The sequence below is a fragment of the Salvia splendens genome, chromosome 1, assembly GCF_004379255.2.
Source record: "Salvia splendens isolate huo1 chromosome 1, SspV2, whole genome shotgun sequence".
NCBI classification, from domain to species: Eukaryota; Viridiplantae; Streptophyta; class Magnoliopsida; order Lamiales; family Lamiaceae; genus Salvia; species Salvia splendens.
The window spans coordinates 31,614,515-31,747,132 of NC_056032.1; the positions used below are offsets into that span (position 1 = coordinate 31,614,515).

Sequence of the window (132,618 nt, forward strand, 5' to 3'; positions counted from 1 at the left end):
GAATAAGATTGCAACTGTCTATTTTATACTAGGCGTCATATACTATCTAGAGACACAAAACGTTTTTGGGTTGATTAATTAAACTAGACAGAAATAAATAAATAAAACAGAAAGCCGGTCATTGAAGCCATGCATCAAAGGATTCACTCAAGACATGAACCATGGATAAATTGGGTCCCCAAGAAGAGGGCAAAGCCATGCTAAAGAGTTAAGTTGCAGTTGAAGCAGGATTCAAATAGTAATCATCCTATCAGAGGATGACATCCAAACTCTCTACAAAGAGCATTGTCTTCGTCTTCGAAAAAGCATTGCATGAGTACCTTGCACGCTTCAATCGGAGTTCGGTGGAGAGAGTTATGCCTGTTTTACAAAAGTTGCGTATTGAAGCGTTCAATGGGGCGACAGAGCCTCTAAGCGGGCCGGGTGGCCTCCAAATTACCTTACCCGAGATGGGTCAACTAACTAATGTCTTAATATTCAAAAGAACTTCGCGTGAGTACCTCGCAGACTCAACTTTTTTAAACACAAATATACCCGCAACTGTACGGGGCTACTGTAGCAAATAGCAAGCAAGAGTATTGTATCCATAAAGACAAAATGTGTAAACCTAAGTATCACAAACCAATCTCAACTACTATCTAGACGAATCAAAAGGGTTTGGATTTCTAATTCTACTAAAAGTAAAAGCATAAACAATAATTAAAACAACTATAAGTAAACAAGAGCAACTTAAAACAAATAAGAACAGATACACGATGAAAACCAAGAATTGGAGAATTAGAATCCTACGGGGTCGATAACAACTATCCTATGTTCGATCAATGTTCAAACTATGCCAACAAAGGGTCTCAAGAGTTACTAAGCTATCACATATGTAAACCCATATCTTCTCCCGAAGAATACAATTTGTAGATTGCTACTTAGAACCGATGTCTCCCTCCTAGAACTAAGGCAACAACTCCTAAATCTCACAAGATAATTGGCTCCATTCAAAGGCTCAAATCTCTTGATTATATTAGCAAAGAGGTCAAATTCTCATCTTTCAAATTAAACTACTCATCTCCCGATTATTTTATTAGAATCCACATGCATTTATAAGGTGATTAGTAAAATAAATGTATAAGCACAAGAGAAATTGAAATAAATAGATAAACGAAATCAATTAAACATAAGAATCATTGTATCTCCCCTGTAGAACTTTACGGAAGATTTAGCCACACATGTTCATCACAAAAGTTGAATAACAAAAGGATGAAACATCATAAAAACTAAACTAGGTGTTTGGGGAATCTTGATGGGAACCTCCGTCTTCAAACCTTTGAATGAATTGGGGAAGTTCAATCTTGAATCATTATTCTCAAAGTTGTTTTTCTCTTTCTTGAGTTGTGGGAATGGTGAATGATGAATGATGATGGGAAAATCGTCCAATAAGTTATATATTTCATTCCCTAAGTTTCCAAACATGAATAGGCATCATAAAAATCCTCATTTTCCACTTTACAGAGTGGGTCGCTCGGTGCTGGAGGCGATGCCCGAGTGGGCCGCTCCAACTCTCTAGATGGGGACCGCTTTTTGCTCTTCTCGAGCGGGCCGCTCGAGGTAGGGTGGTTGAGTGGAGCGGCCCTCTCCAAGTCTCTGTCATGGGGCTGCTTCGGCACCTTCCGGAGTGGGCCGCTTGGCTTCTGTTCCTCAGCTAAGGGGCCCGCTCGAGGCACCTGTCTCCGGCTCTATTTCATGCTTAACACAAATTTTCACCTATTTCTTACCATTTACTTAACAAACTCTTCATATAACCTATTGATGTAAAATTAACACAAATAAGGACTTCAGATTACTAAACTCGACAATAAAAAAATTCATTGCTCAGAAATAAAAAAATAACGAGTTTATCACTCGCACACCTCAATCGGAGTCTGGTGAAGAGAGTTATGACCGTTCTACTAAAGTCACGCATTGAAGCATCCATGGCCGGATCTAACATACCCAAAATGTAACTTTTCCCTTCCTTTATCTTACATCTATAAATAGGCATGTTAGGGTTGTACTCCCTCCGTCCCACTTAAGAAGACACATTTTCCTTTTATAGTTTGTCCCAACTAAGATGACACATTTCTTTTTTTGGAAACTTTCTCTCTTCAATTAATACACCCAATCATTTTTTTCCACCCCTATTAAAATATTCATCTTTCTTTCTCTCTATTTTAATACTTCCACCCACCTTTTCTCTCTTCAATTAAATACATTAACCAAATACTCCTAAAATCCCGTGCTGGCTAAGGAATGTGTCATCTTAGCCGGGACAGAGGGAATATTAATTAGAGTTGTGTGAATAGAAAAAAACTCATTGACAGTATTCCTCCTCATATTGAGTTCTTTGTCAGCAGATACATATATATGTCGGCCTAAAGCGCGTACTTCTGTTTTTTTCTTCTTTAGCAGCATAAGGTTCTCTCCTACTAATGAATCATAAGTACCTATCTATATGATAATGATATGTTTTTTTAGATAAGATTAACGACGGGATCTATTATCGCTTTTTTCATGTCCGGATGTTTGGAATTATATAGCTTTGGCTACGGTTGCTTTGTGGTTTACCCACTTGACAGAAATATGCCACTATTGTGATGTAGCGGAGCTTATGTAGGTGGTTGTTTAAACGAAAGTATATAAGGTTGTCATAAACTTTTTTATAGAGGTCACTGGCTTTCAAGAGGTCATTTATTCAACGCTTAGTTCTTATGCTTCTTTCAACTTTTTGTTGGGTTGAAACCCCTATCTTTTATGTTATTGTCGCTTATAAAAACTAAGTCTTGGGTTAATTGTGTATTGGAAAGATTTATATCATTTGGTGTTGGTATCAGATTCAAGTTTTTATTTTTGTAATTATTGTAACTTATCATTTCTTTTGTTATGTTTGCTTTTTAGCTATGTTCCTTTTGATTCTTACACAACCTTTTAAAAACTCATACATAATACTCCCTTCGTCCCATAGTAGATGTCACACTAGAGAAATGGCACGAGATTTTAGGAGATGTTATTTTGTGTGTTAAGTGGTGAGAGAAAATATAATTTTATAATTGATGTGAGAGAGAACATTTTCTAAAAGAAGAAATGTGACATCTTTTGTGCGACAAACTAAAAAGGAAAGTGTTTCATCTATTATGAGACGTAGGGAGTACTCTCTTTGTCCCAAGGAAGATGACCCCTTCCTTAGGCGGCACGCGATTTTATGCAGTTTTATTTTGTGTGTTGAGTGGAGAGAATAAAGTAATAGAGGGAGAATAAAATATAAATAAATTTAGTAATATATTATATTGGGTGAAACAAATCTCAAAGAAAAGTGAGTCATTTTCGGTAGAACAGAAGGGAGGGAGTATAAAAGATTGGACACTGAATTGTGTTATGGTTGGATGATTTACTCTTGATTATTACACAACCTTTTAAAAACTCATATTCTATTCTAACTATACATGAAAGATATATTATAATTCTAGGAAGTATTAATGTAACGCCCCACTTTTCGAACCCTAATTTTGGAACCGTAAGACGTTGCATTTATTGCTTTGATTGTCACGAATTAAATGATGAATTGTTATGTGATTGATTCGATGACCTAATTTTGATTTGACCTAGTCAATTTCGTTGATTTTATGGCGTTGCTTAAATTAATTGATGTGGAATGAAATATATTGCGGTGAATTATATTTTTAAGGGGAGTGAGATTTAAGATAGAATCATAAATAATTACCTTGTCCTTTTATTGTGGAAATATTGGTCACTACCAAATTATTGGAGAGAAATTCTATTTCTTGGATTTAATTATTTATTTTGGGATAATTATCCAAATTAAATCCTAAAGCCTAATTACCTTACTTCCTTCTTGATAAAAATCGGCTCCTATTATTTTCTTAGGGGGATTCGAAATCTCCTAATTTGTAGGAGAGGGAAATTATTCATTATTTATTTTGATCTCTTAATTATTTCTTTCCATGTTTTAATTGGAATGTCCTAGCAAATCTTTCCCTACTCTATTTTATTAAAGATTTGGAAATTTTTCCTTGTGGAAAGAATATTTCACACGCCTACTATCATATTATTTGGGAGGATTTTTATTAATTTTCCTGCTCCGTATTATTTTATTCTGCTCCGTGAAAACACCAAATTTAAATCAAAGGCTAATTAAATAGCCATGATTTTCGAAATATCCTCCTTATTTCTCCATCAATTACACGCCAATTACCTCCATCAAATCTCCCCAAATCTCTCACATCTTTATTGTGATTATTCTCCAATTATTCTCTAATTAATTGGGAGATATTCTATTCTCTAAACTCTATAAATAAAAGACTCCTAAACCCTACCTCAAATCACACGCCTCCCACCTCAATCACACGCCCCCTCCCTCTTCTCCACTCTCCCACACTTGTTCTTCTACTCTACTCAAGATCCTTTCGAATTTTCCAAGAGATTGTTGAAGAAGCAAGGTTTTTATTCGTTCCTACCGTTTGTTTCGTCCAAGAGAGGTAAAAATCAGACCCTATTCTTCTTTCCTCCCCATCTAAACATTCTTTGACTCCCTCATGCATGTAGAGAGTGTAGGGATTTCAAATCTAAGGGATTCAATCGGTGGGAATTTGTGTGTGTATGTTTGATTGCGCTTTGAATGAATTTGTTTGATGAATTAATAAATCTATGGTGAATGATGTATGATGTTATGAGAGCATGAGTATAAGGACCCTTTTGAGCATGTTTGTGTGTTAAACCCATGAAAAGGTTGATTTTGAATAAATAGGGATAAACCCTAATTCGAATTTTTAAAGGCATGAAAAGCTGTAAGTTCGGACAGTATGTGCCGATATGCATTTTACAGACCAAATGAACTCCGATTTGATCGATTCTTTTTCCTGAGTAAATTTGTTGATGTCTTCTATGTTGTGTGTGAATTTCAACTCATTTGGATAAAAGATGGATTTGTGGTGAATTTTTGAAGTTGACTGTGTAATTCTGCCAGAAAAAGTTTTTTTGTCGACCAGTAGGTTACGTTTTCTATTTGACCAACCAAAAAGGGGTATTTTGACATGAAATTTAAACTGGAAGTTATTTGATGAGTCTACTGTATTTTGGTAAAGATTTAGCCCCAACGAAAGTCGGGTAAATTTGTAATGATTTTTACAAAATAGTTGCGCAGTGCTGCCAGATTTCTACCTTTACAAAAACAACTATATTATTATGTTATAAATGACATACATGAATTATATATGTGATGGAGTGATGTGATATGCAAAGAGGTATGCTATGAGGTGAATTCCATATGTTGATGGGTAAAATGGAAAGTTAGGGACATGCATAAATTTTAAGTCGATGGTTGTGACTGATAAGATATATATATTATCTAAAGGTAATAACTCGTGCGCGAAGCGTGATAACAAAGGGAAAGCAGTAGTCGAAATCTAAACGGTCGAGGTGGGCTTCTTTTCTACCCTACATTTTTGTGGGTTTTCTTTTACTAAAATCTTTTACGTATGACTGTGGAGCTATAAGGGTGGTTTAAAGCGATTATCATGCCGTGATTTGTTTTAACGTGTCTATCTGATGTGGTTGTTGCCACTGTTATATAAATCGAATTCGGGTCCTCGTAGGGCCGCAAACCCTACTTGGATTAGTGTACACCTATGGTAGACTGTGTGCTAGCGTACGAGCTGGCCGGTCTAGTGACCTGGTTTGCGGCCGCATTCTTTGTCATGTATTGGCAGATATGGTTGATGACGATGGGGAAAAATGACTGCGCAGTCGCTATTTTGAACACTGGAAAATATTTTGGTGCCTCGGGCCTTTATAAAGCTCAAACCCCGATGGTTACCTACGTATGGCATGATAATATGTACTCTTATTTAAAATGTTTTCGGCATGAGCCACTGAGTATTTTCAAAAGTACTCAGTCCTGCATATGTTTTCTCTATGTGCAGGTTGAGCAGCGACGAGCGGTTGGTGGTGTTGAGCAGGAAATAATAATAAACTATGGTCGTTTTGAAACTCCGAGTGTCGTCGTGTCTTCACACATGACGTCACTCTTCTCTTGGATGCTTCCGCTGTGATGTTTTCTTTACATATACTTTTTATTTAAATTTAAAAACTGTTTCATTTGGGATATTTGCAAACTCGTTACTTATTTTGAATAAATGCTAAACCCTTAGTCATTTACTTGTTGAACATAAATACTTTTGGTTGTTTTATTTATTAAACTTAAATTATTGGTCAAACTCTTGTTGAAAACCCTAGTCTTCTATGCCTGTCCATTAAGCCCCTTTAAGTCGCGATCGCCCGCTTTTATTAACCCTAGGGCGGTCGTGACAGTTTGGTATCAGAGCCTCAGTTCTTTCCGCTCTGGACCCAAGAGTCTTTTTGAGTCAAAATCTGTGCATGTGTAATTTGGCTAAATGATAAACATCGGAAGCTCAAACACCACAACTCGTCCCTGCCCAACCAGGAGGAATGAGGTAAAAAGTATGTTGATGGAATTTTGATATGAACTGTGAAATGTTGGGAATATCGATGGGAATATTACTCTTGCATGAATGAAAGTACTTCTATGGGGATTTGAGATTATATATCATGTTGAAAATTTTGATTGGAATATGGGTTGATGAATTGATATGATGTGAAATTGATATTTGCGCTTATGCCGAGATGACAAATGTTGTTATGAAAATAAACTTGTATATGTTACTCGAATTTGCGTTAAACCTATGAGTTGGATGAAATTTTATGATGATGCTTATGCGATTACATTGTGAAACAATATCTATGATGGTGAACTTGAGCATGCTACTATACCTAGTTATAAATTGGTGCAATGAATGCAAAACTTTGCGATAATAATGAACGTAGAGATGTGAAATGCTTAGTGCAAGGCAAGTATCCTATGGGGAAGTCGGCATGCTACGACTCGACGAAACGTGAAAACACACGAACCAATAACCTTGGAATATTCAAAACTTTGACATGATGCTACCTACATACCTAAATCTTTTGCTATACATAGCCATCTTCATAGGCATCATGTTCTCAGCATCTCTTTTTTAAACTTAAACCCCATTGCTTCCTTCTATCGTTGGACTGATGCTGAGTTTTCTTTGTTGCCCCTTTAGATGGTCCATCAGTATTATGCCCCGATGCTAAATCGTTACTCCAGCAATAGGGACCACCCAGTTGAGCGCTACCAAGACTACGAGTGGGATGGGAAGCTTTTCCTTATGTCCTATGTCACCGGATTTTATGATAAGTGGTTGAACGCCTATGCGTATGGGGGAGCCACCCATCACGAGGGGATCCAAAAGCTCATCCACACTTTACCACCGCCTTGGGACGAGTGGACCGCTCAGGCATCTCGGTTTTTCATATAGTATAGCCCGCCTGACTACACCGCGCGGGGTGATTTGGTTGGCCTTATAGAGGTGCTACTTCCGGCTATGACAGCTCCCTTTTGACGGACCGCCACGTGCTTCATCTCCACATATCTATCCGCCTATTCAAGCCCGCATGCAAAGGAATCGCTGCGACAGGGAGCCACATGTATCCCGTGTTCTTAAGAGAATGAGACTCGGGATGCGCGTTTCAGCCCCTCTAAGAATCGACAGAGAGGTTAATGGGATGCCCGGGATAGTACCTCCACCCGTAGGTGTCGAGGAAGAAAGTGAGGAAGAGGATCCCGAGGAGGAGGAGGACCCAAATAGAGAGAGCGTTGGAGAGACCGGGGCGAAGGAGGATAAGGATGGAAAAGATTAAACATAATAATTCTGGAATATTTTATTTCGATTTCCCACGTTTTTGATACTTTACCTTTTTGCTTGACTCTAGTTTTTCTCTTTCCACGTTGTTTTACCCTTTTGTTTTCGTGATGCTGGAACTAAGACCTCTTGGAGGCAACGTTTGATAATTCTATGGAAATTTTTGTCTTTTGCTATTCTATTGTGCAATAACTCGATACCATTTCTTATTGTTCAAATTGTGCGATTACCTTTTGCTATACTACATTGTAATCGTCCTTTTCCTAATTGCACAATTATTTGTGACATACTATCTTTGCTACTCGATGGTACAATTGTTTCTTGTCATAATTTGAAACCAACCTAACCATCTCATTATACAACTGTCTTTTATTGTCCTATTGCACAATCATATCCTACTATCGTTGTCTTTTACTATTCTATTGAAAGCCTATGATTGCCACTCTATTGTACAAATTGTCTCATATCCTTTACTATCTTGTTGAGCAATCACTCATTTGCTACCTCGCGACGCAATTGCCTCTTGCTACACCATTCGGTGATTGCTCTCTTGCTATCATTTTATGCAGTTATATTCGATACAGTGTCTTGCAAAAGCTCCTTATTATTCTATGATGCAATTTCCCTTTGATTTCCACCTTTCAACTATACCACACAACTGTTCTTGGGATTTCGAATAAATACAATAATAATTCTTGTGATAAATCAGAATGCCGCCAAGACGTAACATAAGACGTGAGAACCCCGAACCTACCCCTCAGGCGATGGAGGAGAGTGTGACGCAACCCATCCCTCCACCACCACCTTCTCCACCTCCGGTTGACCGTGAGATCGTGAAGTTGTTCTTAGGTCAGAAACCTCCCGTCTTTGATGGAATGGGAGAGTCGGCCAAGGCCGAATCATGGATACGCTCATTCGAGCGCATTTTCGTAATCTTGGGGTGCAATGACAAAGAACGGTTGAGTTGTGTGACCTACCAACTAACCGAGTCTGCTGACTTCTGGTGGGACACACGGATAAAGACAATGCCCCGAGAGCAAGTAACGGAGATGACATGGGAAGGTTTCAAGGCCGAGATGTATAATAAGTATGTGCCCAAGAGCTATCGGAAAGCACAGGCGGCAGAATTCTACAATTTGACCCAAGGACACATGACTGTGACAGAGTACGACCGTGCACTCAACAACATGACCCGGTACGCACCTGAACAAGTTGATACCGACGAGAAGCTGGCCGAGAAGTTCCGTGAGGGACTACGGCCAGAGATAAGGATGTCGTTGGCTAGTCGTGGGAGACTTCCCTATGTGGAAGCACTGACCCTTGCGCTAGACATTGAGGCAGCTATGCCCAATGAGAAAGCGAAGGAAAACACTACTTTGGCACTACCTCCACCACACCACTCCTGAGAGAAGCGCAAGTGGGAGGGAAACAGAATCCCATATGACAACAAGAGGTATCAGCAGACCCAGAACCAACTGCAATACGGGGGAGGGCAAAACTCATCTAACCAGAGAGGCGACTTACGACCCAAGCCACCCCAATGCAACGTGTGCTCCAAGTACCACTTTGGAGAGTGTAGAATCCAGAGCACCCCTAAGTGCTTTAACTGTGAAGGAAACGGTCACTTCTCTAGAGAATGTCCGAGTAAGAGGGTAACAATGGAGTCGAGGCAGAACACTCAAGGACCCCGCATGCAGCCAAGAGCACCACAAACAGAGTCAAGGGGAAATCGCGATCAACCTCCGCGACAGCAACAACCCTACCGCCCAAGACTTCCTCCTCGGGCTAGAGCATATGCCTTGAGTCGGAAACAACCCAAGATCGAACAAGGGAACCAGGAGAACGGAAACCTGGCAGGTATGGGTAAAATCCTCGACACTTCTATCATTGTGTTGTTTGATACGGGCGCATCGCATTCCTTCATATCTGATTTATGTGTGGATACTTTGAGCTTGCCTGTTAACAAATCTGAACATAAGATGATAGTGTCTTCACCAGTGGGTGGGACAATAGAAATCTCACGAACATGCCCGAACGTAGAAATTATGATGGGAAGCCTTAAGATAGTCGCTCATGATCTGCAAGTTATGGCGATTGGGGACTTTGACGTAATTTTAGGTATGGATTGGTTGACCTCGAATTTTGCGACGATTCGTTGTAAGGAGAGACAGATATCTCTACAAGCCCCGGGCAAGGAACCCACCTTATGCTATGGAATCTCGATGAACCGGCGAACCTCTGTCATTTCCGCACTCCAAGCTAGTACGATGATGAGGAAAGGACGTTCTGCTTATCTTGTCTATCTACAAGGAGAGAAGAAAGGAGAAAGGAAAATGGAAGACGTAGCCGTCGTACGGGAATTTCTGGACGTTTTTCCCGAAGCCTTGCCTGGACCACCGCCAGATCGATAATTGGAGTTCACCATCGATCTAGCACCAGGGTCGGCATCTGTGTCTAAGGCACCATACAGAATGGCGCCTAAGGAGCTAGAAGAACTCAAGATACAGCTCCAAGAGCTTATGGACCTGGGTTTTATTAGACCCAGTATTTCACCATGGGGCGCGCCTGTGCTTTTTGTAAAGAAGAAGGACGGATCAATGAGAATGTGTATCGATTATCGGGAGCTGAACAAGATGACTCTCAAGAACAAATATCCACTGCCAAGGATAGATGACCTATTCGATCAACTTCGAGGAGCCGGTGTATTCTCGAAGATGGACTTAAGGTCCGGATATCATCAGTTGAGAGTCCGACGAGAAGATGTACCAAAGATGGCCTTTCGAACGAGATATGGTCACTATGAATTTGTCGTAATGCCGTTCGGTTTGACGAATGCACCTGCGGTATTCATGGACTTGATGAACCGAGTGTTTCATCCCTACTTGGATAAGTTTGTCTTGGTGTTCATTGATGACGTGCTAGTTTACTCGAAGAATGAGAAGGAGCACGAGGAACATCTGCGAATCACCTTGGAGACCTTGAGGAGCCAGAAGTTGTACGCCAAATTCAGCAAGTGTGAGTTTTGGCTTAAGGAAGTAAATTTCCTTGGTCACATCGTGTCGAAAGAAGGAATTCGAGTAGATCCCGCTAAGGTTGAGGCGGTGCAACAGTGGAAAGCACCTTCAACACCAAACGAGATTCGGAGTTTCCTAGGTTTGGCGGGGTACTACCGAAGGTTTATAGAAGGGTTCTCCAAGATAGCGAGGCCCATGACACAACAACTCAAGAAGGGAGTGAAAGTCAATTGGACTCCCGAGTGCAAGGCTAGTTTTCAACTCTTGAAGGAAAAGCTAACTAGTGCACCGATCTTAGCTGTGCCAGAACCTGGAGTGAACTACGTGGTATACACGGACGCTTCGAATGTGGGACTTGGATGTGTGTTGATGCAAAACAACAAGGTGATTGCTTACGCATCCCGACAATTGAGACCGCACGAGTTGAACTATCCAACCCCCGATTTTGAGTTAGCAGCAGTGGTACACGCCTTAAAGATTTGGAGATATCATCTCTACGGAGTTCGATGTGAGATCTTTACGGACCACAAAAGCCTGAAATATTTCTTCGAGCAAAAGGATTTAAACATGCGACAACGAAGGTGGCTCGAATTGGTGAAGGACTACGATTGTGGCATCAACTACCACCCTGGCAAGGCAAATGTAGTGGCAGATGCCTTGAGCCGGAAGAGTCATTCCCAATTGGCCACCTTGCTCACTAAAGAAGAAAGCCTGGTCCGCGAGTTTAGTAAGATGCGTTTGGAAGTGGTGAGAGCACCAGAAACAGTGGAAGCGCAAATCGCCACTTTAGTTGTTGAACCTGACCTAAGGTCGAGAAGTATAGAAGCACAACGAAAGGATGCGAAATTTGAGGAAATTCGAGTCGAAGTAAGAACTGGCGAATCGGGGGATTTTCACGAGGAATCCGACAACGCCCTTACCTTCAAATGGAGACTTTGCGTACCAAGTGACGAAGAACTCAAAAATGAAGTGATGAGTGAAGCACATGAGACTCCTTACACCGCCCACCCAGGAAGTACGAAGATGTATCAAGACTTCAAGAAGTCCTTCTGGAGGAATGGTATGAAGAGGGATATAGCGGCATTTGTGGAGCGCTGCTTAGCCTGCCAACAGGTGAAGGCTCTACATCAACGACCTTACGGGAAGTTGCAACCACTAGAAATCCCCGAGTGGAAATGGGAGCACATTGCCATAGACTTTGTGACAGCCTTGCCAAAGACGCAAAGAGGGAATACTGCCATATGGGTAGTTATAGACCGACTCACCAAGAGTGCACACTTCATACCGATACCCATAACATATGGATCAAACAAGCTAGCTCAAGTGTATATAAAGGAAATAGTGCGACTGCATGGAGTCCCCGTGACGATCACGTCTGACCGTGACCCGAAATTCACATCGAGATTCTGGATCAGCCTACAACGTGAGCTAGGCACTCGACTGAACTTCAGCACCGCTTTTCACCCGCAGACGGTCGGGCAATCCAAAAGAACGATCCAAACCCTCAAGGATATGTTAAGAGCCGTGGTGTTGGACCGAGGAGGGAGTTGGGAGTCCGCACTCCCATTGATCAATTCGCCTACAACAACAGTTTCCAGGCAACGATAAACATGGCTCCGTACGAAGCCTTGTACGTGAGAAAGTGTAGATCCCCGCTCTACTGGGATGAAGTTGGTGAGAGAAGGGTACTCGGGCCCGACGCAGTCGAAAAAATGGTTAGAATCGTTCAACAAATTCGTGCGAGGATAAAAGAAGCTCAAGACAGACAAAAGTCATACGCGGATGTACGACGAACCGACATACAATTTCAAGCTGGCGACAAGGTTTTTCTCAATGTATCCCCGTCGAAAGGGATAACGCGTTTTGGTGTCAAGGGAAAGTTGAAACCGCGATTTATTAGACCTTATGAAATCCTCGAAGGAGTGGGTCCTGTTGCTTACCGTTTGGCGCTACCCCCGAGCCTTGGGAACGTGCACAACGTCTTTCATGTGTCGCAGTTGCGGAAATACGTGTTTGACCCAAAGCACGTGATTCACTACCAAGAAGTCGCGTTGAACCCAGACTTGAAGTACGAGGAGAGACCCCAAACGATTCTAGACTGAAGGGTCGAGAACGTGAGGAATAGACCAGTTGCGTACGTGAAAGTGCAGTGGAGAAACCACGGGCACGAAGAAGCCACGTGGGAGCTTGAGGACAAGATGATGGATCTATACCCAGAACTCTTCTCATGAGAGTACCAAATTTCGGGACGAAATTTCTTTTAAGAGTGGTAGGATGTAACGCCCCACTTTTCGAACCCTAATTTTGGAACCCTAAGACGTTGCATTTATTGCTTTGATTGTCACGAATTAAATGATGAATTGTTATGTGATTGATTCGAGGACCTAATTTTGATTTGACCTGGTCAATTTCGTTGATTTTATGGCGTGGCTTAAATTAATTGATGTGGAATGAAATATATTGTGGTGAATTATATTTTTAAGGGGAGTGAGATTTAAGATAGAATCATAAATAATTACCTTGTCCTTTTATTGTGGAAATATTGGCCACTACCAAATTATTGGAGAGAAATTCTATTTCTTGGATTTAATTATTTGTTTTGGGATAATTATCCAAATTAAATCCTAAAGCCTAATTACCTTACTTCCTTCTTGATAAAAATCGGCCCGTATTATTTTCTTAGGGGGATTCGAAATCTCCTAATTTGTAGGAGAAGGAAATTATTCATTATTTATTTTGATCCCTTAATTATTTCTTTCCATGTTTTAATTGGAATGTCCTAGCAAATCTTTCCATACTCTATTTTATTAAAGATTTGGAAATTTTTCCTTGTGGGAAGAATATTTCACACGCCTACTATCATATTATTTGGGAGGATTTTTATTAATTTTCCTGCTCCGTATTATTTTATTCTGCTCCGTGAAAACACCAAATTTAAATCAAAGGCTAATTAAATAGCCATGATTTTCGAAATATCCTCCTTATTTCTCCATCAATTACACGCCAATTACCTCCATCAAATCTCCCCAAATCTCTCACATCTTTATTGTGATTATTCTCCAATTATTCTCTAATTAATTGGGAGATATTCTATTCTCTAAACTCTATAAATAAAAGACTCCTAAACCCTACCTCAAATCACACGCCCCCTCCCTCTTCTCCACTCTCCCACACTTGTTCTTCTACTCTACTCAAGATCCTTTCGAATTTTCCAAGAGATTGTTGAAGAAGCAAGGTTTTTATTCGTTCCTACCGTTTGTTTCGTCCAAGAGAGGTAAAAATCAGACCCTATTCTTCTTTCCTCCCCATCTAAACATTCTTTGACTCCCTCATGCCTGTAAAGAGTGTAGGGATTTCAAATCTAAGGGATTCAATCGGTGGGAATTTGTGTGTGTATGTTTGATTGCGCTTTGAATGAATTTGTTTGATGAATTAATAAATCTATGGTAAATGATGTATGATGTTATGAGAGCATGAGTATAAGGACCCTTTTGAGCATGTTTGTGTGTTAGACCCATGAAAAGGTTGATTTTGAATAAATAGGGATAAACCCTAATTCGAATTTTTAAAGGCATGAAAAGCTGTAAGTTCGGACAGTATGTTCCGACATACATTTTACCGACCAAATGAACTCCGATTTGATCGATTCTTTTTCCTGAGTAAATTTCTTGATGTCTTCTATGTTGTGTGTGAATTTCAACTCATTTGGATAAAATATGGAACTTTGGTGAATTTTTGAAGTTGACTGCGCAATTCTGCCAGAAAAAGTTTTTTTGTCGACCAGTAGGTTACGTTTTCTATTTGACCGACCAAAAACGATTATTTTGACATGAAATTTAAACTGGAAGTTATTTGATGATTCTACTGTATTGTGGTAAAGTTTTAGCCCCAACGGAAGTCGGGTGAAGTTTTAATGATTTTTACAAAATAGTTGCGCAGTGCTGCCAGATTTCTACCTTTACAAAAATAACTATATTATTATGTTATAAATGACATACATGAATTATATATGTGATGGAGTGATGTGATATGCAAAGAGGTATGCTATGAGGTGAATTTCATATGTTGATGGGGAAAAAGGAAGGTTAGGGACATGCATAAATTTTAAGTCGATGGTTGTGACTGATAAGATATATATATTATCTAAAGGTAATAACTCGTGCGCGAAGCGTGATAACAAAGGGAAAGCAGTAGTCGAAATCTAAACGGTCGAGGTGGGCTTCTTTTCTACCCTACATTTTTGTGGGTTTTCTTTTACTAAAATCTTTTACGTATGACTGTGGAGCTATAAGGGTGGTTTAAAGCGATTATCATGCCGTGATTTGTTTTAACGTGCCTATCTGATGTGGCTGTTGCCACTATTATATAAATCGAATTCGGGTCCTCGTAGGGCCGCAAACCCTACTTGGATTAGTGTACACCTATGGTAGACTGTGTGCTAGCGTACGGGCTGATCGGTCTAGTGACCTGGTTTGCGGCCGCATTCCTTGTCATGTATTGGCATATATGGCTGATGACGATGGGGAAAAATGACTGCGCAGTCGCTATTTTGAACAATGGAAAATATTTTGGTGCCTCGGGCCTTTATAAAGCTCAAACCCCGATAGTTACCTACGTATGGCATGATAATATGTACTCTTATTTAAAATGTTTTCGGCATGAGCCACTGAGTATTTTCAAAAGTACTCAGCCCTGCATATGTTTTCTCTATGTGCAGGTTGAGCAGCGACGAGCGGTTGGTGGTGTTGAGCAGGAATTAATAATAAACTATGGTCATTTTGAAACTCCGAGTGTCGTCGTGTCTTCACACATGACGTCACTCTTCTCTTGGATGCTTCCGCTGTGATGTTTTCTTTACATATACTTTTTATTTAAATTCAAAAACTGTTTCATTTGGTATATTTGCAAACTCGTTACTTATTTTGAATAATTGCTAAACCCTTAGTCATTTACTTGTTGAACATAAATACTTTTGGTTGTTTTATTTATTAAACTTAAATTCTTGGTCAAACTCTTGTTGAAAACCCTAGTCTTCTATGCCTTTCCATTAAGCCCCTTTAAGTCGCGATAGCCCGCTTTTATTAACCCTAGGGGCGGTCGTGACAATTAACCCTTCTTTGATTGTTATCTTAATTCTTGTCTTTGATTAAAATTTTTATGTAATAGTTTGAGGTGTTTAGTGTGAAAGTTGATGTAATTTGAGTTTTGAGAGTGCTGTTGTTATATAGAGGGATGTGCTACTATTGAAATCTGATGATTTTGAGCTTACTTATCTAAACTTTTAACCCACCTTCACCTAAAGTTTCACTACAACCAAAATGCGAAATGACATTTTGATTTGAGCACTAATTTTATTAATTGCATATTTTCGGATTTCTCCTTTTTTTTTGTTCTGTCCTTGTCTTTTCCTATTTTTAATTTATGTTTAATTTATCTTAATTCATTGCTCTTCAAAATTAACTTAGTTTAGGATTTCTATTCCAAATTCACACGGTGTGTTTCGTGTGGCGCCGTGTATTTCTGCAAATGTAGTACCTTTTGTACTATTTTGTAGGAATATAAGTTGAAGTTAAAAAGTTAGAACATAATACTCCCTCCGTCGGCCATTAGGAGTCTCATTTCTTGGCAGCATGATAGACCCTTGAGAATCTATCGTTGAAATAAGAGAGCACACGAAAGTTATTTGCAAACGGAAAAAGGATAAACCCTAGTTGAGGTTCTAGGGTGCGTTTTCACGCCAAGAAGAATGAGAATAAATTTATGTTTATTTCTCAATGAATAAAAATACGATAGAATTCTATTATATAGAATCCTAAACCCTAACACATACTTGTTAATCAAGAAAGATAATTAAAATAAAAGATTACAAAAGATATGGAAAATAACTAAAAATAACTAACTAAAATAAAAGATACTCTTTATCAAATAAACTCATGAAAGATATATTGGAGATGATCTTCGGCGATATTTGCTAAATCGAAGACTCTATCACGACACGAGTTTTAAGAAATGTTAAAAAAAGTGGTTGGAAAAAAGTTAATGGAATGAAGGTCTCAATTGTATATATTAGTTTTAAATGAAATGTGAGTTAAATGAGTTAGTGGAATGTGGGACCCTATTACCATTTATGGTAAAAGTGAACCGGGACTCTTATTTACAGACGGACTAAAATGACAAAATAAGACTCCTATTCGCGGACGGACGGAATACTTGGAAAATATTCCTACGCAAGCACCGCCAGTAAAGTAAAAAAAAGTACTATTACCTGTAAACTAACATGTATCACGTTTATTCTTTACCTAAAAATCTTCCTGAAGTTCCAAATAACTTCAAAGTGACTTCATTCTTTGAGAATAAATTGAATAAAATATCTCCCTTTATCGGCATATGATAATTTTATATATAATCAAGTTTATTTCTATAATAAATATTATTAAAATAATTAATTTAGAAGTGAACACCAACACGACAAAACAGGACACTAAATATCTTTGAATAAATACATGGATGCAAAATCTTTTTTAGTTACGTGTATTAAACACCTTTTACTAGTAGTAATTGAGGTAATCCAAAATGTTACTACAATAGAAACCCCAAAAATAAGGGAAGGGATATCTAAAGTGGGACAACTTTGAAGAACGTTGGCTTATATATAAGTTACTAGGGGGAGACCATAAGCTGTCAAACTATATAACAATAGGTGTTTGCTCTGTTTCATTGGCCATTATCTGTTGCAGTCCAGAAATAATGTCAGGATGCATTCATACCATCACTAACTTCAGTTAAGAATCACCTTTCACCTCTTATATATTCTTTATTCTTATATTTATGTTTTTGTGTTGATAATTTTAATACACATAATTGAAAGTTACTAATTATTAGTACTATAAATTAATACTATTATTTCAACGTGACCCTATGTATATATATGTGTTGATGAGCTAGCAAATTTGGGTTTCATGCAGTAAAGAGTGTTATGATTTTATGGCCGAAGTTTCCAGATGCTTTGGTGCATCGTATATTTTTTGTGATGCAAGCCTACTTAACAAATGGATGGAGGCTAAGCTTCACTCATGCTGGTGCAATCATGAATTTTTGGGAGGGAATGAGCCTCATTTTGCCAATATTTCTCCAATTCATGGCTGATACATTTCTCGGAAATCTGGTTGTGGCTTCGGTTTCTACTTTATTCTCTTTCACGGTGAGTTTGCGTTCATCATTAATCATGTCTACCGTATGCATTTGCATCAGGGATCCTTCGATTTCCATTATTATTTGTGATTAAAAGTCATGATTGATTTTGCTCTTGTTCAGTTGCATTTTTTCGCAAAAGCTTTGCTCATGACAATATATTTTGGACTGTCTTCATAATGTTAAGATTAGATTGTATCTCATAATTAACCATCTTTCACCTTCGCTACTACAACTAATTTAATCCTAGACATATCATATTATGGCTTATTCCATATTGTACCTCATTATTATCTTGATTACCGAATAAAACGCCACATACAGATACCATTTCCTTTTCAGTTAATATTATAATACATGCAATCCGGTCCGACCAAGCCTAGGGGCGGGCTAAATCCGACCCAGACCGTACAACCAAAAAATAATTCCAAAATTTGTAATAAAGCTAAGTTGCTCCCTAATATCATTGAACTTTCAAAAAGTTGGGTGTTTTCCACAAATTGTCAACTTAACAAATAATATAACGAACTTACCAGAGTTTTTTATTTCCCACCGGCAAAAAAATTCCGACAATTAATATTATGATATAGATTTTTTTTCATAATTTCTCGACAACAACTTCGAGAGCTTCAAGTTTTTCAATCTTTGAGGATAGTTTTTCTTGAAGCACACCATCCAAAAATGTTCTTCATTAATATAGTCGGAATTTTTTAGCTAGTGAGAAATAACAAACTAGGGTAAAGTTCGTGATAATATTTGTCAAGTTGAAAGTTCGTGAGAAAAACCCAACTTTTTAAAAGTTTCATAATATAAGGAGCCAATAACCCCTATAAATATCATGGAGAGGATTGTGAATTTGAGTAAAACAATACTCTATTTGTATCATAAAAATAACACATCTTGAAATGGCACGAGTTTCAGTAGTTTAAACTTTTTCTTATTTAGAATTAGTTTAATTTTTATGGAACGTAAACGGAATCCTAGTCATTACGACAGCAGGTTCCTAAATCCCGAAAATTTTATTTACAACTTATGTCATTACGTCATTGCAGGGAATCGGAATGGTTGCTCTCTCGGTGCCTAGAATCCTGGACAATCACGGGGGGAGGTGCCCAAGTTTGGAGGCGGAGTCGTGCGTGAACCATACACAAGTAGCTCTCTTCTTCACGGGAATGGTGCTAATCGCTATTGGAAGAGCCGGCATTAGTTTCTCCTTAGATGCCTTACACGACGAACAGAATGCAGATTCTAATTGCTGCAAGACATGCTTTACGACATGCTTGAACTGTGCGGTCCGGACTGATAAGTATTGCATACACTTAGTTGGATCGCTTCTCATCTTTATATGTATCAGAAAATGGAAACTTCTGTTTGGGATCCCAGCAGTTTACAGTGCCTATATGGGCATTTCGTTTCTTTGTGGAACTTGTTGCTATATACGTTCTAAACCCAAGGGAAGTCCGATAGCCACAGCTTGTAGAGTTATATATGCAGCCGCTACTTCCAACAATAAATCTCAGCAAAGGCCCGACGGTCGCAAGCCTTCCTTTGCAATTGGTCGTTTTCCAAGGTAATCATTGGTTACATTTTTTTACTATTTTACGCGACTGTTCAGTTTGTTACACAAAATATATAGTCTTGGAATTATTTTAGTTGAATTAATTATCATATGATTACACAAGTCGAAACAGTGTGTTTTTTATTGTTTGTGCGAGTGTTTCAGGTGTTTGAATCGGGTTTTGGCGACAGAAGGCGAAAGTGCTGATAATGTGAGGAGGTTTGAGCAACAGAGAGTCGAAACAGCAGGATTCATTGTCCGAATGGTTCCTATATCGATGACATTCCTGGTGTGTGGGATGGTATCATCGATTGGAAACACGTACTTTGTGGAGCAAGCCAACCACATGAACCGTAAGGTGGGGAGTTGGAACGTTCCGCTCCTAGCCCTGCAACTGCCTGTGATATTTTTCAAGTTTTTCCACGACATGTGGCTCTCCTTGTTTTTCAAATGCAGTAAAAATAAGCTTTCCTTTGCGATTACTGGGATCGCATCAGCCATGTTTTACTCGGTCGTATGCTGCATAACTGCTGCAGGTAGTAGTAGAACAAAAAAAATAAATTTAATGTTAATTTTAGCTCATCTAACTAATTTTTTTGTTGGCAAAAGGAATGGAGATGAAGAGGCTGAAGGTGATCAGAAAGTATGGTCTGTTGGACAAGCCAGATGATGAAGTGATACCGATGCATGCAGCGTGGCTGCTGTTGCAGTTCTTCCTCCTCGCAGGGCTGGATTCGTTTCTTCGAACAAGCATCCTTGAATTTTACAAAGGTTGTGCTCCCGAACACTTGCAAATAAGACTACGCGATGAAAATGGAAATGACGGGAGGGCTTTGGGGAGGTACTTAGATGTTGCGGTTGATTTTGTGAGCGGGCTGGGATTCTTGTGGAGTGTGCTTTCAGTTTATATCGTCGGAAAATTAAGTAATTGGTTTAAGTATACATTGAACCGGAGTCGCCTGGACCGGTACTATTGGTTGTTGGCGGGTTTGAGTGCTGTGAATCTGCTTGTGTTCACTGTGGTTGCTTCGGTGTACAAGCGTAAGGAGAATACTAATAGAAATAGAGGATAGATTACTAATGTTAAAATGTGATGGATTCGATTCTTTATTTCTTCCCAGTCTTGTATTAATCAGTTGAACCTATGATTGATGAGTTTGTCATAACAATAATTTGGATTGCTAAAATTCCAGTACTTTTTATGTTTTTTTGCTTCATTTATATTTTCTGATACTTTTGTGCTTTAGTTTGTATTTTTGTGCTTCAATATACATTTGACAAAAACTTTGAAGGTGCGCACATTATTAGATAACATAGATATACTCTCTATACACTAGCTTTTAACTACACATATTATATCATATACTGTTACTGCACCTCGAAATAAATGTCATATAAAAACTCATTTCATGGCACTTCTATTTGTGACAATTTTAAAATGCAAACAATCCTTAACAAATAAAAGGAAATTAGAAACGTACACACACCGCATTTCACACGCACACGCACAACCCTCCGCCGACGTCATATCGCCTCCGGTGACCGGTGTCTTCCACCGAACAACGTGGAAGCCCTTCTTTCTCTCCTATTTTTCAACACCTCTATCCCCCTCCATACCCACACATACATTCATCTGCAACTGCTATCCGGCCGATTCTGCCGCCACCGTCGCTGGACTCCGGCATCTCTTGGATAGTCTTGTCTATCCTCTATGTAATTAACCTTCCATACCTCTTATTCATCCAATTTCCGATTCAAATTGAATTTAGGGTTTGTGTTCAATTTCTCCCCCAATTTGAATTTAAGTAAAATTAGTTGGAAATCCCACATGTGTTCCTTGATTTTATGAGTGAAGCAACAGTTGTGAAGAAATGTTTGTGTTTGTGCAGTCGTGCTTTAAAAGTTCTTGGTGCTACTGCTTTTTGATTTTTTCAAATTTGGAGTTGTTTCTCACCGTTACTGTGGAATCATGTATGTGTTTGGAGCAGCAGCAAATGAGTGAGCAACGTAAGCCGCGACCTCCTCAGGCGTCGCCGTCGTCTTGATCGGCGGGTGAAGGTCTCCATTAAAATGGCCATTTTTTGCATCAATGATTCTCTAATCTTCCAATTCTTTTTGATATTCCTCCTCATCATCAAGTAAATCATCCTCTTCAAGTTCTTCCGCCGACATAGAGTGGTCGGAGACGCTCGAAATCGTCTCGTCGGCGAACTCCGAAATCAGTCATTTTAAGTTTCTGTCCGTCGGAATCCTTTTTTCGGTCGTCTTCTTCCTTCGTTTTCCGGCGGTTTCAGCCGCCGATCGTCGTGTCTAGGTTTGTAGTCGAGTCGTTTGAGTCTGCAGGTTCGTCTCTGTGTGGTTCTTCCGTTTTTTGGCGAGTTTGGGTGGTCGTCGGCAGCTTCTGCCCGCCGGAAGCTATGGCAGACCGACCACCTCGTGAGGGTCTGAAGGGTGAAGATGATGCAGATATGGAGATGTGAGAGGAGGTTCCGAAGTTAGATGAAGATTCCAGCGATCTTCCGTCAGCTCCCCCGGCGCAGGGAGATGAGGGGCTGGACTCAAAAGAGAAACCCGTAACTTTTGACGACGGAAGGATTCACTCGCTGTCACCGCCGGCAACACAGGTTCAGGCAGCAGACTCAACTCCACGACGATCCGCTAGGATTGCACAAAGGGTGGCGGCGTATGAGGCTAACACGTCCTCTAATTAAATTCGGTCTAGGTTGGAAATCTAGACTTCCAGCCGATTTCGAGCATCTCCGACCACTCTATGTCGGCGGAAGAACTTGAAGAGGATGATTTACTTGATGATGAGGAGGAATATCAAAAAGAATTGGAAGATCAGAGAATCATTGATGCAAAGAATGACCATTTTAATGGAGACCACCCGCCGATCAAGACGACGGTGACGCCTGAGGAGGTCGCGGCGTACGTTGCTCACTCATTTGCTGCTGCAACCATGTCTCTTGACAGGCTAGTTGGTCAGGGGAAGGGTCAGATTCACGAGAAACTAGGAATGGGAGGTGGTGCATCATTCATTGATGGAGGATGCAGCGCCGTTTCTGAGGTGGTTGAACAGCCTCCTATCGAAAATTGTAGACCCGGCGTGATCTCCATGCATGCCTCCATGCCTCTTTGCATGGGAATGGACAAGAATTAAATGCAAAGGCTGCACATCCTTTGAGAAGGCGGCTGTCAGATGTGCATGATGGAGAGTGCGACGCAAATCTCGACCTCGTCGAGACTCGATCCCTGGTGGAGCAGAACACCATCTTGGATCATCAAAACGGGCCTCAGCTTTTGGGCTCCGTCTCACATTCGTCGGGCCAGGTTAGTTCGCCTTCTGGGCTTCCCTTAAATCATTAATTTTCGGCCCATACCCACAATACCCCTCAGCCCAATCCCCTTCCTTTTTACTTCCACCTCTCCAAATCTCCCAGCAGCCCAACCTTCCACATCCTCCAGCAGCCCATTCCCTCACCATCTCCAGCCCAATCTGATATCCACCCATCCCAAAAAATGCAGCAACACTCCACTTTCTTATCACCTAAAAACCCAGCCATCTGTAACGTAAATCCAGCCTCTGCCCCAAAAAACAAAAATTCTAAACCAAGCCAAGGAACAAAAAATCAGCCTGCTTTGATTATGGATGGAAGAGAGCTCGCGGCTTCCCTCTTTGCCTAGAGTTCCCAGCCTCAAACACGACCTTGCAAGATACCAAATGCCCCACCGGATACCGCCAGCCTGCAACCTTCCCAATTTGCCCAGAAAACTAAAATGCAACGCCATTTCACACCTGTTTTCGATGATGAAAATTTGTTGGAGTTTCCCCCTCTTGAACACACCGGCCTTATTCACACGGGGATCACCGGAGGCAACACGATGCAAAGTAGTTCAGCGGCTACCCGTGCAAGTTGATAGAGCCACAATCACTAGATCTCGTGTTTCATTTGCTCGCATTTGTGTCGAGGTCGATTTGTCACGTCCCATTCTTGAATGCTAAGCATATTTTCATTCAATTGTCTGATATGCGTGATTATGTTAAGTTGCTTAATGGTCCTAATAATTCACCTATCTGGTATGTCGAGCACCATCCGATGCGTGTGTTTAAATGGACTCCAGATTTTGATCCTTTCATTGAAATCCTCATTGTTGCTATTTGGTGTAACATACTTGCGTTGCATGTGCACTTATTTGAAGAGTCGTCTCTAATTGCTATTGGTGAGATGCTCGGTAAACCCGTGCAAGTTGATAGAGCCACAATCACTAGATCTCGTGTTTCATTTGCTCGCATTTGTGTCGAGGTCGATTTGTCACGTCCCATTCTTAAGGAGATAGATGTCAACATTGCGGGGAAACATGTGACTTTGAAGGTGAAGTGGGACAAGATCCCCTTATATTGCTCCGAATGTAAACACATAGGTCATTCGACGACGACTTGCTACGCAACTGGGAGGCGGTCTATGCTCCCAAGAGGGACCACTCCCAAGGGCCGACCCCACAGAACCGGCCTCCTCCCAAGAGAGAGGTAGATTCTCATCCGGCTGGCCCTAGTAGACAGCCCCAGGTCCCAAGGAAGCAGCCTTTCGCTAGGCAGCCTACAGAGAGGCCACCCCCCGTGGTTGGACAGCCACTGAGTCAGGAGAGGCGCAACCAGGGCTTGGTGATCAGAGAGCCGACCCCTGGCCCCATCTTACACCCTGGGTCTTCTTCATCAGCCGCAGAGAGTTCACAGGCTGCAAGGGACGATGGCTTCGTCGTGCCTAAGAGGAAAAAGAACACTAAGAGCGCAGCAAGGCGAAGGAGCGAGAGAGGCGCCTAGAGAAAAGACATGGGAAAGCCACCTCAGCGAGGACAGTGTCAGAGGGAGAGGGACAGCATGGAATGGAAGCAGATGAGTCCTCGACAGGGATTGAGCGGGGATCTAGATCCAGTTCGCCTTCTATTACACGCGGCTTCGGTTATGGCCCTCTAGCGATGGTTTTGCATGGCGACAACATGTTCGGGGCCTTGGAGGACTTTCCCTCGGATGAGGATGAGGTGGATAGTGATGCCCACCAGGAGGCTATGGTTGTGGATGCACCGATTAGGAGGATTCGATTCACAGAGCCAGTGTTGCAGTACATTGGATACACTTCCCCTCCCGCAGAGGGTACATCGAAGAAGGCGAGGCTTACGGCCTCGGGAGACTGCTGAGCCTCTCATGTCTTCCCACTTCATGATCTGGAATGCCCAGGGGATAGCCAACGCTACTACCCAAGGCACTTTCAAAAATATGGTAGATATGTACAGTGTCTTGTTTGCCGCGGTGCTTGAGCCACAGACAGATCCCCAGCCTTCTTTCTTTAGTAGGCGGATTGGGTTGCAGTTTAGGTGTTCGAACATAAACGGCAAGATTTTGATCCTCTCTCATAGGGACTGGCAGGTAGAGGTCATTGACGACTCTGAGCAGGTCCTTCACGTCCGAGTTACTGCTGCGACTTTCCCTTTCTCAATCTATCTCTCCGTAGTGTACGCTAAGTGCTCGAGGGAGGGGAGATACGATCTGTGGAATAAGCTTAGGGACATCTCTCTAGCTACTGACAGGGCACCCTGGCTTGTTGGAGGTGACTTCAACATCTTCTTGCTTGAGGAGGAGAGACGGGGTAGCGTCACAGATAGGCACGGAGAGATGATGGACTTTGCCGACGCCATAGCAGACTGCCAGCTCCTTGACCCAGGTTTTGATGGCCCACCGTTCACCTGGACGAGGAGTGGGCTCTGGGAGAGATTGGATAGAGTTCTACATGGGGAGCACTGGACGACCGCCTTTACGGCTACTAGGGTGACTCATTTGCCTAGGATCTCTTCAGATCATGCCCCTTTGCTTGTGCGGTGTCAACTCACTACTCAGATTCCGAGGCCTTCGTTTAGGTTTCAGAACATGTGGGTTCGGCATCACACTTTCAGGGATGAGATTGCCAGAGTGTGGACGGCGGAGACTGGCTTCTTCGGCATGCTTAATCTTCAGTACAAACTCAGCAGAGTTAAGGGTTTTTTCAAGGAATGGAACAGGGAGGTCTTTGGGAACATCTTTGACAAGCTGAGGGAGGCAGAGGAGGCAGTTGCTGCTGTGCAGGTGGCTTACGACGGGGACCCGACAGGAGCCCACATGAGTGAGCTTAGCCGATGCACCGCTCGCTATGTACTCCGCACGAGGATGGAGGAGGATTTCTGGAAGCAGAAGGCTGCCATTCGGTGGGCGGCAGAAGGCGAAAGGAATTCCAAATTCTTCCACGGGTGGGTGCGACAGAAGCGGGTAAAGTCCCGGATTCACGCCATTCAGGAAAGAGGACATACTCTCACATCAGAGGAGGACATCCGACAGTCGGCGGTTGGCTTCTTCCAGCAGCTGCTCACGACAGATGTTGAGCACTTAGAGCAGCCGAACCTTGATCTCTTGTGCAGTCTCCCAGAGTCTGTGGACCGCGAGGGCCTCTGTGCAGTCCCCGGCTCAGATGAGGTGAGAGCGGCAGTCTTTGGCATCAGTGGAGACGGCGCCTCGGGTCCGGATGGTTTCTCGTCCCTGTTTTTCCAGCAGTGCTGGGACATTGTTGGAGCAGAGGTGGTGGCAGCAGTTGAGGACTTATTCCTAGGAGTCCTTATGCCCCGCAGCTTCACAGCCACGACCACCATACTCTTGCCGAAGAAGGCAAGCCCGATGACCTAGGTGGAGTACAGGCCGATTAGCCTTTGCAATGTGACCAACAAGATCATCACCAAGATCTTGACATCGCGTTTGGCTCCACTGCTACCTCTGGTACTGGCGCCGAACCAGAGTGGTTTTGTCAAGGGTCGATTGCTTAGTGATAATGTGCTCCTGGCCCAGGAATTGATTCACGACATCAGCAGGTCGCTCATTCAGAAGGCAAACTCGCCTAATCTGGCCCTCAAGCTAGATATGGCAAAGGCCTATGATCGAGTGCAGTGGCATTTTCTCCTCGTGGTGCTTGAGAGGATGGGATTCCCGCCGGGGTGGGTGAGTATGGTCAGCCGATGCATCTCTTCTTGTTGGTTTTATGTGCGTGTGAACAGAGCTACGGCAGGTTTCTTCCATTCCACGAGGGGACTTCGCCAGGGAGATCCGTTATCACCCTCGTTGTTCGTGCTGGCAGCGGACTACCTTTCGAGGAGCTTGGACAGGCTCGTGGACACACATCCTGACATGGCATATAGATGTGCTAGGCGCGCCCCGGTCATATCCCATCTGTCTTATGCCGATGACATTGTCATTTTCATCAGGGTGCACAGACAGTCCATGGAGAGGCTGGTCCAGAGTCTGGAGCACTATTCCGCCGTCTCGGGTCAGATGGTGAATAAGGGAAAGAGTCACTTCTATCTCTTTGAGAAGTTTGACTCTTGGGCGACAGGGGTGGCACGGATGAGTGGTTTCCACCAGGGATTTCTCCCCTTTACCTACCTTGGAGTGCCTATCTATAAGTGGGGCTGAAAGCCGAGTACCTGTTAGATATCCGACAGAAGATGGTGGACCGGATTCACAGCTGGTCGCATAGACATCTTTCTCTTGGAGGTCGCCTTGCTCTGATCAAGAGCACCCTTGTCACTATCCCTCTTCACATCTTCCAGGTCCTGAAGCCGTATGAGTATTGGATGAAGGATTTGGAGCAGATTTTGGTTAGGTTTTTTTGGGGCACGGTTGGGGAGCAGAGGAAGATTCATTGGGTTAGCTGGAAGAAGAAGATTTGCTTGCCGTTGGATGAGGAAGGCCTCGGCATCTGTCATTTTCATGAGCTCGTCAAAGCTTTCAGCATCAAGCTCTGGTGGAGATTTCTCGCACAAGATTATTTATGGGCGCAAATACTGTTTCCATGTTGGTCGTGCTTTGATTTCTCGTTACTCTCTGCATGATAGTTCTATTTGGCGTCGCCTTACTCGTATTAGGGGTGAGGTGCATGGTTTCATTAGATGGTCCCCAGGCGAAGGGCGGATTAGTTTCTGGGATGACGTGTGGGTCGGGGATCGCCCCCTTAGGATCTATTGTCCACCCGGGATTGACCTTCCTGCCGCTGAGGTTTCTAGGTTCTGGCATGATCATACTTGGCATTTTGAAAAATTGCATGATTATTTGGCTTTGTATGGTGTGCCTTTGTATGTGTTGGATCTTATCAGGGCTGTTCCGATTGATGTGGGCAAGCGGGATGTGATGCGATGGAGCCTCACTGGCGATGGCGAGTTCTCGACGGCCTCAGCTTGGGAGCTCATCCGGACACGGTCCCCTAGACATTTCAGACTTCGCATGGTATGGAATGCTGGGCTGACCCCGACTATCTCCGTCTTCATCTGGCGCCTCCTCCTCCAGAGGGTCCCTGTTGAGTGTTATGTTCAGACCCGTGGTATCTCTCTTGCTTCCAAGTGTCTGTGTTGTGTCTCTTCTTTTTCAGTCGAGTCTTTTCAGCATTTGTTTGTGTCGAGTCCTCAGGCGAGATCGGTTTGGGATTTCTTCGATGGCTGGTTCCTTACATTAGTACACACATTCACACGTGCACTGATATTGCACATAGATTAGGTTTTTGGTGGAGGTCCTCTCACAGGGCCACTGCCTTGCACATCAGCTTCATTATTCCTTGTTTAGTATACTGGTTTATTTGGACGGAGAGGAATAGCTGCAAGCATAGCGGCATTTCTTTTCGTTCTTCCCATGTTATTTGACAGGTTATTCGGCATCTGCGGATCTTGGTGGCGGCGGGTGTGCTCCTACCCCCTCATTGGCGCGGTTGCACTCTAGCTGTTGACTTCATGCCTTCGGTTCCTCCTCGCCGGCGAGTTCTGAGGCCCTTGAGTGTGCTTTGGCATCCACCCGACGATCCTTGGGTGAAGTTGAACACCGATGGGGCCTTTATCACCTCGACGGGACAAGCTAGCCGTGGGAGTGGCTCGTGGTTCAGACGGTTCTCTCTTGGTGGCCTTTTGCACGCCCCCCGTAGCTGCGTCGGCCTTTGAGGCGGAGCTTTTAGCTCTTCTTCACGGGTTGACAATGGCTATGGAGTTCTCATCGCAGGTTTGGGTCGAGATGGATGCAGCAGCAGTGGTCGCGGTGCTCACTTCAGGACGCGGGGGAGCAGCGGATGTGAGACATCACATGGCTCGCATTCGCACTTTGCTCTCACAGTTGCAGGTTAGGTTCTCTCACATCTTTAGAGAGGGCAACCGACCAGCCGATTTTCTGGCAGGTAGGGGGTACAGACCCCTGCCATCACTTTCTATGATGCGGATTCAGTGCCTCGGTATTTGAAGTCGCTTGTGAGGATGGACCAGTTGGGCTATCCGAACTTTATATTCAGATATCGAGATGGATGAGTACTACACTTGGCTCGTGGTTTTGATTTATGGTTTTTATTTTTCCTTTGGAGTTGGCCAATCCTTGGTCATCATCCTTGTATTTATTTACTTATTATGTTAGTTTTCTCGTTAGTTAGATGGTTAGTACCCGGGCTGTGGGGATACCATTGTAGCTTTGTTAGCTCTTGTGTTTTGTATCTCCTGTGCGGACCGAGTCACTTTTAGACTTGGTTGATGTATGTTTCTTTCGTGATTTTTGATATAGACAGGTTGGGGGTCTGCCTTAACCCCCCACCGTGATGGTGTTTGAGGAAAAAAAAAGTAGGTTGTATTTTCTTTGTTTTCGTTTGCAGGATATGAAACACATGAGAGCATGCTATGATGGATTACTTTCTGCTGCAGCAAATAATGCTTATGGTACTAAATTTTCTTATGTTGTTTGCTAGCTAATTCACATTCTCTTTTGGGATCGGAAAAGCTGGATTTTTTTATAGGTAGTGGTTTATCGTACTCTGGATTATCTTGCTTGGTAGTTTTTCATGTTTTGGTTTTGAATTCTTAAAGCTATATTTTTATATGTTTGCTTGCTAGTTAATTCACATTTTTTTAAACACGCATGGATGCATTTAGAGGTAGAAGTGAACTGATTGAACTGATACAACCATATGAACATATGATGGAATCTTTTGGACATGACCGAACAGGTCAACTACACAACTCAAAAGTCGGCAAGATAAATGTATGCCCAATTATCATAGATAACTCACGAATACATTAACGTATTTCCTTGTGCACCATTGACTTGCAAATGTCTCTATTGGGTGGATTTTGCCTGCACCTTGATGGGTGACAGGTTTATAATGCAATAACTGCACATAACTTAAGTACATATTAGTAAATACATTCTTTATTTCCTTCTTACAAAACTATCCATTCAGTTTCATTTTAACTAAACTTATTATGTATGCATAGAAATTAAACTATTTGCTGTTAGATTTCATAATGTAAAATGATTAAAAGTTCAAAGAACAAGAATTAAGGGTCCAATTGAAGATTGCAGATTTGCAGCAATGATGAAAGATTTATCGTACTCTGAATTATCTTGCTTGGTAATTTTCATATTTTGGTTTTGAGTACTTATGTTTGTTTGCTAGTTAGTTAACATTTTCTTAAACACGTATGGATGCATTTGGAACTTCTCTTTGGTGATTATCTTAATAGATTCTTCATGCCGCCAATATATTCGCTGCAGGAAACAACTACTAAAAGATTGTACTAGACCTTTTCTAATTTGTTTAGTGCAAAATACGCAGGCAGCCACCCTTCCCATATAATGTTGGCTCAAAAATTCCAATTAATGCTCATGTTTGTTCTTCTTTTAAATATGCAGAAGCTCCTAGATGAAATAATGGAGCATACACACAAAGTTGTGGGCAAAGTCATGAAAAATTGAGGTAGTACAATTGCATTATTCTTGTTTTAACTTGGTGATAAAATGGTTACATATTTTCAACTTCGCCGAGTGATAATCTGCCACTGTCATGATTCCTGCCAAAATTGAGGTAGTATAATTGCATTATTCTTGGAATTGTTGGGTACACACTATTTAGATCTACAGAATCTGCAAATTAGTGTTCGTGAGCAGATTTAGTTGAAGGATCAATCAAAAAGGAGATGGCAGGCTGTTAGGATCAAAATCCATTTGAGGAAGAAGAAGTTAATCCATTTGCTGTAAGTGTTTCCTCTTCATCTGGTATCAATCGTTCAATGTTTGGTGGAATTAGAGTTTTTTTTGCTTTTAATTGTTTGGGGTTTTAGTTCTGTGTACTCTTGAAATGAAGAATTTGAATTTGAATTTGAATTTAAAGATGGAGGTTTTTGAGGATGATCTGACTTAGGATGACTATGTTGCCTAACTAGTAATTTGTTTCAAACTAGTTACACTACGTGCGGTATTATTTTTTAGTATTGAATTTGTTATGCATTGCACATACTAAATCTGATATTATTTCAAAATTATCTTTTTCTTCCCTTTGCCTTCCTCCACTTTATTTCTTTTTTTTTTCTTCGTTAGTTTGAATTTATGATTTTAATGTTGCTTCTTTCTTTACAAAAATAATCCAAAATGTTCAATATTGTGCTAGATTAATTATCAATTCGACAATTCCTGATGAACAATACTGATAATTAACATTAAAATCATAAATTCAATATTGATTAAAAAATAATCCAAAATGTTTTGAGCTAGATTAATTATCAAAGCCAACAATTCCTGATAATTAACATTAAAATTTAAAAAAAAACATTAAAATCATAAAGTCAATATTGGTTACAAAAATATACTCCTCCGCCTCAAGAAGCAGCGCTCCTCCACGTTGTCGTCGTCTTCCTCTTCATCATCGTCGAACGAGGAGGAGAGGAAGAAAGGAGGTAATAATAAGTGAAGAGGACGAGATCGGTGAATATAAGGATTAGGCCGATGATCAACGTCCCAATCTGCACCGCGGCGAGGACAGGAGGGAAGTTATTGATTACTCCTACATTACATTACATGAGAGTTTTTTTTTTCTTTTTGTATTTTTTCATGTATTGATTTTTTATTTTACAGTTCTATTTAGATTATTGTTAAATTAATCTGGTGAACAGTTGATGTAGAGTGGTGCTTTGATGTTTAGTAATTCTGTAACATTGTTAATTAATTACTTAATTAGATGAGGTTATTATCTTTTTTATATGGGAAACATGATCCACTTATTGTGGAACTCTACTCTTAATTTTTTTTGAGATATTGATTATTTTTTGCTGCCACCATGTTTACAATTCTAGTTATTATTATCCTATGTTTCAAATAGTAGTAAACAAAATTTAAAAATCTCGATGCTATGTTCGGACTTCCGATCAAAATGACATACATTTAATGCGGTGTACTAATTAGGCCTCATTTACAAAAGGACCTTAGTTCAGGGACTATGGGTGATATTTTTTAAATTCACGTACTACTGGTAAAATAAACCCTTAGTTCAGGAACTGTGTTTGTAGTTAACTCTTTCTTTAATAATTCAATAGGCACAAAATTCAGTATTATTTGCAATTTATTGTTTTTATAATCATGTAAAGCACCTTCCGAGCATCCCTCTTCTTTGGGATGGGTTTCTCCGGGGCAGCCCCCAGAGAGATGGATGCCGGGGAAATTCGACATTGCCGGCCACAGCCACCAGCTCTTCCACGTTATCGCGCAGGACTTGTGTATCTCAGGTGGAGAGACCTGACGAAATTAAGCTCCAATTGTTAGACTAAGTTTAGGTGGTAAATATGTCAATTAGTAATTTTAGGTGGTAAATACTGCACGTTAGTATTAATATATTCACTTCGTGAACTAGTACTACTAACTTATTTTACTTCGAAATTGATGTAATCTTCTTGTTTTCACCGGAATCGTTTTATTTTAAGGCCAAACTCATATAGTTAAATTTTTTTTACCTTTGAGAAAAAGATGGAACTAATAATCGGCTTTTATGTTCAAGAAAATATAATACATGCTAAATTTATTCTAAAAGGAAAAAAAATTGTAATGGCTTGGGTCAATTTCAAGTATTTAAGTATTTTTTCACTTTCCTGCTATCATAAATTCATAATGTTATTTATAAGCATATAGTAAATCACAAATATAAAATAGTTGGTAGATAGAGGCGTGTGTGTTAGTAGCACCAAACAATAATTATATATTCATATGATTCGTCGAAAACAAAATCATGAATATAATAAATTCAGAAAAAAACAATATTATGCCTTTGTTCTCGTTGAGAGTTGAACTCAAGACCTCCCGCTTACTAAACGGGTGCTCTAACCAACTGAGCTACGAGAGCTTCCTATCATGTTTGCTTCGAGTTTCACAATTCATCTCTTCTACAATACGTACAAAAAATTATTTCTTCCATATTTGCATAATGCATAGTACGATTACTATTATTTTACTAGCACGCAGATCACATTAAAAAGAGATAAATTGACGAAAAAAATTCTGAATTTTATTTCAAATCTGATTTATTTTGCAACTCTACTGCCGAAGAAACTTCTATACGTACGTCGTTTTGACGTAAGAGCATGTGCATCGGTGCTCTTGCGGTCGGCAAGAGCATTGTCGTGCCGAAGAGAAAGCCTACGTGGCGCCTCCTAATTGGCTCGTTTTTATTCGGTTATTTTTTTAAAAAAATTCATTAAAAATAAAAAATAATCCGGAAAAAAGAAAAAAAAATATTTTCGGATTCCCAAAAATATAGCCATTTTTTACTATTTTTTCAAATTATTTTATTTTATTTTAAATTTTTTAATCCCAAAATCATCTATAAATACCCACATTCATCATCCATTCTTTACATCAAATTATCTCTCATTTATACTTCAATTTTTTATTATGAATTTAATTATATAATTTTTAATTTTTAGGATTTTAATTATATAATTTTTGATTTTTTAGTAATTTGTAATAGTATTTCTGGTATTTTTAACGCATTTTAATATTGTGGAAATGTTTTTAGTAATTGAAGTATTTAAATTGAATAATAGAATGATGACACCATTGAGCATGCTCTTGCGGAAGAGCATAGATGTGGATGTTGTGTTCTTGCAGAAGAGCAGAGAGTAAAAAATGAATAAATATGGGTCCGGGCCCACATTCATGCTCTTGTGGATGAGCATGAATGTGAATGCTCTAAGTAGAGTCATATCCGATCAATAACAATTATAAGTAATTAAACTCTGAGCTGTTTTGGGTTGAATTTATCTTTGGCTATTCTTTTTTCTCTTTAGTTATTACTATTGGCGGTTACTCCCTCGTCCTTGAAAGTTTGTCTCATTTTTCTATTTCCGTTCGTCCCACAAAATTTGTCATTTCACTTTTTTACCATTTTTAGTAGTAGACCACATATTCCACTAACTCATTCCTACTCACATTTTATTATAAAACTAATATATAAAAGTATAACTCATATTCCATTAACCTTTTCAACTCATTTTCATTAAATTTCTTAGAACTTGTGCCGGGTCAAAATGAGACAATATTTGGGGGACGGAGGAAGTATACGCTAACAAGATTGTGTTAGTCAACTATATTAGTTGTATCAAGTAGTCCGCCCTTTAAGTCGGACTAATGGTTCGATAGTTGTATCAAGTAGTCCGCCCTTTAAGTCGGACTAATGGTTCGACCAACGTGGATGCTCTTATATATAGTATATTTTTTTAGCAAAAGAATGTATATGCTTATATAGTTGAAAGAGAAAAAGCATTTCTTATTCTTCTCATAATTTTATGCTTTATGTTATGTGAGTTAATTTAAAAGATACTCCTGACATTCGCCATTAAGAGTCCCATTTATGGGTGACACGAGTTTTAATAAATGTTAAGAAAAGTGGGTGAAAAAAAGTTAGTGGAATAAGGGTCCCACTTGTATATATTAGTTTTAAATGAAATGTGAGTGAAATGAGTTAGTGGAAGGTGAGTCCCTAATACTATTTATGGTAAAAGTGAACCGAGACTCTTATTCGCGGACGGACTAAAATAGAAAAATGAGACTTCTATTCGCGGATAGAGGGAGTAATAAAATAGGATAGAGAATTTTAAAAAAAGTGATGCTTTGACTTTACGAAATACAATATCATTTTAAGTGAGATATTTCAAATAGAAAATGAGTTACTTTAATTTGAATGTAGGGAATATATAATAAATATGTACTCATTTGACTAATACTATAATTTCACCTTCCATGCGAATAATGGTTTAATATTACATTTATAAAATTCATTGTTATCAACCATACATAATAATGAGCTCATTTCATCATTATAATTATTTAATATAATATATTGGTGTATTCCCTATAATTAGTGCTTCATTTTTTTCTGAAAGTATATTTTTTTTCTTTTTTGTCTATTTCCTAAAAGTAGAAACTCTCTATTTTAGAAAATGAATCTCACAATTCACTAACACTAATAACACTATTTTTTCTCCTCTTCAATCCATTTTTTCTATTCATCTCTCTTACTTTACGATTTTGCATTAAAACTTATGTCGTCTCCAAAGTTTTTATTTTTTGAAATGAAGAAAGTATATCATACAATTTTGAAAACAAAATTTTTTTGCTCTATTCTTTCAATGTAATTTATTCAATTTAACACAATAGTATTTGCTTTATTTGTATTTACGGTAAAAATATTGCTATACATATAATTCGTTCATCCACAACTAGTAACAATTAAAATAAACAAACTATGATTTGGACCATTGGAAAATGACAATAGATGATAAAATAACATCAACAAAAAATATATCACAATGTCAACGGTGAATACTATATTGACATTGTGTTATATCAAAATCCTGAAATTTTACACTGTGTTAACATAAAGTTGAAGTGTTTAAAATTTATAAAATATATAGAGTTTGCGGTACTAAGCACAGCGATAGCACACTCTGTAATGTCGTGGTAGCTTCAGTGTGAACGACCGTATGCATATAAAGAGTGAGTTAAATGCTGCCTCCATTATTAGAAATCAAAAAAGAGAAGAGCATACTAACATTTGTTCCTCTCTCTACCCCTTCTGTAAAGAGAGAGAAAGAGACGAAGAAGCATCGACTTAGAAAGGGTTCGATTACTCTTTTCTTTTCTTTTCTTTCATTATATTGTTCAGTTCTGAATTTGATTTATGATTATAACACTCTTCTTGATTTGGCTTTGTAGAATACTGGGATTTCACACAGAGTGGCTGTATCATAAATATTATAGAGTCTTGAGTGAGAATTTCTGGTAAACAACTCAACTTTTTCGAGACTTGTTTGTTGTGCATTATTTGTGGTACAAAAAATGTTCAACCTTATCTTTTTAGTCACATTTTGCATACTGATATTTCATTGAAATAAAGCAACTTGGGTCTTTCTTTAATGCAAATAAATTAATATATAATCCAATAATGTTTTGGTATTAAATAAGAATAATTATACATTCACATTGGATCTACTCAGAATTGTATTTGGAGTGAATCAAATATGGAATTTGTGTTTCTCGATTGCTAATCCTAATCAGTAATCATTCCTTTAGAAGTGAAGAGGGCATTTATAGAAAGGGTTGAACTTAAGAAGGCTTTTGTTCTTTTTTTTCACCTCATATTATTATTTGGTAGTTAAATGTGAACAAGTAGTATTAGTCAACTATATTAGTTGTAATTGAACAACAAAACAATAAAAAACCAGGAATCTTCGGGTTAGGTGCTATTAGCAGTATTTAAGAAAAAGATCTCAAAGCTCAGATTTATTTGTCAACAATGGCGGATGAGAAGAAGAGCTTTGTGAGAATTAGTGGTAAGTCCCATTTGAATTTGATCTCTTGTATATATTTTTAGATACTAACAAATAGGCTTTGGATTTTGCGTGTAGCTCTGCTATGGGCAGACGTGCTGGTGGCTTACGCCCTCTTCGTCATGCAAAACTATCTCACCGATGTTTGGGGACTCAGCTTGATCCACGCCGCTCTCATCTTGAACATTTGGAACGGAGTTTATCGGATATTACCACTCTTCTTCCTCTACTTGGTCGACAAATACCTCGGCTATTTGAATCTTCTTGTCTTCACTAGCTTAGCCTATGCTGCAGTAAGTCACTTTGTATTATGTTTGGTTCATAACATAATTATAATCTCACAACTTAATTCTAGATTATGTCTTCCCACTATTTTATCTAAGAAACCGAACATTTGCAGGGGATCACCATGGTGGCTGTGTCAACTCCTCCCCTCGCAAACGCATCTGGCACGTGCAAACGATACGAGCCAGAATGTGTGGGCCGCACTCAGAAGGGCATCCTCATCGCAGGCTTGGCCTTGATAGCTGTTGGAGTGGCCGGTAATCTCGTCTCGCTATTACCTTACCTTAACCTGAAGAAGAGCTCTGGCCAAGGTGTTAACATATATCAGATAATTGGCCTATTTGGGGTTGTGGTTGTGTCTATAGCCGGAGCCATTGCTCTTCCATACATCAGACCACCAACTCTCAAGTTTGGGATCCCAGCCATCTGCACTGTCGTCGGCACCTTCCTTTTCCTCACCGGTTTCTCCAAATACACCAATGATCCTCCCTCACACGACAGCCCTCTCTTCAATGTATTCAGAGTGTTCGTCGCAGCCTCACTCAAGATCTTCCGTTCCTACCCAGTCAGCAACAAGGATTATCACGGCCACGTAATAGGGAAGACGGAATTCACAACCACAAGGTGCCTCGGAGGGCTGCATAAGGCCGCCATAATATTGCCCGGTGAAGATCCCCCCACTGGGAAGAGCTGGACGCTCTGCACCGTGGAGCAAGTGGAAGAGGCCAAGATTGCAGTGCGAATGGTCCCAATGTGGATGACTTTCATAGTTTGTGGCGTTGTGGCCGCCATTGGAGACACTTACTTTGTCGAACAAGCAAGCAAGCTCAACCGCAACATAGGGAGATTAAAGCTGCCTATTCAAGTACTTCTCCTAGCAAGAAGGTCAACAAAGGATTGGCTAGGCGGAAAGGTGACAAAACTCCTGGAGGAATTCAGAACTGACCTGGCACCCTCGTTTGGGATAGCAGCGGGGATGCTATGTTCGATCCTGTGTTGTATAAGTGCAGCTTTGGTGGAGAGAAAGAGGCTTAACGTTATGAGAAGTGACGGATTGCTGGATCAGCCGGATGAGCAGATCAAGATGAGTATTTATTGGCTGGTTTTCCAGTTCGTCTTGTTAGGAGGATTAGAAGCTTTTTTGGAGAACAGCGTGAGTGTATACTACAGAGATCAGTCGCCTGGATCAGTCGCAAACTACCTGGTGAACTTCATTCGAGGGGTGACCGGTTTGGGATATATGTGCAGTGCGCTTTCCGTGTATGTTGTGGGGAAGATAAGCGAGAAGGGAGGGAGGAAAAACTGGTTTCAGCATACCTTGAACCGGAGTCGACTGGACCGCTACTACTGGGTGCTGGCGGGTTTGAGTTTGGTGAATATGGTCGTGTTTGTTTTTGTGGCGTCGTTTTATAGGTACAAGAAGCCGGAAGAATGTGGTAGGAGAACGCCTGACGCGGGTGGTGGTTACACGGATGGATATAATGAAGGAGATCAGAATAGATCATGTTGTTGCTTTTGTTGAGATTAGTATAAGAAACTTCGTCCATGTTGTGTTTCTTGTATCATTTCCTGGCCACATTGCTCATGTTGCATGTACACGAGCTTAAGTTTCACTTTCTTAATTTCTTCTATTATAGTAGAATCAATCTGCTTTCTCAACTTGTACCAAAAAAAAAAGGCAATCTTGTAGAGGTTGTAATTATAAGGCTAGTGTTAGCACTTAGCATGTTTATGAGAAGAAAAAGTACATGCCAAATATATATAAAAAGTGAGTTAAATGGTGCCTCCAATATTAAAAATCAAGAAAGAGAAGAGAGTAGCATTTATTCCTCTCTCTCTACCCCTTCTGTGAGGTTGGCAGGGAGAGAGAGACTAAGAAGCATTGACTTCAAAAGGGAGTATATGACATTGTTCTTATTTCTCTGTTTCATGATTCTGGCACCAATAGCTGATTCGGCTTTACAGAGGTGGCTTTATCAAAATATTTTGTGAGAATTTTTGGTAAAGAATTCAACTTTTTCGAGATATTGTTTCTAGAGAAATTGCAAATGTAAGAATTTGTTTTTGTTATGCATTATTTGTGTTATAAATGGAGTATATTCAACCTTATGTGGAAAGTCGGCCTTTTTTTTGTTGAAACAGTTTGCAAATCAGATTTTTCACTTCGGTCTTTCTTTAATGCGTTGTCAATGCTAACTAGTAGATTATTTTATAATCCAAAATTGTTTTGGTAAGAATAATTAGGTTGGTATTTCCAATTAAATAAGAATAATTATACATTCACATTGGATCTACTCAGAATTGTATTTGCAGTAATCAAATATGGAATTTCTGTTTCTTGATTGCTAATACGTTTAGAAGTGCAGAGGCTTTTGAGTCAATCCCAACTATGAAGAGGCATACCTACTTTCAATCATATATTGTTGATTGCTTCTATTTTTTTATTAGCTATGTTCTCTAGTCTCTTTGCAACGTTACACAAAAGCTCTATCAACGTTCCAACGATCCTCCTTGGTGGAGAAATCTCGGCAGAAACCACAAGAAAGGATGTCGGTTCTGAGTAATGTAAGCCTTGTGTTAGTCCGTCCCAGTATCTGGAATAGTACTAACTGTTGTGTTACTATTAAGTGTTTCTAAGTACTTTTATTGCTTTCTGATTGTAGGCTTTGAAAATCAATAACTATGGTGCTGAGCCAATGCTTCGTTCTTGTGGGGTTTCAATCAGTAGTAGCTTTACTGAAGGGCGTGTTCTGCCTACCCCCAAGGTATGATGTGTTGCACCTTGCTTCTATATACGTATTGCACATATATATGCATGCGTAGAAGTTGGTTCAAAATTGTTTATTATATTTTGTGAATGGTCCCTGTTGCTTACTGTGATAGCAAACACTTGCAGCTCAAAGTCGGCAATGGTGATGATTTGTTTGTTCGTAATGGGAGATGGAACTTTAACAACAAGGTCAGCTGTATAGTGCATATCATTATTTTTTTTATAACATATCCAACTTTTAGTCTGAGCAGATCTTCCAAATACTTCATCTTTCGTCAGAAATTTGCTAATCCATGTAAGATAGAGCGCTGGGCTGTTGTCAACTTCTCTGCCCTCCGCTGTGATATAGATGGCCTGATTAGAGACCTGAAGAGAGTTGGTCAAGCGAAAGGAGTAGTATGTTCTCTCCATGTCCTATTAACATGTTTTGTGCTTGAAGTATTTCCCTTGATCATACTACATTTCTTTTGACAGTCTGTATAAGATCCCTTGGTGTGTTTGAAGAAAATCAGCAATATTGACGAGCACCTCCCCTAGTCAGGGTGGAGAAACTGTTGGAAGAGATGCAGTCAAAGCTTCCTGGCGCACCTAGGTTTCTGCTTTGTTTGCTTCCTGAGCGGAAAAACTGTGACATTTATGGTACGCTTTTATATATATCCCTGATCTGGAATATTTCAATGAAAATTAGATTAGTTGAGGATGTGATTGTAAATTGAACTGTTGTTTGTAGGCCCTTGGAAGCGTAAATGCTTGTCTGATTTTGGAGGAGTTACACAATGTCTAGCTCCAACACGAGTGAACGATCAATATCTGACTAATTTGCTTCTGAAGATCAATGCAAAGGTTAAACATGCAAGAATATTTTTATCATGTGATGCTGAGGATCAATGTCTAGGTTCTGTATATTTTGTAGCATTCATGTTGACAGTTTCTTCCTGTCAGCTCGGTGGTGTGAGCTCAATGCTAGCAGGTGAGTTGCCCCCTACAATTCCAGTGGTTTCAAAAATCCCCACTCGTATTCTCGGAATGGATGTGTCTCATGGCTCACCAGGACAGTCTGATATTCCATCCTTTGCTGCGGTTAAGTTCCTTACGTTCCATGTCTTTAAATACCTTTGTTCTCCTACCCATTGTGCATATATCCATAGGGTATTACTCCCCTATCTTTTGTGTAGATTTAAGGTTTTAATTATTGTCTTTAAGCAAGGCATTATGGTCTCCATGGAATGTGGATTCTCAATCAGAGACTTCTTTTGTTTTTACTTTCAGGTAGTTAGCTCGAGACAGTGGCCATCAATTTGTCGTTATAGGGCTGCTGTTCGAACTCAATCTCCTAAACTTGAAATGATAGATTCCCTATACAAACGGGTGTCAGAAACTGAAGATGATGGCATTATGAGGTAAAGTTTTTTACTCCCTGCAGCACGACAGCTCCCTACCAAACAATTCTTTTATATGTGGTCTGCATGAGAGTTTTATTGATCATCATTTTCTGGCCCTTGTTTGCCTCAATTTGCAGTGAACTTCTTGTGGATTTCTATGCTAGTTCTGGGAAAAGGAAGCCGGACCAGATAATCATATTCAGGTAATGGTTGAACCTATATTCTTTGTGCCTGTAAGCTGATTCCACTACGTAGTTCTATTTTGTTTTGTTTTGTTTTGTTTATTCGACAAAGTTCTGTTTTGTTTTGTTTGTTCTAAGATCTTTGCTTTGCATGAACTCTGCAGAGATGGTATAAGTGAATCCCAGTTTAATCAGGTTCTGAATATTGAAATAAATCAGATTATAGAGGTAGGTCCTCAAGCCAGCACCTTAATACATAAGGCTTATGGTGCCTTTCTTTTTCTCTCATGAAGATGATAAAGCATATCCAATTTCCTAACTCTATCCTACTTTCCCCAGGCATTCAAGTTCCTCGACCCGAACTGGTCTTCCAAATTTGTGGACATTATTGCACAGAAAAATCACCATACAAAATTCTTCCAGACAAATTCTCCTGATAATGTGCAGCCTGGTGAGACACACTCGTACATTCAATTCAATCCAATCCAATCAAAAGCATGCGGATGAATTTATAACACTGTTACTTAATACTATTCTGATTTTCAGGGACAATAATTGACAATAAAGTTTGCCATCCCAAGAACTATGACTTTTATTTGTGTGCACACGCAGGGATGATTGTGAGCTTTCTTTTATCTCATAGAATAATTTATCTTTAGTTAGCGTTCTTATGGCTGGTTATTTGGTGAATGTAATGTTGCATTCATAATATGTTTCAACTATGTCGGATAAGACTATTTTTATATATGACCTTCTTTATCTGTTCTATCCCCAAAAAGTTCTCTTTTATGGTGCCATGTCTTCAAAATGTGTACACTTTCAAACGAATCCTTTCATTTGCAGAGGACGACAAGGCCAACTCATTATCACGTCCTATTGGATGAGGTTGGCAGGAGCTTGTTCACTCGCTGTCCTGTGTGTAAGCTGATGGATGAAAACATTGTAAACATACACACTGCAATTTATCAAATCCTTTTCTCATCCACTTACTATTTTGATCTTTATTGCAGGTACCAGCGCAGCACCACTGCAATATCTGTTGGTAATGAAATCTACTGCTTACAAACTTGTTTTAATTGTATTTCTTCTTTGCGTTGTGACTTTCCAGTTTGTTGTTTAACACTGTTGCTGTATTGCAGTTGCGCCCATATGCTATGCTCACTTGGCTGCGAGCCAGTTGGGGCAGTGGATGAAGTTTGAAGACACATCATCTAGCCACAACGAGACAGGGTCGGGTGTTGCTGCTCCCCCTGTTCCTCCAATGCCCAAGTTAAATGAAGGTGTACGTAACTCCATGTTCTTCTGTTAGGCTTTCATGTGTGCTGCTCTGTTTACACTTTTGGGCACAGTAGCTTTTGGTTCAATATTGCTCTTTGCTGGTAGCTCGTTATGTTTTCATCATTGAGCCCAGAACTCGTAGATATTAATAGGTCGTTTGGCCCTACTTAGCAAAGCTTTTGATTTTGTAAGCAGTGTTTTGTCTATTCTAAGGATGCAACCTACTAGTAAGTTACTAGTATGCGACATTGGCTCCTAATTCTGGGTTTGTATCTGTATATTATGCCATCAAAAAGTGTGGTCCCAAAATAACAATTTGTTGTGGCGACAGCATTTTTACGAAATTCCTATACAAAAAAGCATCATGGTGGCGCCATGGCCACTTTTTAATAACATTGGTCCTACTCGTACCTATAGTTGGAGCAATTTTCGCTTCCACATATAGTTTTCATTACAGTGTTTTTTCTGACTGGTTGGCCTTGCTCTCGTAAGGTCAGGCCAAAGAGGAGCCTGGTCACTAATGTGTGCAGCATGTTTGTGGCTGCTGCTTTCAAGCTATTCCAACCATTCACATAGCAATATTACAAGAAAGGCGATGGTCGCGCTCGTCTAACTAGACATCAGAGTGAAATCTAGTCACGTTGAAGTTTATTTGGCACTGATGGGTTTTCCATCGTCTAATTCCGTTTAGCTCATGCAATGAAAATATATATAAGGGAACACCAAGTAGAAAAGAGGGTATGGTATAGCAGTTACTTGGAGTCTTGGAATTCAGGTGGCTGCACAAGGCTGCCATCATATTGCCTGGAGATTTGAGTGAAAACAAGCAAGCGGCAAACAGACGCCAAAATTTCAGTTCAGACAGTCTCAGTGTGGATGACCTTTGTCGTATTCGGGATGGTGACCTAGCAGGCTAACGGGTAGGTAGCCATATGAATTGGAGTGGTCATGATCTTCATCTCCGCAGTTCTATGTTGCATCGCTGCAGCTGTTGTAGAGACACATAGAATCAAAGTTGTCAGAAAACATGGTTTACTCAACAAGCCAGATGAGAACATCCCAATGAACATACCATGGCTGATTTTCCAGTTAATCCTGCCTGCAGGCCTCAACTCGTTCATGAAAAACAGTTGCTGCATTCTACAACGATCAATCTATGAAAAATGGTTCCACAAGAAGGTGCATCAAACAATTCATTGAAGGGAGTATCGAGCCTGGGAATCAGGTGCAATGTGCTTTCAGTGTATGCTGCGGGAAAAGAAAGCGAGAGGGGAGGCAAAACTACTAGCTTGTTTCTGCTCACGCTTAACAAGAGATGCCTGGACTGGTATTTCTGGATGCTGGCGTGCTTGTGGCTTTACATTACAAACGCCATACGCAGGACGAGCCAAAACAAGACGAGACAGCAGCTGATAGTTGAAATCAAGTGGAACAGCATCTCGTGTTGCTCTGCTTCAAGAGGATCAAAATTGATGCCAACCCCCTCACATTTGTTCATGCTTTTGGCCACTGAACATACGACCAACTCATGAAATTCTGACCAAAAAATTAATACTACTATGTATTCTATCATCACTATGGCAGCTATTTAATGAAATAACAAACTAATATGTTTAGGTGTTTACTGAAATTTCCTTGAGAAATATTTTCAGTTCAGAGCAGAAGGAGTTCAAAGATACAAGTACATTAGATCTACAACAAAATTTATTGTCCATACAAGCTCAACTTATGCATTACGGCAGCAACCAAAGGCAAGATAGAGATTACACGAATTGAAAGATCAGTCGGACTGTAACCTCGCAATATACTGATCATAGTATTTTGCAGCTCTCTCAAGATCTCCAAGCTCAGTGTAACAATCAGCTATAGCACCGTATGCTTCTGTATTTCCAGACTCCTCTCCTTCCTTTTGCGAGATTTCCAAAACCATGGAATGGTACTTGATGGCATCCCTATACTTTCCCTGCCTTTGCAGCGACGCCCCTAAGAATAGTTCACCATTTTCATCAATAAAAGAGGACAAGTAGTAATAAGTAAGGCAATTATGATATAGAAATACCTAAACCCCTTGCAGCCTTTTTTGCTTCAATTGGATCTTCAAGATTCTCAGCAAGCTCAAGTGCCGCCTTGAACTCAGAAAACGCCCTCCCGGGGTCCTGATTCCTTAGGAAATTCTTCCCGTTTTTGAGACGGGAAATCAAATCTTGCTTCCTTGAATCAACAATGACTTCGTTCTCTGCAATGCGGCCGCTAGGAGCATAACTCAAACCGGGCGCATAAGATTCAATCTTAGCCTGCCTTCTCAGCGCGGAGTTGATCTGGCGCAGCTGTTCATTCAACCGAAGTAGCTCACCTTTCCTCTGCCGCGCAAGAAGCCCTATATTATCGGAATATTAAGCAATAGTATATGGAAAAGGAAAAGAAAGCAATGAATTTCTAAAATGAGCAACAGCAGCCTACCTCCAACAGTTGCCCCAATGAGGGAAAAGAAAAGTAACAATGGCATATTCATGTTGAAAACAGAGTTGTCAGCTTCACATGTTTCAGCTAGTGCTTGAAAAGGATTAGCAAACAAAATGGCATTGGTGACTATGATTGATGTTGCTGGAAGCCTCAAGACCACTCTCTCCTGACATTATGAAAAGGGAATAACTTTACTTAATTCAGATCTACCAAACTCTGCGTTTGAGCATAATTCCACACTAATACTTTCCAATGGATAAATAAAACACAAATATTACAAGAAATCAACATCACATAACTCATCAAAACTCAAATTAAGCGCTAGAAACATCCTCATATCTTTAAAAGAAAAAGGGGAGGAAATAACAACACATAATTCACATTCAAGAACGACAAGATTCAATTTTTATTGAGACTCATCCACCAAAATATAAGATTTTTCAACTCTAAAATAGCTATAGCACCTTGAGATCGTTTTCCGGTAGCAGAAGAAATTTATCTTCTCCAGTAGAAGCACCTGCATTGCCATTGATCGAAGCAAAGGTTTTGAAAAAGGAGTTGGGCTTGGGGTTTTTCGGTATCTTGAGAGATGAGTGAGAAACCCTAGAGAGAGTGTGAGGCCATTGACAAGGGCTCAATGTCAGAATCCCTTGCTTCATCGTCGTCGTCGTCATCCTCTTCTCTATCCTTTTCACTTTACTACCGATGTTACTCTATTATTTTTATTTTATTTTATTTTATTTTATTTTTATTTCGAATATAGTAATCTTTTTTTGTTTGAACTTTTGATTACTAGTATTCAAGTTTGATAGCAAGTAGTAATTTTTAATCCCATTAAATCGTGTTTGATTATTAACTCCATATTTACTTTCAATCTTATAATCCTAAATTAATTATTCATCTCATTTTAATGGACATATTCTATGCAACACAAGATTTTATATAGTTTTATTTTATGTACATCTTTTTCTCTAATTAATTTGTGTTTGGTATAAAATGTTAGAGGGCTTCACAATCACAATGCAACCATTCTCGGCGGGTTTGCGTTTCGGGAACATGCAATTCAACGCGACCACCTACTTTCGGCCCTCGCTACGGCTGCATTGCAGTTGTCACGGTGGTCGCAGCTATTAAATCTTGGTTTTTCAATTTTTCATTATTTAAATAGCTCTATTACATCTATAAATATCTTATTTTTTTTAATATATTTTTTACACATTTCGTTTCTCTAATTTTCACTCACTTTCTCTATCTAAGGGTCATACTAATTCTTATTTCAAGTGAGATCCAAGGTGAATAGAGTCATAGGTACATACGTGATGAGATATTATTAGGAAAAGAATAAAGAGGAGAGAAAATCAAGAGTGCCCAAGCCTATCTGATCTATTATTAGTATAACATATGAAGTGATAGAATCTTGTTTCAAGAAATATAAAATTCAATTTATATATAATAATATTAAAATTCATCGTTACTAAGTACAGTTTAACTATAAAGTCATGTGATTACTGTAGAATTATAGAATTTCTCTATTAAACTTAATTTCACATTAACATCTATTTTCCAATGATCATACTAACTTTAAAATTAGAGAGGTCAATCATGTTAATCCGTTCAAATTCAGGTAATCCTATAATATCAGATTGTAATACTTTTGCGTCATGAATTGTCAATACTAACTTTAAACTTTTGAATTCTGAACAATATAAAAAAAATAAATGAATGTGATCGTGTTTCAAGCAATAAAAACCAATTCACATGCATATAACAATATTAAAATTCATTGTGTCACTATGATTTTATTTAATCAATATATACATAAAATTAATGAGTATTTAAGTACTTTGACAGCGAATCAATATTAATTATTAGCAGTTAGCGAAAACTACAAACTTCAATAATTTAATTATTTTCATGACTGGAAGAACTCTATGGTTAGTACACAACATATATGACGCATCTAATACTTACTCAAGTAAGGAGTAGGATATTCTTATTTGAATCCCGAATTTATTGGTGAGATCAACTTGCCTTCACGTTTTCAAAATTGTGACCATTTCTTGAACCATAGGCCAAGAAAAAAAATATTATACTACATATTTTTCCTATTTGAAAGTCAACAAATTCGTGATAATGAAAACAATCGAACCAATCACTTGTTATTTTATAAGGACCCGTTTTATAGAGTGAGTGGGTTATAGCAAGAGGATTAACATAGGATAAAATTTTCGGGCCAAATGTAGGATTTATGTAGGATAAAATAAACCCACAAGAGGATAAAATAAACCCACAAATTTTGTGGGTCACATTAACTAAGCCCAATAGTGAAAACGGGCACTATTCACGCGGGCCTGGCGGGCCGCCGCAATTTTTTTCGGGCCTTGGATTGCATTTATCCAGGCTGAAAAATTGTATCAAACATTGGATTGTGGTGGGTCCCACCAACCTTAACCTTGGTTTATCACCTATAAAACGGGTCCTAAAGAGTTTTGCATTTTATTTTTGAATTTTTAAATCTAAATATAGAAAAAGAAAAAGAAAAAGAAAAAGAAAAAGAAAAAGAAATGTAATGAAAGCAACAAAAACAAATACTATGAATATGTAATTAATGGAGAACAAATTATTGAATTGAGAATTTGAGATTACGTACTCTATTACGGAACAAAATCACCCCGAAATAAAAACACAAAATTTATGAGACATATACCATGATTATGAATATATTTCATTTTCCTATAAAAATATTTATGCTCCTATTATTATAAAATAATGAAAGTAGCACCTTCCGGCATTTGCAAACCACAATTGAAATGCTGGGCAGCAGATGTGTAACACAGAAAAGTGAAATCTATGGATTTTAAGCAACGTTGTTTTGTGAATTAATGAAGATAAAGAGTAAAGTGAAAGAGAAAAAAAAGTAGAGATGTGTTATTTCCATTTTAGATTATGTTTCATTTTTAATGGGACATCCTAAAAAAGAATACGTTACATTTTTAATGAGATAGATGGAGCATGAGTGAGACAAAGATGCATAAAAGAGGACCATGAGAAAATGGGTAGTGGTGTGATTCAATTTTTTTTATTTGAGGATGAGACAAACAATTATATAACGTCGTGTCGGAGTATTCTATGTCGTATCACCATCAAATCATCGCTAGCAGGACAACGTCGCAGACAGAAGTCATATGAGTGTCGACTCTATTTGTAAATTCCGGCCAAGATAACTTGCTTTTTAGTTTATACTCATGCCAAATGTTGTTCAATATAGTAGATAACTCGTATATTTTGATTTTGAAATTCAATAGAAAGAATGACTAAAACAATTATACTATATTTATTTTATCTTTCCTACCAAAATGCCCTCTATAATTAATCTTGACCCACCACATCCCAAAATGATCTACTCCTATATAGCAAAATTAAAGCATATGCTATCTCAGCTCTCAAATTATTCCCCATTCGCCCTTCCTCCAAGAGAATATCCAATTGGAAAGTCCCTTCTCTACTTCTCTCACCCATTAATCGATACCAATTTCCAGCCCCACAAGCATCAATAAATTCCAATAACCCCTCAAAAACCACAATGTTTTTTCTCTGCTTTCTTACAAGCCACCAATAATTCTGCCTAGTTGTCGCATGTGGTAGTATACTTAATTAAATGGTCGAAACCAAAGCCTTTCTCTTTCTATAAAGGTTGAATCTTTGCACTTGACAAGATACAGAAACTCTGCTTCATTAAGTTGTATTAGCAATGACTATTCGAGAATTCAAAGATGGGAAAGAGGAAAGATCTCCTCCTCTGTTTGAGGCCGAAGTCAATGCTAAGCCTTTGCGCATTGCTCTGTTTGTTGAGCCCTCTCCCTTTGCGTGAGTCTTGTTTTCGCTTATTTATGAGTTAAAGACTTCAATTTCATCATGTTTTCTATGATTTCGCTCTACTTTTGATGTATTGTTCCACAAGTGTTCATATTTAAGGTCTTAATCTGTGATTAGTTGATAATTATGACTCCCAGATTCTTAACATCCCAAAGTCAGTTAATTTAGTTGCTTAATTAGGTAACTTAAGCTTGAATTAAGCATTTAAATACAATAATTAGATTGGTATTTACGGCATTAACCATTTAGATTCAAAGATTTTACATGTAATTATATTAGCAGCAGATTTGTGTTTTATTTTATGTTGACTAGAGGCCTTTTGAACTGTTTGCAGTTATATCTCTGGATACAAAAATAGATTCCAGAATTTCATTAAATATCTAAGAGAAATGGGTGATGAGGTATGCACTTTCTTGCTTTTGGTTGTGTCTTCTTAATATATAGAGAATTTGGTATACTTCTACCGATTTTCGTGTGTTTCGAAAATGAAACAAGATCACAATCCGAAATTCATCGATTATAAGTTATACTAACTCACACTACGGACTCAATCATACTTCCGATAAAAAATAAGGTTGTTACGACTTGCATTTTTGAATATTCAGGTCATGGTCGTGACTACTCATGAAGGAGTACCAGAGGAGTTTCATGGAGCTCTCTTGATTGGCTCAAGAAGGTCAGTTCTCGAGTTCTTGTCTTAAATCTTGACCAAACTAATTGATAATGTGTCTCCTCTGATTCAACTACTTGTCTACGAACCAATTTATTTTCAATGTATTAACAGCTAATTCTCGTTTCAGCTTCCCCTTTCCGTGGTATCAGAACGTACCCCTGTCACTAGCACTCAGCCCAAGAATAATATCAGCAGTTTCCCAATTCAAGCCGGATATCATACATGCTTCGTCTCCTGGCATTATGGTGAAGCTTCACAATCCGATTCTCCTAATGCTTCTCACATAGATAATAATGTTGTATTCACTTAGAAATAACTTTGGAAAATAATCACTCCATTAATTTTCGTTTCTTTGTTCTGATGTAGGTATTTGGTGCTCTCACTATTGCAAAATTACTATCTGTTCCGTTAGTGATGTCATATCATACCCATGTTCCAGTGTATGTTTCAACTGTCTTTAGCTTTCATGTTCTTTCCGCTATACTCCAGTATTTCATAACTTGATCTTGAAACTTCCTTTCAGTGTCTCGCTTAACAATCATGATTTTTTCCTCGTGCACCTTAAAATAATGTGTTCGTGTCAACTGAAAATGTGTTCATTATCCTTACACTCATGACTGGCAAAAATGTTTTCCATGTTGATGCTCTTTGATATTCATTTCTCTTTCTGACTAAATTCTTTTTGTATCTTACAGGTATATACCCAGATATACCTTTAGCTGGCTGGTGCAACCAATGTGGTTAGTTATAAGTAAGGTCCGCCTCTTTACAGATTGAAACCGAATAATGTGGGAACTTATGCAAAATTTTGTAATGTTCTCCAGAATGTCTGCACAGAGCTGCTGACCTTACCCTGGTTCCTTCTGCTGCCATTGCGAAGGATCTTGTGGAAGCTAAAGCAACGACAGGTGATATTAACATTATTGAGCAAGTTCGATCATTCTCTAAATAGCAACAAACATGTTATCTGTGATTGGAAAATCTGAATTCTTTTAAGTCAAGTCATTTTCTAACATGCAATCGAAAGATATATGTTGCGTGTATTTTCTTGTCGACGGGTCATTTCTGAATCCAAAACTTACTTGTTCCCATACTGTGCAGCTAACATGATACGCATCTGGAATAAGGGCGTTGATTCTGAGAGCTTTCACCCACGGTTTCACTCCCAAGAAATGAGATTAAGATTAAGGTAAGAAACTTCTTCTGGGAAAGTTATTTTTAGACATGAGTCCAATTTTCACTCAAAACCCTCTTCTCAAATTAGCAACGGAGAACCCGACAGGCCATTGATAGTTCATGTAGGGAGGCTTGGAGTTGAAAAGAGTTTGGATTTCCTCAAAAGGTACTTTTCCTGTCATTCTGATGTTAAGATTAACCTATCACAGTGATGCTACTTCTAGATGTTGACCGTGTCGGGATGGTATTACTGGTACAGGGTCATGGATGAGCTCCCAGAGGCTCGGATCGCTTTCATTGGTGATGGACCATACAGGTGAGGGTTGAACAGTTTCTTTGAATCCCCAAAAATGATAATTTCACATTTCAATTTGTTTCAATTTTGCCGTCGCTGATATAGTTAGCCATTGCTCAATGTTGATAGGAAGGATTTGGAGCAGATGTTCTCCGGGATGCCAGCAGTATTCACAGGTATGCTACAAGGCGAAGAGCTTTCACAAGCATATGCGAGTGGAGATGTGTTCGTGATGCCTTCAGAGTCAGAGACTCTTGGACAAGTTGTTCTGGAGGCCATGTCATCCGGACTTCCCGTGGTTGGTGCTCGTGCAGGAGGCATCCCCGACATGATACCTGAAGATCAGCAGGGGAAGACTGGCTATCTGTTCACCCCAGGGGATCTCGATGATTGCTTGAGCAAACTGAAGCCCCTCTTGCACGACCAAGAACTACGTGAAACTATAGGCAAAGCAGCTCGTGTGGAGACAGAGAAGTACGATTGGAGGGCAGCCACACGCAAGATACGCAATGAGAACTATAATGCAGCCATTTGGTTCTGGAGGAAGAAGAGAGACGAGTTCCTGCAACCATTCCAATGGTTGTTCCAACGTTTCCTGCAAACGCCTCGTGCCATTCAGATGTGATCATGTGACGTTGGTTGTTGGGAATTCGGACATCCAGACACGTTTTCTGAATGAGAAAACCGTGCAAGTTAGTTAAGGATCTGCAGTTGTGGATTTCTGGTATTGCTGCCGTAATCCTAATAGTAAGTTGGATTATGGTATGTTGTATTCTAGTTGATTGAAGTGAACAATTATTTAAGAATGTGTGTAGCTAGGTTTGGTTGGAAATATTGTTTGTGTATATGTTTTTGAATCAATATGAATGCAATTTAGTATGGACAGATTGAGTTCTGGCTTTGTTATGTTTCAATAATGTATTTTACTTTGGTATGGTTCGTATTTTAAGGATTGGAAATACTATTATTTTTATAAGTCTTTTCTACTGTCAAATTAAACGCATACGTTCTGTTAGGGTGACAACTATCTTAAAAATTGATAACTGACCTACGTTATAAAAGTCAACATGAAGACATTTGTATGTTAACTAAATATAGTTGATATACATATTTCTGTTGTTGACATCTATATTTACATGTCAACAAAAGACATACGTATGTCAATTTAAGATAGTTGTCAACTACATTAAGTTATCTCATTAATTATCATGGCAACGCAAAGTTTATAATATTTGTGATTTTATTAATTATCGTGGTAGATCAATATTAATTACTAAATGTGTCAAAAAGGATATAAATCACAAATATAAACTTAGAGACATTTATTAATAAATTATCGTGAAAGCCCGAGCTCCAGCGACCCGGAACCCCGACCACCCTCCGCCCGACCGCCCCAGCATCCCGGAACCACGAGCTCCGTCACTTTGTGAAATACTAGTTGCCACGGAGTTTTGACGAAGGAGAATTAATCTTGACAAATTGTGGGCTACTGCGATTGGTTTATTAATTGTCTTTCGGGCCACTAATATTATTACTTGGCCCATTTTTGCCTTTAACTTGGAAGCCCATATTTCAGTCCCATTCTCACCTTCTAAATGAGAACAGAATACTGATCGACCAATGGGTTTTAAAAAAATAACTACATAAATAGTATCTGATCTTTATTTTATATCGTTTTTAGTATCTATAAATCACATTTTTGGTACTTGATACAATTTTCACCCCAATATGCCCTCTAAACAAATACATTTTCCCATTTGTGTCATAGAGGATATTTTAAGCATATACAAAACTAGTACCAAAAGTAATATTATAACATCTTCTCTCATTCTCCTCACTCTTTATACTATTATTATTAATCAATATTAATATTAATTTTTTATGTTATAAATTAATAATTAATTTATTTTTAAATATCATTCAAATATACTTAATGATAATTATAGTTAAAATTATATTTAATTATTATAATTATATTTAATTATTATAATGCTAAAATAGTAATTAATAAATTATTATAATATAATTATTTAAATTATGAATCATATAATAATAATAATAATAATAATAATAATAATAATAATAATTATTATTATTATTATTATTGTTATTATTATTTAATAATAAATTAATAACTAATCAATATAGTCTTAATAAAAATTTAAAATTATGAATTGTATTCATAATGATATATATAGTTGAATATTTTTAGTTAGGTGTTTCAATCCTAAAATGAGTATAAAATAATTTAATAAAAAATTCAATTAATTTAATTAGGTGTTTTGTTCTTGATTTATATTATGAATGCAATTAGGTGTATGTATAAAACACTAAAAAGAAAGAAGAAAAAGAAGAGAAAAGAAAAAAGAGGAAACATAAACTAAGGAGAAAAAAAAAGAAAGAAGAAAGGAAGATAAATACTAAAAAGAAAGAAGAAGAAACTAAAGAAGAAAAAAAGAAAATCACATGTTTGGTACCATTTAATTGAAATTTCCAAAAATATCTTCCATAACAAAAAAGAATTCACATATTTGATACCTAGGGTTATTTTTGTCATGATGTATCAAAAGCGATATAAAATAAAGATCAGGTACCATTTATGTGCAAAAGTGAAAGATCATGTATCATTTATATAGTTCACTCTTTTAAAAAAATACTAATATTGTATGAAAATGAATCTACCAAGTACATTCATTGTTTTGCCCATCAAGCACAATTAACAGGGGTAAATATTATAAAAGAACGTGGTGATGCAAGTAATTTTTTCGGTCACCATGATTATTAATACATGTGGAACATCTTGTAAAAGGAGAGACAAATTATGATAATTTGAACATGAAAAGATTGTCGAAGGTCTAAAAAGTGGAGAGATTAAAAGTGCAAGAAGTTTAAATCAAGAGATGAGTTTCAAGCGATCGGGTGACACTCAATGTAGACCACACTTCATTACTTTGCTTCATCTAAAGAGTATGTGACGTCGATAATTGAAGTGCTTGAACGTGTGTACAGAGATTGTTCTAATCCGGATAATAGTGGTATATCAAAAACATTGATTACGCGAACTAAGAGATATATGACTTGGTTTTTATTTTATACTTGATGATAGAGTTGCTTGGGTCAACAAATGATTTGTCGACAATTTTACAAATTAGAGATCAAAATATCATTCAAGCTATATCTTTGATTGATATAACCAAAATGACTTTGTGAGATTTGAGGGAGAATGTGTGGAATCAATAATTAGGACAAGTTGAAGAATTTTGTGTGGCTAATTCCGTTGACGTCACCAATATGAATGAGACCATCAAGTCCCGTGTGCATATGAATTCGGACAAACATATTACCATCATCATCATTACAAGGCGGAGATTTAATGTCACGTATGATTTTACATTTTATTTCTTAATTACTATCACAAGTAATATAACTATTTGTTGACTTCTAAATTTATATTTTATCATAAATGTTAGGTTCTTGATTTACTTATTTAGGAGATGGAGAATCTTTTCTTAGAAGCAAATACAAAATTGCTTACTTGCATGAATTGTCTTAGTCCAAAAAACTCATTTGTTAGCTTTAATATTGACAAGTTGGTTCGTCTCATATAACTTTATCTGGATGACCTCTCGTTGACTGAATGTATGACTCCTCTCTACCAACTTAAAATTGACTATATCACTAATATAAGTTTTAAGTAGACAGGGAGTGTGATGCTTTCTGTTAGTGGCTGATCCAGGATTTTAGGGATACGATAAATAATTATACTGACTTAGAGATTCAGAATCGATGTATGTTATAAGTTTTCAGTAAGAAACTCTGTAAAAAAAACGAATTACTTCTACTTTTTATTAATACTACTTGACTGACTTTCAATAATTTTAACGAATTACTACTACTTTTTTAGTGTTATTACTTGAATGACTTTCAAAGTCTAAAATGAAATTTTTTAAATTTATACTTTGTATATTATTATTATTATTATTATTATTATTATTAATTTTTAAGCTTCTGCATAGAGTGTTATTTTTAATGACTAATCATCATTTGACTTATTTAAGAAAAGTTTGAATTATTTTAATAGTATGCATTATAAACACAAAAGATGAAAATATTAAATGATTTAGAAAAAGAATTAAAATCCTTTACGAAATAACTAAGAAATGATAAAAATAAAATAAATGTATAAAAAAAGAATTGGAAAGTCATTTTTAAAAATTAAATCCATTAGAAATAAAATATAAAAAGTTAAAATATATTTAAAATATTAAGCTTTATAAGAAAATATTATAGGTAATGCAATATATATATATATATATATATATATATATATATATATATATATATGTAGTGTTAATCTCCTTTTCCTCCCTTAGATTTAAGTTCTTTCTTAATTGGAACCGTTAGATTTGAGGGATGGACGATCCGGATGAGAAGCTTACTAATGATCCCGTGTTGCATTATTAGGCTCATTCTGTGCATTATATGGATATAATTGTAAAACAACAATGAATTAAAACGGAATGAACGAGATTTCAGCTGGATTTTCATTGACCTTCCATCTACTCACTCCCCCTCTCACTCCAACCGTCACTCTCCTCAACCCAGAATCAAAATTTCGTCTCCCTCAATTCTCCCCTTTTCCAAACCCTAGCTGCCGGCGAATCACAGCCGAAACCACACTCCATTCGCCCGCAACCATCAAGTTCAAATCGACAACAAGGTAGGGTTTAAATGCTTCAGTTTTCGTAATACACAGTGTTAATCGACGATTTTCACCGCCGGATCGACGATTCAATGTTTTCTCCCAAATAATATCACGTTTTTCAAGCTCGTTTTTGCCGAGAATTTTCGTAAATCTTAGAATCATTTTTTATTTTGTTAGGGTTATGTACATTATTGAAGTTTGTAGTTAATGACTGGTTTACTATTGTCTATTGAGCGATTTGGTAGTGAAAATCGTATCCGATTTTGATTTGTGGTTCGTCTCACAGATCTGCAATGACGAAGAGAGGCATGCCTATCAAAAGCCAACCAACCCAGGCTGCAGGTGAGCAATTACTTGCATTTGCTTGTATATTTTTTGGATTATTTGTACATTATTGTACGACGTGGTGTACAGTATGGTTCTTGGTGTTTACTTGACTGGATCTGTACATTATGTAATGTTTGTGTGGTCATTACTTGAATGCAATGTTTGTGTGTTCATTACTTGAATGCAATATTTATATGTGAATTGTTTTAATGAATCTGTACATTATTTAACTATTTCTATGCATTATATACCTGTTTCATGCATCAAGTGCTTGCTGTTGTACATGGGTTAAAGAGTGAATGGAATATTTTTATGTTCATAACTAGCCTGAATCTGTACATTATGTAGCTATTTCTATACATTATTTATCATGTTTTATGCATCATTTGACTGCTGTTGTACATGAGTCTAAGAGTGAATGGAATATTTTTATATGTTCATTACTTGAGTGATTCTGTTCATTATTTGGCTATTTGAATGCATTATTTATCCTGTTTTATGCATCGTGTGACTGTTGTTGTACATGTGTCAAAGAGTGAATGGAATATTTGTATGTTAATTACTTGACCAGATCTGTACATTATTTAGTTATTTTATTGCATTATTTATCATGGTTTATGCTTTATGTGACTGTAGTTGGACATGTGACAATAGGTAATTGCAATATTCATGGTGCATTTGTTGATTTATTCTGAATATTATTTGATTATTAAAATGCATTATGTATCAGTTTTTAGGCATTATTTTGATGCTTCTGTACAAGGGTGTATAAGTGAATGTAGTATAACTGTCCACATTATTTTATTCAGTTTGTACATTATGTAACTAACTGTATGTTATTATTCTGTATGTTGTACAACATCAAAGCAGCTACGATTGGACATCAACGAGGCGGTCGATGATATACTGCCAGTAGGAATTGCCCAGAAATTCTGGGAGCGATTATCAGAGGCCGGGACTAGTACAGCTCCGGAAGAGACGGAGGATAGGAAACCAAGGGGTAGGAACGTCGACCATCTGTATTGTCGACGAACCCCTACAGAGTTTCTGAATTGTATAAAGAGTTTAACTCCACGGCAGAAGGAAGCCGTACGGAACTTGTACATGAGTCTAAGAGTGAATGCAATATTTGTACATTATTTAGCTATTTCTATGCATTATTTATCCTGTATTATGCATCATTAGACTGCTGTTGTACATGAGTCTAAGAATAAATGCAATATTTGTATGTTAATTACTTGAGTGATTCTGTACATTTTTTGACTATTTGAATGCATTATTTATCCTGTTTTAGGTATCACGTGGTTGCTGTTGTACATACTAGACCCTAGCCCTCAGGCTTGTTAAACCCTTAGGGAAAACAAGAACCGTGCGCCAAACATCGAAACACAGTACACCTTAAATTAAACGGGTCAGGATAAATGTTCATTACATATCACAAATAATGCATTACAGAAACTAAAACTACGCATTACACTACATAATATGTACATTATGTATATCTGTTTTAAAAAATGCCTACGCGCTATGCATGTGCAACCCGAGACGAATTACTGCAGCTCGTGTATATGGACAACGTTTTTTAAACTTAGAACATACTACACCCTAGCCCCTAGGCTTGTTAAACCCTTAGGGAAAACAAGAAACGTGCGTAAAACATCGAAACACGACACAACCTAAATTAAACGGGGCAGGATAAATGTTCATTACATACCACAAATAATGCATTACAGAAACTAAAACTATGCATTACACTACATAATATGTATATTATGTATATCTGTTTTAAAAAATGCCTACGCGCTATGCATGTGCAACCCGAGACGAATTACTGCAGCTCGTGTATTTGGACAACGTTTTTTAGACTTAGAACTGTAATAGCCGAGACTTAGATTTCTCGGGAGTTACGAAATAAAATACTAGAACTTTTATTAAAGTATGAATGAGTATTTTTATTTCGTGAAAAAGGGTACAGTTACAATGTTTTTTTTCAGAATCTCAAACTAAATTACAATCTTTGACGACGAAAATAAAAGTCGAGCTAGACTATAACATTTAGAAATCCCTAAGGGCTACTTTGGCCTTCGTCACCGGGCCGTCTCGGCCCCAGATTTTCGAACGAGCCGGGAGGGCGAGACCACGAGGGAAGACAGCCTCGTTGGCCAGCCGCAACACCTGCCAAAGCGTACAAGAACGAGAATTAGTTGCATGATATAGAGACAACTAAAAGAAGTATGAAAAGGGAAGGATAATACTACCTTTCCAGAAATGAGGAAGTGCTTAGGCTAAAGGGAGCAAGCCCAGCCGGCACCCTTCTCCAGCAGCTGCAGGGGCTCAGAAAGGCTGTGTTAAACCAGCTTGTACCCTCCTTTTTCAACCAGCCATTGTCAAGAATATCCATAGCAAATCTCAGCCTTTTTAGTGCACCTGCACAAGGAGACAAAATTTATGAATGAATCAGAGTACTCTCCACAAACAACCAAAATGCAGTTAAAGGGGCTATAGAGTGCAGTAGCCACAGCAAGTCCACGAGTACGCCCCATAAGCCACTAAAATCGGTTATGAAAAGAACTGGAGGGCCAGAGTACTTGCACTGCAATGCCACAAACAGATCAGCTGCTTTGTGCAGCCTAAAGGCCAGTAACTGCACACACCACAGCCTTGCAGGCTTTCAGTTACACCTCCCCTCTATATAAGAGATAAGCACTCAGCCTCCTCCACCCTCATCAACACCACAAATAATCAATACAGTGAGCCAAGAGAGGGAGTGGCCGAAGCAACGGGTGGAAGTGAGGGAGACCAAGAGCCGAGTTACAGATAGCAGCCAAAATCAACACACAACAGGTAATCTTCCAACAACTCAGTTGCATCATATAGCACACAAATAGCTAAAGCATGAGAACTTAAGAGCACAGAAGCTCAAGAACATAGGAGCATGCTTTAGAATCCCACATCTTATCAGACCAGTAAGTGAAACTGAGGATTTAGAACTTAGGACGACAAAATAGTTGTTCCGCAATCAAGTTTCGCAAATAAATCAAATAATAGGTGAGTGAGGGACTTAGCTTCGGGTGGGCTTGAGGGGCAACGAGAACTGAACTGCGACAAGGCAGCTGGAGCAAGCCGACGGTCCGGGAGAAGACCGCGTGGTCAGACGCCGTGCTGAGTGCACGACGACAGCAGCACGGTCAACCGCGGCCAGGCTCGACAGTGACATTCCTCTTGCCTGCTCTGATGGTGTTGAGAGGTAGCGACCTGACGAGAAACAGCGACGAACGGCGCGACCAGCGTCTCCACCACGAACAAGCAGCGACAATTACTTGCCGAGTCGGGTGCAGAGGCCGCGGCGACGGGGTGTCGCGACAGCGGCGGTACGTCAGAGAGAGAGGGATCTCTGGGCCCCGATCAACCCTCGCCGGAGACGGAGGCAGTGGAGACGGCGTCCACTGGAGTAAAGGAAACGCGACGAAGGGGGGGCTGTTCCCACCGAATCCGGCGGGTGCGAATCGCGGTCGACCCATGACGCAAAGGGTTCGAGCCAGCGGTGCTCCGACAACCGAGCCGAGAGGCCTGTCGGCGATTCTCCGATTAGTGGAGAGGAACAGTGGTTTCCCGATTAGGGATTTGATTTCCTCAGTTTGAGGATTTCTTTTTGATGAAGATGAAATGGGAGAAGCATTAGACGGATGGGAGTATATTTTGGGCCTCTCTTTAAAAAAAAGGAGAAATAAAGTCTGGGCCATGATTTTATCTCTTGGGCCTGAAATTATTTGAGTTGGGCTAGATTTTTTGTGAAGGAGAAAAGAAATGGGCCAATTAATTAAGCTGGGCCTTAAATTAAATATTCGGGGCCGAGAATATTTTTAGGTCCATTAACTTGGCTGAAGCCATTATCCTGGTTTAAGTCAAAAGTATAATGGAATTAATTCCCTAAGCCACGGAAGGAGCGAAAGGTTAAACCGTGTGGGATAGTTTTACGAAAAATAATTAAAGCTGACTTTTTAGTCACAGAAAGTATTTTAAAATACTTAAGATAATCCGGGAATATGTTAACACCCGAACAGATCGGCCAGATTCAGAATAAATTAAATTGTCGATTTAATTAAAGAATTTAGATCTCTAAGCTTTAGAAAGAAAGAGATAAAATAAAAGAGCACACGCTTAGGCATGCATTCATGCAAGGTGAATAATTACTTAAAGCCTAATTTAAGTACATTATTTTTTGAAAAGGGACGTCGTCGCTCGACGAGTAAATCTCAAGTCAGACAGCGCCCGTTTGAAAGAGTTAAGCAAACGAGGTGGGCTTTTCTATCCTACATTATGTGTGGGCTTTCTTTCCTTTCAGAATTTATGTGAAAAAGCATGAATATTTTCAGTGAGTTGTCATGCCATGTTTTGTTTTGTGATTGCCTATCTGTTAAATCGAATTCGGGTCCTAGTAGGTCAGTAAATCCTACTCGGACTAGTGTACACGTACGGACCGTGAGCTAGCGCCAGGTTGACCGGTCTAGGGGTCGTGAGCTAGCGCCAGGTTGGCCGGCCCAGTGGTCGTGGAATGTGGCCACATTCCCGATTCACACAGCTGATATGGCATATCATCAGAAGTTTAAAAGACTGCAGTCTATTTCAGAAAGAAATAACAGATTTTAGTGACCGGGACTTATTTTCAGAAAAACCCCGCGTTCACTCAGCTTGGCTGACAATTAAAAGAAAACAGTTTTCGGCATAAGCCACTGAGTATATCAAGTACTCAGCCCTGCATATTGTTTTCCTTAATGTGCAGGTTGATCGATCGAGGCAGAGGAGGTGTTGGGATAGAAGGCTCAATAAGTAGAAGGATAGCTGGTGTAGTATGTCTTCATACATATTATACCTGTCTTGGAACTCTTCCGTTGCGCAGACTTAGACTTGTTTTAGTAAAGACAATGTCCCAGAATTCACTCTGATTCAGTATTTTGTTATCTTTATAACATTCAGACAAATGTTTTTCTTGAATTAAGTAACTTTTATGATGAGTTAAGACAGTTCAGTATGTTTAGTCGCGAAATAGCTACACTTTCTTTGACTAGGGAGATGTGGTCGTGACAAGAACATACTACACCCTAGCCCCTAGGCTTGTTAAACCCTTAAGGAAAACAAGAAACGTGCGTAAAACATCGAAACACGGCACAACCTAAATTAAACGGGGCAGGATAAATGTTCATTATATACCACAAATAATGCATTACAGAAACTAAAACTACGCATTACACTACATAATATGTATATTATGTATATATGTTTTAAAAAATGCCTACGCGCTATGCATGTGCAACCACGAATTACTGCAACTCGTGTATTTGGACAACATTTTTTAGACTTAGAACATACTACACCCTAGCCCCTAGGCTTGTTAAACCCTTAGGGAAAACAAGAAACGTGTGTAAAACATCGAAACACGACACAACCTAAATTAAACGGGTAAGGATAAATGTTCATTACATATCACAAAGAATGCATTATAGAATCTAAACTACGCATTTACTATACAAAATATACATTATGTGCAACCCCAGACGAATTACTGCAGCTCGTGTATTTGGACAACGTTGTTTAGACTTAGAACATACTACACCCTAGCCCCTAGGCTTGTTAAACCCTTAGGGAAAAATAAGAAACGTGCGGCAAACATCAAAACACGACACAACTTAAATTAAACTCGTCAGTATAAATGTTCATTACATATCACAAATAATGAATTACAGAAACTAAACTACGCATTATACTATACAATATGTACATTATGTGTACGTTTTGCGCGGCTTCCTCCTTGTCGAACTGCACAAAGCCATAGCCCCTCGAGTTCTCGTTGTGATCGACTGCGATCTTGCAAGACAGCACAGTTCCGAAGGCAGAGAAGGTCTTGAAGAGCGCCTTTGTGTCGATTGCTTGATCCAGATTCTTGATGAAGAGATTAGCATATCCACTTTTCCGGAGGCTAGGATCTCTGTGAGAGAACATGATCCGGATTGGCTTTCCATTGACATGAGTGAAATTCAAATCATCTTTTGCATTAGAAGCTGCACATTATCACAATTTTAAGCCATCAAACATAAAACATTTCACTCAGGAATTGTATCTATCATCACTTATAAGCTGCTAAATGAGAATCATAATTCATAAGGAAATACGAATTGGAAAATTGTACACACACAGTTCATTCATATTGGGGATCTGAATAATCAAATCACACCATCATCACTATTAACTCAATGATATTCCAACAAAAAAAATATGTGGAGTAATGAATTGGAGATGCATGCTAATGAAAAAACAGAATGAATTACGATCACATCATAACACGAAACCAACGGCCCGGGCATACACATCATAAAACGCGAGTGCAAAATCTAATGATTGGAACTTCTGACCAACAACAGGCTTTAATTCCTCAGAACAGGCAGGCACAACCCTAACTGTTTATAAACACGAAACAGTACATGTTAAGCTAAAGATGCATTATATGAAATATACTATACATTACCGAACAAAAATAGTGCATTATATAATCATACTTATACATTACATGTATAATTTCGTCCAACTACTAAGTCAATATTAAAGCAAACACTACAGGGATGGCTATAATTCGCGGACATACAAACAAGTTTTGAATCTCATAGTATACAACACTCCTAGGCCCAGAAATTGGCAACCCTGGGGGATGATTGAACGCCCATGTCACATGAAATAACAAACCTAGTAGTATGAATGCACCGTAGCCACCACATAACCATAAACCGTCAAAAATGATTCGATAAAACATTACAGAGGCACACCAACATGAAACACGAATTTCCTGATCTAGATAGTTTGGTTATGCGACTGAATTTCAAAAAAAAAAATTGAAACCATCCAAATCAATAAACATGGGCGTCAATTGTTGGATTACCTTCTTCCATTGACAATCAAAATACCGTGGAAAATCTGTATGCGTTCTATTTAGATTCGATAAAGCTGTTAAACACCAATTATTCGCCGTGTGGCCGAATGTTGATAAAACGCAGACTGAAGGAGAAAGTATTAAACGAAATCTGAATGAATTTTGATGAAAAACTGCAATAATCCTCCACGGAGGAAATCATGGAGCATTCCATAACTAACTACAATAGAGATTCTCTATTTTGCCCTTCTCACGTTAAAAACTCATGAAATCTGATAATTCCAATAAAAAATTTAGCCCATTGGATCAGCATAAATAAACGGTGGAGATTAAGAAGAAGAAAGGATTAATAAGGGGAAAAGGATTTGAATACAACTCTATATATATATATATATATATATATATATATATATATATATATATATATATATAGGGATGTATTCATCTCCTTCTTGTATCTTTTGTTCTTTGTTCTTTTTAATCTCAGCCCCACGATTTTGACATCCGACGGTTAGATTGGTGCCACGTGTCATTTAATAATGCAGATTTTCAGTTGAATAATGCACACCGACTAATAATGCACCATTATAGTGTAATAATGCAGATCATCTGGACCGTTGATGAATGAGATCTAACGACTCATATTAAGAAGAATAAAGGATCTAAGGGATGAATAGGAGAATAACGCTCCCCTATATATATATATATATTAAATACAATAGTTTTAGTAAAAGCTAGTAAAAAACATTTGAATTAAAGAGAACAAAAAATGATGGTCTAGAATGTGAAAAGTGAGCATTCTACCGCTCGGCTACTAAGTTCATTTGTTTTATGCGGATTAACTATGATATTACCATGAACGTTTGGGAGTAAAGGCCAAAATTGGTCATAAACATATGTCCATTTTACGATTTTTGTCATAAACTTTATCTTTTAAATTTTTGCATCCTGAATATTTCAATTCGGATCACAATCGGTCCTACAATAACTGTTTCGTCAATTTTTAACGGTCAACGATTTTAATCCTAATTTTTACCAACTTAAACATGTTTATTGTGATTACCAATGCCCTAATTATAACCTTAATTATTTTAAGGAGATATCATTTAAAATACCAAAATAAATAGCCTCCTCCAAAGTGTCCAGATTCACCGCAGTTGAAACAGCCTCCTCCGCCGCCTCCACGGCTGTAGCCACCTCCGCTGCGCACACAATCCCTCGCCATGTGACCTGGCTCCCCACAGGAGAAACCAGCCCCGCCGGAACCGCCACCGCCGCGATTTCCACTAGGACATTCCCTAGCCATATGCCCAAATCCTCCACAGTTATAACATACTCCATCACTTCCACCATTCCGCCCCCGTTAGAGCAATCCCTAGCCATATGCCCATATTCACCACAATTGAAGCACTCTCCACCTCCTCCGCCGCTGCGATAACCATATATGTTGCTGTTATTTCTTCGATCACCACAATAGATAAACTAGCGTTAGACGAGAACAAGCTTAGCTCTCATGCGCCGTCATCCAGGAATACACTTCACCGTCCGATCGCCGTTCGGAGAAGAACGGTGTCGTCGAAGTGAGAGAGGGAGGGTGAGAGAGAGAACAACGGTACCGTCGCCGCTCTTACTCTTCATTTTCTTTTTTAATATTATTTATTTTGGTATTTTAAATGATATCTCCTTAAAATAATTAAGGTTATAATTAGGGAGTTGGTAATCACAATCAACATGCTTAAGTGTCAAAATTGGGATCAAAATCGTTAACTTTAAAAAATTGACGGAACAATTAGTTTAGGACCGATTGTGATCCGAGTTGAAATGTTCGGGATGCAAAAATTCAAAAGATAAAGTTTAGGACGAAAATCGTAAAATGAACATATGTTCAGGACCAATTTTGGCTTTTACTCAACATTTGGGGATAAATTCTATACTAGATCATCCGCTGCTTTTAGTACATGAGATGTTATCAAGATAAATTATGTGAGACGAACCAATTTGTTGATATTGGAGCTAGAAAAAGTGTTTCTTTGGACTAAGGCAATTCATGCAAGTAAGTAATTATGTTTTTGCTACTGAAAAGCGATTGTCCATCTCTTGAATAGGTTAATTAAGAATTTAACAGTTATGAGAAAATGTGACTTAGAATTTTAATAATCACAATTAAGAAATAAAACATAAATTTTACTTGATAGTAAACCTCCACCTCGTAATAGTGATAATTACTAATGCATTTGTCATGCTTCATACACACACGAGACTTGATGGCATCATCCATACCAATGACGTCAATGGAGTTAATCATTGAAAATTGTTCAACTTGTCTTAAGAACTTGTTTCAACCCATTCTCGTTCTATTCTTGCGAAGTCATTTTTTTTAATCAGTCAAGGATATAACTTGAATGATATTTTGATCCATATGTTCTAAAAATTCTGACAAATTATTTGTTGACTGAAACAACTCTATCATCAAGTGTAAAATAAAAACAAAGTGTCTTTTAAACCATGAGTTATTTAATGTCCACCCAAGTTCGACCCTAGAAGCTAACAAGTACTCCATCCGTCTCTCTATAGTAGGGGCATTTCTTTTCGTCACGGGATTCAAGAAAAAATGTGTTAAGTGAGCTAAGTAAATGGATAATAAAGTAGGAAGGAAAAAAGGTAGAAAGATGAAGAGAAAAGAAGGTTGTTGTTTTTTGCTAAAAAATAAAATGACTCAGCTACAGTTGGACAACCCAAACAGGAATACGACTCAGCTAACGGAGGGAGTAACACTTTTCTAACACTAAAAAATTCTCTCATACCCTCAAATTTTCACTCTAAATTTTTGCACAAAGATTGGTCGTGGTGATCAATGAGAACAATGATATGTTAATTGAAACCACACTGGAAGATGATCCAGGGACCGAAAATGAGTTGTGTCTCTAAAAAGTGAAGGCGAAGAAGCGAAAGAATGAGTCCCCTCACGTCGTGCGTCTATCAGAGTCGTTTCCAATAAAATAATTTAGTATTTCAATTATATGATTTTTGGCTTTCAATAAATTGTAATTTAAAGATTTATTTAATTTCAAATTTTAATTAAATTGGACTAAATACTCCACCTATCTCAATGAAGATGATATCTTTCTTAGACAATACAAGATTTTTATGTTGTACGTAGTATTGTTTTGTGTGTAAAGTGAAGAGAAAATAAAGTAAAAGAGAATAAAATAAAGATAAAAATGATTCTATTTTAAGTAATAAGTCATCTTGGTCGACATAAATTAAAATTAAAATCGTGTCATCTTCTTTATCAGGACAGAGAGAGTATATAACAAGAAAAGCGAAACAGAAAAATTACAGAAATGGAAGTAATGAATAATTAATTAGAGAAATGATGGCTTATATTAATGGCAATATAGTCATTTTATATATAATCTAATATAATCTAATCTAAAATATAATTATGTTTATCAAACAATTGAATCACTCCTTAATCATCTTATCTGCCAAACAAATGGAATATTTCTATTTAATTATCTTGCTATATCCGGTCAACACTATAAAACAGCCCTCATCACTTGCCTCAGGCTGGGGCAGAGTTGAATACAATGGATACCGCACCATATGGCCTACTATCCCTACCATTCTACTTCCACATCTAACTGCCATTTCTTATCTTGTCCACTTTCTGTTTTTTTTTTGCTTTCCCTATTTTGTCGTTGTCTACCCTCCCTTTCTAACTATTAATCATTTTCTTCAATCTCGTTTTATAACCAAACACTACATGTGTCTCCACCTTTCCACTAAATATCATCCACGCTGCCTCAATTCTTGATAAGAACATGAATATATATATGAATTGAGAGGATAATTAACTTTACGCGGGTGATTGATTTGGTGCATGCATGAAAAAGAATAAAATTGATCGGAAAGGGTACACTGGATTATTTCGATTGCTTAAATTTTTGTTTGAATGAATTCATTTTGGAATAGAATAACTGAATAATTACTACTAAAATCAAAAAATTTAAAAATAAGGTTTCTTTTTTTTAAATTTTTTTTTGGAGTACTATTTTATTTTTGTCTGTCAGACCATCTTGACCAGACCAAAGTCGAGCCAAGAACGATCATCTACATTCATCACGAGCTAGAAACCTAACCCGAGGCACTGTTAATCACGTTGTCATCCACCATAAGTGGTTTCCAGTGTCCTTCGAAATCAAGGATACAAAGGTAAAACGAGTCTATAGAATAGATCCCGTTTTGCCAAATAAACCATTCTTGGAATGAACCAAAATACCTTAATTATGCATGAATTACTACCCATCTTATATACCAATCAAATATTTAATTTAAGTTTGATTATGTTTTGTAGGACGCTTTATTTTTATAGTTATTTAATATGGTAGGGAAGAAGTTAATAGACGATAGAGATGAAAGTAAGATGGATGTCATATTAAAAAGAATCCACATGATATTCCAACAGGAGCATGATCGTGAGTGCGCCACAATCCATTTGACCACCAAATGGCTCCGCTCATTCGCCATCCAACTGTCCATCTCCAATTCAAGACACATACTGCATAATCTCCAAATCATTCTCTAATGCCGCCATAGTTTCCGGCGCAAGCACCACCTCTAGATCAACGCTCCCGTCCCCCTCCGCCCCCGGGAAGGCCGAGATCTTTCCGTCGAACTTGTTCGCCCTCCCGCTCCTCACCGCCAGCGGCCGCCCCCACCCAAAATCGTTGTCGTACATCGGGAACCTCGGTGAGCTTCCCATCGTGATCATCGCCCCATCGAAATTCCCCAGCGGAAACAGCCTAGGGTTTCTCTCCCAATCCTTCACCCCGCGGCGCACCGTAGCGTTATCGTGCGCCACCACATTCCGATGCAGCAGATCCGCGCTCCACCTCAGATCGTTCGCCAGCAGCTCCCCCGCCGTCGCCACCGTCGGAATGCTCTGGATCACGTTCCCGAAGTAGAGCGGCTCCAGCCGCGGCTCGAGGCGGTGACGGCAATTCACCGCCATCCGGAACGTCGTCGTTTTCCCCGCATCTATGTTCCTGCCACGTGTCACGGATCGCCACAGCTGCGCGCTCAGCGATTGGAAGGACGAGATCAGATCTGTCAGATCGTTTTCTAATTGAATTCCATTTCTACTTTTACCTTTGACGCCGTTAGCCCTGGCCTTCAGCTTCGCGATCGCCTCTCTGCTGAAATGGAAGATACTTTCGCGGAGGGGCTCGTCGCCGGAGAACGTCGCCGATGGGCCTCCCTCCGGCAAATCCAGCACCGCCGGAGAATCGAAGACGGTGTCGCGGCAGAAATTTGGAGGCCGGGAGATCTTCTTGACCCCCTTGGCCACCTCCGCAAAAGTATTGAAGAAATTCCAAAACGAAGTTCCATCCACGACGGCGTGATTAACGGTGCAGCCGACGAAAACAGCGTCAGCGAGCTCGGTGACCTGCACCGCCATCAAGGGCTTGCTGTGGCCGGCGTAGCTGAGGGTGCTGTCGTATTGGAAGAAGCGGCGGAAGGCCGGGGGGATGTCGTGATCGGGCGGCGGGAGGAGCGTCTCCGTGGAGAGGTGCGGCGCTTTGGCGTGGAAGAAATCGACGCCGGCGTCGTTGCAGAGGATGTAGACGTGGCCGGCGTGGTCGGTGTGGAGGCGGCCGGCGAGGGCGGGGAAGTGAGAGAGGGTTTTGGAGAGGGAGAGTTTGAGGAGAGAAAGGAGGTCGGCGGAGGAGAGAGGCGGAGGAGGGAGGAGGACACCCTTTTGGATGTATTGACATGAGAGCATTGGGAGGTCGGAAACGGAGAGCTTGAGGGATTTGACGGTGGATTTGAGGTCGGGGTATATCTTGCATTTTGAAACTACGACTAGTGAGGAAGTAGGCATGTTTTTTTTTTGTATTACTATGAGAGAGTGTATGTGTGTGTATGTGTGTGTGTGTGTGAGTCGAAGAGTTGAGGAGGTTATGTATATATAACAACATAAGGTTCATGCACTTTGGTAGTTATATGAAATCCGTTAGTCATTGGTTGTTATATAGAATATGTGTGTTGGAGAATTAATTTTTATCTGAATATGGATGCGTCACTGATATAATGGGCGTCATTAATCTATTGGATTAATTTTATGTTAATCCAGTGAGTAATTTATTTTGTATTCAGTATGTATACTATAAAAAAACATCAGGGTAAACTTGTCCAATTGATAATTGTATCCATCATATCATTGCAACAAACTCATTATATGCAATATTCTTGGAATATGACAAATGCATTTTCATCATTTAAAAACTGAAAACACATTTAAACATTACTCTGTAAAGAAAAAATAATCTCATTTTTCAATTTGATCCGTCTAAACTGAAAACACATTTAAACATTACTCGGTAAAGAAAAAATAATCTCATTTTTCAATTTGACCCGTCTACCAAAATTAGTTCTATGTCAAAAAAAAGATTTTTTTTAATATTTCACTTTACTATATCTACTTTTTTCCCTTTCTCTCTCTTATTTCACTTCATTTCATTATCTCTTATACTTTACCAATTTATGATGTACATTGACCCGAAGAATTAATTATAACACTACAATTAAGAGGATTGTACTATAAGTCGTCATAGATAGATACAAAATGGAGTATGTTTTTTGTGCAAATTTATTCATTCAAACATATGTAACTACAAATCCGTTAAAATCCTCATAAAATTTCCTTTAATTTGATATTTGGTATGCAAGAAATAATTTAAATTAAGGGAGTTATATAGAATTTAATTTTTTATAGATATTTAAGTAATTTCAAGGCAAAACACATCTAAGGTGCTTCTAAAGGTGCTTGTACTAATAGATTTTATTCAATAGGTCCCGTCTACAAATTTTAGATCCTTTACTTATGCATTTTGATTCATTATGTCATTTTATAATTTTTTTGTTTCATTAGATTCTTATACTAACGCATTCTGATTTAAGAGTTTTTTTGTCTAATTTTTATTTAAAGGACTTCATAATTTAATTAACTTTTCTTGTGTTAATTATATTTATTTATTTTGAAATTAATTAAGTTGTAATATCGACTTAAGAATCATTGGAAAATGATAAAAAAATTATAAGTTGATAACGAGCAATATCAACAAACTTTTTTATTTTTTCACTGATTCTTGAGTCGATATTGCAACTGAATTAATTCAAAAATAAATATGAGAAAATAGAAAAATAAATAATTTTATTAATACAAGAAAAGTTAATTAAATTCTGAATTCTTCTAAACAAAGTAAATATCTAACCAAACTGAAAATGTAAGTACAAAAGCCTCTTAAATCAAAATACATTAGCATAAAGACCAAATGAAATAATTTTTTTTATAACAACTTAATGAAATAAATGTAGTGGTACAAGGATCTAATGAACCAACAATTTTTAGGACCTAATAAAATAAAATGTATTAATACTAAGACTTACAAATGTGTTGTACCTATTTTCAATTGCCATTGAAAGTGGGTTATATCTATAAATATTAAAAAAACTACAACGTTATATTCGAATGTTCTTAGTATAGTCTATCGCTTTCTAAATATTTGAACTTGTTGTTTCATTTAAGGACGAGAGAAGGTCCAATGGCAACGCTAAATTAAGTGTGGAAGTCAGGATTAGAGAAGGTTAACATGCTCCATTTTATTCGTTAGCCAAGTTCACCTTCTTAGTAGTTTCAGACTCAACATCTTCGTTTCTTCAAGCATTCTAGCTTAAGAGACAAAGAAGTTCTTGTTTTCTTGTCCTTCAAGGTCAGTGAAGCTGTTAGATTTGATCCTTGCACAATGTAGTTAAGTGTAATTATTTGTGTTAGTATAAACTTTGCTTGCAAGTTTGAAATAAGGTACAAAAACCATCCATCTTTTCTGCATTTTATATCATTTCACACAGTGATCAACCGTCTCACTTGTTAAGTATGCCATTAGAGTTAAGCACCTACGAACGCATGTGTGTTAGGTAATTTTATTTCTCTTTGATTTCTTTTATGCCTGCAGGTAGGACAACACTTCAATTCTCGAGGTGATATCTCATATACTCCCTCCCGTTGTCCCATTAAAAATGAAACGTTTTCCTTTTTTTATTGTCACATTAAAAATGAAACGCTTCCTAAAATGGAAGTAACTCTATCTCTACTTTTTCATCTCTCTTACTTTACTCTCTCTTCCATAACTCACAAAACAACACTACATAAAATCTCGTGCCGATTTCCAAATGTGTCATTTTAAGTGGGACGGAGGGAGTACTTTGGATAGAGAATTTCCATAAAGTAGTCTCTCGTCTCTTCATTCCATACCTCATGTTTGCGTGTTAGTACAATTCACTTTATTCACAACTAATTTGAGTACTGGACATGCGCAAGTTATTTTCTTACTTTCTTACTTCTTTTAGTTAAGTCCAAGTTGCTTAGTCTAGATACTTTCCCAGGTTATTAAAATTACCATATGGTCGTTTACCTTAAGTGCCCAAGTTCCCACTTAGTTAGGTCAATTTAGTTCATGCTAGTAGTTAGTCTCAAAACCTAAAAGCTAAAGCGTGGTTGCATGGCCAACGTCCTCTAGCGTTTGAATCACGAAGTATGATTACCATCCTTGTGGGTACGACACCCCAACTTACCATATACTAATCCATAGTATCTTGGGAAAGTGGGAGCAATACAAATCTTGTTGACAGCTAGGTCGCGCGCATACAACATGTGTGGTTTTTTAAGCTTTGAACATGACACGATAACAACACGATAACAACACGATAATGACCTGATCCTGATATTAAACGAATTAAACCTTATTTTTAAACCCAATCTACACGATAAAAATATGATTTTCACGTTTTTAACCTGATTTACAAAAAAAATAAAATAAAGAAATAAAGTAAAGCATAAATTTTTTTAAAACTAATGAAAATAATAAATATTATTTCTTGTGAATTCATGTCGGATTATCGTGTTATGTCAAAAATTGTTGGCCCGCCTTAGTTTCATTTGGTGCTTTGTGTTCAATTTTTTTATAGTGATATTTGATTATTACTAGGGTTTGATTTGTACATATTTTAACATTTATAAAAATAATTTCAGAATTTTAAATCTTGTCCTTTTAGTAATTAGTAAAATAAAAAAGAGAAGGGCATTTTGGGTATGAATGGCTATTTTTGTATATATTCATTTTATAGTTCGAAGTAACTTTGCCTCTATAGTAGTATTATAATAGATAAGTACTCTTTCGCATATATTTAATGTATCGGTTCAATGAATTACTTAATTCCCCATGATATAACATCAACAATTTTCATTTTATTGTCAATACACACAATGAAATTAAGTGTGTTTCTATGGATTATGATTGCTACTACAAATTTAAATGTATTCCAAAAAGAAGTTGGGACGTACACGTACGACGATCTTAATGTTATCTTTTTCTTTGGCCACAAAAATAGGCACGAGTGTTTTCCCAAATAATCCTTCACCGTCCAACGTGTTACATTCGCAGCGAATTCCAACAACTAGTGTGTATACACACACATATAGTCTCTCTCAATACATTGATGAATGCATGATTACATATGTAAGACATATGTAACACGTGAAAAACAAGAAAATGCCAAATTTAATCGATCCTAATTTTCACTTTCGTTTCCACTCAACTCATATATGGTAGGCGCGCTAGCGCGCACGGACTCATATATATGACTTATTAGTGCATTTTATAAGATTTTAATATATAGTACTCCCTCCGTCCCAGTTTTGAAGTCAAATTTTGCCATAAAAGTCCGTCCCAATTTAAGAGTCACATTTAGAATTGTCCATATTTGGACATACACAAAAATTACACCCAAATGACATTATCTACACAAAAATAAACTAAAAATAAAACAAAAACTTAACCCCCCTAACCCCACCCCCAACCCCCCTCATTTGACTTTCATTTCTCTCTCACTCCACCTTCCCGTCTCTCTATTCCTAATCGAAGGAACCCTAATCGGCTCCTACTATAATCGCCGATCTAAATCCGACGATTACTCCATCACCGTTCGCTTCTCATGGCCGATGAATGGGATGCTTTGCCGGAGTTTGAATCATTGCCATCTTTCGATACACCCCCCAGAACCCTAATCGTCCCTGATACACCACCGGAAGTCATTGCACGGTTGGAAATCGAATGACCGGTCGATTGGTACCACCGATCGGGAAATCCATGACGGTTTGGGGGAGTTGACGGGTCTGAGGTCGTCGAAGAAACTGAGATTCCCCCACCGGCTGAGGTCTTCGATGGATCTGAAACCCAGCCACCGTCTGAGGGCTTTGACGGGTCTGAACGTCAACCACCGTTCCATCCCTATGAAGACTCTGAAACGCAGGCACCGTTGGAGGCCTTTCACTAATCTGAACGTCCACCACCGTTCCAGCCCTATGAAGACTCTGAAACGCAAGCTACCATCCCTCCCCTTTGACGCATCTGAACCTCAACCACAGTCTTCATCAAAGGTGGAGTACAACGAGAATGAAAAGGCAATGTTGTTGATCTTGTTGCCTAGCATGGAAGATCTCCTCTAATCTATGAGTATTTTTTCAATTCTAAGCCACCCCCTGTGTAGGGTTTGGAGGTTGTTTCAGTTGAATTGATTGAGGGTTATTGTTGTCTTGGTTGTGTTGGTTTGTTTGCTACTCCATGATGAAGTTTTTCTGATGAATTACATGTGATAGTATGTGTATTCACTGCATTGGTAGGTTTTTTGTGAACTTAGCCACCCCTTTGATGGTTTAGAGGCTCTGATTTGCAATTTAGCTCCTCTGTGATGAAGTTTTTCTTAGAGTTTTGCATGCTCAACTATGATGCCTCTGTATTTGTTGGTTTTTTGTGAACTTAGCCACCCCTTTGATGGTTTGGAGGCTCTGATTTGCAATGTTTTTTTTTACACACACACACACACATCGGAGTTCGTGACACATTTGGCAAGTGAGCTAACCCTGACACACAGCCCTTCATGGCTCGAAGACTAGCCCTGACACACACAGCCGCGCACCAGCCTGTGAACAAGCCCCTCCTCAGGCGCGTTCTCTAGCCTCCCGTTCGACGGGTCCGGGGCAGCCTTGGTCGGGACCGTAAACTCTCGCCATCAAGCGGGTCGGGGTCTGCAAGCTTCCCAAGCCCCAAGGCAACAAGCCTTGTAAAGGCCCACAGGGGAAATTAATCCCAAGTTGCGCTATCCAGGATTCGAACTCAGGACCTCTTGGATGGCGCCATATCCTTGCCTCCCTTCTCAACCAGTTGAGCTAGGAGGCTTGGATAGACAGCTTTGCAATGTTAAGAAAACATTGTTTAGAGTTTGTGGTGTGAGTTCCTCAAAAGAACTCCAAACATTACCCAATAATTCATCTATATTGGTGGCTAGTTTATCATCTTGTAGTGATTGTATGACCCTAAAAAAGCCAAGGTCCAACACATTGGTGTCTGGGGAGTTGGCTGGTTGGCTAATTAGATGGAATTTAAATCCATCTGAACTTGCAAGAGCCTCAAATTGTGAGTCAGAGGAGTTTAGGTGAGGTTTGGCATTGTCTTGTTGGATATATATCTCCTTGCTTGCATTGGCTGGCCACTTAGCCTTGATTGCTGGAATAATCTGTGCATTATGTATGAACAAATGAATGAATGACTAAGTGATGACATTACCAATGGCTGGTAGGAATGTGAGTTGAAAAAATATTCATACCTGATTCAAGAGACATTCTCTCATTGCTTACTTGTTAACTGATAGGATAGGCTTTGTCTCCAGTGTCCCTCTTGGCCTATTCTTTGATTTCCTTTTAGCTGGAACTTGTTCTGTGAATGGGAAATGCCTATTTTACCATCAAAGATGGTTTGCCCATCTGTGCCAAACTGTGGCCTACTTACAGCACACATGAACATCACTTTTGTGATGAATCTTTTTGATTTGCAAGACATGTAAGGCTCATCCTCATCCGGCAACATGTAGTATTTTTCTGAAGCCTTTATCATGTAAAACCATTTCTCATCAATATGAACTGTGTTGTGCATTGCATGATAAAGAAGCTTCCCTTCATCTATAGCTGGCTGAATATGAGTAAGACACCATCTCATTCTACTGATTTTGTTTGCTTCAGTGAGTGCTGGCTTTATGGCATTTGTATGTGGCCTTATCAGGTTATTCTTTGCCCATCTACCAACTGTGGTCTTGCTAACTTCCATCTTACAAGCAAGTTTTCTATAGCAAGATCTCTCAAGAAAAGACAATTGTCTGAACTTATCTTCAGCAAAATTTAGTTTACCTGTTTTCTTAGTATATCCTGATGCTTTGCCCATCATGACAACATGTTTCCCATCTTCAATGTGCTGCTTGGCTATCCCCCACAAGCGGCTCATTGTCCTTCTGTGCACTTTGAATCTCTTGGCTGCCTCTTGAAATGAACCATGTGGCAGTGCTCCAACTTGGCATAGCTGTTGAAGGAACTGCACAATATGGTTCTTCTTTTGGCTGCTCAAACTCAGGGTGGCTCTCGGCCCTTGCTCTGGTTCTGCCTCTTGAATCTGCTCCTGCTCCATCTCTTGCTCCATATCTTGCTCCATCTCTATTGCCTTATGATGAGGATTCTCTGAGGGTAATTTATCTATAAATACCTTTGGTTGGTTTGTTGGTAGGTCGAGTTCAAGTTTTTGGAGTAATGGTGGAGTGAATGTATTTATAGGTGAGTTTAGCTTAAATTTGATTTTGGATTTTTCCCTCCATGGGATTGTAATGAATTTTTCCCTCCTTAATTTGGAGTTTGAGTTAGTGAAAATGGAATTTGGTTCCCTCTTTAAATTTGTTGAGATGTGATGGCCGAAAAACATGGGTTTGTAATGTGTGAAACATTTTTTTTATTTTAACTTTGGCATAGCTTAATTGTTTGTAAAGAAAAAAGAGTAAACAAGTTGGAAAATTAAAAACCATAAGTTTAAATAATTTAAACAACCAAACTTATAGTAAGTCAAAAAGAAACAATTTTAAAATCTAAAAAGTCAACTCATCTCATTTTCCACCAACTCACTTCATTTATTACACACTCCACCATCTCACTTCATTAATTACACACTCCACCAATTCCTTAAAATCCGTGCCATAACTAAATGGCACTCCAAATGTGGGACGGAGGGAGTATATGTTAGTAGTTTTAACTTTGGTTAGTAGAAATTAGGTTTTGTACTTTTTGACTTTTAGTTTATTTGCTACTGTTAAATCTCGTCAGTTTTTACTAAGAGCATCCGCAATAGAGGCGAGCGCACCGGCTCGCCGATTTTTGGCGCTCGCCGGTCCGCTCGCCGAACTATTGCAGCCGGCGAGCGCCGAATCGGCAAGAATTTCGGCGAGCGCACGCCAATTCCCAGGCGCTCGCCTATTCGCTAGCCGATCAGCTCGCAGCTATTGCAGCCTCCAATCGGCGAGCGACCGGCGAGCGCAATTTGGTTTTTTTTTTTTAATTTTCGAAACTCTATATATACGCGATTTGAACATTATTTTCATTCGCACCACTTGTTTTAACGAGTACTCTCTCTATCTTAATTTCTATACAAGATCAACAACGTGAAATGAGTAACGCGGGTGGTAGTAGTAGTGGTAGTGGTGGGGATGCTGAGGAATACGAACGGCGTTTGAACGAACATTTGGATGCCTGTATGTCCCGAGATATAGACCGGCTGCTACAACGGGCCTTGCAGCCGGCGGTACCTCGACCTCGACCCGTTGTCCACCGCCGATCATTGATTGAGCGGGATCACGTAGCTGCACATCAGCGGCTATATGCCGACTACTTAACGCCAACCTTTTCAGGCAGCGTTTTAGGATGAGCAGGGCCTTGTTTATGCGTATTGTTAACGCTTTGGAGCATCGATATTTGTGTTTCCGCTTCAGGCACGATGCGTCTGGTAGACCCGGCCAAACACCTATTCAAAAGTGCACTGCGGCAATCAGGTAGCTGGCCTACGGAGGCACGACAGACATGTGGGACGAGTACCTCCACATCGGCGAGTCGACTGCCCTTGAATGTATGAAGTATTTCTGTCAGGGCGTGATTGAAATATTCGGTGAGTAGTACCTTCGAAGCCCTACCCCCGAAGACTGCCAGGAGCTGATGCAGATGCACGGGGCGAAGCATGGGTTCTCGGGTATGTTAGGCAGCATAGATTGTATGCATTGGGAGTGGAAGAACTGCCCCGCTGCCTGGAAAGGGTTTGACACGACCGGCTACAAGGGAAAGAATCACACAATGATCCTCGAGGTCGTAGCTGATTACCGGCTGAGGATTTGGCATGCATATTTTGGGGTAGCCGGGTCGAACAATGACCTCAACGTCCTCAACTCGTCGTCCCTTTTCAACGAGCAGTGCCAGGGCGTTGGTCCGGCCATCAGTTTTGTCGCCAACGGGAACCAGGATGATATGGGCTACTACTTGGCGGATGGGATATACCCTAGGTTGCCCGTCTTTGTGAAGACGATCAGATGCGCATCGGATGAGAGGAAGGCCTACTTTGCGGAATGCCAGGAGTCGGCGCGCAAGGACGTGGAGCGCGCATTTGGTGTGCTCCAGGCTCGATGGGCGGCAATTAGGGGTCCAACGGTTTATGGCATATCGACTGCATTGCTGATATAATGTACGCATGTATTATCATGCACAACATGATTGTCGAAGATGAAGGTGTACAACTGACTAGTTGGGCCAACGACGATAATGAAGCTTGTCCAAGCCACGGCGTGGCCACCCCGAACGTACGAAGTGGGGTACCTCACAATGAAGTCGGCCGCATCCAAGCACATGCCGACATGCGCCAAGTGGAAGCTCATATTCGACTCCAAAAGGATTTAATTGAAGAGTTGTGGATGCGGAGGACTGCACGACGTTAGGATTTTTTTTAATTATGATTTTTTTTTAATGTACCTTTTTTTAATTTAAATCAAATTAATGCATTTTCCCGTATCTGTGTCTAAGTTGAATTCTGTATTTTGTGTGATTGTTAATTATTTGTTTTTAGTGCTGATGATGTGGCTAGGCTATGGCTGAGCTATTGCTTGTCCTGATGATGTGGCAGGAGGCATTTTAGTGCTGATGATGTGGCAGAGGAGTTTGTGGCTGGGCTATGGCTGGACTATTGCTTGTCCAGTTGCTATTGTGGATGCTCTAAAAAAGGTGGGGATTACGGACATAAAATTTCATCGTTAATCCCGTCGGTAAGTTACGTCACCGACGGATGATGTGCATCAATATAAGCAAAGCAACATTCTTAACATTATTACCAATGGTGCTAATGATAAATCTCGTTAGTTTTTACTAAAAATGTGGGATTACGGAGATAAAATTTTGTCGTTAATCCCGTCGGTAATTTAGGCCACAAACGGATGATGTGAATCAATGTAAACAACATTGTTAACATTATTGCCAATGAACTACCAATGGTGATGTCCGCGTAAAAGCGTCGTCCCTTAGAGCATCTCCAATGGCGGACGTCCGGTCGGACATCCGCGACGGGCGACCGGGACGTCCGCCATTGTGGCGTTTCAACTCGGATACGGACATCCCGTAAGGACGTCGGATGTCCTCGGACGTGGGGGCGACGGGCGGACGTCCGCCATTGTGGCGTGGGTCGGACGTCCGATATTTAATTTTTTTTTAAACTCTATATATACGGCTCGTTGAACTTCATTTCATTCGCACCACTTGTGTTAACAAGTTTCTCTCTCTACATCTCTATTTTCAAGTATATCTAGAATGGCTAGTGACAGTGATAGCGAGGATGAATTGGAGGTCGCTGTGGAAGGTGCGATAGATAGGCTGCTACACTAGAGGGAGCAACGGCGGCAGCAGGCGGCGGTACATCGGTCAATCCGTCGTCGAACTACAATACCCCATGACCACATTGCTGCACATATTCGGTTGTATCAGGACTACTTCGCTCCGCAACCGCGTTTTGGGGATGACTTATTCCAGCGACGTTTTAGGATGCATCGTACGTTGTTTATGCATATCGTGGGTGCTTTAGAGAGAAGATACCTGTGTTTTAGGATCAGGGAGGATGCAGTTGGCAAACCCGGACTCACGCCCTTACAGAAGTGCACTGTCGCAATCAGACAACTGGCGTACGGAGGCGCGGCCGACATGTTCGACGAGTACCTCCACATTGGCGAGTCGACAGCCGTCGAGTGTCTGCAGAATTTTTGCGCGGGCGTGAGAGCGATATTCGGGGAGCGGTATCTTCGGAGTCCGAGCCCCGAAGACTGCCAGAGGATGATAGATATGCATGGGTCGGTGCACGGGTTCCCTGGGATGTTGGGCAGCATAGATTGTATGCATTGGGAGTGGAAGAACTGCCCCGCCGCCTGGAAGAGGATGTACACTACCGGCTTCAAAGCCAAGCATCCCACGATGATCCTTGAAGTTGTAGCTGACTACCGGTTGTGGATATGGCATGCTTATTTTGGATTCGCCGGGTCAAACAACGACATCACCGTTCTCCTGTCGTCGCCCCTGTTCAACGCTCAGTGCAATGGCATTGGTCCCGCCATCAGTTTCGTCGCCAACGGCAACTAGCACAATATGGGATACTATTTGGCAGATGGGATATACCCAAACTGGCCCGTCTTTGTGAAGACAATCAAGCATCCGCTCGGACAAAAGAAGTCATACTTTGCGAGCCGTCAGGAAGCAGCGCGCAAGGATGTGGATCGGGCATTTGGTGTGCTCCAGAGTCGATGGGCGGTAGTAAAGGGTCCTGCACGACAGTGGTATATTTCCCAACATCGGCGATGTCATGTACGCATGTATCATAATGCACAACATGATTGTCGAAAATGAAGCTGCGGAACTGACTCAGTGGACCAATGAAGATGATACGGGTGCAGGTCCAAGTCACGGCGTGGCCACCGCGAATGTGAATATGGGGGTACCTCATGGAGAGGTCGAGCGGATGCGTGCATTTGCCGACATGCGGCAAACAGATGCCCATGTTCGACTTCAGCACGATATTATCGAAGAGGTTTGGACGCGGAGGGGTTGACGTTGATGTTATTACTTTTTTTGTTTTCTTACTATGTAATTTTTTTTTTCAAATCACGTATGTTTTTTTTAATGAAGTTGATAATTTTCCCGTTCGTATTCGTGTGGAAATTTTATTTCCGTAAACGTAAATTGCTTTATTTGTGAATTTGTGATTTTTTTTATTGCGGGAAGTCCTAATGGGAAGGGCGATGGGAAGGGCGGATTGTGAAGGGGATGTCCTAGTGACGTGGCAGTGGGATGGGAAGTCCTACTGACGTGGCAGGAGGTGTTTTTGGAAAGTCCTAGTGGATGTCCGAATTAGACATCCGTGCATTGGAGATGCTCTTAGAGCATCTCCAATGGCGGACGTCCGGTCGGACGTGCGCGACGGGCGACCGGGACGTCCGCCATTATGGAAGGGGAGGTCGGATACGGACGTCCCGTGAGGACGTCGGGCGTCCTCAGACGTCGGCGCGACGGGCGGGCGGACGTCCGCCATTGTGGCGTGGGTCGGACGTCTGATTTTTAAATTTTTTTTAATTTTTTTAAACTCTATATATACGGCTCGTTGAATTTTATTTCATTTGCACCACTTGTGTTAACAAGTTTCTCTCTCTACATCTCTAATTTCAAGTATATCTAGAATGTCTAGTGACAGTGATAGCGAGAATGAATTGGAGGTTGTTGTGGAAGGTGCGATAGATAGGCTGCTACAGCAGAGGGCGCAGCGGCAGCGGTAGCAGGCTGCGGTACCTCGGCCGATCCATCGTCGAACTACAGTACCCCGTGACCACATTGCTGCACATATTCGGTTGTATGCAGACTACTTCGCTCCGCAACCGCGTTTTGGGGAAGCCTTATTCCGGCGACGCTTTAGAATGCATCGTCCGCTGTTTCTGCACATCGTGGGTACTTTAGAGAGAAGATACCTGTATTTTAGGATCAGAGAGGATGCAGCTGGCAAACCCGGACTCACACCCTTGCAGAAGTGCACTGTCGCAATCAGACAACTGGTATACGGAGGCACGACCGACATGTTCGATGAGTACCTCCACATTGGCGAGTCGACAGCCGTCGAGTGTCTGCAGAATTTTTGCGCGGGCGTGAGAGCGATATTCGGTGAGCGGTATCTTCGGAATCCGAGCCCCGAAGACTGCCAGAGTCTGGTAGATATGCATGGGTCGGTGCACGGGTTCCCTGGGATGTTGGGCAGCATAGATTGTATGCATTGGGAGTAGAAGAACTGCCCCGCCGCCTGGAAGGGGATGTACACTACTGGCTTCAAAGCCAAGCATCCCACGATGATCCTAGAAGCTGTAGCTGACTACCGGCTGTGGATATGGCATGCTTATTTTGGAGTCGCCGGGTCGAACAACGACATCAACGTTCTCCAGTCGTCGCCCCTGTTCAATGCTCAGTGCAATGGCGTTGGTCCCGCCATCAGTTTCGTCGCCAACGGCAACCAGCACAATATTGGATACTATTTGGCGGATGGGATATACCCAAACTGGCCCGTCTTTGTGAAGACAATCAAGCATCCGCTCGGACAAAAGAAGTCATACTTTGCGAGCCGTCAGGAAGCAGCGCGCAAGGATGTGGAGCGGGCATTTGGTGTCCTCCAGAGTCGATGGGAGGTAGTCAAGGGTCCTGCACGGCAGTGGTATATTCCCAACATCGGCGATGTCATGTACGCATGTATCATAATGCACAAAATGATTGTCGAAAATGAAGCTGCGGAACTGACTCAGTGGACCAATGAAGATGATACGGGTGCAGGTCCAAGTCACGGCGTGGCCACCGCGAATGTGAATATGGGGGTACCTCATGGAGAGGTCGAGCGGATGAGTGCATTTGCCGACATGCGGCAAACAGATGCCCATGTTCGACTTCAGAACGATATTATCGAAGAGGTTTGGACGCGGAAGGGTTGACGTTGATGTTAGTACTTTTTTTTATTTTATTACTATGTAATTTTTTTTTCAAATCATGTATGTTTTTTTTAAATGAAGTTGTTAATTTTTCCCGTTCGTATTCGTGTTGAAATTTTATTTCCGTAAACGTAAATTGTTTTATTTGTGAATTTGTGATTTTTTTATTGCGGGAAGTCCTAGTGGGAAGGGCGATGGGAAGGGCGGATTGTGAAGGGGATGTCCTAGTGACGTGGCAGTGGGATGGGAAGTCCTAATGACGTGGCGGGAGGTGTTTTCGGGATGTCCTAGTGGATGTCCGAGTGGGACATCCGCCCACTGGAGATGCTCTTACACCGTCGTTCGATGAGGTGTGTTCATGGATCACCGATGTGAATCACATTTGCATGGCTCCCCCTTTGATTTTACACTTTTAAAAGTGTTTTATAAAATCAATAAGTTTGCTTTTATAGGAAGTAATTCGAGACAGAGTGGAATAAGGAAGAAAGTTAGAATGTAAACAGTAATCGACTTAGGAAAATAATTTTCAAACGCTCATAAAATGATATCAATGTCTTCAACTTCAAAAGAACTTCTTGTGGGTACCTTACATGCCTCAACCAGAGTCTGGTAGACAAAGTTATGGTCGTTTTACAAAAGTTCCGTAATGCAGTTAACAGAGTAACGAGATTTTGGTCAGAATTTGGTTTGAATCTCAATTTCTTTCCCATTCAGACAGACTTCAAGAATTCAAATTTTATTCAATCTCAGTCTTATCCACAATCCCTCGGGCTCATAATTCTCATCTTCCATTCGATCTTTAACTCCATCTTTCTCTCTACACTTTTATTCTTTTGTTCCATCTTTTAGATCGCCAGCGAGAAAATCCTAGAGAACCAAACAAGAGAGGATTGAAGACAGTCTTTATCTCATCCAACGGAAAATTCATCCACCGTGATATTTGTATTTAGAGTTTCTTATATACGAAATCATGTCTGGATACTTTTCTAGATTACTCCTAGCTTGTAGTAAGAATTCTTTTGAACTCTTGTTGTTGAGATGATGAATTTCTAATATTATTGAAATTTGAATTTTATCTATGATGCTGGTGGTTATCTGTATGATTTAGCTTGCGGCTTTTGAATACAACGGTAACTTTAATTATGATATCTCCTTAACTCGGAGTAAGGTGCATGCATAGTTAAGAGCCCAAAAATGTGTAGGAGATAGCTTGAGGGTGGATCAAAGGTGTTTAACGTCTTAGTTTGTCTAGTGTCTGCTGCGCAACTGTGGGGGCAATAGGCTAACGAGTAGAGACTTTGAGACTTCTTCAGTTTATCTTAATTGTACAATTCTATTACAAGTGTTCAACTGTAGGTGACCACAAAATAAACACGATCCTTATTTGGCTAGAATATCTTAGAGCATCTCCAGTGGGCGGACATCCCACTCGGACATCCACTAGGACATCCCAAAAACACCTCCTGCCACGTCACTAGGACATCCCACCCCACTGCCACATCACTAGGACATCCCCTGCATATCCGCCCTTCCCATCGCCCTTCCCACTAGGACATCCCGCAATTAAAAAAATCACAATAATTTAATTTTAACATAAACAAAAAGTACGGGAAAGCAAAATACGGAAAAATTACGGGAAATACTTGAAAAGGGCAAACATACAAAGTCATAAAACATAAAAAAAAAACAAATTTAGGAAAAAAAGAAAAAATACATAATCATGAAAAAAAAATACATAGTCCAACATCCCCGGCTCACTCCGCACTGTCCTCGTCGCCCGTGCCGTCGCCGCTACCAGTGCCGCCCCCGTCGCCCGTGCCTGGCCCGTCGTCCCCTCCGCTTATCTCGGCGCCATCATCTCCAATGGGTGGCATCCCCAAATCGCGCCGACATCCATCGATGATTTCCTTCAGCATCCTCTTGTACGTCGCATCGGTCGCGCCATGCCACCTATGCATGGTCCGGATATAATTTTGGGTTATTTGTGCGCGGGCGAGGCGGTTGAAATCTTCCGATTCAGCAGGGGCCCCCGATTCGACCTCGAACGACCCGCTTCCACTGCTGCTTCCCCGACCCCTCCGCTGCGCTGCTTTTTGCCCAACCGGGCGACGACGACGGCGAGCGTCTGATTGAGGTAGCAGGGAAACCTCATCGGCTTCTGGGAGCTCGTGCGAACCAGCACTGCTGCTGTATTCACCGGAAGCGTTGATCTTCGTCCGCTTCGCCCAGCCCGATTCGACACCCCCCACAGAACTTTGGGGAATCCTTCACCACGAGAAAGGCCTCCCACTGGTCGAATTGTTTGAACTTCAAGGCTCTGTCGGGGTACTGAGAAAAGGAACGGCTCCGGACATCCTCCTCGGACATACCGCTGCTTGCCTGGCGGAGGTTGTTTTGGTAGATACCAGCGAATCGACTAAGCTTAGGCCTCAACCGCTCCCACTGTTTCCGGCACTGTTCCGGAACGCGACGCTTCGCCCCAGCCGGTTTGTGTGTGTGGTAGGCTTCAGCGATACGATGCCACAGTCTGTCAATATGCTGGTTGGCACCGACATAGGGATCCTCGACTATTGCCACCCAAGCCTTTGCAAGCGCAACGTTTTCCCACGGGCTCCAGACCGTCCTCTTTCCCATCTCTTCCTCATCCTCCTCCTCTGCCACCGTTCGAGAGGAAGAGTCCGGGGCTTTCCCCTTGTCCTTGCCACGTCCCATCCCCATCCCCCTGCCCCTGCCCCTGCCCCTGCCCCTTGCTGCTGCCCCCACATCATCGGGAGTCTCCCTGATTGGAGATAGCCCCAACTCCTCAAAAGAGAAAGTTTCCAAGCCGGTGAACTGAGTCTCCGGAACATAAGTGGAGGGGGTATCCGTAGACAGCGTAGCCATCACCGGGCGATACACATCGTCCGCTACTGGTTCATGACCCCTGCCACCCCCCTCCCCCAGGCATCATCCCGGGCATCATCCCCGGCATCATCCCCTGCATCATCCCGGGCATCATCCCCGGCATCATCCCCGGCATCATCCCACCCATACCCATCATATTTTGGGTCATGCCCCCCATCCTCATACCCGGCATCATCATATTTGGGGTCATACCCCCCATACCACCCATCCAATTGTACATATAAGGGGACATCATCCCACCCATTCCACCCATTCCACCCATTCCACCCATCCCACCCATCCCCGACATTCCCGGAACCGTTGACGCACTTCCGCTAACGTTTCCCTCCAGATCTATGGGAAACGCCGGAGTCTGCGACTCGCTCGTGGCCGGGGAGTTCCTATCGTTCTCCATTAAGTAGAAATGAAATTTGTAGTAAAAGAAGAGAGAAACTTGTTAACACAAGTGGTGCAAATGAAAAGAAGTTCAACGAGCCGTATATATAGAATTTAAAAAAAAAAAAAAAAAAAAAATCAAATATCGGACGTCCGACCGGGACGTCCGACCTTCGCCACAGTGGCGCCCGTCCACCCGCCCTTCCCGGGGACGTCCGAGGACACCCGACGTCCTCACGGGACGTCCGTATCCGACCTCCGACCTCCCAACGGCGGACGTCCCGTCGCCCTTCCCGGTGTCCGACCGGACGTCCTACCGGAGGGGCGCCATAGGAGATGCTCTTAGGAATCAATCCCGAACCAAGTTGGCAGTAGCTCATGTCCTCCTAGGGATCTATTTGTCTTATTTTTTATTGTTTTTATTTTGATTTAGTTCCTACCTATAGCTTATCTACTATGTTTTATGCTTTAGTTTTTTTAAAAGCTTTTCATTCAAGTTGCCTTTTTATTTCAATTATATTTTTTATTTCATTTGCTTATTTTTTTAAATAGTTACATCAACTTGTTTTTAAACAAACAAATAAAATAATATAATAACTCATCAACAAATAGAAAATAATGATAGATATTTATTTAAATAAGATCAATTTTGATTCTATAAAAGTATAAATTCACATCCTAATATAAGGTCACATGTTAGATATCTATCGAATTGGCTAATCACAAGCAACTGAACCATTCAGCTGGTGGGAGTATTAGGTCTTCCACACAGGGGCGGATCCACTTGTTGCTAATAAGGGGCAATTGCCCCACCTCAATATATTTCACTTATACTAATTTGTGGATTATTTTTTAAATTTTTTTAATTTCATTTATAAATGTCCCCCTCAAACTTCTAAAATTTCTTCATGTATTTATTTTTGCCCCTGCTAAATTGAACTCATGGCTCGGCCCCTGCATCCATTGAAATTCCAGCCGTATTTATCAATAGGAATTATCCAACTAGGTTGGATCTAGAGAAGTGGTGGATTTGTTACTTGGTGCCTAGGAGAATACCCACAAGCCTTAATCCTAGGATACAGATTCCGAGCATCCTCTTTCTTGTTAAGGTAACCTCCTATTAGTTCAAATATTTACTACTTTATATATGTTGCTTTTGCATTATCATTTTTTAATCAATATCAATTCATCCATATTTATATGTTTGATTTATTCTAAAATTCCTAATTATTTACATTAGTAAACATATTTGTATGATATTAAAATAAATTTAGACCTGTCTCTCACATATGTTCTCATTTACGAATAATCATAATACTGAATAACTAATTATAACTAGAAATAGATCAAATCATTATTATTTAAATTATAATTTATTCAAGAAAATACTTGTTTAAATTAGACAAAGTTTAAATATGGAAAGTTTTTAATCACTTACACACTACTAATAATATGAATCTCACAATCTACTACTTTTTCACTCTCTCTGTTACAATAACAATTGCATATTAAAACTCGTGTTACATACAAATTTGTCTATTTTTTAGATGGAGTATATTAAAGTAGAGCTCACATTTCATTATCGAGTAACATATACTCCCTCCGTCACAACTAAGTTGAGTCGTATTCCTCTTTGCTCTTACTTTATTTCACTATCTATTTTACTCTCTCTTTATCTTTCCTACTTTATTCCTCTCTCCTATTACTTTTCTATCAAATTTCTTAATCTTCATACCCAAAAGTTATGTCTCAACTTAGTTGGGACGGAGTTCATCCCACTTTAAATGACACATTTTTCTTTTTTGGGATGTTACATTTTCAGTGACACATTATTTAAATAAAAACAACATTTTTTTATTTTTAAATTTTTTTTTTACTTTACTCATAAAGTATTGTCATACTCCTATAAAATTCAGTATCGAATAAAAATATTTTACTTAGAAACAGACGGAGGAATGAAAAATTAGTGGTACATGGTGGTGTATACCCCATTGAATGGAAATGTAGGCCACGCCAAGCCTGTCACATAATTTTGTTATTGGTTGAACAACAGGCATAGAATGTCTTGTCTATACTTGGTGCCAACTGCCAAGTTGTAAATTCCCGACAAAGCCACGTGGACAATTCATTAAAAACAATAGTGTTGATTGGATAAGAGCATCCACAATAGAAATCGGACAAGCAATAGCCCAGCCATAGCTCAGCCACAATCTTCTCTGCCACATCATCAGAACTAAAATCCTCCTGCCACATCATCAGGACAAGCAACTGGACAGTCATAGCCTAGCCACATCATCAGCACTAAAAACAAATAATTAACAATCACACAAAATACGGAATTAAATTTACGACACAGATACGAGAAAATTCAATAAAAATATTAAAATTTTAAAAAGTACATTAATTAAAAAACACACTTCATTAAAATTAAAATAACATTACAACATCCTCATTAATGAGTTTGTCTCACATCGAAAGTGGAACATAAAACATTCAAGGATGTCTCTATAAAAGAGAAACAACCAAGAATGAGTTTGTCCCACATCAAAAGTGGAACATAAAACATTCACGGATGTCTCTATAAAAGGGAAACAACCAAGAATGGGTTTGTCCCACATCGAAAGTGGAATATAAAACATTCAAGGATGTCTCTATAAAAGAGAAACAACCAAGAATGAGTTTGTCCTACATCTAAAGCGGAACATAAAATATTCAAGGATGTCTCTATAAAAAAGAAACAACCAAGAATGAGTTTGTCACACATCGAAAGTGGAACATAAAACATTCACGGATGTCTCTATAAAAGAGAAACGACCAAGAATGAGTTTCATAAAAAAAATATTAAATAAAAAAAATTAAAATTTCTGCTCGCTGATCGGGAGGCTGCAATAGGGGCGAGCCGATCGGCGAGCGAATCGGCGAGCGCCCGGGAATCGGCGCGCGCTCGTCGGCTGCAATAGTTCGGCGAGCGGACCGGCAAGCGCCAAAAATCGGCGAGCCGGTGCGCTCGCCTCTATTGCGGATGCTCTAAGAGCATCCACAATGGTTTTGGACAAGCAATAGCCCAGCCATAGCCTAGCCACAAACTCCTCCTGCCACATCAGCATCCCTAAAAACTCCTCCTGCCACATCAGCAGCCCTAAAAACTCCTTCTGCCACATCATCAGGACAAGCAATGCCCCAGCCTTAGCCTAGCCACAATAAACAAAATTATAAAAATAAATAATTAATAATCACACAAAATACTGAATTAAATTTACGACATAGATACGGGAAAATTTAATAATAATATTAAAATTTAAAAAATGCATTAATTAAAAAAATTACATTAATTTAAAAAAAAACTCCTCTTCCACACATGAATTACGGAATTACATAATTAAAAATTACAATCACGCAAAATACGGAATTAAATTTACGACACAAATACGGGAAAATTCAATAATAATATTAAAATTAAAAAAATACATTAATTTTAAAAAAACTCCTCTTCCACACACGAATTACGGAATTACATAATTAAAAATTACAATCACGCAAAATATAGAATTAAATTTACGACACAAATACGGGAAAATTCAATAATAATATTAAAATAAAAAAGTACATTAATTAAAAAAATTACATTAATTTTTAAAAAAACTCCTCTTCCACACACGAATTACGGAATTACATAATTAAAAATTATAATCACGCAAATACGGAATTAAATTTACGACACAGATACGGGAAAATGCAATAATTTTATTTAAATTAAAAAAAGTAAATTATAAAAAAATTACATAATTAAAAAAAATCAGCTAGCCGATTCCGAGCCCGCGATGGCTGCTAGCGGATCGCCTAGCGCCCGCGAATCGGCTAGAGCTCGCCGATCGGCTAGCCTAAATTGTCGCAATGAAGGCTAGCGGATCGGCTAGCGGTCGGCTAGCGCCCGCGATCGGCTAGCCTATCCGCTAGCCTCCATTGTGGATGCTCTAAGGTCCTCTTTACATTCAAATATTACTTCATTTCAATCTATAAAAATACACCCCTTTCCGTCCCACGTTATTTAAAACGTTTCTTTTTAGCACAGAATTTTAAAAAGTTGTATTTGATGAGTTAAATAAAATACTCCCTCCATCCCAAAGAATATAAACTTTGGATTCGACACGGATTTTAATAAATAAGAAAGAGAGAAAGAGTAGTGGAAATAATGTTAGTGGAGAGTGAAGTCCACATTATTATAATGGTATAAGTGTTAATGATAATGGTATAAGTTGTAAATAAAATGATGTATAGGGGTAGTATGTTGTTTGAAATTTTCAAAATTTGAAAGTCCATACTCTTTAGGGACGGACGAAAAAAGAAATAGTCCACACTCTTTGGGGACAAAGGGAGTAAAATAAAGTATAAGATAGAATAATGCAAGAGAGAAGAGAGAATAAAGTAAAAAGAAAGAATAAAGTAAGTGTGCTTAGATGTTTTATTTTTAGCCAAAAAGAGAATTGACTCAAATAACTAGGAATAATCCAAAATGGAATACGACTCAAATAACTTAGGACATAGGGAGTATGTAATTTCCATTTTTGTTCGTCCCATAATAATATATAGTATATTTTTATTTATGAAAAGTTATTCTAATTTATTACCATATACATCAAGTTATTTACAACTTATACGACTAATAAAACATTAATATAATATGGTCTCACTATCCACTAACACTACTTTAACCTGACATTTCCTTCCGGTCTCTTACTTTATCCATTTTGTCTTAATTATATGCTATATATTTATGGGATAAACGGAGTATGAATTAAGTGTGTAAACAATAACTTTACAATTCGATTTTCTTCATCACAAAAAAGGAAAAATTTTAAAAAAATCATTACTATTGATATATCAATCCAGTTTTCAATAGATATTCTATATTTGACAGGTGCAAATTTTAAAAATTTATTTAACTGTATAAAATAAAGTAAATGGATAAAATTAGTAAATGGGAATCATACTTTTATACCAAGATAATTAGAGCATTTGCTACTTGCCTCATGAAGAACGAAAGCAGATCGACGGGAATCACATGGCATTTTGGATGAGACGTAAAATACTTCCCTTTTTCTTATTTTTTTTATAAAGTGTGAATTACATAATGGTATACCTAGAAAATGCCACTCTCACATTCTGAGTACCCAAAGTTTCAAAAATCACATTTTAGGTAAAAAAAATGCCAAAAAAAATCACAAATTAAAGTACACAAACTATAACAAATATCTTAACATATTACCTAATTAACGTGAGGTACCCTGAGATCCTTAGAAGTAGTATATTGAATAATACAAAATAAAATAATATAAACAATATTTGTATTTATTTTTTTAAAATAATTATTACACTTGTATAAAATTAAACTACAGCCTCTAAATTTTTAACATTTTTATTGTCAGATTTTTACAATAAAATAAATATAAAGAATTGTTAAAATCAACTTTTTGTATAGTACAATTGAAGGAAAAATATAAGAAAAAATTGGAAATTACCAATTAAAGCCAATTGTCAAATATAATAAGTCATCTTTGGTGAGATGGGAGAGTATATTAAAAAATTTAGAAATGATTAATAATAACAAAACTTTAATTATGGTAGCTGCCTAATTAGACCACTGGGCTACCCCAAAACCGAATATTTAGGGTTATGGTTGAATATTTAACCCGATAAAATCACAATCTGATTAGCCCGCGTCCGATTAACAGCAGTGTGAAAGAATTGTGTGAAAATAAATAGAATGTATTACCTATCTACTATTTACAAAAAATAAAGTTAATAGAATGTATTACCTATCTACTATTTACAAAAAATAAAAATAAAAATGAATCAAAATTCTTATTAGGAGATAGGACTAAAATGGACAGCCAACCTCCTATTGAAGAATGGAGCGAACGATGATATATGATAATGGAGGGAGTAATAGTGAAATCGCATATCAATGATAAGGTATAATATATACGTACGTAAGTTGAATTGGTTTGGGTCGTTATTTGATAATTAAACAGACATTCCAACATGTTTTTATCATTACTGATTAACATTCACAAAAGACAAGATACCCTGTCTGCTTACTGATATTTTTCTCTCTTGTCTACTAATGTTATGGTACAAATACAATGAATGAGGAAGCAGCCACTGGTGACTATAATTTGCCTACTAAGCCTATATTTTGACATTTCGTTTGATTTCTCTATCCTATATGTATCAAATTTATTTTTTAAAATTTTTGGGATATGATTGTTTGGTAGATTTATTTAACAAATAATTACCGGTCCAGGACCTTAATTTAAAATTCGTAATTTGTCTTTTTTGATGATTAAACCTTATTAACAAATGATTACTAATGCAAATAAATACACTAATTTATGTTTTTAAATATACCGACAACACTTTAAAAAAAAGTCCTTATCATTGATGTCCCAACCAAAATTAGAGGACGCAAATAGAACCATACTAAAGAAAGTAAAAGATTAAACTAATTTTCCCTTCATTTAAGATCGCTTTCTTTGGTGTCCTAAATTATTATTATTTTTAAAAATTTTCTAATGCACGTAATATTTTTGTGACCTTAAAAAACAAGTTTTTTATGGTGTATAGTAATACCGGATTATATATATACGTGTCTATGTATATCTTTTCATCCAACTAATTAGTGACATGGGAGAGCTCCTGCCTAATAAAATAAATAAATACTCCTTCCGTTTCATTAGAAATAATACATTTGATTTTCATCACGAGATTTTATATAGTGTTATTTTGTGAGTTAATAAGGATATAAGAATAAAGTAAGAAAAGTAGAGATGTTGTTTTCATTTTAGAAAACGTTTCATATTTAACGAGACAATCCAAAAAAATGCTTCATTTTTAATGGGACAGAGGGAATATATATGTAAAAGTTTATAGAAAGGGATGTTGGAAAAAATAAGTTTCCAAATCTAAAATCAAGTATAAACCGACTTCCTATTATATTTAAGAAAGTGGTGTTTAGTGAGTTAAATCAAGTAGAGGAGGGAATAAAGTAAGAGAAAGAAAAGAGAGTAAAGTAAAAGAAAAAATAAAGTAGGTGTGATTAGATGTTTTATTTTTAGCCAAAAAGAGAAATGACTCAAGTAACTTGAGACAATCCAAAAATGAATACGACTCAATTAACTTGAAACAGAGGGAATATAACGTATTCGTTCCGTGATAATAAAATTATTTCTTCAGTACGGAGATTATAAAAGAGATGTATAGTATAGTGTATGCATTCCGTGATAATAAAATTATTTCTTTTCAGTATGGAGATTATAAAATAGATGTATAGTATAGTGTATTAAGAAATGACGCCTTCCATGTAAATATTGTAATGGGCTGGATATGGCCCATACGCATTATTAAGAAATGCATCCATTCGCTTAACAAAATATTAACAAGTACTTCCTCCATCCTTAACACCATTTCACTTTTCAGGTTTTAGAGGAAAATAAATATAAAAAGTTAGTGAAATATGACTCTAACTTTTATATATTAATTTTATGAGTAATAAAATATAAGTATGATGAATTAGTGAAATATGAGGTCCATTACTAAAAGTAGTTAAAAGTAAGAGTGTCAATTAATTGAAGATGGACGAAAAAGAAAATTTATGTCAATTAATGGGGACGGATGGAGTAATTAATTAAGAACTATTTTAGAAATATTCTCTATACCATAAAGGAATATAAATAACATAGTACTCCCTCCGACGGCCAATTAAAGACATATTTTGACTTGACGCAAGTTTTAAGAATTTTTGAACTTTATAAAAAAAAGGAACAAAAAAAGGTAGTAGAACGTGGATCTCATTTTTATTAATTGTATATTAGAATGTGAGTGGATAGAGTTAGTGGAATATGAGACCCACTTATTAAAAGTCCAAAAAAAAGTAAATTGTCCTTAAATGGCAGACACCCCAAAATAGCAAAACATGTCAAGTTTTGGCGGATGGAGTGAGTATAATATTTTGACATGTATAATGATTTATAAAATATATTCAACACTTATTTACGCCATTCACAATAGTGGACTATAAATCCGCCATCTCCATTTTTCTCTTGCCACGTCATCATTATCTTCCAGCCCCAAAAACTTGCAATAGCGCCCTATAGTACTGGCCTATAAATCCGCATATCTCTATTTTCCACGCCAATACTATTTTTTTTTAATTTTTATGTTTATCAAATAAAATAAAAAATCAAAATAAAATAAATTAAAGGAAAAACCTAAACATACTTAATTTAAAAAAAGTTACAACGAAAAAAAATACTCCCTCCGTCCCGGACTACTTGCACTTATTTCCTTTCTGGGCGTCCCAAGTTATTTGCACTCTTTCCATTTTTAGTAAAAATTATCACCTACAGCCGCAATTGTTGACTTTGCTATACACTCATTCCTTAATCTCCGTGCCGAAAAGGAAATGTGCGAGTAGTCCGGGACGGAGGGAGTATAAAAAATTAAGAAAAAAAAAACTAGTTGTTCGATAAGTTGTCTCGTTCAAGACCTTGGACTCAGCCCCAATCGTCTCTTGACGTCGTTGAGGAGATTTCGCAGATAAGATTTCGTTGCCTCGTCCACGCACACGGAGATGGACCTGATGGTGTCCAATATCAAGGGTTGGGTCTTCGGGCAGAGGTGATTCGGCTTGTGACCTGGTCACCTTTACTTTCCCCTTCCTCTTAGTCGTTGTAACGTCAATAGGACGACTTTGTGTTGACTCTTGTGTGCCAAAAACTCTCTTACATAGGAGAGTTAAGTCAACCCGATCACCTCTGCCGCTTGGAATTTGTGTATATCCTTCAAAATGAGCCAGACTTCATAGTGGGATCCTCCTGGGGAGGAGACGACTTCATGTCCTATCGTACTCGTCGGTGCTGAAGTTCGGATCAACCTCAGTCTCGGTGTCTAGAACAATGTTGAAATTGTGCGAACCTAGGGTACCAATCACGCTTGGTCGATACATTTCGTCGTCGTAGTGCAGGTCAATCCCATTTTCCTTGGCAAAATTGGAAGAAGGCATTTGAGATCTTGGGATTCATGAGTTTGTCCAAATACGGGGGACCACCGAGGAACATGGGTGTTCCATTGGGATTTGTCGCGTTTGGTGAACCGTTGGGATTCATTTTTTAGAGAGAGAAAGAGAATGGAGTGAGAGGTGAAAGGAATGAAGAAAAATGGTGATTTTATAGTGTGTAAAAAAATTAATATCGGACGCAATCAGATGGTTTTATCGGCAGTCGAGCCTACAATAGGCGCCGAACGATCGCCGATCATGTTTAGCACGGAATATACATAGGGTGTTGGGAGCACCGGTCGATCGGCAGTCTCCGTGCAATAGGGGACGATAAAACCATCGATCGATCAAAGATTTTATCGTGCCCTATTGTAAATGCCCTTTTGACTAAGGGAAATATGCATAGGTGGGGCTTGATAAGGCTTGCCTTTTTTTATTACTAGTAAATAATTTGAAAATTTTCAAGGCCGAACTTTTGCCTTGAGACATTAACTACTCTACTAGACCAACACACATTCTCACTTTTTTTATGTAATATATGAGAGAGGTAAACTAAACTTTAAAAACTAGGTGTGATAAGCCTTGAAAGGCATCGGGATTTGAACTTTCGACCTATTGCATGTTGGTTATTATGGGCTGTTATTTGGTGGACATCATTTGGGCTTTAGTTAATTAGGCCCAGGTGATTTTTTGGGCTTATGCTTGCCCTAGCCCAATTACTGTGAAACCCTTTATCTCTCCCACTCTCCCTTGCGCCGTTTGATTCGAACTACTCTCTCTCTCTACACTCTCTGGCGATTTAGCTTCTCTGAGTGATCCCTTCATCCTTGTGATGATTTTCAGTGTTCTTCTCTAAGATCTTTCATGTTGTAGTAGTGTTTGATCTTTGGTGAGAAAAGTGTGGAAGGTAACCAGTTCGGTTTCCTGAGTTCTGAAATCTAGGGTTTCTTTGTGTGAGAGTTTCTGTGAGATTTCTTCGGTTGGAAGGGTAGATCTGGTGCGTGGGAGAGATCAGAGGCTGGTTTCTGGTTCGTGAGGTTGTTCACGGTTGAAACCTTCGGTGCTTCCTTGGATCTATGTCCCCGTGAATAGATCTCTGTTATTGGCGGGTGTCTGAGCCAATTTCTTCGATCTATTGTTCCTTACTTTCTGTCTCTCTTTTTTTCCCTCTTTGTTTTGCACTTGATCCGTTTGGATCAGTTTACTTGTGGTTCTAACGAGTTTATTAAGTGTACAGGTATATTGAAGCTAATCTTGGTGTTACTTAGTCCAAGACTTACTTCTGTAATAGCTATTGTGATCTTATCTGTAATAGCTGGTTTCTTGTTTTAAAATCAGTCGCGTGGTTGATGGTTTGACTGAGCCATCTTGTAACAAGACCAAAGAGGTCTCGGTAATTAGTGAACCCGAAATTGTCTGATCCCTACAGTGGTATCAGAGCCACGGGGGGACGATTCCGGCACGCCGAGTCGCTATAAGGAGGTGGGCAAGTTGAACCCTCCCTCGAGTGGGGGTTTGCTCTGGTAAATTGGCTGTGACTCTCTCTGTTTGTTGATTTTCTTTTTTTTAGAGCCACCCTAGGATTGGGCTTTTGCTGCTGGTAGTAAACCTTGGCAAGGTTTTAGGCTTATCTGTGTTGTTTTCTCTGTGTTTACCTGCTTCCGTGTTTGATTGTTGTTTTTTCTGTCTCTCTGACCCCTTATTACCTGGCCACCAAGCACATATACTGCCTAAGTGACCCCCTGCGCCCTCCAAGAGTAAGTGCTTGCGATCTGGGATAGCCTTAGCCAGTGCTGCTCGTGACAGACAGGGATTTGGGCTTGACCTGTGTGTTTGGTGTGTTTCTTTGTATTCTTGAGAAAATTTTCTGTTCTGATAGCTGTTACTGCCCTCTGGGTACTTGTCTTTGTGTTCTTCTGTGCTCTTTCTGTGAAAATCTGTGTTAGACCTTTGCCTGCATGTCTCTGTCCTTTATTGTGTGCAAAGTTGTGTGTTCTTACCTTGCTCACTGTGTTCTTGCTGAACTTGTCTCAAAAATGTCACAACCTGTTGGATTGGTTCCCTTTAATGGGAAAAATGATTTTATGATTTGGAAACAAAAATTGAAGTGTATTTTGATTCAACAAAAGGTTTTCAAAGCTGTTGATGGTACTTTACCCACTGATGTTTCTCCTGAAAAACAATCTGAAATGAATGAGTTGGCTAGAGCTACTATTATTCTCAATCTGTCTGATTCTGTGATGAGAAAAGTTGACCAAGTTGAATCTGCCTCTGAAATGTGGAAATTACTTGACACTCTTTACACAGAAACTTCTATGTCTTCCAGAATGTACTTGCTTGAAAAGTTATTTAAATTAAAGCTGGATTTGACTAAGGATATAGATGATAATGTGGATAGGTTTCAGAATCTAGTTCGAGATATTAAAAGGTCTGGGGATAAGACCATTGATGAATACACTAGTATTGCTCTAATGAATGTCATTCCTGATACTTATAGTGATGTAAAGGCTGCTATTAAGTATGGTAGAGACACAGCTCCTCTAGATTTGATTATAAGCTCTCTTAAGTCTAAGGAACTTGAGTTAAGGGAAAGGGCTGGGGAAAAAGCTGCTGCTAACAAAGTTTTCAATGTCAGGGGCAGACCTAATTCTAGAGGGGGTTCTGAGTCTAATGAGGGTTCAAATACTAGATATAATTCTAAAAAGAAGTATAACAGGTCTAGGTCTAACAGTAGGGACCCTAAATCTTTCAGAAAATGTTATAATTGTGGAGAAACTGGACATTATAAAAAGGAATGTACCAAGCCTAAGAAGAATAAGCCTCCTCACCATAATAATAACAGTTCTCAGATTGAAAACATTGCCAGTACGGTTAAGTATGAAACAACTGACAATGAATCTGTGTTTATGGTGCATGATTTGTTGAATATCAATGCTTCCCCTATGTGTCCTTACACTTCAAATGACTGGTTATGTGATTCTGGTTGTACTTTTCATGTAAGTCCCTTCAAGAAGGTGTTTTCTGACATGAAGCCTGTCTCTAGCACTTATGTGTCAATGGCTGATGACAAGAAATGTGAAATTCTTGATATTGGCACAGTGTGTTTAAAATTTAGTAATGGCTATGTGCTTAATTTGAAGGGTGTTAGATATGTTCCAGATCTGTGTTATAACTTGATGTCATGTAATGCTCTTGAAAGTTCTGGTCTGAGTGGGAAGTGGGGGGAAGGCTGTATGAAAATCTGTAAAGGTTCTATGTGCTTATTTAAAGCTCAAAAAAGGTGTGGTTTGTATGTCTGCAATGCTGTGCCTCTTACTTGTGATAAAGCATCTGCTAATGTTGTAAAGTCTGACAAAATTTTTCTTTGGCATAATAGGCTAGGACACATGAGTGAGAAGGGTATGAATATTCTGAAAAAACATGACATTCTATCTAATTCTGATGTCTGTGGTGAATTATCTTTTCTGTGATACTTGTGTGCTTGGTAAACAACATAGAGTGACCTTTCCTACACCTGTTCCTACTAATGTGAGTAAGAATGTGCTTGAATATCTGCATATGGATGTTTGGGGACCTGTTCCTGTGTCATCTCACTCTGGTTCTGTCTATTTCCTTTCTGTTATTGATGATTTCTCAAGAAAAGTGTGGTGTTTTCTGATAAAACATAAGTATGATGTGTTTGAAAAATTTACTACTTGGAAAACCTTGATTGAAAACCAAACTGGAAAGAAAATTAAAGGAATCAAAACTGACAATGGTCTTGAATTTTGCAATCAACAAATGGATGACTTATGTGCTGGGCATGGTATTAAAAGGCATAAAACTGTCCCATATTCTCCTCAACAAAATGGAGTTGCTGAGAGAATGAATAGGACTTTACTTGAAAAAGTTAGATGCATGCTTTCAAAATATGGTTTATCAAAGAAGTTTTGGGGTGAAGCTTTATTGACTGCTACTTATCTGATAAATAGATCTCCCTCTGTTCCTTTATTGGGGCAGTGCCCTGAATGTGTTTTTACTGGAAAATCCTTGAATCTTTCTCACCTAAGGGTGTTTGGCTGCTCTGCTTTTGTGCATACTAAAACTGACAAGCTTGAACCTAGGTCTAGGAAAGGTGTTTTCTTGGGTTATCCTGAGGGTGTTAAAGGATATAGGATCTGGCATAGAGATGAGCCTGGTTTTAAAGTCATAATCAGCAGGGATGTAATCTTTAATGAAAATGAATTCCCATGTCTAAGAATGACTGATAGCTCAGCTCTAGAGAAAGTGGACAGTGACCCTCCTAGTGAGGTGGAGTCCACAGCTATACTCACTGTTGTGGAGCATCCAGTGGATGCTTAAAGTGAGGTGGAGCCACCATTTTGGAACTCTATACCAGTTTCTACTCCTAGTGATACACCCCTTGAGGGAAATTTACCTAATAATGATGTTAATAATGTGGCTTTACCTCATGATGATATGCATGCTAGTCCTAATAGGGGGGATGCTGTTGTGCCTGCTCAGAACTTGTTGAACAGTCCTTCTGGAGTCCAAAATGCTATTGATGCCTCTACTTTGAACAATTATCTGCTAGCTAGGGATAGATCCAGAAGGGTGAATGTGAATAAACCTGTTAGGTATGTAGGATTGATTGCTCTAATAAACTTGGCTTTCAATGTACATGAATCTGATGGGGATGAGTCTCAAACTTATAAGCAGGCTACAAAGTCTAAGTTTTGGGATAAGTGGCATCATGCAATGATTGAGGAAATGAATTCTCTGAAAGTTAATATGACCTGGATCCTTGTACCTCTGCCTCTTGGTGCCTCTGTTGTTGACTGTAGATGGTTGTATAAGCTAAAAAATAAGGTGGAGGGGCTGAGGTATAAGGCCAGATTGGTGGCTAAAGGTTTTACTCAACAAGAGATGGTAGATTACACTGAAATATTTGCTCCTGTTGTTAAATTTACCACTGTGAGGTTAATGCTTTCATTGTGTGCTCATTTTGATTGGGAATTAAAGCAAATGGATGTTAAAACTGACTTCTTGCATGGTGATCTTGACAAACCCATATTCATGAGACAGCCTGAAGGTTTTGTAGATCCAAAGTTTCCTAATCATGTTTGTTTGCTGAAAAAGGCCCTATATGGTTTAAAACAGTCTCCTAGACAGTGGAACATTAAGTTTAATACTTGTATGCATAATTTGGGCTTTGTGAGGAGTACTTTTGATGCATGCTTGTATGTGAAGAACCTTGGTATAGTTCCTGTTTTTCTGTTGTTGTATGTTGATGACATGCTAATCATGGGTCCTTGTTTGAAAACCATAAGTGCTGTGCAAGCTGCTTTGAGCAAGAATTTTGACATGAAAGACTTAGGGGATGCTCAGAAAATTTTGGGAATTAATATTTTCAGGGATAGAAAGAATTATACTCTTGTTTTGCATCAAGAACCCTATGTGTACAAAATTCTGAAAAAATTTAACATGTATGATGCTAAGCCTGCTTCAGTGCCCTTAGCTGCTCATTTTGTGTTAAGTAAAGACCTTTGTCCTCAAACTGAAATCAATTCCATGAAGAAAGTTCCATATGCTAATGCTATTGGATCTGTTATGTACTTAATGGTCAGTACTAGACCTGATATTGCTTATGCTGTTTCATGCTTGAGTAGATATATGTCTAATCCTAGTCCTGTGCATTGGGAAGCTTTGAAATGGTTGTTGAGATACCTGAAGCATACTGCAAAGTATGGTTTATGCTATTCTAAGTGTGTAGAAGGTGTTAAACTTGCTGGATATGTTGATTCTAACTATGCTAATGTCAGGGATAAGAGGAAGTCCACCACTTCCTATGTTTTTACTGTGTGTAGGTCCTGCATTAGTTGGAAGTCACAATTGCAACACATTGTTGCCTTGTCTACCACTGAGTCTGAGTACATTGCTATCACTGAAGCTATGAAAGAAGTTGTGTGGTTAAAGTGAGTACTTTCTGAACTTAACTTTGTGAAAACTTCTCCTGTGGTATTCTCTGACTCTCAATCTGCTATTCAACTGTGCAAGAATCCTGTTTTCCATGATAGAACTAAGCATATATATGTAAGATTTCATTACATTAGGGATATTGTAGAAAAAGGTGAAGTTTTTCTTTCTAAAGTTCACACAGATAAGAATCCAAGCCCCTTGGCCTAGCGGTAAAGGGTGCTGGATACCGCGTCCATCCCGGAGGTCTCGAGTTCGAACCCTGGGTGGCGTAATTTGTCTTTCCTCCTTGTTATAGGAGTTGATTTGTAATTTCCTCCTTCATATATATGATATAAATATATGAAGTTAATTTAAAAAAAAAAAAAAGTTCACACAGATAAGAACCCAACTGACATGGGTACTAAATGCTTACCTCTTGAAAAACTAATTTTCTGCATTAAGTTTTTGCATTTTGATGTTGGTTAAGTGCATGTCCCGGGGTAAAAAGACCTCAATCACTTAGTCTACTGTGGTAAGGGTGACTAGTGATTGTAGGCACTAAGTCCTATAGGCTAATGGGTGTCAGCCCCTCTGGAGTCTATTAGGCAGACCTGGTGGTTTTCCCTATGCTTGTGAACTTTGTTCTTTGGTGCTGTGGGAACCACCTTGTAGGCTGTGATGAATTTAAGCCTTAGCTAATAGTGAGATTGGTTTCCTTGAATGATGTCCAAGGTGGAGCATGTTGGTTATTATGGGCTGTTATTTGGTGGACATCATTTGGGCTTTAGTTAATTAGGCCCAGGTGATTTTTTGGGCTTATGCTTGCCCTAGCCCAATTACTGTGAAACCCTTTATCTCTCCCACTCTCCCTTGCGCCGTTTGATTCGAACTACTCTCTCTCTCTTTACACTCTCTGGCGATTTAGCTTCTCTGAGTGATCCCTTCATCCTTGTGATGATTTTCAGTGTTCTTCTCTAAGATCTTTCATGTTGTAGTAGTGTTTGATCTTTGGTGAGAAAAGTGTGGAAGGTGACCAGTTCGGTTTCCTGAGTTCTGAAATCTAGGGTTTCTTTGTGTGAGAGTTTCTGTGAGATTTCTTCGGTTGGAAGGGTAGATCTGGTGCGTGGGAGAGATCAGAGGCTGGTTTCTGGTTCGTGAGGTTGTTCATGGTTGAAACCTTCGGTGCTCCCTTGGATCTATGTTCCCGTGAATAGATCTCTGTTATTGGCGGGTGTCTGAGCCAATTTCTTCGATCTATTGTTCCTTACTTTCTGTCTCTCTTTTTTTCCCTCTTTGTTTTGCACTTGATCCGTTTGGATCAGTTTACTTGTGGTTCTAACGAGTTTATTAAGTGTGCAGGTATATTGAAGCTAATCTTGGTGTTACTTAGTCCAAGACTTACTTCTGTAATAGCTGTTGTGATCTTATCTGTAATAGCTGGTTTCTTGTTTTAAAATCAGTCGTGTGGTTGATGGTTTGACTGAGCCATCTTGTAACAAGACCAAAGAGGTCTCGGTAATTAGTGAACCCGGAATTGTCTGATCCCTACAGCTTGCATAATTGCATTAGCTTCTTTTTGTCAGCAAATTGCAATGTAAATTTCTTGACTCCGTTGGAACGTGTATTAAATTTGAAATTAGTTGACCTAGATTCACGTCACATGCCTCATGATTTAAGAACTTGTACACATAAAGATAAAAGATGAATTAATCACAGATTTCTGACATTATATCATTGAATATAGACCTTTAATTTTAGTATAGCTGCAAAGGCATCGAATCACAGCTGTAATATAATCTACTTCTGCAGCTGCAAATTACATGAATCTCTCTCTCTCTTGTTAGCTTAGCTTGAGTGGACCAAAATATTTAGCACAGCAAGCAGAGGATCCCCTTCCAACAAAAATATCAAACGGCATATGTACTGTTTTGTCAGGAAATTCTAAGCCTATCTGAATTTAAACTATTTTAATTATAAAAATTTATTCTTGTGCATCTTTTTGTAGGGACAAAGAATTACTATATGCCACAAAGGATCTAGTCAGCTCATATCATTTTCTCTCTTCTTTTGTAGAATCAACAGTGTTGCATCAATTTAACATCATATTACAGAAAGGTATCAGAATCAAATGAGAACTAGAATAAAGAACAGACAATATTAATCTCATTCTTTTTTTTCCTATTTATTTTGGCGAGATTTGGTATAAGGTCTAAATATACTTGTGATGAAGGGGGGAATATCACATCAGAATAAAGCAATAAAGTTTAATTTAGTGTGCAACTTGCAAAAAGTTGCACCTTTGAAAAAAAGAAAACAGTGGGGTTAGTTTGTCATTTACCAAAATTCTTTGGCTAGTGGGTGGGACCTAAACCAACAATTCTGCTCCCAACGGTAAATGGGAACATGAAATCAATGTAAAAACCGTGAATAATTTGATTTACACAATTTAATTCTGATGAGATTCATGTTAAAGGTGATTATGTGAATGTGGTTGATCAAGATCAACTGCCATTTCCACTATAGATTAGACTTGATGAGAATCTAATAGTATTACAATAGTTTCATTCCACTAATAAAAGAAGGATCTCAACTATTTGAATATCTTAAGTTGCTTTACTTAAACACACTGGAAAAAACTATAGGAAATAACGTTATGGGAAGATATGGTATTAGCAATAGAGAATCGAAGTAATTAAATTAATAAGTGGATAATGAATTATGCGATAAAATCAGAATATAATTCATCGGTCTCACATTAGAAATCTAGAAAAAGGAGATACGCAGATATCTTGCAACGCAATGTGATAATGGAGCAACAATCTAATCCTATTAACATCGGATGCTAATGTCGATTTTAGTCAATGAAACAAGAACCAACAAAATGTTTATTTTATGACTAAATTAATGTTAACTTCTAATCAAGAATCAAATGCACAATCACATTAAGAGCCAGAGCAACCTTAGAACAAGCAACATCGTACATTATCAATTGGAATTCGTATGAACAATAGTAACAATAATAAAATACATACATTTGTTGAAGCCTTAAGTTTTTATTAGATGATTGTACACTAGTAGAAAAAAAAAGAAGAAATCAAGAATCCCTTCCAAATTATATATGAAGAAGTTGCTAATTCAATACTAATCTAACAAAGTCAAAGATTTGGAGTTGGATTAATGTGGAATATAGTACTACCATGAAAATGTTGGTGCCCAATGGAGGAAGTCCTCAGTAGATGATAGCCACTATTTGTTGAAGGGCCAAACCCCATTTGATCACTCAGCTCAGAATCATCTGTGGCTCTAACCGTGCTCGCCGAATCAGGGCCATCCTTGTGCGATTTCGCTTCATCAAGATCAACGGTCGTGATGTCGTGTATGCTCGATCTCCTTTTATCCTTCCCTCCCGACAACTGTCTAATAAAATACTTCTGAGCGTGGCTAGCAACCTGCGTAGGAGTCCTCGTCGTCACAAAATTGCGTGAGATGTTCCTCCAATCCCCCTTCCCGTACTTTTTCAATCCCAACAAAAACTGTCTGAATAAATAAAAAGTTAAGACCTAACAATAAACACTTTCATCCGTCCCAAGAAAAATGACCACTTAACCATTAGGCTACTGATGTTATACATTGCTGTATAAATTATAAAATCAGTAGCGTAATGGTTAATTTAATGTGTTTTAAAAAATATATGATTGAAATAGGACCTGTGTTCTTCTTCGGTCCACGGGACGCCCTTCTTGCGGTCGTGGGCTGAGGCGCTGCGTTTGGGGTGGCCGCGATCGGCCATCCATTCAAGAGTGAATGAGTTGTTGGAGTAGCCGGGAACCGGGATGAGGCCGGCTTCGATATCGCTGACGTCCTCGACTAATTCACGGTACTGTTTAATGACGTCGGCGGCAGATTTTCCCGGGATCATGGAGGCCACATTGTGCCAGCGGTCGGGGGTGTCCTTGTCGAACAATGCCAGCGCAGTCTCGAACCGCTTGTTCTCCTCCGCCGTCCATTTCGCGCCGTCTTCGAACAGCCAGTTGGATGAATTACTAATGTAGGAATTAGCGATTTCTCTCTTCATCTCCAATTTTCATCAAAGTAGAGGAGGTGTGGAGAGAGAGAAGAGAGAGGAGTTAGTTATGGTCGGATTAAAATTTGGGATAATTATTGTGTATTTGGTTGGAATCTGGTCACTTTTTGACACATGGGGCGGAATCTGAGAAAAAGGGGCTCAAGCTTTCCTAAATCCAAGGAAGAAAAACAAATTCCATAATGCTCCCTGTACACGGAATTAGAATTGAAATTAGAATTGGAATTAGAATTGGAATTGGAATTGGAATTGGAATTGGAATGCTATGAAATTGAATTGGAAAAAATTGAATTCTAATTCAATTCCAAATCCTACGTTTGGTAAAGTGAACTAATTGATATGAAATTGAATTTGAATAATTTGTGCACACACACCGTACACACACTATACACAAAATACACACTCACACACACTTCACACAAAATACACATACTATACACACATAATACACACACTTCACACATTTCACACACTACCCACTCTACACAAATTTCACACACTTTACACACATTTTACACATATCAAGCATATGATTTTTGGATTTATTTTTTAGTTTTAGATTTTTTTCCCAATCTGAATAAAAAACTGAAATTTTTCAAAAGTTTAAATTGAACCAAATTTGAAATTTTGGTTTGTGAAATGTGTGTAGTGGGGAGTGAAGCTTTCAAATTTTATGACTATTTGAAATTCTAATTTTCTACTTTTTATATAGAATTCAAATCATGGAATTGAAAATCTTAGAATTATAATTCAATTGAAATTCTATATATTTTTTGATACCTAACAATGGAATTGGAATTGGAACCTCCAATTCCAATTCCATGGCTCAAATTCCATGTTCCCAAACACACCCTAAGAAAGTCTTTCAAATTTATTTTTTTTGCAATTAGTGAAGAAAAAAGAAATAATGATATGATCAAATGAAGCTTTGGTGATGATGGATTGGCAGAAACGGTAGAATTTCCAAAGAGGGTTGTTTCTTTAGTTACTAAAATCAGGAGGAATGATGATGAATATCGTTGGTGTTTCGAAGCTTAGTTCTAATTTTGCGTTTTGATAGATGTAGAGATCTTCAACAATAATTATGTTTATTAATACTCTCCTCGTCAGCAAATAAGAGTCTCATTTCCTATTTTGGTCCGTCCGCAAATAAAAGTCTCGGTTTATAATTATCATAAAAGACCACACATTCGACCAACACATTCATTATTTAAAATTAATAATATATACAAGTGGGACACATATTCTCCACTAACTTTCTTCCAGTCATTTTAAACTCATGTCATAAATAAATGAGACTCCTGTTTGCGGACGGAAGAAGGTCAAAGAGTCTATTGTGTTTGTGAATGATTGGTTGCCCGGTTGGAATCAGCTGACTATGATACGGTACCGAAATATTAGGTATACCACGGTATACCGTGGTATAGGAAAATTGATACCGTTACCGTACCAAAAGATTTCGGTACGGTATGATACGGTACCGAAAATTACGGTATAAAAAAATCGGCGTTTTCAGTACGGTAAGTGCGGTATTTCGATATTTTTCTACACCCTTACATTAGATACCTTAATACAGTACTTCATCTATCCCTTATTAATTGAGACATTTCTTTTCGGCACGGAGTTTAAGAATAGTGTGTTAAATGAATGGTGAATAAAGTAAAAAGGATGAATAGAGAGTAAAGTAGAAGAGAAAGTTACTTTTTGCCAAAAATAGAAATAACTTAATTGAGTTATTTCTTTTCGGCACGAAGTTTAAGAATAGTGTTTTAAATGGATGGTGAATAAAGTAAGAAGGATGAACAGAGAATAAAGTAGAAGAGTAAGTTACTTTTTGCCAAAAATAGAAATAACTTAATTGAATTGAAACTTTTCAAAATAGAAAATACTCAATATTATACATTATTATTAATATTTTAGATTGTACATATGCTTTCGATATAACTACATTTCATCCAACCAATTCTAATAGGAGTAACTAATACAGGTAATATAATTAACTTTTTGTGTAACTGATTTTATATTTTTTATTATTAAAAGAAAAATTAGTTTTTATTATAGTTTATTATAAAAGTTTAAAATTTATTAAAAATGTGTGTTCAAAATTCAATACGTGTATATTGTAGGAGAGAGATCCCCTACGATGCCATACACACAACACTTGGTGTTGTGCAATAAAACTACGCCTTATCACCCAATTTTCGTTTCCTGATTTTTTAACTAAATTATATCCCATTTGTTCCTTAAAAATATACAATATTTGTCGTTTTGGGATGTATCCTAGGCCAATTCTATTTAAGAAAATTTTCTTTCTAATGAGGTGGATCACATTATCCACTATCAATACTCCAAGCAGCTTACTTTACCAATTGTTCATTAAAACTCATGATATTTCAAATGTTGTAATAGAAAATTGACTCCTAAAAAATCGCATCAGGGATTTCATTTCTAAAACTCAATTTTCCTCTCCCTCCATTTTCAAAATATCCAAAACATGAGGTCTTTCTTCTTTTGTTCTAAGCAAGTAATGGAATTCCAATTTAATGAAGGAGAATAGATTTATTCTGAATAAGGGAGTGACGCATAATGGTTGTGCGTCGTTATTAATGAAACGCACAACCCTTGTGCGTCGTTCTTTAATGACGCACAAGGATTATGCGTCGGTTAACAACGCATAAGGGTTATTCGTTGTTTTTAACGACGCACAAGGGTTATGCGTCGTTCTTTAATGACGCACAAGGGTTATGCGTCGTTTAGTCGGCTTTTAACCCCCTGCAGGCAGACGCAGCGTACAAAACACACTTTCATTTCCTCTCTCGGCGATTTCCGGCGTTTTCAGGCGATTTCCGGCGATTTCTCCATAAGATCCGGTAATTTGTTCATCAATTTAGCTACATTCATCATTATTCATGTTTATTGTGCTTTCATTTGTTAGTTTTACCCAATTTATACAAATTATGGCTTGTAGGAAAAATGTCCATAATTATCGTTGTTTTAAATGTTTTTGATGCAGAAATCATGCAAGTATTTGTGAGTTTGTATTGGGGTGGTAGAGTAGTTCAACTACCACATATGGGTATTGGTTATGAACCACCTCGTGCGAGGAGCTCCATCATATTAAATTCATCTATTTCGTATGCTGAATTGGTAGCAATGATCTGTGATGCGATGAGAATAGATATGAACCAACACACAATTGAATTATTATGAAGACAATGTATAGTCTTTGCTTCCGGTATGGGTTATACATGTTCTGTGATTTGCAATGATGAAAGTGTAATGTTTATGTTCAACAATGCTCAAAATTCAAGTGGGTGTATTGAATTATTTGTTGAGTATTCACCGGTGAGGAGTGCAGAAATCCCACCAGTTGTTGATTATGGTATTGGATCATCTGCGAGGTTTGAACAAATGAGTTTTGACTGTGGTATTGGATCATCTGCGAGGGTGGACCAAATGAGCTTTGATCGTAGTATGAATGAGCAGAGAGATGTTGTAGATGTTGCTGATGTTGGTGTTGGATTGAATGATGAGGTAGATGTTGCAGATGAGCTTGATAAGCCAAGGCCACTATCTGAGACAGAGCCAGACCCCGATCTCAGTGATGGTGATGGTGCTGATGATGTCGGTGGTAGTTCTGATGATGAGATAGTACCATGTAAACCTGTTATGCAAGGTGAACAACCACTTCCGGAATACAATCCTAGTGGGTTTAGATTCTTTCGTGAATTACCAAGTCGTCCTTCTGGAGTATCGGATAATGTGGGTGGTAATGAACACAGCCTTATGTATTGGAATGAGAATGAGTCGCATCGGATTGTGTTGGGAACAAATTTGATTCCAAGCTACACGTGAAGACTGCTATAACTATGTGGAGTTTGTGGAATGAAAAACAGTTTAAGGTTGTCGAGAGCAAATTAAGAAGGTGGCATGCTGTATGCAAATTTCCAGCAGGAACGACAGTAACAGGGGCAGGCATCATCAGCACCACCGACGCTGAAAAGGCGAGGGAATGTAAGTGGGAGGTTTCAGCTACACAAAGGTCGCATGACGATATGTGGGAAGTTAGGAAGTGGAAGGATCGACATACTTGTGTAGGCCATCGTGCTAATAGAGATCATGCTAACTTTTCATCCCCAATGATAACTCTGTTGATTCGACATCATGTGCGACAATGTGCCGATTTCAAGGTCTTCTCAATAATAGTTGATGTTCAAGACAGATTTGGTGTGTTAATCAGTTATAAGAAGGCATGGTATGCAAAGAGAAAGGCTATAGAGTTTGTGTACGGTGGATGAGAGGAATCATTTAGGCAGTTGCCAAGCTACATGTTTGAACTCCAGTCACAGAATACGGGCACAATTGTTGAGTGGAAGCATAACGAGCTGTTGAGTCGGAGGCGTACAATGGTGTTCAACTATGTTTTCTGGGCATTTGGGCCTGCAATAGTCATCAACAAACCACCGTGCTTCGTTTCTGTTTCTGCGTCAGGTATCCATCCCAACAAATCTCTACACTTGCTGGGCCAATCTTCAAATCCAACAGGGTAGTCACGGCCAGTGAAAACACGACCGTCTGCTCTCAAACCCCACAGGATTTGCACATCCTATAAGGTTACAGTAACCTCACCAACTGGAAGGTGGAAACAGTGTGTCAATTAAAATTGTTAACCTTAACTAGAAAGTTCCTAAAATTTACATTAACACTCATATTCATTCTAAATCACAATTCCATGATCAAACATCTTAAATAAATTCATTTGCTATATTAACTTAATATCCCCTTATTCCTTATCTTTTTAGTATAACAACTGGACTGGACCGATTCGTCATACAACTTCTATATTCATTCGGAAGGATTTAGAGGGTTGACCTAATATTTTTAAATACCCAACGAAGTCCAGTTTATAATCCAACAAAATTCACTCTGAGATTCCTAATAGTTTAAGAGATATTCTCGTTTTCCCACAGACTACCAAAATCAGACAATTTCTGGTAGTATTTTCTAAACAATTTTTATAAATGGTTTTTGTACTCTTTAATTTATCATAAAATTCCCATAACACCAGGACACCATATAGTTAATATAAACATTATATATTCGATTTTAACTCTAGTTAAAGTACCCAGAATAATCAAATAAAACATACGAAAATAAGGCAGTTTACCAGGATTTTGACAGTTTATGGTCATATGGTTCAAACAATTTATACACATAGTAAACGAACTCCTAAATTCTCCATAACTATCAGGGATCCTCTAGACTAATCATAGTTATTATAGAAATTGTTAAACCAAATTTTCCACTATTCTACTCATGCCAAACAATTTGGAACAAGTCACTGAAAAACAGGGGATTAAACCTTGTTGATCCAATTCTACTTCAATTCATGTTTAATCATAAATTTTATCTAACTTGAGCATCTAACTACTAAAACCACAAACCCTAAGGTGTATTTTCAATCTCAACATCAAGTTCATACTATGGCAATTTAACTTTGAAATTATCCATCAAAACGTGGTATACGACGTCTATACGCTACGTATTCGACAATTAATCGAACATAAAACCATTTATGCACCAACACCTATGGAGCTCGAAATTTTCAGATTTCCAACCTTAATATATATTGAATTTCATGCTATAAAAATAGTATAGGAAGAAAGACCTTACTTGATTTCTTAACGTTTACGCGATTGGATCGATATTTCGTTGAAAAATCGAACTTAGAAGTGCCATGAGAACTCACGGTTCTCTCTTCTCACATGGCTGCTGTTTCTTTTCCTCTTTTCCCAATGAGGAAGAAGTCAAGCTTTATTTGATAATAATAATAATAGGTGGCAATTTTCTAGAACTTTCTTTTAATTTCTAGATATTTAATTAGTTAAATTAATTTCATTTCTTGTGCTAATTTGTTTCCATATCATAAGATCTCATATTTATGATTTATATATACCATCATTTAGCATTTAAATTCTAGTTTAATGTAAAATTATCTCCGTCTGTAACTCAAACGTTTCGCCGATCGTTTTCCCTAAAAACTGAAATAATCGGAGATAAAAATTTTAATTACCTTCAAATGGTACAAAATAATTCCTCACATTATTTAAAATTATTCTAGGCCATAACTTATAATTTATAAAATTATTAGCCCTTAGCTTCGATTTACGATTTTACGTGGGTAAACGAAATTGCCGAAAATCGCATAATCGACATTTCGTATTAAATTTCTACCTCATACTTTAATTTAACTACTATTCCTCACCACATATCCAAACCATTCATCGAGCCATATAATTCGGGATGTTACAGTGTATGTATCGCATTAAGGATTAGACTCAATTCGAGGAGGCTCAGAGTACTTTATTGATTGAATTTAAACTTGGAGACAACACATGGTTGAAACATACACAATGTAAAGGAAAAATGGGCACGCTGCTACATGAATGCCTTCACGCTTGGTATGAGAAGCACACAACTTAGAGAGAGTGTTAGTTCAAGTATAAAGAATTGTCGAAGCCCAACTCAAACATTGAGCAATTTTTAAAGAATTTTGAGCAAGTTGTGGGGGAGAAGCGGTACAATGAACTAAAGTGTGATTCTGAAACATACCAAAAACTATATAGATTCAGGTTATAGAGTTCTCCTATGTTACAACAGCTCTCTAATATCTATACTTCATCTAGCTACTTTCAAAATTCATGAGAAAAACCAGAAAATCACAAAAAATTATAACTTTTAAGCTAATTTACCCTTTAATAATTTCAATCAAAATAAAATAATATGTTGCTCTAATTCACTATTTTCAAAATTATGGTGTGTAGTTTTTAGACAATAAATCATTTCCCCTTTGCTCAAGAAAAAGTTCATCATCATGCAATGTTAGAGTTCATGAGATTAAGGAATATACTAGCTAGTACTTCATGCATTTCTTTCTAAATAGAAACTTTTTTAAAAGATACGAATTTTAATGTAAAATTACTAAAATAAGAGGAAGAAAAAATAGATAAAGTACGAAAGAGGAAGATATATGATAATGGAACTAGTGCTAATTGTTTGTGGGTCTAATTTTCAAAATAAAAAGTTTCAATTTAAAGAAACAAATAAAAAAGGAAAGAGTTTTTATTTAAAGAAACGGAGGGAGTACATGACTGAAAAGAAAGTTCAATTCTCGTATATTAAAAAGTCAGAAATTTTTATATTCTGATAGTGAAAGTATAAAAAGACATTTGCATGCTTAAACAATCGAGAAAATTAACTAGAGTCTTCAAATGATAAATTAATTGATCTAGTATAATTAATTTCGGTAGATGTTTTGCAGATTAGGCAGGAAAATAAAATATTTTATCTTTCAAGGTTCAACGTACTTAGCGTACGATCTAGTATAGGTAATATAATATGAATATCTTGTCTCAATCTCCCTACTTTTGTACAATAGAGTTTATTACGACTATTATTACTTTGTGGGTATGTTCCAGCACATTATTTGTTAATTTCAATTATTGGATGTCGGTATTATACAGAATAAGTTGGAGCATTTAAAAATGTTTTGCAGTGGCTGTTAAGTTTTTTGGGACCATCTATTGGCTGGCTTTTCAATTGAAGTCATATTTAATACTCCTTCAGTTCTATGTCACAAACGATGGATTTTTTTTGGTATGAGAATTAAAAAATGATGTTGTATTAAATTAAAGTAGATAGAGGAAAAAGTAAGAGAGATAAAGAAAAAATAAAATAAAAAAATAAAATAAGAAAGATGAAATAAAGTAAAAGATGGTAAAAGTTTTATTTTTTTTTAAAAAAAAGGAAATTGATCACTTGTGTTGGGACAACTAAAAATGAAAAGTTAAATCACTTATGGTGAAACGGGGAAGGACTTACTAATATTATTCTTCATTCGTACTCTTATAGTACAATAAAAAAGAATGGCTAAAAGTATTTTTAATACTTTTAAGAATGCTAATGTGTGTTTCTAATGTTGGAAAGCCCAAGATAGAGCCAGAGCCACAGAACCAGAACTAGAGCCCGAGCCCGAGCCAAAACCAAATAGGAAATTGAGAAAAAACCGTGTGCAGCAAATTATTCTATTCTGCGCATACAACAAAAGTTAATGAAGAAATAGTGGATTAGAAAACAGCTTTGCCCATATCCTGACGAAACATTGGAAATGGAAAAAAAAAACTACTCTATTTAAAAAGTTAAACTTTCCACAATTGGAAAGATTGTATGTTTTCCACATTTCCCAAAAGTATACTGTTATAGAGTTGTTGAACTCCTATTGGTTGTACAGCATATTGAATATTTATATTCCTTTTAATTATATATTCATCTACCAAAATGATTTTAAATTAAAAGTTCTGGTCTGGTCTTACCTGTATTGCAAATCGATGTGGTGCATATAAATGGAGTTGACACATTTTGGTAGTTTTTGAATAATCAAGCCTTTTGATCTAGAGTTCATACTCATAATTATATAAGTGCATCCACGTGCTCTTGCCAACGAGCACGGATGTGGGCCCGGTCCCACTTTTACTCTCTGCTCTTAGGCAAGAGCACAACACTCACACAGTAGCGGACACAGTAAGGAGGGAAGAAGGGCTTAAGGGCATCCGCAACGCTGGAGCGTTGCGGTGCCGATGCCGTGCCGCCGGAACGGTCCCGCCAAGGACCAGCGTTGCAGCCTCCGAACCGTCGCCGATCCGTGCCTATGCCGTGCCGTGGGTCGTTGCCGCGGCACGCGGCACGACCCGTTCCGCCACGCGCCGAGGCGACGTGGCGGCCTCCCATTCGTCGCGTGAAGCCCACTCGCTGCCCCGCGAGTGGGTTTCGTTTTTTGACGCAATAATTAATTTTTTTTTTAAATTCGAATTTAATTAAAAAAAAAAATTGCAACGGTATTATGACCGTTTTTTTGTATCCGTTTTTTAATTTTTTTTAATTTTTTTTAATGTATTTACTCTATAAATACTCCTATTTCATACTCATTTCACTCACAAACACACATCTATTCCTCTCAAATCCTCTCTATTTCCACCCCAATTTTCATCTCAAATCAACTCTGTTTTTCTTCTCCCAAATTTAATCAAACTAATGGATCCTTTTGAACAAATGCGTCAAATATTGGCACAATCACTTGAAGAAGATCAACGACGGGAGGCGGAAGAAGCCGCGCCTCCCCAACGACGCTCCCGTACGTACATCCATCGTAACCGGGAGGAAGCCGCCGCAAGGTTAGTACGCGACTACTTCTGCGATAACCCGGTTTGGGGAGATACGTACTTCCGTCGCCGTTTCCGAATGGGGAAACCGTTATTTCTCCACATCGCGAATACTTTGGCAGCCCGGGAAGAGTTCTTCCAGGAAGGGTTCGACGCGGTCGGCCGTCCCAGCCACACGACGCTGCAGAAATGTACTGCAGCAATCCGCCAGCTTGCGACTGGACAAACGGCCGACATGTTCGACAAATACCTCCACATCGGAGACAGCACTGGGCGAATGTGCTTGCTCAAATTCTGCCAAGGCGTCCGGGCAGCCTTCATCGATGAATTTCTCCGGAGGCCAAGCACGACCGATTTTCAGTTCCTGCTCAACCTTCACGAAACAGTGCACGGATTCCCCGGGATGCTCGGCAGCGTCGATTGCATGCACTGGCAATGGAAGAATTGTCTGGTGGCGTGGAAGGGTCCTACACGAGCGGCCACAAAGGCACCCACCCAACCGTTATACTCGAGGCCGTTGCCGACTACCGCCTTTGGATCTGGCACGCGTACTTCGGGGTCCCCGGGTCGAACAACGACGTAAACGTGCTCCAATAGTCCGACCTCTTGACCGAAGTTTTGGATGGTAAAGCGCCGGCGATCAACTTCGTCGCCAACAACCGGCTTTATAAAATGGGGTACTATCTCGCCGATGGCATCTACCCGAAGTGGCCTACCTTCGTGAAGACGTGCAGTGGGTCTACGAACCCAAAGCATGCTCTTTTTGCGCAGAAGCAGGAGGCTGCTCGCAAGGATGTGGAGAGGGCGTTCGGGGTTCTCCAATCGCGCTTCAACATCATCAAAGCCCCCGCTCGTACGTGGTTCATGGAGAACATGGTCGACATCATGTATACGTGCATAATCTTGCACAACATGATTGTCCAAGACGAAGGACCCGAGGCGGGAAATTGGTTCGACCCCGAATCCCCCGGAAGCTCAACCGCAAGTAGTCCGCCTCGAAGTGGAGCGCATCCGTCTATACAAGAACGGTTATCTGTTCGTGCAAGGACACGCGACTCTAGCGCCCAGACCCAACTCCAACATGATCTAATTGAGCACATTTGGACAAACTTTGGCGGATGAAATTATTAAAATTGTGTACTTTTATTTTTTTAGGATTTTAATTGTGTGCTTTTTAATTTTTTTAAGTTTAAGTTGTAACTTTGTTTTAATGTTGTGTGTTTTTAAATAAAGTGTGTGTGTTTTTTATTAAAGTGTATTTTTTTAATTGAATTGAGTTGGAAATAAAAATAAAAAATGAAATTGAATGAATAGTAATTTAAGGAACGGTTAAGGAACAGAGGGTTGCAGGTTCCGTTCCTTAGTTAAGGAATGGAGTAAAATAGTACAGTGGGGCCCTCAAATAGTAGTTTAAGGAACGGTTTATGAACGGTATAGGAACAGCGTTGTGGATGGCCTAAGCCCCTCCCAAGAACTAATTTTTTTGTTTTTTTCTACTTAATTTTTTTCGAAAAAAATTCTCAAACACTCTTTAGCCTGTGCTAAGTTAATCGTATTATAGAGTAAATCATTAAAAATGGAATAACAAAAGGGGCTGAACTGAGTTTTTGGAATTAAAATTGCAGAGGTGAATTTTTTGAGATGAAAAGGGCTGTCATCGTTTTGAGGAAGAAGACACATTTTTACAAAAATTAACAATATTATATTAGTAATAGTAAAAAGTTTTATAGTACGAAGTGTAGATATTGGGACTAGCTCTAATAAACTGCCTTGTTTCACAAACACAAAAAGTAAAATCAATTAAAATTTTTTAATAACGTTTTCTGTTTACAACATTCTAAATTGATAATTTAGCTTTTTTACCAAAAATTTAGTACAATATTACTTTAGAGAGTGTAACGACATTCTAAATTGATAATTTAGCCTTTTTTAGCAAAAAATTTGCCACAATATTTTCGGTCATTTACTAAAAGAATTGATAAGTATATTTATAATAATATATTTAATGTGTTGTTTTCTCTATGTAAATTGGCGACTATTAACGTATTATTTGATTTGAGTTTAAGAATTGGTGTATTTAGTTGGATTTAGAGTTTAATTCAAATTTAATTTTAATATTATCTATCTTTTGTATATATTTACGGCATAATTATATTTTATATACTCCTTTAGAATAAGATATACTCTCTTTGTCCGTGAAATGTTGTCTACTTTTGTCATTTCAATACGTTCGTGAAATGTTGTCCACTTTGCATTTCTTTCGATATTTAGTAAATGAAGCACTTTTTCCACTAACTCATTATATTCACATTCTATTATAAAACTAATACTATTATATTCCACGTTCCACTAACTTTTTTCATTCACTTTTCTTTACATTTCTTAAAACTTGCGTCGAGTTAAATGTGGAAAACATTTTGCGGACAAAGGGAATAATATTTATTCGTTTTTGTGGCTATATTTGTATTTTTTAATATATTATTTTTATTAAATATATTTATTTATTTATTGAGTATAATATATAGTGTAATAAAGCCCCCACCAACAATATTTTCTGCGTCCGCCACTGCACTCACATCCGTGCTCTTCCGCAAGGACAAGCTCAAGGGTCCCACCATTATATTATTCAATTTAAATAAAAATATTTCCATAAAATTAAAATGCATTAAAAATACCCACAATAATATTACAAATTACAAAAAATTAAAAATTACATAATTAAATTACTAAAAATTAAAAATTACATAATTCGAATACTAAAAATTAAAAATTACATAACTAAAATCCTAAAAATTAAAAATTACATAATTAAACACCTAAAAAATAAAAATTACCCCCGTGGATGACCATTCATCCGACTCTACCCCCAATGTTCTTTGGAGACCCTGTATCATCGCCACATGCGATCGAAGTTGCTCGGGGGTCATATTTGACCTATCGGCCAAATTGAGTTGGGCCAAAATCCCCCACAACGAGTTGGTGGGGGGTTGAGGTGGCATATAGGGAGCGGGAGCTGGTTCAGGAGAGGGCGGATGGAGTCGCGGTGCGACGGCGGTTGGCCGCCGCCTTCTTCCTTCCTTGTGGCCGGCGTTGGGAATCGCTCGGGCCGGCGTCGGGGCTACCCAATTTAGCTCCGGCAAGTTAGCTAGCCACATCTTCGGAGACGGCGTCGGATAGGGATACCGACCTCGACCGTTTGGAGGAGGAGCTAGAGGAGGATGTTACGCCTCCCATATATTTCGGATGCGACCGCGTCTCCTGCCAAATGTTGAGGTAATTGAACGACTTGTAGTTCATGGATTGGTAGGTCGCCAAGGCGGAGCTGATGATGTCAAGCTCGCTCTGGCCGCTCCCCGCCGACCGCTCTTCCTGGAGGTAATACCCCTGTAACTTTTGGATTTCTTCGTTGGCTCTGTATATGGCATTGCGCACCATACTCTCGTTGCGCTCGATTGTTCCAGCCGGCCGGTTTTGATTGTACCGGCGACAAATGCGCCACCAATAATGGTCACCGGATTGGTTCGTGCCAACCTTCGGATCTTCGGAGATTGACAAGAACGCTTTGAACAATTGTTCCATCTCCCCCGGAGTGTACGGGGTGCGGACACCGCGAGTAGGAAGAGGAGGAGTTTGAGAGGGGCCGCTCCCTCCCGCTCTAGGCACGGATGGCTAGGGTGTCCACCCGTATTGCCCTTCGGGGGCATCTTGGTCGTCGACCGGGTAAGGCTGGTTGCCACCCGAAACTTGCAAACCTTGGGTTTGAGGAGGGGCCGAATATTCCGTTTCCGGACTAGGAAATGGTTATGAACCGAACCAATCGGGGTTCCAACCGTGGGAGCCGGAGGGGTGATCGCCGTGGCCGGACATTGTTTTGTTGTAAGAGTATGAGTGAAAGAAATATTGAGAATTGAGAATGGAAATGAGAGAATTTAGATGAGAATTGTGTAGTGTGGTGTGAATTTTTGGGTGTGGAAGTGGGGATATTTATAGATGAAAATGTGTATTTTTGGGGAAAAATAAATTAAAAGTGGGTACAAAACGGATATAATTTTTTGAGAAGTGGGAAACTATTTTTTTTATTTTTTATCAGATTTTTTAATTAAAATCCGTTTTTTTTTTAAAATTTAATTGCCAACGGCTATGCCGTTGGCCAATGGGAGGCTGCCACGTACGCTGCTCGCTGGCACGGACGTGCTCGATGCATTGAGCAGCGCCGCGCCACCGGCAAGAATGCAGCGGCGGATAGCGGTGCCGTGCCGCTGGCACGGGCGGACGGACGGACGTCGTCCTGCTCACCGTTGCGGATGTTCTAGTCAAGCATAATTACAAAATCATGTAGACATATAATTCGCCACAGAGTTTAAAAAAATAAGGAAAGTGAGTGCGAAAAACAGTGGAATGTAAATCTCACTTTTTTATACTCCATATGTCCGTCATTTCCTTTTCTGCCCGTCCATTATTAATTGTCACATTTCACTTTTACTATATTCCGTAAGTAGGTCTTATATTCTAATAACTCATTTTACTCGCATTTTATTATAAAATCAATATATAAAAGTAAAACTTACTTTCCACAAATTTTGTCTATCCACTTTTCTTAATAAAGTCAAATAATTTTTTTTAAAATCCGTGCTAATCAGTTATATGACATTTAGTCATGAAAGGAGTATTGTTAACATGTGATAAAAGGGGATTATCTTCAAAATAAAAGTAGACGGAGATACTCAAATCAACAAAAAAAAGTGTTAAAACATGTGCATCGGTGCTCTTAGCTAAGAGCAGGCGCCGTGCCGACGGCACGGCCAACACCATGCTCGCCGCTGTGCTCTTACCGACGGCACGGTCCTGCTCTTGAAATTATACTCCCTCCGTCCCAAGATATTAGACCTATTTCTTTTGGCACAAGAATTTAGGAAGAGTTGTTTAGTGGTGTAAGTGGAGTTGGTAATAAAGTAAAATTTTATCATTAATAGAAATGACTCAAGTATGTTGGGATACCCCAAAGTGGTATACGAGTCTAATATCTTAGGACGGAGGGAGTACCTTGAGTTCTTGAAATTGGAAAATTGGAAAATTAAAGCTAAAATTGATATCTTTTTTTTATATAAATATAATTGGAAAGCAAAATGGGAGAACCCAATAGAATAGGCCCAATCATGCTTCAGAGCATCTCCAGTAAGCCTGGACTTCACATAGCCCTCACATAGCCTTCATACTGCCACATCATCAGCACTACAATTCTCCTGCCACATCAGCTTGCCACATCAACTGGACATCAAATAGCCATCACATAGCCTTCACACTACATATCCACATCACTAATAACAATTATATAATTTAATTTACAATCGTATCAACATACGGAATTTAATTTACGAGACAAATACATTTAAATTGAATAATACTATTAAAATTTCAAAAAGTACAATAATTTAAAAAAAATACATTTAAAAAAATTACATTTAAAAAAATAAAAAATAAAATCTGACGCCGGTTTGACGCCGATCCGGGACCCACAATGGCGCCGTGAGGATCGGCGTCGCAACCGGCGTCATCGCGCGAATCGGCATGGCCACGCCGATTTTGACGCCGATTTCGCCGACGCCGGTTCCAATGGTTCGGCGTCAAAACCGGCGTCGGCGAAAAATCGGCGTCGCGATTTTGACGCCGGCATTAGAGATGCTCTCAACAGTTCTAAAGGTGTAACTTAACTTTTAAGAGCTGAAGTTACTTCAGCAGCCCACGGTCCGAAAATAGATTGAGCCTAGTGAATCGTGCCCAACATCTCCAGCCCAAATATCCACAATTTTTCCTAGAGAGAAGTATTTATTTTCTTTTAAATTAGAAAGAATAAAAAATTATTTCTAAAATTATCAATCCACACGTTATTTATGTTAATAGTAGTAATTTTTATTAGCTAAAACGGGGTATTCATTTCTTAATGTCACTTTATATAAAACATACGGTGGCTACCACGTAACTACATCTATCTACAAAAATAATTGTACATTTTTTATTTTATACAATTAATCTAAAGAGTGGTGATCAATTAACAAAAATTAGTCTTTATCTAATTAAAATAAATTTTTCTTTCTTGTTTTTCACAATTAATACTCCAACCACTTACATAATAAATTATGCATTTAAACCCCATTACTAAACTATTTTTTTATTGTATTCATTTTTAAATTATTAACCTAAATGAATTAAAATAATTACTCATCAGCATACGTGTATAAAGAAACGGGTATGAGCACGACGGTTGAAAAACTTCTATATTGTGACAGTTACCTTGTACAAATCTAGGCCAAACACAATACTTCTTTGGCTGCAATATTTAAACAAGATAATGCATTAATATTGGAAGGTCCAAAACTCTCGCAAAAGTGTGTACTCTCTCTCTTCTTACTTTCCCCAGCAATATACACTATGATTTCTCTGAAAGCAATCCAAACTGCCTTCACCCCCAACCATGGCCCCTTCCCAGGAAGAGAATCCTTGAGGAAGAGAAGGACAAGCCTCTCCCTCTGCAACTCCAAAAACTCAGATGAAGAAACTCCACCAACACAAGAAGGGGACAAGCGCAAGCAGGAACTCCTTGCCAGGATTGCAATGCTCCAAACTCAAAAGGTCCGGCTCACCGATTTCTTGGACGAAAGATCGGAATATCTAACCCAGTTTGCTGAGGAAGCCAATGCCGAAATCGACCTGATTGGAGAAAATGCCCTCAAAGAATTGGATGAAGCTGGTGCTAGGGTATTTTTATTCTTCCCTTGTGAACTGAACTGCATACCAAAGTGGACTTGTTAGGAAAATTAGTTTTTTTTTCATTTTCTTGAGCAGATAATGGGAAATATAGAGAGTCGAATGCAAGCGTTTGAGGAGTCTATGGAGCTCAACAAGGTAGAGATTGAGGAGAATGAGAAAATGGTGGAAAACTTCGAAGGCCAAATCCAGAAGGAACGAAACGAAGGGATGTTCTTCAAGAACTTGGGGGAGAAAAAACCCGTCGACGTTGCACAAGCTAAGGAAGAGGCTGAAAAGATCAAGGAGGTCAACAAGAAAAGTGCTGGTTCGGTAATGAGACGGAATATTTACCTTGCTCTGATGGGGTTGGTAGTTATTGGAATTGCTGATGCCTCAGTATCTTCATCGCCTGACTGGGGGAAAGTAGCGTTTCTTGGAGTTATTTTGGCGGGATTGATCACTCAAATCTTCTATGAAAAGAGTATGTCATCAGAAACAGAGCAAGAGAAGAGTAAAGAATCTAAGAGTGACTGAAAATTTTCTTTTGTAAAGAATATACAAATTCCTTCAAATGTATTTTGTAAATAGTGATCTATTGAGAAGTTTGGTTTTCAGTTTTTCTACCCAAAAGGGTAAAGGTGCGAGCGAGCATGCCAGAAATAAAATACATAAAGGGCTAACAAAAAGAATCCAACCATGAATGTAGCATGAGTTATAACTCCAAATAATGTTGGGGCCGATACATCACTTTGAACTTCCCGTTGCATCAATATAAAGTTCCGTGATACAAAAATTATGATCACTGAAGCCATGTTGATGCTGTGTATTGAATTTCTACATATAAGAATGCAAAATGAATGATACTAGTAATTTGCTAAGGAAATTCAATCAACTTTCATGTTTCATCAATAAAATTTCCAGAATCTCCAGGTTTCTAGCTTAGGGGTTAACAGAAGACTGAAACATCATACTTATCTTATAGATTTAGTTTACTTAAACCATAGAACATAATCACTAATTCTCACCGAAATGTAGCATGAGTCATAACTCCAAATTAAACATTATAATTTGGGGCTGATATATCAGGCTGAACTTGCTGTTGCATCAATCTCAAGTTCCGTGATACAAAACTTGTGCTCACCGAAGAGATGTTATTGTTGATGCTGTCTGTGTAGTGACATGTTCTACTATCAATTTTACTCAATAAAATTTCCAGGCTTCTAGCTTAAAGCATGCAACATAATGCCATGTTAAACATTAATGACTATTTAGTGTTAGGCAAGATAAGGGTATAAACAGACCTGGAGTCAACATAATTTGTGCTCTCCCCTTTGGGGAAATTATCTAACCCTGCATCAACAGTGTCTGAAAACAGTCAAACACAAGGAAGCACAGTAGATTAGAGGGGAAAAAAACAAGTGATACCATTGCTTAAAAAGCAAAACAAATAAGAAAATTGGATAAGCCAACATCAATCAGCCTCTCGCCTTGCCGAATTCCCTCTCTCTACAAGCGATTTTAAGCAATACTATATTTAAAGTTTCTGAATTCGGAGATACACTCATAATCCTAATATTCCCCTAAAACTCAGTTCAATTAAAGCTACAAACGCATTCGTCAAACTATTTTACGACTGTCCTCGATTTTCTCGAAAATCTCCACAGCCTGCTCTAACATTTGATTTCTCGAATAGATCTTCAGCAAATAGGTCGAAGATCCTCTCCGGGTTATGTTGGGGATGTCAGCCTATATAACACCGATACGCCACCCTGTTGCCGTATCACGTATCGGATACGTATCCGATACCGATACGCGACGGATACACCGTCGATACGTATCCTGGGCGTATCCGCGAGCTGGGCCGTATTGGGCCGGGAAACCTCAGATTCGATACGTATCCTTCGGCGTATCCGCGAGCTGGGCCGTATTGGGCCTTCATCCTCCTCTATCTGCAAAGATCTGAGGTTCTCCTCTTCGAAATCAACGTCCATCTCTGTCGAAGAACTTCGCAACTTTCAATTTACGAACTTCAATCCGATTTGGGAACAAAATTGACAGTTAATCGGATATGAAGAAGAAGAAGAAGAAGAAGAAGAAGAAGAAGAAGAAAGGGGAGGCGCCGCTATTGCCTCAACTAGGGATTGAAGAAAATTGGAAATGGGAGAATGAATTGGGCAAGAAGTAGTCACGATGGAAAAGGAGTATATTTGGGGCTCATTTTTTGGGCCAATTTATTACTCCGTTAACTTTGTCTAATTTTGTAACTATAAATAAATATTTTGATCAATATTATTGGTAATATGGATAAGTATAACCAAAAAATCGATGTGGTGTAATCGACCATAAAAGAAATTGACTTTAGCTTTTAATATTTTGTAATTTTATTATTTTTATTTGTATAATAACATTAGAATATCTATTTTGTAATTTATTATGCACTATTATTATTTATTAAAAAAATAGTTAAAACGTATCCGCGTATCGGGTTGTTTGGGAAAGAGCCGTATCCGCGTATCCGTATCCTTCGGATACTGATACGCGTATCCGTATCCGTGCCGCATAGATGTCAGCTGACTCAAAGAAATGAGGCTATATTTATATCCAATATTAGGTCAATAAATTCTCACGTGACTCTCATTTCATAGATCCCAATATATTTAAATTGCAATTAGTTAAAATATCTTTAATTTAAATATATAATTAATTATTGAAAAAATACACCCTCACCAACATCTTTAAGAAAAATGTAGTAGAAATTAATTGAAAAATGTTTGTGGAATATGGGTTCTACATTTATATATTAGTTTTATATATTAAAATGTGAGGGAAATAAAGTTAGTGGATTTGTTGGATTCATTATCAAAAGTAGTAAAAAAGCAAATAGAATATTTATTAGTGGACGGAAGAAATAGTACTTAGATAAAAAAAATTAAAAATTACACTTTTAAAACTTCTAAAAATAAAAATTACTAGTACATAATTAAATATGTGTGTTGTTATATGAGTGGAAATATTAAGATTTCTAATATGCATGATCGTTGTCTTTCGGTCTTGAAAGATAAAATGATCTCTAAAAACATAAAACCATTCAATATTTGAAAAATATTCCTTCACTTAAATTTTTATAAATTTAGATTAATGTAAAATATATTAGCGATATGTACATCGCACATGTGTTACACTAATAACATGTAAAATAACATAGTTTTCTTTTGGGCGATAGAGTACATAGTATTTGGTTAGTAGAATACCATTGATACATTTTATGTATAGATGTCAATTCAACCTGATTCTGTCAGGCTAGTCCAAATAACCAGCTAAAAAAAAAGGGGCTAGGGCTGAAAACTCACTGCCTAATAAGGAAATCGGGCTAAACAGGTCCACTGGACTGCAATAAAATTGGGTTTTTCTCTAATTTTGTGTTTTAAATATGTTGCGTGTTGGCGGACTTTTCTTTTTATATGTTCTTTATTTACTAATTGTTAATGATGGAAGCCATCAGCAAGGTGATGAGAGAACATAGCTTCATGAAGAAGCTGGTTAAAGCGGGGAAGCTCAAGAGTGAGCCGTTGGGGACCACAGCTGACGTGTATATAGAAAAGCATGCATAGCTGGATAGTTAGTTTTTCTCATTGCAACACACTATCTTTGTGAGGCTTAGCTAATTCAGAGAGAGAGAGTTCATTGTAACCGAGAGCAATAGCTTGAGTGTGTGAGGATTCTTTCATCTTGTATCTTGTCTACCATCTTGTGCGATCAATAAAACAGTGTGATCTCTTTCCTCCGTGGACGTAGGCTTCTACAGCCGAACCACGTAATTGTCGTCTTCTTGTTTGTGCGATTGTGTGAGTGTGTTGGTGTTGCTTCAAAGTTCTTGTGTTTCATCTTCGTTCTCTTCGTGCAAAACATCACTAATGCTATTGGTTATTTTAATTACCATTCCTTCGTTAAATGAATAATGTAATTATGTTTTTCTCGTTTTAATTCAGACGCTAAATTGGAAATTGGATTTAAGTTTAAATTCAATTAAAATAAATTGAAGTAAACTAGGGGTGGCAAAATGGGCAGCGGGTAACGGGTAATTCCCATTTCGACCCGATACCCGCCGGGTATTGGGTACCCCTCGCGGAGGTGCGAAAATGCGGTTTTTCTTTTGAAAGGCTTGATTCGAGTTATATGGAAGAGATAACTCAACCGGATGGATCAGTTAGCAAATGTCGTTGCCACTTGATCAAGTTGATCTCTCTTTCGCACACCACCAATGTAATTTATAAACTCCCAGTTTTGCACTACTTTAACAGTAAAGCGGCAAGTTCGGGGTCGATCCCACAGAGAAGCTAGTGTATCAAGTGTGTGAGTAGTGAACAGGGGGTTGGCTTCTGCCACGCTTTACTTTTGAGAGTTTTTAACTACTGATTTTAACTTAAGCAGAAAATTAATAAACTACTTGCTCAAGGGAACTTTAAACTACCGGGTCAAGTAAATCTCAGACTGGAATGAAAATTAACTATTCAGAACAGTAAACACGATGATGAAAACGAAAACAGCTTTGATTAAAACTAAAACTCAGAACAGTTCAGCGTGTAATTTAAACTAAGCTAACACTTCGGAACTACGAAAGCAAGTAAACCGAGGAGATCCTCGGCGGAAACTTAAGAATACGCCGACAGATATCAAGTATTCTGCAGCGCTCCTTCAATCGCCCTTTCTAACTAAGCATTACTTTATCTAAGCTATCTAGGGAACTGAACTAGAGAGCTAAACTAAACTAAACTAAAGACGGAAATTAAAAGCTCTTCTAATGTGGTGGCACATCCTCTATTTATAGGTTCGGCACGACCTCCAGCTGGATAACGATCTTGGCAGGGAATATTCGCTCATGCTGAGAGTGAGCGACTCATTGATTGCTACGTGCTCTCCTTTTAGAATGACGACGCTTTTCAGTAACAGACTCGTGACTCAACTCCGTCCTTGCGTCTCATATATCAGCACGTGTCCCCTTCTAGAACGTTGTCCTTGATAACAGAATGATGCGCACCACCAGCTCATAGCCTCATGTGTCCTTCTTCTGGAAACAGTGGTCCCCTCCTTGACTGCTTGATTACTCCCCTTGATCAACTCCCCCGATATTTGGCCTTTTTCGCCTATTGTACTCGCTTGATCAGTTTGGCCTTGTTGCCTTGGTCAAGCGGCATTCCTGCATATTTAACACTTGCTTTGCGCGATAAACTGATCAAGTAGCGTACATTTTACCCCTAAACCGATGCATGAAATGAGCCTTATCAAACTGCTCACACTTAAAACATACTTGTCCCCAAGTATAAAGAAAAAGAAAAGAAAAAGATAAGGTAAATTTCAGGCATGGTTTACTCATTTCAAGAAAGTAAAAGAAGATGAAAAAGAAAACAAGACTCGAAGTAAAAACACATATTCACATAGATGCATTAGATCGAATAAATTTCCAACAATCATACCCGAGGTCAAGGTCAATCCATTTGCCAGCAGCTTATGTTTATTCCTTTTGATTTTACTTGATCAAGGTGTCAGTTCGTCAAGATTGCTCAATTTAAAAACTACTGTTGGATTCACTCAGTCACTCATTTCTCACCAGAGATGTTAGGACTGTTCACTCGGTATTGCCACAAATTTAATATCTCGAATCAGATTGCACAAGATAATTCCTTAAGGTCTTTGTTTCAGGTGTAACGGGGCTTAAGGGTAGTAGTGTATCAGGGTAGGGTCCTAGGGGTTCTAAGTTAAAAATATAAACTGCAAACAAAGAAAAACACATGAGCCAAGAGACCAAAGATTTGAACTATTTATTTCGCCACTAGATATCTTACTTGGTCTAGTGGCGACTTCTAGCCTTGAATTTTTGGCTTTATTCTCTAACTTTCGACTACTGGGTCAGGCTACAATCTTCTTTTCCCTGCCCTCTTTTTTCTCAAGCTTTTCTCGACACTTTTTTTTTTCTCTGACTTGATCAACCTGATTGACTAACTTGCTCAACCCGATTACCCTTTTATTTTGACTTTCTATCAGTATCCTAACTCATCTCTCTGACCCATTTTCCTCATGTGTTTATACATATAAAAAAGTATATGGAAGTTGGATTGGGTTTCAAAAAACGGGTAAAACTGTATTTGGGCTCATTGTGGGTAACTAAGGGGTGTCTTGCTTGACGAGGCGGGTTCGTGGAGCGAAAGAAGAAAAGGCTCAATTGGTTAAGTCCTAATGCCTTTAGTCCTCACTACTTGTGCAATTTTCATCTAAATATTAAAATCAGCCTCTCGTAAACTATATTTTTTTTCTTTGTAAAAATAGTAGAAAGTGTTCTACTTTGGCTTATAACTCACATATAGAGAGGCTTAACAGTAAGTTTAAAAATTGAGCATTTCCATCATACTTGCGTCGTTCAAACTGATCAAGTTTTTGCAATCAAGTTTCTACATGTAAACATACTGAGTCATTTTTCTAACTCTTTCCAAAGTAATCAAGTCTTTCACTTATCCAATTTCATGCATACTGCCCTAATTACTAACAGATAATTTTGAATTTTTTTTATTTAAATTTTTTGACATGAATGATTTTTATTTTCTGTAACTAACCCTCCCCCCTCCCACTGCATATGAACTCGTCCTCGAGGGACTTGATGCAGTGGAAAAAGGGTAGGTACATGCAACGACACAACAGAAAAACAAGGAAAACTTCTCACACTTAGACCAGACACTGGGCTAAGTGTGAGACAGTGCCAACAGTCAAACATGCCAATAAACACAGAAGAACAATAACTAAAACACAAGGGCAGATATAAACCAACAAAAACATGCATAACTTGTCACACTTAGACCCAACACAGGTCTAAGTGTGAGGTGGAGCAAGATGTCAGTTATACAATAAAAAAACAAATAAAAAGTAAGATTGTTTAAACTTGAAATGACTGAGATTCAGGGGGGGGTTATACTCAATGCCTTTTGGGAGGTTGACCGGGGGATGCTGAGGGTGGTCGGGAGGATGATGGGCGCCGGGTTGGAGGATAGCTTGTAGAGGGAGGTGGTGGTTGGCTGGCAGGGCTCTGTTGGCGGATAGCCTCCAGAATCCTAGCTTGAGCAACCAGCTGGGCATGTGAATTTTCCACCAGCTGCGTAAGCATCTACTCCATACGGAGCTTCCATTCGCGGTCAGCGCGTGAAGCCTCCTCTGTCTCTGGCTCCGTTATGGGCACCATCTCCAACCTTCGCCTCTGCTGCCTCTCAGGGCTAGCCGGGCGATCGGTCGTTTGTCTCTTTCCCTCCGGCCGCTCCTGCTGCCTTTCCTTCTGCCTCTCTTGCCGTGCCTTAGTGTAGAAACGAAGCTTCCCACTGGGTAGCCGTTCAAGTACCTGTATTCTGACAAAGAAATCTAGGTCAAATAATTCGAGCTTGGGGCAACGGCTGGGGCGCTCCACTTCCTCCTGGAAAACCAGGGTCCAATTGCGCCATAGGTAGACTCCAAGCAGGTGGCAGACATTGAGGTGGCGGGCTGGGCGAGTGGCGATCTGATTTATCGAATAAGCAAGCAAGTAGCCAAGGTGCACCCTCTTCTGCCCCCTCATGCTCCACATAAAATAGAGCTCAGCCAAAGTAATGATCGCCAGTGTATTGGCTTGGCCAAGGAGATTACAGGAAAAGTATACTTGGGCAAGGCGGAGGGCCGGATCAGCAATATGGATACATCTGGACTCAGATGCTTTAAAGTCGGGGGCGCGTCCGTTGCACAAGGCCTGCTAGACGGCCTGCTGATCAAAATCTAGTTTCCTCTGAGGAAGGCCAATGTCGCGGCTGAACCACTCCCCACTGGCGACCTGTGCCTCTGTGTGGATTCCCATTCTTATGGAGAACTCATTCAGGCTCATATTCTGGGCACGACCGAACACCCTGAAGGAGACGCTCCTGGCCTCCAAGTCTGTGCTTCCGGTGAACCGGAAGACGTGAAAAATTCCTTGGCCAGGGCCTCCGGCACGAAGGTCTCCTCAATCTCCAGCAGCCAGTCAAAACCAATCCCAGTGATATATTGGGTAAATTTCGCCTTGACCCGGATAGTCTCCAGGGCTGGCTGGTGGAGTTTCTTGTCGGCCTTAGGTTTTCAAATTCCAGCATCCGCTGGAGGAGGTCCGTCGTCAATACCACAGTGGTGTTGGAGTAATCGGCGGTGGGGGGTATTGCAGGCCTTCCTAGTTGCCTGCGTGATGCCCGGGCCCATCGAAGCTCTCTGGCCTTGGAATCGCTGCCCTCATCTCCTTCTTGTGGAGGAGCAGGTCGGTCTGTATCGGCAATAACAATGCCCCGGGTTGCGGGGCGCATCCTCTTCGGAGGAGGAAGCACACTCTTGCCCTTCCTTTTCCTTTCAGCCTTATGATAGATGTCCTCGACTACCTCGGCCTCTCCGGCCTCTTGGTTTATCGCCCCAACTGCTCCTTGGTTTTCCGACTCCCCCGGCTCATCCAACAGCCTCCGCACTGCACGGGGCCTCTCCACCTGCTCCTCCTCCGTCTTCTGCATGCTGGCCACCCTGGCCTCCAACTCCTCCATCAGTGTGTTGATTTCTCTTCTGCGCGTCCGGCGGCGCAGCGGCTCCTCCTCCGTCTCCGGGACCGACTCATCCTCTGCCTGAGGAATGAAGGTCCATTCTGCCCCCCTTTGTTTTAGTTTTTCGCTGGGGCGAGGCAGAAGGTCCTCCGTAGAATCGTCATCAATGTCCACAACCTCGATCGGTTGTGTCGGCCATAGGAGAGTAGGGGAATTGGAGCCTCAGCCACTTGGTGGTGTCGGAGCGTTGGGAGCGGTCGTGCCTTCTGCATGTGGCGGCGGCACGGACAGTGCTTCTTCGGCCGGGACGACGGCGGGCTGCGCCCCTCCCTCTTCTTCAAAATCGTCCCCACTATATTGTACAAGGGGGACGACTGGCGTAGGTTCAGGGATGCGAAGGGGGGCTTGTGTTTGGGAGACAGATGGAGGGGGTCGGGGGAGGATTTTGGGATGTGGAAGTTGTGGCTCAGTCCTTCGACAGGGATATTCCAAGGCGGGCTTTTAGGGTGGCGTATACCATCGCGGTATCCATCTCGGGGGGCATACTCCGGAGGATTCTATCTAAATGCCGTATGGCCTCTTCATCCACTTCAGGCAGTGGAGCGGCAGCGCTGGTTTGTGGTGGGGGTTGAGAAGATGGGCTAGGGTTTTCTGTATAGACTGGGGGAGAGATCTCTCGGTTACCACTGTTGGTGCCGGCATCGGAAGATGATGTAGACGTGCCAAGTTGGGTGATCTGCATTTTTACTGGTAATGATGGTGGGCGAGGATGTTAACTTGGGCAAAAGGCTTGAATTCTTGGAGAAATCGGGTGAGAGCAAGTGCAATGTACTGTAGACGGCTTGGATAAAAGTGATATACGGATCTTAAGGCTGCCTTTTATACTGATATCCCGTATGTTGAGATCCTGACTGTTGAGATCCCTGCGACTCTTTGCGTACAGGCGCGCCTTTTCAGAGTGCCAGCTGGCAAAGCTTCTCCGATAAGCTACTTCCCTCTCTCCAGTACTATTTCTGTCTAATGCAGCAGTTGGAGCTTCCGAACACCTCTTTAATGATCTGCCCTGATCAATGCAAGTACTGTACTACCAATTAAATTCGAATTACACTGATCAAGTGGACAATTAATTCCAGATGAAAACTCAAATAATTCCACTTGATCAGTCTCCTTCTTTATTTCCGACTTTTAATTTTCCTAAGATTTAAAAACTAACACAAGAAAAACTATTTACACTAACTACAAAGGACTTGACCAGGTTCCCCTAGGACGTCACTTGATCAGTTTAATAGATTAAGAATTTGTTGCTTTGGTCAAGCAGACTACCCATGAGTACCCGATCACTCCTTTTACCTGCTCACTGGATAAGATTAGGCAAGATTAGTGGAATTTCTTCCACTATGACCGCTTCGGTCTTGTCTCTGTAAGGCTTAACAGTAACTCTTTCTGCTCCACTTTGAGCTCTTCCTTTCTCAAAGCGGGGTCGAGTCTGCATTGTCGATCAAGGTGGGGTATCACTCCTTCTTCTATCATGGCGGGATGCATGCACAGATCTGGGTTAATCTCTATCAAGTCTGTTGTTTTCCACTTGACCCCTCTTGACCTAGCCTCCGTTCTTCCATCAATTTTCCTCCCCGTCCTTGCAGATTTGGTTTGACTGGTTCTTGGTACGTCTGGTTTGAAATGGTCTTGAGGGTAACTGACGATGCATGTAATGACAATAGTTGTCTTGTAGGCGCGGGACTTTCCTTCAACATTCTTCTCAATGGGGCGGCTTGGTCAGGTGGTTTTTCGACCCTTGCTGGCTGAGTGATCTCTTTTAACTCAACTGGTGTGGCGGCTTATAGAAATCCATAATTTCCCTTTCAATGGCTTGATCATCCATTTCCCCAGTCATCGTTGCGTCGAACCATTCAGCTGCTTCCTTCTTAAGTTGTTCATCTTCAGTGGAATCAGTGGACGGTCTTTTGAAGAGTTCCTTTCTTAAATACCTTTGCTCCCAAGGTCTGATAGTATCTACCGATTGTATGCTCTCACTGTCCCATGGCTTTCTCACAGCTTTATCAATGTCGAATGTAAGCTGTTATCCATTAAAATCCAGATTCATCGTCCCATGGCGAACGTCTATGATTGTACTGGTTGTAGATAGGAATGGCCTTCCCAAAAGGACTCTAATAGATTCCTCCACTCCTGGCTCTGTCATCTTTATGACGAAGAAGTCGGCGGGGTACCTGAATTTGTTTACCTTGACGATTTCATCTTCCAGAACTCCCTCTGGGTGAATGTAAAACTCGTCTGCTAGCTGTATCACCATACCGGTTTTAACAAGCTTAGCTTCTCCCAGCTTCTCGTATATAGAATACGGCATGATATTGATGGAAGCCCCAAGGTCGCACATTGTGTGCTCCATTCGAACGTCTCTGATGGAAATTAGGAGTGTGAACACCCCCGGGTCAGTCTTCTTCGGTGGAAGATCACTTGGTTGGATCACCACGACTACATTTTTGCTTCGACCGTCCTTCCTTTCTCAGTGACTTGATCAAGGGCATTAGACTCTCCTTCTTTTGTGACTTGATCAAGGGCACTGGACTCAGAGCCTTCTTCATGATTGAGTCCGTCTGTGGGTGTTGGATAACTCGCAGATGGGCTTTGATAAACTCTTCCTGATTTTAGAGATACTGCATTGACATTCTCTCGCCCAGTAGGTGGTTGTACTGTAGCCGAAATTTTTCCTTCATTCCCCTTCAGCTCTCCCAGTGACATGGCGACCTGAGATAACCGCTTTGTAAGCATATCTAGTGCAACCCTCTGTTCTCTCTGGGCTTCTTGTATTTCTCGCATTGCATCATGGGGCTGATATGGGATCATCATATCTCCTGGACCTTCATTTTGTTGTTTGCTATATCTCCGATTAAAACGAACTCCTCCATGGCCTTGTTGATGGTAGCCGGAAGGTCCATACTGCTCTGGCTGGTTCTGAGGGAAATAATTTTGTTGGCTCACTTGGAAGTACTGTGGGTTCCCTTGGGGTTGTTGGTTTCCTCTCGGGTGCGGCGGGACATAATTTACCACTTGATTATTTGGTTATCTTCCATGATTGCTTGACTGAGGGCCTTGGTGTTGGTACCCCAGTTTCCTTCATGTTGTCGACTTGACCAGTTAGGTTGTCCTCCACTTGACCAGTTGCCCTGCTATCCCGCGGACCAGCTCCCCTGACCGCCTTGTATCATGTTACCTCCATCATGTGGCCTTTCCTGAACGCGTGTGGGCCAATTGGGCTGCCCTTCGGTGAATTGTAAATACTGTTGCGCTGGTTGTGGTGGTTGGTTTTGATTTGGATCACTCCATCTGAAGTTAGGATAGTCTCTCCATGGCGCATCTCTCTGTTTGCCCTGGATCCAGTTGCCATTCGCATTCTAGTGGTAGACGGCATTCACTTGGGCTTGCGGCTCCGCCTCAGGGGGAAACTCGCAATAGTAATAGTGATGCTCTTCTGGAGGGGGCGGTGGCGGGACATACTGCGTCTCTTTCGGTGCAGGTGGAGGAGGCAGTCTGGCTTTCTCAACTGCATCAAGCAGCTTCTTCTCCATCTACTCAAATCGAGTCTCTAGCTTTTCGTCATTGCGCGCCTCTGCTGCGTATACTGCACCTCTTCGGTACTGGCCACGAGACGTCTCGTACGAGCGTTTGGCTTCAATGAGCCTCTCCAGGATGTTCTTGGCTTGGCTGAATGGGGTCTTTGAGAAGTCCCCCTGAGCTGCGAGGTTGAGATCATTCTTGCTATCGACTGTCAGTCTTCCGTAGAAGATCGAGTAAATCTCCCGCTCCCCCAGCTTGTGGTTAGGGCATGCTTGAAGCAGCCCTTGGAATCTATCCTAGTATTGGCGGAGGGGCGCGTCGTACTCCTGTCTGGCTTCTGTAATCTCCAGCTTGATGGCACTTATTTTTGACGCTTTAAAGAAGCGATCGAGGAATATCATTCAGAACTCGGCCCATGTTTTGATGGACCCTTCTGGCAGTCTCGACAGCCATACTCCAGCTTCACCCTTCAAAACGAAAGGGATGGCTTTCAGCCTATAATCTTCAGACGTAGATCCAGCCGGTACGGGCTGGATATCACAGTATCGGCAAAATTCCTCCAGGAAGGCGTACGAGCATTCTTTGGAAAGGCCGTAAAAATGGGACAAAACGG

The 132,618-nt window shown here is 39.2% G+C and overlaps 9 protein-coding genes, 1 long non-coding RNA gene, 1 other non-coding gene and 1 pseudogene across 21 annotated transcripts; 5 read left to right on the forward strand and 7 right to left on the reverse strand.

Annotated features, from left to right (window-relative positions):
- The first annotated feature begins 17,498 nt into the window (after nucleotides 1–17,498).
- LOC121802956 (protein NRT1/ PTR FAMILY 5.5-like) lies at nucleotides 17,499–20,752 on the forward strand. Its single transcript, XM_042202656.1, has 5 exons — nucleotides 17,499–17,582; nucleotides 17,767–18,002; nucleotides 19,045–19,562; nucleotides 19,716–20,086; nucleotides 20,160–20,752. Exons 1-5 carry the CDS (start codon nucleotides 17,549–17,551, stop codon nucleotides 20,621–20,623), a joined length of 1,623 nt encoding a protein of 540 aa, XP_042058590.1. The 5' UTR covers nucleotides 17,499–17,548; the 3' UTR covers nucleotides 20,624–20,752.
- Nucleotides 20,753–32,681: 11,929 nt separating this feature from the next.
- On the reverse strand, nucleotides 32,682–32,755 carry TRNAT-AGU. Its single transcript has one exon. It is a non-coding gene; the product is annotated as a tRNA-Thr (tRNA).
- A 2,610-nt stretch (nucleotides 32,756–35,365) lies between these two features.
- LOC121747091 (protein NRT1/ PTR FAMILY 5.5-like) lies at nucleotides 35,366–38,183 on the forward strand. Of its 4 annotated transcripts, none has more exons than XM_042141083.1 (5): nucleotides 35,366–35,530; nucleotides 35,626–35,691; nucleotides 36,135–36,242; nucleotides 36,318–36,532; nucleotides 36,640–38,183. In XM_042141083.1, exons 3-5 carry the CDS (start codon nucleotides 36,206–36,208, stop codon nucleotides 38,044–38,046), a joined length of 1,659 nt encoding a protein of 552 aa, XP_041997017.1. In that variant the 5' UTR covers nucleotides 35,366–35,530; nucleotides 35,626–35,691; nucleotides 36,135–36,205; the 3' UTR covers nucleotides 38,047–38,183. The 4 variants fall into 4 exon arrangements, with proteins under 4 accessions (XP_041997017.1, XP_041997025.1, XP_041997011.1 ...); XM_042141091.1 differs by having other exon boundaries at nucleotides 36,150–36,242; XM_042141077.1 differs by having other exon boundaries at nucleotides 35,626–36,242.
- Nucleotides 38,184–38,301: 118 nt separating this feature from the next.
- On the forward strand, nucleotides 38,302–42,529 carry LOC121771346 (annotated as a pseudogene).
- Nucleotides 42,530–43,746: 1,217 nt separating this feature from the next.
- LOC121747117 (protein FLUORESCENT IN BLUE LIGHT, chloroplastic-like) lies at nucleotides 43,747–45,298 on the reverse strand. Its single transcript, XM_042141109.1, has 4 exons — nucleotides 45,064–45,298; nucleotides 44,597–44,765; nucleotides 44,196–44,513; nucleotides 43,747–44,119 (listed from the first exon to the last, which is right to left on the reverse strand). Exons 1-4 carry the CDS (start codon nucleotides 45,271–45,273, stop codon nucleotides 43,917–43,919), a joined length of 900 nt encoding a protein of 299 aa, XP_041997043.1. The 5' UTR covers nucleotides 45,274–45,298; the 3' UTR covers nucleotides 43,747–43,916.
- A 2,744-nt stretch (nucleotides 45,299–48,042) lies between these two features.
- LOC121798210 (sulfoquinovosyl transferase SQD2-like) lies at nucleotides 48,043–51,504 on the forward strand. Its single transcript, XM_042197094.1, has 11 exons — nucleotides 48,043–48,466; nucleotides 48,810–48,876; nucleotides 49,081–49,151; nucleotides 49,276–49,393; nucleotides 49,515–49,588; nucleotides 49,844–49,899; nucleotides 49,973–50,056; nucleotides 50,250–50,337; nucleotides 50,413–50,490; nucleotides 50,584–50,640; nucleotides 50,749–51,504. The coding sequence occupies exons 1-11, from the start codon at nucleotides 48,351–48,353 to the stop codon at nucleotides 51,242–51,244; spliced, it is 1,305 nt and encodes a 434-aa protein (XP_042053028.1). The 5' UTR covers nucleotides 48,043–48,350; the 3' UTR covers nucleotides 51,245–51,504.
- A 6,202-nt stretch (nucleotides 51,505–57,706) lies between these two features.
- Nucleotides 57,707–63,956, reverse strand: LOC121771437 (polyadenylate-binding protein 1-like 2). The gene is made up of 4 exons (XM_042168253.1): nucleotides 63,689–63,956; nucleotides 61,999–62,106; nucleotides 61,442–61,710; nucleotides 57,707–57,826 (listed from the first exon to the last, which is right to left on the reverse strand). Exons 1-4 carry the CDS (start codon nucleotides 63,954–63,956, stop codon nucleotides 57,707–57,709), a joined length of 765 nt encoding a protein of 254 aa, XP_042024187.1.
- Nucleotides 63,957–66,989: 3,033 nt separating this feature from the next.
- Nucleotides 66,990–68,638, reverse strand: LOC121798213 (uncharacterized acetyltransferase At3g50280). Its single transcript, XM_042197107.1, has one exon. It carries the CDS (start codon nucleotides 68,455–68,457, stop codon nucleotides 67,123–67,125), a length of 1,335 nt encoding a protein of 444 aa, XP_042053041.1. The 5' UTR covers nucleotides 68,458–68,638; the 3' UTR covers nucleotides 66,990–67,122.
- A 5,682-nt stretch (nucleotides 68,639–74,320) lies between these two features.
- Nucleotides 74,321–75,175, reverse strand: LOC121771521. Its single transcript, XM_042168355.1, has one exon. It carries the CDS (start codon nucleotides 75,173–75,175, stop codon nucleotides 74,321–74,323), a length of 855 nt encoding a protein of 284 aa, XP_042024289.1.
- A 27,671-nt stretch (nucleotides 75,176–102,846) lies between these two features.
- LOC121798220 (transcription factor DIVARICATA-like) lies at nucleotides 102,847–104,293 on the reverse strand. The gene is made up of 2 exons (XM_042197120.1): nucleotides 103,521–104,293; nucleotides 102,847–103,350 (listed from the first exon to the last, which is right to left on the reverse strand). Exons 1-2 carry the CDS (start codon nucleotides 103,886–103,888, stop codon nucleotides 102,969–102,971), a joined length of 750 nt encoding a protein of 249 aa, XP_042053054.1. The 5' UTR covers nucleotides 103,889–104,293; the 3' UTR covers nucleotides 102,847–102,968.
- Nucleotides 104,294–119,417: 15,124 nt separating this feature from the next.
- LOC121747126 lies at nucleotides 119,418–120,485 on the forward strand. The gene is made up of 2 exons (XM_042141120.1): nucleotides 119,418–119,871; nucleotides 119,959–120,485. The coding sequence occupies exons 1-2, from the start codon at nucleotides 119,545–119,547 to the stop codon at nucleotides 120,394–120,396; spliced, it is 765 nt and encodes a 254-aa protein (XP_041997054.1). The 5' UTR covers nucleotides 119,418–119,544; the 3' UTR covers nucleotides 120,397–120,485.
- On the reverse strand, nucleotides 119,762–122,429 carry LOC121747134. Of its 8 annotated transcripts, XR_006039144.1 has the most exons (5): nucleotides 121,164–122,429; nucleotides 120,888–121,029; nucleotides 120,558–120,696; nucleotides 120,214–120,332; nucleotides 119,762–119,900 (listed from the first exon to the last, which is right to left on the reverse strand). It is a non-coding gene; the product is annotated as an uncharacterized LOC121747134 (long non-coding RNA). The 8 variants fall into 8 exon arrangements; XR_006039147.1 differs by lacking the exon at nucleotides 120,888–121,029; XR_006039141.1 differs by lacking the exon at nucleotides 121,164–122,429 and having other exon boundaries at nucleotides 120,888–121,154.
- Nucleotides 122,430–132,618: the final 10,189 nt, after the last annotated feature.

Excerpts from the sequence above, each read along its gene's own strand:
- LOC121771521 (XM_042168355.1), bottom strand. The coding sequence starts at position 75,175 with ATGGAGCAAGATATGGAGCAAGAGATGGAGCAGGAGCAGATTCAAGAG.
- LOC121798220 (XM_042197120.1), bottom strand. The coding sequence starts at position 103,888 with ATGAAGAGAGAAATCGCTAATTCCTACATTAGTAATTCATCCAACTGG. Across the intron at positions 103,351-103,520 it reads TGGACCGAAGAAGAACACAG|ACAGTTTTTGTTGGGATTGA; the intron begins GTCCTATTTCAA and ends TTATTTATTCAG.
- LOC121798213 (XM_042197107.1), bottom strand. The coding sequence starts at position 68,457 with ATGCCTACTTCCTCACTAGTCGTAGTTTCAAAATGCAAGATATACCCC.
- LOC121798210 (XM_042197094.1), top strand. The coding sequence starts at position 48,351 with ATGACTATTCGAGAATTCAAAGATGGGAAAGAGGAAAGATCTCCTCCT. Across the intron at positions 49,394-49,514 it reads CTTCGTCTCCTGGCATTATG|GTATTTGGTGCTCTCACTAT; the intron begins GTGAAGCTTCAC and ends GTTCTGATGTAG. Across the intron at positions 50,491-50,583 it reads AGTTTGGATTTCCTCAAAAG|GGTCATGGATGAGCTCCCAG; the intron begins GTACTTTTCCTG and ends TTACTGGTACAG.
- LOC121802956 (XM_042202656.1), top strand. The coding sequence starts at position 17,549 with ATGTCAGGATGCATTCATACCATCACTAACTTCA. Across the intron at positions 17,583-17,766 it reads TCATACCATCACTAACTTCA|TAAAGAGTGTTATGATTTTA; the intron begins GTTAAGAATCAC and ends GGTTTCATGCAG. Across the intron at positions 20,087-20,159 it reads ATGCTGCATAACTGCTGCAG|GAATGGAGATGAAGAGGCTG; the intron begins GTAGTAGTAGAA and ends TGTTGGCAAAAG.
- LOC121747091 (XM_042141077.1), top strand. The coding sequence starts at position 36,206 with ATGGCGGATGAGAAGAAGAGCTTTGTGAGAATTAGTG. Across the intron at positions 36,243-36,317 it reads GAGCTTTGTGAGAATTAGTG|CTCTGCTATGGGCAGACGTG; the intron begins GTAAGTCCCATT and ends TTTTGCGTGTAG. Across the intron at positions 36,533-36,639 it reads CTAGCTTAGCCTATGCTGCA|GGGATCACCATGGTGGCTGT; the intron begins GTAAGTCACTTT and ends GAACATTTGCAG.
- LOC121747117 (XM_042141109.1), bottom strand. The coding sequence starts at position 45,273 with ATGACGACGACGACGATGAAGCAAGGGATTCTGACATTGAGCCCTTGT. Across the intron at positions 44,514-44,596 it reads CATTGGGGCAACTGTTGGAG|GGCTTCTTGCGCGGCAGAGG; the intron begins GTAGGCTGCTGT and ends CCGATAATATAG. Across the intron at positions 44,120-44,195 it reads AAAGGCTGCAAGGGGTTTAG|GGGCGTCGCTGCAAAGGCAG; the intron begins GTATTTCTATAT and ends AACTATTCTTAG.
- LOC121771437 (XM_042168253.1), bottom strand. The coding sequence starts at position 63,956 with ATGGCTAGGGATTGCTCTAACGGGGGCGGAATGGTGGAAGTGATGGAG. Across the intron at positions 62,107-63,688 it reads GGAGGAGGCTATTTATTTTG|TTAGGGTTGTGCCTGCCTGT; the intron begins GTATTTTAAATG and ends GTTTATAAACAG. Across the intron at positions 57,827-61,441 it reads AGGAGGAAGCCGCGCAAAAC|GTGTTGCGGCTGGCCAACGA; the intron begins GTACACATAATG and ends ACGCTTTGGCAG.
- LOC121747126 (XM_042141120.1), top strand. The coding sequence starts at position 119,545 with ATGATTTCTCTGAAAGCAATCCAAACTGCCTTCACCCCCAACCATGGC. Across the intron at positions 119,872-119,958 it reads TGGATGAAGCTGGTGCTAGG|ATAATGGGAAATATAGAGAG; the intron begins GTATTTTTATTC and ends TTTCTTGAGCAG.